Consider the following 142696-nt stretch of genomic DNA (forward strand, 5'->3'; position numbering starts at 1 on the left):
TCACTATAAGCGCTGGTTAGTGTTTAGCCTATATCCTTTAGTGGGAACGTTATATAGGCCTTGAAGATCTGTTGTTGATTTCAAGAACACAACAATATTTTTCGTAGATAGCCTACTATTTATTTAAATTATACAAATAATATATATGTATTAATATTATTATTAGTATAGGTCTATAACATTAATGGTAAACATACAGGGTATTATTGATATATCCCGGATGGATCTGTTTTAATGTAGCGTAGACGAATAGAAGTCCTATAGTTTGCACAGACGAACAGCTCAATTCATAATAACATCTCCAATTTGTTTCAGTCTTTAAAATCAATAAGCTGAAAAGCATGGCATGAATGCGCTGAACTTGATACAATTCAATATTTAGGCTAACGAATATAACACTGTAATAATGTCGTATCATCAAGGTTAAAGTATAACTTCCTTATAGGAAAAATATTGAGCTATTAAAAAAAAATCAAACACGTGGGTCAGTGACAGTGATTGTATGTTTCGACATAATTTTACAAATATCAAGTGCCAGCGTTAGATTTGCCTCTTTAGTTATATCCAGCCTATGGGGAAAACGTCCATAGAATTATTAAAAATACCTTAGGTCTACTGGCATTAAATCTATATTTAAAAATCCGATATACAAATGATTATGACTATTTTTGGAGACTCATGTCACCTGTCAAATGTGCAAAGCCTAATGCTTCCACAGCGCGACACTTGGGCATCATTTCACGGGGAAATGCGTTGAGCGTTTTTTTTCTCCACAGCTTAAAACAAATCAATATACATCAACCGGTTATGCCAAACGTGTAGTTAAATTTAGAGTTAATGAGTTGAGAGGACTGATAATGGGAAGAAATCTAAGGATATTAAAACGCATTATTATGATGTTTATGACCTGCTGGCGCCAAGGGCAACATCACAACTTTCCTTCCTGGAAAGAAAGTGAAGCGCTCTGGTGATCCTGTCCTGTCAACATAGTGCTTTTACGCCATCCAGTGGGCACAAGGTGAAAGTGCGATTTGAGTCGTTTGGTCTGTAGTATAATAGCAAACAGTGTTGTCTTTGGCAGCACATTTTGATTTTTAGTTTTAGTCAGTCTCTTGAATAGCTTTCATTTAGTTTGTCACATTTTAGTCAACTGGAATGTTTTAGTGTTAGTCTAGTTTTAGTCGACTAAATATCATGAGATTTTAGTCGACTAAATCTGCAGTTGATTTAGTCGACTAAATTTTATTTTGTCGGGCTAATTGATGCCGTCGTAATGGCTGATTTTACACGTTCTGAAAATAGCAGATCTACAAGCTCACAACGCGTCGCGCTGCGACGTGCTGTGAGCTTGTAGATCAATAATAAATAATACACACACACACACACACACACACAAATATACCACAGTGGTATAGCTGTGGACGGTGGGACGGACATTTAACATCTGGAATAAGATCGTCAAATCTGTAGGCCTACTGCCATAGACCTACTGCATGCTGAAGAAACCTGGAGGACCAGCATGAATCACATCACCAATAAACTGCAGACTTGATCATCAATCTCTGGCCAAACCGTATCGATAAGACCCGAGGTCAATTCTAAAAATAATTCTTCTAAATCCTAAAAGTTTTCTGAAAACTGTTTCAGAATGTTTCTGTCAGTGGTTCTCACCTTTTTCATGTCAAGGACCCCTAGAATTATGTGTATTTGGCTGCAGACCCCCATCTGAAAATATGTTGTTCCAGGGACCCCCCAGAAGCAAAGATTTGAGTTAAAAACGTTCGCTCTGAAAGAATAATACATTCAAAGATGAGCTTTTAGATCTGCTATTTTTCAATAGCTGAAGTATAACATGATGCTTTAAAACACCAAAAGGGGTTCCAGAATGGGATGTCAACCTGTGGGAACGCACCAGACAAGAACCAGATTGGTAGATGGTAGACGAGTGGAAAATAATCATCAATGGCCTATACTGTATGTTCCGAAAGGAACGTAAAGGCCTAAAGTCATATATGTCGTCAGAATATCTTCTCTACATGTAGTAGAAATGATATGATATATGTACACACACTGACACACTACTATCTATGCCCATCCGTGTGTGTAAGTCATGCTGACATTTCTACTGGCTGTTTCAACCTTTATTTTAATTGGAAGACTATTCAACTTGAACCATTTATGATTTGACTTCAAATAAAAATACCAAAAATAATAAACATTAACTCACTGTCTCACTCCAATGTGCAAATCAGTTTTCAATGTCAGCAACATATACTCACAGCCGACATCAAAACAAGAACTCACTTAAGACGGACCTCATCTCGAGGCTACCAACATGTTTTGTTCAATTTGAGCAGATGCTGAATCTCAGTTATTTGTATACCAAAGCATGCCATTTGGGTCTAAAGATCAGTTGCATTAATGCAGACTGGTTCCTCCAACAGTGGTTGTAAACAAATCCACTGACCATGGTTTCCCTAACCGGACCACACAAGAATGATATGAATGGAGTTGATATCACACGGGCAGACCACATCAGTTCAGTCACACGAGAGAGACTCGGAGTAACTGCTGCTCCTTCGCCTGGAAAGGAGCCAGCTTAGGTGGTTCGGGCATCTGGTTAGGATGCCTCTCGGGCGTCTCCCTATAGGGAGGTCCTCGAAGCACGTCCCACTGGGAGGACCAATGCACAGTTGGAGGAAACACATTGACTCACTGGCCTTGGAACGCCTCGGGATCCCCCAGGAGGAAGTCACTAATGTTGCTCTGGAGAGGGAAGTCTGGAACACTCTGGTGGAGCTGTTGCCCCCGCAACCCGACTACGGATAAGCGGTTGAAGATGGATGGAGACCACATCAGAAATGTAGACCTCCCATCAGGGCCGGATTTAGCCAGCCCCACTCAGGGTTAGAATTGTAAGGGGGGGCGACTCCGCCGGCGTGGGTGGGGTGTCAAACCCACATTGGGTGGGCAGGACGCACGTTTGGGTGGGCTATGCCCACCCCTGCCCCCCCCTAGAACCGGCCCTGCCTCCCATATGGTCAGCGCTAGAGAGGGCCACTATAGTTCCACCACACTCACTCCAGAGGGCCACTATAGTTCCACACTCACTCCAGAGGGCCACTATACTTCCACACTCACTCCAGAGGGCCACTATACTTCCACACTCACTCCAGAGGGCCACTATAGTTCCACACTCACTCCAGATGGCCACTATACTTCCACACTCACCCCAGAGGGCCACTATAGTTCCACACTCACTCCAGAGGGCCACTATAGTCCCACAGTCACTCCAGAGGGCCACTATACTTCCACACTCACTCCAGAGGGCCACTATAGTTCCACACTCACTCCAGAGGGCCACTATAGTTCCACAGTCACTCCAGAGGGCCACTATAGCTCCACACTCACTCCAGAGGGCCACTATACTTCCACACTCACTCCAGAGGGCCACTATAGTTCCACACTCACTCCAGAGGGCCACTATACTTCCACACTCACTCCAGAGGGCCACTATACTTCCACACTCACTCCAGAGGGCCACTATAGTTCCACACTCACTCCAGAGGGCCACTATAGTTCCACACTCACTCCAGAGGGCTACTATAGTTCCACACTCACTCCAGAGGGCCACTATAGTTCCACACTCACTCCAGAGGGCCACATTGCAGATGCTGTCGTAGCAAAAATAGCAGATCTACAAGCTCAAAACGTGTCAGTGCTTCACAAGCTTAGATCTGCTATTTCTGCTATTATATTAATTGAAATCCAGATATTTATTTTTTGCCATTTTTTAATTGGAATCCTGAAAAGTATTTTCTTAATTACATTTCAAATGCATTTAGTTATATTTATTTTAACTTTATGAAAGACATTTTAATACTAGTCATTAAGCTACTAATATAGACTGAAAAACACCTGAAATCAATACTATATCAGTAATCCGATATTAACCTGCATTACGTGAAGGTTAAAAACATTCGCTCTGAAAGAATATGTTCAGAGATTTGCGCCACATTTTCACGATTTTTCAAAAATAACAGAACTACGAGCTTGTAGTTCTGCTATTTTTCAATAGCTAAAGCTAAACATAATGCTTAAAACTCCAAAAAGGGTTCCCGTCCGAAATGGGTTCTGAGAGAGAGGAGGATGAGGCTGGCTGGGCAAGGTCAGTCACCCGGAACTTGTGACGAGCAAACTGACGATATGGGAGCGAATGTGAGGTACAGCTGGAAGGGGAACGCGGGCGGCACACCACGTCAGGGGTGGGCAACTTTGACGATGCAGAGGGCCACTATAGTTTCACACTGACTCCAGAGGGCCACAGCATATTACTGTCGTAGCAAAAAATAGCCGATCTACAAGCTTTTTGCTATATTTTAATTGAAATCCTCAATAATCTTTTGCTATTTTTGAATTGGAATCCTGAAAAGTTTTTATTTAATTTCAAATGCATTTAGTTATACTTTATGAACTGAATACAAATACACTGCATTGGACATAAAAATAGACAATAACATTGTACTAGTCATTCAGCTACTAATATAGTAAATAAAAAAGTAATTCAAGTGGGTTATGTTTGCATGTTTGGAATTGTAACAGAAGAAATCAATAATATATCAATATTCTAATATTGACCATGCTGGCTGGATTAAGTGATGGTGGGGGCCGCATGTGGCCCCCGGGCCGCCAGTTGCCCATGTATGACCTACGTCCTACCGTAGGAGCAGCACGCACACACACACACACACACACAGCTGCATGACAACAGAGCTACTGTAGCACACTGGTTCCCAAACATTTCATGTCAAGGACCCCCAAATTGACACCAATTAGCCCGTGGACACCCATTTGAAAAGATATACCAGGGACCCTAATAAGAGAAGATATTTACGGCTCTAGCAGTCCTTCTCAACCCGGTCCTTTGGGAACCATTGCTGTAGCAAATGGTGAAGAGCTGATGCTGGATAGGAGGAAGTGGAGAGCTGCCATCCAAGATTCCCAAATTTGGGTACTGTATAGTCCACATTCTCACATCTCACCAAAAGGGGCACTATAGTTCTCTTATGGACATCACATTGACAAATGTCTATTGTCCGCACTGAATTCTTCCTATTTTTAATTCTCGTTGAGTCGTTAGCCCTGCCGTTTGCGATCATATGCACCGTTATGAACCGATCGATAAACGCATAGTTTTTTTTCTGTCATTGACCCATTCAATTTACGGTCAAATCTGCGTTTGGATGGAGGGCACGCAACAAAAATAAGAGCTCAAAATAAATGCATAGTAGTCCGGCAGCCGGGGTTGACGGGTGGGAAATTTGGTATATAGTCTTTTTTATTGGCATAAATTATTGTCTATATACATACATTCATGAATCCACTTGCTGACCGGCTGTGCATATCGGGCAATTGTTTTTTATAGGCTAGGGGTTTCTTGTGACCCGACCATTAACATCCTATGTAAACCTGCTCTTTACTCAGGTTTAACACAAAAATCACTCTCCCGTTTGCAATTAGTGCAAAATGCCGCCGCTAGGCTTTTAACCAACACCAAAAAGCGTGATCATATCACCCCTGTCTTGATGTCGCTTCACTGGCTTCCGGTCAACTATAGAGTTGATTTTAAAGTTATTAGAATCTCCTTTAAGGCTCAAAGAGGTCTTGCCCCTAGCTACTGTATATCGCAGAGCTCTTGCCCCCTCACGACCCTCCTCGCAGCCTGAGGCAAGGGGCTCCTAAAAATCCGTGCACTCGGGACCACTTGGCAGTGTGAGCGATTGAAGTGCACTCCGGATCGCTGCAATGTGAAAGCATTGAATACAATTGAATAGAGTACTCGGATACGGATCGATGCGATGTGAAAGCATTGCATACAGTTGAATGAAGAGTACTCTGATACGGATCGATGCAATGTGAAAGCATTGAATACAGTTGAATGAAGTGTACTCTGATACGGATCGATGCAATGTGAAAGCATTGAATACAGTTGAATGAAGTGTACTCTGATACGGATCGATGCAATGTGAAAGCATTGAATACAGTTGAATGAAGAGTACTCTGATACGGATCGATGCAATGTGAAAGCATTGAATACAGTTGAATGAAGTGTACTCTGATACGGATCGATGCAATGTGAAAGCATTGAATACAGTTGAATGAAGTGTACTCTGATACGGATCGATGCAATGTGAAAGCATTGAATAAAGAGTACTCTGATACGGATCGATGTGAAAGCATTGAATACAGTTGAATGAAGTGTACTCGGATACAGCTCGATGCAATGTGAAAGCATTGAATACAGTTGAATGAAGTGTACTCTGATACGGATCGCTGCAATGTGAAAGCTTTGAATACAGTTGAATGAAGTGTACTCGGATACGGATCGATGCAATGTGAAAGCATTGAATACAGTTGAATGAAGTGTACTCGGGTGCGGCAGAATCAAGGCCAATGTGAATCATGGCCAGCGGGGGGGCAACCAGGCAATCGTATTCAGCATTCAGGTTTGAATCAAACGGACTCGGTGTGAATCTGCCCTAAGATCACCTTCAGTATTAAGCATCATGTTGTTTGTGAAAATATGGACGTAAAGGACAAATGCAAGTGGTGAGCAAATTTGCTTTATTAATAAAGGTCTTTATCTATACACATGCAAACTCTGTGTCATACAGTTGAATGCTGCAAGATAGACGAATGAATGATAGAGAGAAGTTGAATGAAAGAATTTGAATTAAAGATAGAAGTTGAATTTAACAAGATATAAGCTGAATGAAAGATAGAACTTGAATGCTTGCAAGATATATTGCCATTAATTCACCACCGTGGATAACTTGGTTAATTGGATTCTTTTTTTTTTTTTAACATGAAAGAATTTTTTCCTTTTTTTTGAAAACCAATTAGTTACCACACAAGCCATTGAGCGGCAGAGATGGAAGATGGGGAGGATTATAGGACTCAGCGTCGGACAGTAGTCCAGCCATCGTCGTCCGCCTCTTCGTTCTTGACGGTGGGACGCTCTTTTTCTTTGTCGTCGCGCCAAGAGCTCTTCTCGCCGTCGGCCTCGGGCTCGGGATCCTTTTCCCTGGGAGGTGGTCTCTCTCGGTCTTCCTTGGGCTCATCACGCTTCTCGTCACCAGCACGACGCCAAGTTGATCCTCCTGTTTGAGACAAAGACAGGTTTGGTGTCAAGCAGAGATTCACACCACTACTACTTCGGTGGACTCGATTGCGAATGGGCGGAGAAGTTGGCATCATTTTTTTATTTTTTATTAATATATTTCTTATCCCACGATTTTGTAACCCATTTTTCACCCATGTGTCAATTATCTAATTTGATCCTGGGCTCTACACACCCTCCGCCAACCTAGTCCCCATATATTGGGGACATGGGGAGAGCAACAGACTTGAACTCATGCTTCCTTCATGCCCAAGTTGCTCCTTTACACCTGACAGGGGGGAGTTTCCCAGGTTGGGTGTTCCAACACGGGAAGGAACACGTTATTCCAACAGTTCCTTTCCCCTCCATCAGGCGCCCCGACTGGCCAGGGGGAGGCAGTTTAGAGACCAGGATTACTGCATGTTTTTTGTGAGGGTACCTACCCTAGGGGACACGGGGAGAACATGCAAACTCCACACAGAAAGGCCCTATCGCCAACCCCGCCTCGGGTATGGGCACTGATGACGCGGAGGAGGAAACACGCCACCAGCACCCACAGCGTCCCCAGCGGGAATCGAAACCAGGACCTTCTAGCTGTGAGGCGACAGCACTACCAACTGTGCCACCGTGCCCCCGAAGTTGGCACTCTGTACGATACAAGTGAACATCTGCACATAAACTGCGGGTCTCAGAGAGCAGGCGTTTTGCTTACCTTCTTCTGGCTCTTTGGGTGGCGGGGCTCTAATTTCGCGCTCGTCACGCCGCACGACTTCGCGGGGGCGCTCGGGGGCACGCTCGGGGGCGCGCTCGGGGGCACGCTCGGGGGCACGCTCGGGGGCGCGCTCGGTGGGGCGCTCGCTGCGGCGCTCGGGCTCCCGTTCAGGGCGGTCGACGCGGGGTCGAGGGGGTGCTTCGCGTTCGCGGCGCTCCTCGCGGTCGCCGTCGTCCTTCTTCAGGTCTCTCCAGCTGTTGGCGTCCTCCGTGCCGCCGCCTCTCCTCCACACGCTGGCCTTCTCCACGGGGGGCTCCTCTCTGGAAACAGACAACGTTTGTGTTTACACCAGTGGTTCTCAAAGTGGGGGTCCGGGGCCCCCCAGGGGTCCTTGAGACAGTTCCAGGGGGTCCCCAGCTAAATGATAGTGTGGAACCAAATGGACCCTTATGGGTCTGTAACTTTGAGAGTGTACAAATGGATCCGTATCAATTGGGGTTTCAGAGATAGAAATGCCATCAAATGGGGGTCCATAGTAGACTAATATGCACGTCAAACTGGGGGTGTTTGAAATTACAAGGGTTGAGAATCACTGCTAGAGCCGTAAAAATCTTCTCTTATGTGGGGGGGGGGCATATCTTTTCAAATGGGGGCCCGCGGGATAAATTAGTGTCACTTTGGGGGTCCTTGACATGAAAAGGTTTGGGTTTGCACAAGCCCTCAAAGCTGGACATAGGAAGGGGCTAATTAATACCCCTCAAAAACACAATAAAAAATAAAATAACAACCTTGGCGGCGGGCGTCTCTCTCTGGGTCTCTCCTCTGCCTCGTCGTTGTCGTCAGCCCCGCCCCCGCGGGGAGGACCCCAGCTCTCCTCGCGGGCCTTCTCCCTTTCACGCCAACCGCCACCACCTGCAGTAGCAACGCACACACATTCACAACACGTTAGCACAGAGGGTTTTCAACCCCTTTTTCAGGTCCATTATTTGGAAAAAGAATCACTAACCACAGAGATAGCAAAATGTGATAATGATAAAAAGGTGCTCACACGGATCAAAAACGGGATCAAGACATAGATAAAAAGAGAGGATCAGGGCACTCAAAGTTAAAAACGAGGAAAGCCTGTGTTGAATTAGAAAGGCAACTGCCATTTGGTTTCGACCAACAAGGTCTTCATCAGGGCCCTGATGAAGACCTTGTTGGTCCAAACCAAATGGACTCATACGGCGTCCATTTGCGTTAAAGCTCTATAAAGGTCCATTTGGTTACCAACTGGGGACCTGGACTGGGGACCACCTGGAAACCCCTCAAGGACCACTGGTGGTCCCCGGACCACCACAGAGAAGAATAACCCTAAAAAAAATTTATCTTCCCCACTTCCTTCACAGGTGTTACATATGCTACTAATTAAAGCTCTGTTCCATTTAGTGCAGTGGTCCTCAAACTTTTAATTTTCAAGGACCCCCATATAACTCTTTCCAAAATGGCGTGTGAGGAGCATCGAGCCAATCGGTGGTCTTCTTATGTACATACCACCACCACCACCACCACCACCACCACCAGCAGCAGGTTTAGCGATTGGCTTCCAGGGCTTGTCCTCATCATCGTCCACGGCTCTCTTGAGAACTCTGTCATCGTCGCCTCCGGTACCTCTCCTGGGACCCCAGGAGTCGTCGTCGGCCCCACCACGCCTGGAGGAGCCCCTGGCGTCCACGTCCATGCGAGGACGGGGCACCCTGTCCTCGTCGAAGCGGCGCCGGGGGGGACCGTCGTCGCCGCCGAAGCTGCGCTTGGGACGCTCGTCGGCGTCGCCGGCTCCACGCCACGTGGGCTTGTCGTCGTCGAGGTCCCGCCGGGGGGGCGGGGCTCTGTCCTCGCCTCCTGCCCGGCGCCTGAAGGGAGGATCTCTGTCGTCTTTGTCGTCCTCGCGGCCCTCCTGTCTCCGAGGCTCCCTGGTGAAGAGTAGCCGGACAGGGTTTGTTATTATAGGCCTTTCCGACACATCCATTGCCTCTGGTTACTCACTGAATGGAGGGTGCATCAAAACGTTAAGGAGAATTACAGGAGTTCCATACCTGTCACCTCCCACAGGACGACGCCATTCTGAATCGTCATCAGTCTTCTTCCTCCATCCTCCTCCACCACCTCCTCCTCCTCCACCACCCTCCTCCTTCTCAGACCTGTCGGACCACTCCTGAATGGGGGAAATAAATAATGCAACAGTCTTGAGACATTGAGGCCCTCATGTGGCAAATTAGGTCAGTTATTTTGATGCCCGAAAGGGTCCTGAAAGGGGTACAGGTACAGGCTTTAGTTCCGACATACTATTGGTCCGACTGTCATTAGACCGACAGCCTACCTCAAACCCTAACCTAACCCTAACCGCCAAGCACGGGAGCAGCGCATGTTCGACCTTGTTTCCGCATGTCGGTCCGTTGGTGTGTCTAATTGCGTGTGCTGAAAGGCTGTCTATTTTCATGCAATTTTAAGGATTTATTTTAATAACCTGCTAAATTAACGCATTCAATATTAATTTACTTCATTACTATAATTATTATCAATATTACATTATTAAATATAAGAGGCTAATGTCAAGTTTTTATGTTATTAAATATGTTTAATCTTTGACCTCCATATCACATTTACAATACAATCATGAGCATGGAGTTCAGTTCATTAACGGCAGAAATCCTGCAATGAAATCCTAGCGTTTCTATTCTGGGCATAATTCTAGAGAAGTAGGCAAGCATTTGATGACATCAAAAGAGCTGATCTACAAGCTCAAACCATGTCGCAGTGTGTCGCAGTCGAGCTTGTGGATATTTTGTTACGCGACAAAGTATATAATGAATCTAAATCAGTGGTTTTCAACCAGTGGTCCGGGGACCACAGTGGTCCTTTGGGGGGTTCCAGGTGGTCCCCAGCTAAATGATGGACCCTTATTACGGTAGATCATTAACTCTTGAGCGTAAAATTAAACCAAATGGACCCGTATTCCATTTGGTTTAATTTTACGCTCTCAAGAGTTAAAGTATTGTTAAACATCTGCAGTAATTAATTTACTAGAAGTCTACACACAATAGAGAATGTAAAATAATTGTTATTTCAACATTTGCCTGTTATCTCTCCTAATGGTACCACATCAATGCAGCATGGAATGGTGGATAAAATCTTATCCAACAACAACAATATTCTTTAGTTTTGGGTCCGAGAGGCAAAATGTCATCAAGTGGTGGTTCCGTGGCTCAAAAGCCAGAATAAATAATGTCCCTTGATAAGAAAAGGGTTGAAAACCACCGATTTAACACTCCCAACGCGGATCGCGTATCAATACGTTATCAATTAATCAAACGTCGGGTGCGGATCACGTATCAATACGTTTCAATCACTTTTTTATAGCATACTTTCATTCATCTTTTTACCCACCCGGACAATGAAGAACCATCGCCCTATCATTGCTGCTTAGTCCCGCTCACGTGATCAGAAAAAAAAACAAAAAAACAAAACCCCCTCCCCTCCTGAAAACAGGAGGGCGGGCCGCTTTACGTGTAGTAGAAGCCAGTGTAATGGATGCGCCCATGCCGATGTGTGAAAAGAATCACATTTCACCTAACCTCGCCTCACCAGGCTTTCCACCTCGGCTCGGACATTTGATTCCCCCCTCCCCTCCTGTTTCTCCAGGAGGAGGATCTTGCGAGGGGGTACATGCTCTCCTCTGTCTCTCGGAAAAAAACATGATGAACGCTGAACGGAACGCTGCCAGATCGGCATTGCAAATGTATAACATCTGCAACACACATGGACAGATGCATGTTTCCTTCTTCATACTGTAGCGACCAAACGATCCCCGAGCCTACAATACTACGAACTAACCACAGTATCGAGGGGCCGCCACGACAAGACAGTGTTCCGTTGGTGGATCACGTATCGCCATGCAGAGCCGTCATAATCGGAGATCGCTCAGACGTGTGATTGTAACGCTTTTTTATTCATTATAATTGTAGTGATAAGACCGCAATGAACGCGTCGGGGACGTAATCGACCCGGGTGTAATGTATAACGAACTTTTCCGCGACCTAAACCGTGGTGTTGTCATCTGTGGAAGTCATTTTTTCCTTCTCGTCGACATCACAGCCGGGTGACGCTTTTTTTTCCCTCCATCGCCCCCAAGCTGCATGCCCATAGCCTGGCTTGGCCAGCCTCATAGCGGGGATTCACTGAAGATTCTTCCCCGGAGGAAACATCAGTGAACCCTCGCTATGAGTCTGGCCGTGCCAGGCTAGCATGCCCAGGCATGTTCCCCTACACTAGCTTGAAAAACAAAATCAGCTGATGACAACGCGTCTCACCGTTATACTATAGTTCTGAACCGAACGGTGGAATGGGACTTTTTATAGCCGTACGGATCAAGACTTTTGCTGCCCAATGTGCCCATGACCCCCCCCCCCCCCAATGTTACTGCGATCAAAACAATGAAAGCAGTGAGATAGATTAGGCGAGGCGGCAATCATCATCAAAAAGAAAGCATAGTTATGAAGGTTTATAGTCAGACATTGACAGGCAGATATAACAATAAACACAATAAATATGCTATACATCCTATACATCGAATGAAAGCCCTGAATGTGTACTTTTACGAGGAAAAGAGTAAACATTGATCCCATGTACAGTTTGTCATAAATTGGATACTGGGTGGATGCACATTGCGCCCACCAGATATAACTGCAGAGAAGACATGGACCCGAACTCAATATTCACAAAATAAGGCCTATAGCGACATATAAATACTATATACCGTATGAAACAGAAGACTCTCTGCTTTCATAAGAAAAAAACTTCTACTGTAGTAATAATAAAAATCACACCCATGTGAAGTGAGTGGTGCAACTCTGACAGAGTTGCACCACTCACTTCACATGGGTGTGATTTTAATTATTACTACAGTAGAAGTTTTTTTCTTATGAAAGCAGAGAGTCTTCTGTTTCATACGGTATATAGTATTTATATGTCGCTATAGGCCTTATTTTGTGAATATTGAGGAGTTCACGTCCATGTCTTCTCTGAAGTTATCTGGTGGGCACAAGCTGCATTCAATAACCAATTACTGTCTAACTGTACATGGGATCAATGTTTACTCTTTTCCTCGTAAAAGTACACATTCAGGGCTTTCATTCGGTGTATAGGATGTATAGGATATTTATTGGGTTCAATTTTATATCTGCCTGTCAATGTCTCTGACTTTAAACCATCCATAACTCTGCTCGCTGTTCAAGATAACCACTTCCAGGCAAATGCAGGTGTTGCAAAAAGGTCAATATCTCCAGAATGGAACATGGTAAAATCAAAATGTATTTTTTTAATTGAAGTGGACAAGTTCAGCTTTCTTTTGATGTAGGCGTGTGATTCTCGCTATAAGAGAACATTTTACTGTGGGCCCCCGAACAAGGCCTTTGTGCAATGTTAAATGGCAGCAACATCCAAATAGGCCTGTTGAGATCTTCCAGCAATCAAAGTGTTAAATGGTTTTACGCACCGGTTTGGCTGATTTCTCCTCCGGGGCCTTCCTTGCCTCTTCGCGGCTGCGCTCGCGCTCCTCGATCTCCTGCTGCCGGGCGCGCTGCTTGGCCTCCTGCGCCTCCAGCTTGGCCAGGCGCTCCTGGTACACCTGCTCCTCGGCCTCGCGCTGCTCCTGCTCAATGCGCTCCTTATCCTCTCGCTCTGCAATGGGATCAATGGCCACTTCTTTAGTTTATTCAACCCCATTATGTTAACCCATTTAGGCCTGACGTCAAAATTTTAAAAATGTCTTCTAAATCACAGTTTTCTGCAATACCCGTTTCTATATCAGTGACAGTGGTGCTCAATATTTCATGTCAAGGACCCCAAAGATTATATGTAATTGGCCGCCAACCCCCCCCCACCCCCATCTGAAAATATATTGTCCCAGGCAGCCCCCAGAAGCAAAGATTTGAGTTAAAAAAATTCGCTCTGAAAGAATATATATTCAAAGATTTGCGCCACATTTTCACGATTCTTCAAAAAAAAGCAGATCTACAAGCTACAAGTTTGTATATCTGCTATTTTTCAACAGCTAAAGTATAACATAACGCAAGTAAAAACACCAAAAGGGGGTTCCCTTCCCGTCCAGAATGGGGCTAACCTTTCTTGAGCGACTCCTCGTGGATGCGCTGGGCATCCTCCTCTTTTTGGCGGTAGTAGTTGTTACGCCGGTCCTCTTTGCGTTGCTTCTTCCTCTCCTCCAGACGCTTCTTCCTCTCCTCCACCATGCGCTCCTGGAACGCCGCCAGTTTTTCCTTTAAGACAAAAGAGATCGGAAGGATGTTAAAGGGGAGTTTCGCACAAGCCGTTTTCTTACCGTATATGAAGACACGTATCCAATCGTCATTGAAAAAAAAACAAAAAACATGCCGAGCGTTCCATAACGAATTAGCGGATTTACCGTCCATGTGGGTCAAACGCTAGAACTCCTATTCAATTGTGCAATTGTTTTTTGTTCTAGATGATATGACAGCAACAATCCATGCATTGTTGACACAGCACTCTTCCTGTTCTACGTGTGCTGACGTTAGACCCCTCCTGTGTAGGACCAGCGCCCTATATCTTTATTTGTTTTTTAATATTAATTTTTATCAATATACATATTATAAACTTACTTTTGTAAAAAAAAGGGTTAGGAAGAAATTCCCCATTAAGATTCAAACGAATACCACCATGATGAAAACATCCAACTAATGCACCAAGTCTCTCTCTGTGTGTGTGTGTGTCCAGAACCGACCCCAAAAAGTCCTCTGTCTGCCAGGGCTCTGGACAGGGTCCCTGCCCAGTGTCCATATATGGAGCTGGCCTGTTCCGACATCATTCTGACGTCTTGCATAGACTCCATATTTGGGTATGCCTCATTACCTCATAGATGCAGCTACAGGCTGCTGTCATTACCTCATAGATGCAGCTACGGGCTGCTGTTAGCCTGTTATTACCTCATAGATGCAGCTACGGGCTGCTGTTAGCCTGTTATTACCTCATAGATGCAGCTACAGGCTGCTGTTATTACCTCATAGATGCAGCTACGGGCTGCTGTTAGCCTGTTATTACCTCATAGATGCAGCTACAGGCTGCTGTTAGCCTGTTATTACCTCATAGATGCAGCTACAGGCTGCTGTTAGCCTGTCATTACCTCATAGATGCAGCTACAGGCTGCTGTTAGCCTGTTATTACCTCATAGATGCAGCTACAGGCTGCTGTTATTACCTCATAGATGCAGCTACAGGCTGCTGTTATTACCTCATAGATGCAGCTATGGGCTGCCGTTAGCCTGTCATTACCTCATAGATGCAGCTACAGGCTGCTGTTATTACCTCATAGATGCAGCTACGGGCTGCTGTTATTACCTCATAGATGCAGCTATGGGCTGCCGTTAGCCTGTTATTACCTCATAGATGCAGCTATGGGCTGCCGTTAGCCTGTCATTACCTCATAGATGCAGCTACAGGCTGCTGTCATTACCTCATAGATGCAGCTACAGGCTGCTGTTATTACCTCATAGATGCAGCTATGGGCTGCCGTTAGCCTGTCATTACCTCATAGATGCAGCTACAGGCTGCTGTTATTACCTCATAGATGCAGCTACGGGCTGCTGTTAGCCTGTCATTACCTCATAGATGCAGCTACAGGCTGCTGTTATTACCTCATAGATGCAGCTACGGGCTGCTGTTAGCCTGTCATTACCTCATAGATGCAGCTACAGGCTGCTGTTATTACCTCATAGATGCAGCTACAGGCTGCTGTTAGCCTGTCATTACCTCATCTCATAGATGCAGCTACAGGCTGCTGTTATTACCTCATAGATGCAGCTACAGGCTGCTGTTAGCCTGTCATTACCTCATAGATGCAGCTACAGGCTGCTGTTATTACCTCATAGATGCAGCTACAGGCTGCTGTTAGCCTGTTATTACCTCATAGATGCAGCTACGGGCTGCTGTTAGCCTGTCATTACCTCATAGATGCAGCTACAGGCTGCTGTTAGCCTGTCATTACCTCATAGATGCAGCTACAGGCTGCTGTTATTACCTCATAGACGCAGCTACGGGCTGCTGTTATCTTGCCCACAAAGTTCTCCTTGTCCTCCATCATCCTGGACATGCGTTGCTTGTGCTCCAGGGCCTTCTCACGCTCCACCTTCATGTTGCTGATCTGGAAACAAATCAAAACGGCACCGATGATGATTCAACATGCACCATACCTCACGACGAGGCCATCTTTGATGTATGACATTGTTTATTTCAAAATGTTGTTATTTGCAGTGGTGTAAAGTAACTAAGTACCTTTACTTAAGTACTGTGCTTAAGTACAATTTTGAGGTATTTCTACTTTACTTGAGTATTTCCAATACTTTTACTCCACTACATCTCAGAGACAAATGTTGTACTTTTACTCCACTACATTTATTTGAAAACTACTAGTTACTAGATTACCAGTAAGACGCCTGAGGGCGAGAAGTGACCTCGCCCTATGGGTTCAGAGTACATTTCCCACCACTGGTTATTTGTATGTATGGTGTATGTTAACACATTTAGACCTGACGTCGACATTTTTAAAATGTATTTTTTTCTGGAAAAACCTTGTGTTTCTATATCAGTGGTTCTCAATATTTCATGTCAAGGACCCCAAAGATTATATGCAATTGGCCGCCGACCCTCCATCTGAAAATATGTTGTTCCAGGAACCCCACAGAAGCGAAGATTTTAGTTAAAAACTGAAACTCTCAAAGAATATATATTCAAAGATTTGAGGCACATTTTCACGATTTTTCAAAAATAGCAGACCTACAAGTTCATAGCGCGGTAGATCTGCTATTTTTCAATAGCTAAAGTGTAACATAATCCTTAAAACACCAAAAGGGGTTCCCACCCCAAAATGGGTAAAAACAGCCCCCCCCCCCGTGTTGATCCGTGGCGCTGCCTCACCCTCTCCTCCTCCTGCAGCTCCCACAGCTCCATGTCCTTGACGCGCTGCTCCTCGTAGGCCTTCTTGATGAGGGGAATCTCCTCCAGCCGCTTGGCTCGCTCAAAGTAGTCAATCTGAAAGGTATTATCAGCCACACAATGCAGACGGTTAGTCCCAAGCAGAGTAATATAGTAAGAGAGTGGCGACACTAGCGTTGACTCCCATTGTAACAACAGAATGCGGAAGTGCTCATTCTATCTCAATGGGATAGTTCCAGCCATAGGAGCAATGTTTGGAACTATAGCCCATTAGGCACCCGCTTTGCGGCGAGATCAAAGCGTGTCGCTACTCTCCTACTCTACACTCTGGTCCCAAGGCTACATCTAAACCAATGGTTCCCAAACTTCTTCATGTCAAGAACCCCCACATTGACACTTATTAGCCCCGTGGACCCCCATTTGAAAAGACATGCCAGGGATCCCCATAAGAGAAGATTTGTACGGCTCTAGCAGTGATTCTCAACCTGTTTAATTTCAAGGACCCCCAATCTGACATGCATTAGTCTACGGACCCCCCGTTTAATCGCATTTCTATCTCTGGGACCCCAATTTATATTGTAAAATCACTGTTAAGTTTCCATTTGTACACTCAGAGTTACAGACCCATAAGGGCCCATTTGGTTCCTAACTATCCATCATAGCTGGGGACCCCCTGGTACTCCCTCAAGGACCCCTGGGGGTCCCCAGACGCCACTTTGGGAACCTCTGATCTAAACTAAAAATGTCCGTCGACCAACTTTTTTTTAACTGATAAAAACTAAATAAAAACCAAGCTACGATGACTAAAACCAAGACTAAGATCGTATTGACAATTTCACAGACAAATAGAAACGAGACTAAAATGTTAGGGAGGGACTAGTGGAAAAGAGATCCAGTATAAGTAATAAGACAAGTCATTTTATGCTTGGTTGCATGCTGAAAATAGCAGATTTTTAAGCTCACAGCATGCAACCAAGATAAATATCTGCCATTATGATGCCATCAAGGCCTGCCAAAATACATTTAAGTCGACTACATCAACTGTCGATATTTAGTCGACTAGGACCTAGACCAACACTAAAACATTTCAGATGACTAAAACTAAATTGTATTGAAAAAGACTATCGAAGTTTGTCATAAAAAATCAACACTAATTTGTCCGAAACATACCTTCTTCTCCTGTCTACTGTATATATAAACATACCTTTTTCTCCTGGTTCTTGAGACGCTCTTGGAGCTCCTTCTTTTCCTTCTCCAGCTGCTCCACCTGTTTGGCCATGATGAAGTCTGGGTCCAGCTCCTCCAAGTCCTGTGCAAAATAACACATTTAGACCTGAGAACAATTCTGCAAATGTCTTCTAAATACTGACAGTTTTCTTGAAAAACCCCTATGTTTCTATGTCAGTGGTTCTCAAACATTTTCATGTCAAGGACCCCCACATTTACAAGTTCGTAGCGCGGCACTTGGCTCCCAGCCCTTACCTCAATGTCGATGTCTTTAAAGGCCTTGGCTCCCAGCTCGGTCTTCTTGATCTGCTCGAGGCGCTCGCGCACCGTCTTCTTTTTGATCTGCTCGTGTTCCTGCATGATGCGCTCCTTCTCGCGCTCCTTGGCCTCCAGGCGCAGGCGGTCCTCCTCCGCCTTGCGGACCTTCTGCAGCTCGGCCTCGCGCTGCTCCAGCTCCTCCTTCTCGCGCGCGATGTTCAGGCTCTCCAGCTTCTCCTTGCGCTCCTCGATGGTCTGCCGGCGGGCCAGGATGCGCTGGTGCTCCTTGCGGCCGTTTTTCAGGTAGGCGGCGATCGCCAGCTGGTGCTGCTCCTCACGTTCTTGCTGGAAAAGCACAGGACAAACAAGGTGGAAGCATGATGAAAAAAAGATGGAATAAAAGCAAAAATAAAATCTCAAGACGTGTAATGATGATGTAATGTTTTAGGCCGACCAGCTGGAGAAATCATTTCTGAAACCATTTATGTTTCTGGAAGATGCTATTCTATTGCTAGTTTGATCACTTCAAATATTCTTTCATCTTAAAATAACTAATGACCAAAAATAGCCAATCTACAAGCTCACAACATGTCGCAGCTTGTAGATATGCTATTTTCGGATAGCACAAAAAAGTATAAAGTATACAAAAGTATAAAAACACGCATGAAAAGTAAATGAGTGGAGGTACTGCTATGGTCTACTGGCAGTGTGCACAAGGCATTTGTCGCTGATCGGTCCAGCACTTTGTGAAATTGGCTCACACAAACACCCCGACTGCAGAGCCCTGCCATATAAACCCCCAGAGATTCCATGATGACGGCTGTACTCACCAGGATGGATGCCGGTTTGATGACTACGATGGCCTTGGCCAGAGAAGAGGACATGGCAGTCAGCTGGTTCCTGATCTGCTCTGAGGGCATGTTCTGCAGGAAGGGACCCACCGGGGAGTCCTCTTTAGCCGAGTAGTTCAGGTCCGAACCAAAGCTCAAGGTACGAGAGCTGTGGTCAATTCGAACCTTCAGGGGGAAAAAAAATAAAGTTCCATTATACCTTGAGAACAAAATGGGTCTACCGACGCGCTTCAAGCCTAAAACGGCTAGTCCGGTGCTTCACAGGAACAAGGACACTTGATGCAAAAGGAGGAGAGGACACTGGAGCAGCACAGTCATCATGACTCTGATGAAGACCTTTTAGGTCGAAACGTTAGTCGTTTGTATACTAGCACCTAAATAAAAGGCTCTAAATGTCCGTGCTGCTCCAGTGTCCTCTCCTCCCTTTGCTCCATTATACCTTGCTGCATGCCAAAAATAGCTGATCTACAAGTATTTTGGGTGTGCGCGACCAAGCATAAAGCAGGGCTGATCTTACCTGCAGATCACAGTGTCGGGCAGCGTCCACGATGGAGCGCTCCAGCTGGAAGGCATCCACGAACGGAACCAGGGAGGCCAGACGGCTGAACTCGATGCTCGTATAGATCTGAGCAACCTGATAATGGAACGAGATCACATAGATTTGTTAAATCCTTTTAACCCCATCTAGTCCCGAGGACGATTCTACAAATGTCTTCTAAATCCTGACGGTTTTCAAAAAAAAAAAACATGTTTCTAATGTCAGTCTTTCTCAAAAGATTTTCATGTCAAGGACGCCCAAAATATATGTAATTGAGCACCCCCATCTGAAAATATGTTGTTCCAGGGACCCCCCCACCCCCCAGAAGCAAAGATTTGAGTTAAAAACGTTCGCTCTGAAAGAATATATATTCAAAGACTTGCGCCACGTTGTCTCGATTTTTCAAAAATAGCAGACCTACAAGCTCGTAGCGCGGCACTTGGTGCCGCGCTATAAACTTGTAGATCTGCTATTTTTCAATAGCTAAAGTATAACATAATGCTTAAAACACCAAAAGGGGTTCCTGCCCAGTATGGGTTAAAAAAGGTAGCCATGTGGGTAAAAGAAAAAGAAAAAAGGTCATTATGACCCGAGGACTCCATTCTACAAATCTCTTCGAAGCAAAGATTTGAGTTAAAAAACGTTTGCTGGGAAAAAAATATCTATTCAAAGATTTGCAGACTTTTGTAGTCCTGATGCCAATAAACTTTTATTTATTTTGTAAATAAAAAGTTTTTTGGCATCGGGACTACGAGTTGTGCGACCTTCTCCTTTCCATTTTAAACAACTAAAGTTGAAAATAATGTTTAAAAGTGGTTAAAAGGCCTGGGCCATGGCTCAGTGGTCCAGGCACCGTGGCTGGTAATCCAGTCTGGCAGTGTGCCGCGGGTTCGACTCCCGATCCCGACGGCCTTACTGCATGTCTTCCCCCCATCTCTCTCCCCATTTCCTGTCAGCCTACTGTCTGTCCCTCCATTAAAAAAATATATAAAATAATGGCAAAAGCCACACAAAAAAAACAAGAATTCTAAGTGAAGACAAGTCACCTGCTGCAGGAGCCGAAGGATGGTGTTGCACTGCAGGTTGGGCACGTACTGCTGGAGGTCAGACTCCTTCTCTGCTTGGTCTCTCACCCAGTCCAACACCTGGGAGGAGGAAGAGGTGATGATTAGAACACGTTGGCCAGAACAGACCAGTGTTGATTTTGTCGACTAAAACTAAGACGAAAAATGTTCGTCGACTACCTTTTTTCGCTGACGAAAACTAAGTGAAACCTAAGCTATGATGACTAAAACTAAATATACTGACAATTTCGTCAACAAATAAAAACTACGACTAAAATGTTAGGCAGGGACTAGTGGACAAGAGATCCAGTACAAGTCATTTTACACTTGGTTGCATGCTGAAAATAGCAGATCTACAAGCTCACAACGCGTCGCACTGCGGCGCACTGTGAGCTTGTAGATCTGCTATTCTCAGCAAGTGTAAAATCAGCCATTACGACGGCATCAAGGCCCTCCAAAATACATTTTAGTCGATTAAATCAACTGTAGATTTAGTCGACTAAAATCTTATGACATTTAGTCGACTAAAACTAGACTAAACACTAAAACATTCCAGGTGAAAAATGTGACCTGGAATGTTGAAACTAAATGAAAACATGAAAACTAAATGAAAACATGAAAACTAAATGAAAACATGAAAACTAAATGAAACATGAAAACTAAATGAAAACTATTAGACTAAGACTAAGACTAAAACTAAAATCAAAATTTGCTGCCAAAAAAAACAACACTGGCTCCGATTAATACTTATACTTCTGCACCATACAATCCCGAGTGTTCATTTTAACCCCAGAGTGGTAACGCTGCCGTGCTCACCTCGGTCACTCTCCCGCTCAGCTTCAGCGGGTGGAATTCTACCTCCAGCCAGTTGTAAAGCTCCTTCACGTCGGGTATGATGTACTGCAGCAGGTTAAATCTCACCTGGAATCGCAAAAAGGACACGCCACAGAAAATTGTCAACCGACACATACACACACACACAGGCGGTGGCTTGTCGTTGCTTCAGAAGCGTACAGGGAAAACGCTCAAATATTATTTTTTTTCACAGAAATTAATGTTTAACCCATTTAGGCCCGACGTCAAAATTTAAAACATGTCTTCTAAATCCTGACAGTTTTCTGAAATACCTCATGTTTCAGTGGTGCTCAATATTTCATGTCAAGGACCCCAAATTGCTTAAAACACCAAAAGGGGTTCCTGTACAGAATGGGTTAAAGACAAATCAAAATAAAAAAACCTGTATGAAGCTTATTGGTGTGTGGTGTATATCCGAGTCGGTAATGATCGAAGTTGGAGATCCTCCATGCCCCACCCGGCTATGCAATACCCGTTGTAACCGTGTCAGAGTACCCGTTCCATCCATCTTTTGTTTGGCGGTTCTGGATGGCCGTGGGTCCGACCGACTCGACACCGGGCACTGCACTCCCTGTGGGGGTGTGGGACGCGCGTGTCGGATTTGAAGTCGGTGGGACGAACGGTTCCCGAGTTACGTGGATTACAGACAGACATGTCTGTGACATGGGTCCACCAACATGCCATGTCATTGATGACTCTGGCGTGTGGAGACTGTATGGTGTATATTACTAGGGGCGGATATCGCCAGGTACCTGGCGATGTGATTACATATCGATTCGGAAGGTCACGATTCGATTAATCCCGATTAATCCTGATTAATCGGGCTACGTTACGATTCGATTTAATCCCGATTAATCATGATTAATCACTCACTGTTAATCACTCAGTCACTGTGTGACTAATAAACAAAGTGCTTTCTAATGATTATGAATATATATATTCTTTCACAGTGCACCTTTTTAACTCAAATCTTTGCTTCTGGGGGGGTCCATAGAACAAAATATGTTCAGATGGGGTCCGTGGCCAAATACAGAACAGCAATAAACAGATGAATCGAACACTCAGGCCAGCTCCTCCCCGTCAAACTCTTAGAAACATTAATGAGTTTGTACAAGCATACAACAAATATATTTTAATAATGACATAAGATGTCATGTCATTAAGAAATACATGGGCAGGATTTCGGTTGACGTCAGCAGCACTCTGTCAAATTGTCTTTATTCTTTGTTAGGACAAAAAGGTGCTTTTCTTTGTTTCCTTATTCAGGGATTTAATTTTCAGTTACTGAAGTGTCATTAAGGAAGCTTGGGGTCAGTTCTTGAGACTATATATGTTGCACTTTTCTGTTTGTTTGCACACATTAAGGAGCATTTGGTTTAAAGTGTATGGCAACATTTTGGATTGTATGACGTTGAGGGGACACGGGAACTCGATACAACTCACAACGTGTGCAAGTTGTGTGAAAACAAATACAGTGGGAACAAGATGATATTGCCCACTGACATCCAGAGATGCAGTCAAGACAACCATCCCGATCCCGAACACACGGACACAGCCGTGGCCCATGCACTCAGAAAAGGCGACTAGAATTACGAAGTCCATCGGCACTTTTATTGCAAAGGATTTACATTCATATTCGGTCGTGGAGACTAGCGACGGATTCCAGGCCATGTTATGCACTTTGGAGCCACACTACATTGTCCCATCTCGGCCACATTTCACAGACGGTCGATGATGTGAGTTTTATCGAGTTCTCCTGTCCCCTCAACCTCAGTTACAATCCAAAATGTTCCCTTTCTGTCATCTTTTTTCTCTTCCCCTCCGCGTTGGTAACTCGTTCTGTTTTGGTTGTTGAAAGCTAAAGCGTGTGCGAGCGCTGTGTGCGTCACTCTAAACGGTCCGGTACGACGCCGCAGCGCAGTCACAGATTAGTTCCGCCCTTTTCCTCCGGTAAAAAACAATAATTATATAATCAATTTTTGACATTTGTGCATCGATGAATTATCGTTCATGACAGCATCGTGATTAATTGGATAATCGATTTTTTTCCCCACCACTAATATTAACCCATTTAGACGATTCTACAAATGTCTTCTAAATCATGACAGTTTTTCTGAAAAAACCTGTTCCTATGTCAGTGGTGCTCAAACTATTTCATTTCAAGGACCCCCAATATCATATGTAATTGGCTGCCGACCCCCATCTGAAAATATGTTGTTCCAGGGACCCAGAAGCAAAGATTTGAGTTAAAAACGTTCGCTCTGAAAGAATATATATTCAAAGATTTGTGCCACATATTTCACAATTTTTTCAAAAGGGGTTTCCCGCCCCCAAACGGGTTTAACATACCATGTCATTGATGAGACTCTGGCGTGTGGGTGGAGACTGCAGGCCCAGCAGCGTGGCCAGCCGGCGGTGTTTCTCCACGATAATGCCGTCCATGTCGAGGAGACGGGCGATGTCGGTGCGCTCCGGGGTGATGGGGATGGAGAGCGTGGCCAGCAGGACCCGCGTGGACATTCTGACAGTGGCACATGGAAGGAGAAGCGTTCGTTTGTACAGGACATTGCATAGCAGGGCCGTCAACTGGGCTCAGAAATTACATTCGGGTTCGTCTTCAAAAATTTACCAAATTTAGATTGTATTCAATTAACCCATTAAGACCTGAGACCAGATTCTACAATTTGGTCTTCCTGACGATTTTCTGAAAAATTAGTGGTGCGCTGGTGCTCAAACTTTTTCATGTCAAGGACCTAGAGAATTCTGTATTTGGCCGCAGAGCCCGAGGAGCAAATAATTGAGTTAAAAATGTTCACTGTGAAAGAATACATATATATATATATTCAAAGATTTGCACGCGTTTGAGATGTTTAAAAGATAGCATCTCAGAGATGTTTAAAAAATAGCATCTCAAATAGCCCAGGATGGACCGCTGAGCCACGGCCCAGGATGGACCGCTGAGCCACGGCCTAGGATGGACCGCTGAGCCACGGCCCAGGATGGACCGCTGAGCCACGGCCCAGGATGGACCGCTGAGCCACAGCCCTAAATGATGAAGGGCTCACCTCTGCATCTCCTCCTGGGTCAGGTTCTTGCGCATCTCCCTGGAGAGATGGTAGAGTCGGTGGAGGGTGCAGGCGTGGAAGAGAGCATTCCCAGACTTCCAGAACACGGTAGACACCTTGTTGTAGTAGTTGGCCATCAGCTGGGGTTTGGGAGGCTTCTTGGAGAGGGCAAACAAGCCATGGATGTCCTCCACGGCCTTGAAGGCTTCCTGGAACAGACGGATTAAAAAATAATATCGATTCAGTGAATCTGCAAGATCAATATCGTGCATATGACAGTGCTTTCTCCTGTAGCAGCCGGACACTTATCGTGGAATGGTCTCCCTGATCAGATCAGCTGAGCTCATTGATACTTTTCAAACGTTCTGTTGTATATCAGACTTGGGCCTGATTTACACTGGCAGCCAAATCTAGCCTGAATCAGATCTGTGTCACTTCAAGATAGAAATCCGATTTGCTTAAATAAGTCTAAATGCAGACGGGTCACATGGAATCCGATTTTTTCAAATGTGACTTGAGTCACATTCAGAGGTGGTTTCAAATCCAATTTAAATCTGATCTGAGGAGATATGTCTCAGTCTGAATGCAATGACCAGATGAAGTGACCTGAGTCACATCAAACTATCCAAAACGCCACTTGCAGCCGCAGCGCGACCCAAGCGCTACTGACGTGAGTATTTTCAGTTAAGTAAACAAACAAGAGAGAGAAAAACAACCCAACAAGAGCAAAAGAAAGAAAACAAGCGAGAGGACAGAAAAGAGAGAAAACAATAGTGCAAAACATGTTTGTTTTATAGGAATAATGTCACTTCATTATGTCAGCACATCCCCTGGGCTGGGTTGCAGAAGTTTCATTTTTAAATAGTACAAGAATTGTTGTTCAAAAATTAATAAACTGTCTCAGCGATATTGTCAGGGAGGCGTCTCTGTATCAATCTCTGTAACAGTCAGTCATATTTGATAGTCTGTTCTAACGAAAATGTTAATAATTCAGCGGCTGTAATTTTAGCGTTTTTAAAAACACATTTCCTTACTGGCTAATGATTAACTAACTGGTAAGACCTAATGGTACGCGGTTAATAAAATGTCTCCAAATGGCCATCCCTAATTGACTCGACCTTAAACCTTGATCTTAAACTTGACCTTGTATGGATCTATCCATCAATCGTGCTTCAGGCAATGAACCCGGCAGAGCTAGTGAACTACTGTTCCGAGAATATTGTGAGAAATGGGGCTAAACTGGTGGATAAAAGTCGTCAATATGCTGATCACAAAACCACAACATCTTGGTTTTCATTCCCCACTCAGACCGCGTCTCGCCTGTCATCTCCGCTTGATATACTTGTCATCACAAAACAAGACACTGTGGGATAATACAGTTAAAGACAGGCCAACCTGCCAGAGCTCCATGCTTATGGCGCTGTCCAGCTGCACCAGGCGCGTCTCCAGGTGCATGGACTGGCTCTCGGGGTTGTTCAGGTTAATGGCCGTGCTCTGGTTGTGGTGGCGCTGGATCTGACCAAGGTGCATGCGCAGGTTGTCACACAGCTTGCGGAACTCAGCCTTGCGGGTGTACTGAAGGCAGAACTTGAAAGCTGCAGAAAACAAACAGCTGTGTTAGGAAAGTGACCAATGTATAATGCGTAACAATGTATAATTAATTGTTTTCGTATAATGCGTAACAATGTATAATTAATTGGTTTTTTTTAATGAAGTAACATTGGTGTTGTATTGAAATAGTGCAAGATCACTGATTCGGCATGATGAAGCATTGTGTGTCCACTCCGCACCTTGCTGGGCAATGTCATGGTAGAGGCGCTCCACCTTGGAGTTGTTACGCAGCAGGTCCAGGCACTGGCGGTAGGACTCCCACAGGAACTTCACCCAGGGCGTGAGAAGAAGGCGGTCGGTACGGTCCTGAGTGTCCTCTCCACTCACAGCACTCAGAAGCACACTTTAAAATAAATATTCAAACAGGAAGCTTAATGTCAACAGCCCTCTTTTTTTCAGATCATGAGACCGGGCATCTAAGAAGCGTTGACAGCAAATTTTGATTTTAGTTTTAGTCATAGTTTATTTAGTTTTAGTCACATTTTAGTCACCTGGAATGTTTTAGTGTTGTCGACAAAATTTTAGTAGACAAAATGTAGTTGATTTAGTCGACTAAAATGTATGGGCCTTGTTGGCTGATTGTACACTATTTTCAGCATGCAACCAAGTGTAAAGTGTCTTTTACTTATATAGTCCCTTCCTAATATTTTAGTCCAGTTTTTATTTGTTGACGAAATTGTCAATATATTTAGTCTTAGTTTTAATCATAGCTTAGTTTTCATTTAGTTTCCATTTAGTTTATCAGTGAAAAAAAGGTAGTTGACGAACATTTTTCGGCATTGTATTAGTCGACAAATTCAACACTGCATCTAGGAGCTTCTAAGTTTACCACACCCAGGGTCAACGCCCATCTACATGATCGATTCTAAACCTACATTTTGTTAACATCCCGAACGCCCGGGGTTATTTAATCCATTAAAACAGAGTGCCCAGAGATTAATAGCAGCGGAGCACATTTAGTGACGGACCGGATGTTATCCCGGATGTGGCTGAAGTAGCTTGATGTAGCCAAAACACTCTAGAGGCGATCGACAACAACGGGAGGTATGATTAATTCTAACGCGACAGACGATCTCGTCGGCTAAAATGGGGAACATTTTCGATGACATCCCACCGGAAAATAACATTGAGTGTTGCGCAACATACGCTCCCAGCCTGTGAAGCGATGCGATCGGTTTTTATATCAATAATCTCCGTCTTTTTGATCAATCTCTGTCTTGAGTGCTGGGCGTTACTAATTGATAGGGCGGAGAACTCCATCCTGTGCGCTCAGGGTGTTAATAAGAGATGTGGAAATGTTGTCTGACACATAAAATGAACAAAATGTTGAGCATCAATGGTCAATGCGGACAGACGTCACCTCTCTGGTGTCTGGATGTTGTCCAGATCCTCAATGTCCAGGACCATCTGCTGAGACTCTTACCTCTCTGGTGTCTGGATGTTGTCCAGATCCTCGATGTCCAGGACCATCTGCTGAGACTCTCCTTTGGCGGTCTCCGTCTTCTCCTCGGCCAGCTTCAGGTACGCCCTGACCACATCCTCAAGGGATTTGATGTTCACCTAATAATCAAGATAAAAGCTTCAAATGTAAACACTGGAGTCTGAAAGTAAGCAAAGCGCTCTTATCATCATACACACATCATCACATTCCGGCCAATCACAATTGGCGTCCTCACTTTTCTGTCCTCAATATGTAACATTGCTCAGCCCAGAGCCATAGAGTAAGACAGAGTTACGACATTGAGGGGGCAGAAAACAGCCCGGTCACGTGGTTCAACTTCAATGTAACTCGTTTGTCACTATAAAGCCTATAAACTCCAATGCATTCCGTAAACTTCCGGTTCAGGCCTTTGTCACTCTATTCGCCAATAGAAGTCTATGTAGAAGAGTCGCCATTGGACTGAAGCCCCATGAAGTGAACGGAGTTGTCGTAACTCTGTCTTACTCTATGGCTCTGCCAATCAAATCATTGTTATGGGGGTGCACACAAACAAACACACAAAGCTGGGCATAGGAGAGGCTAGCGCGCCTCAGAGCCATAGAGTAAGACAGTTACGCAAACTCCTACATAGACTTCTATTGAGAATGGGGACAACAAATAGGGACAAGTCCTGGACCGGAAGTAGGCAGAAATGCATTGGACTCAAGCAACAGCCCAGCTTTAATGATCTTAAATCCCTTTATTTTAGATTGTTTTGTAGTAATCGTACAACATAAACATTGCAGAGACTTTAGTTGTTACTGTACAATACTTTAAAACAGTTGTCATGGTTGCACCAGATGCCTAACATTGCTCTTATTTGCGCCGCCCTCGTTAAAAACAATGTATTTCAAACTCCAGCTTGTCACCCTTTCAGGCTGCATGAACAGCGCTCGGTTTCTGCCCCCTCAATATCGCAACTCTTCTATTAGATGGCTCTGACTCTGTCTTACTCTATGGCTCTGGCTCAGCCAATCAAATCATTGCTATGGGGTGCACACCACACACACACACACACACACACACACACACACACACACACACACACACACACACACACACACACACACACACACACACACACACACACACACACACACACACACACACACACACACACACACACACACACACACACACACACACACACACACACACACACACACACAGGAGAGGCTAGCGCCCCTCAAATAAAAGTTCTTCTACATACCTGCTGGCAGATGTTCTTGTACTGGTAGAGCCCCTCTTTGGCCAGGTGGCTCTTGCGCAGATCCACGCAGAGCTCCAGGTACTTGAGCATAATGGGCTCGTGGATCTTCTGCCATGTTCGATGCTTCTTGCTCTTGATGACATCGTACAGCACGTCCAAAGCTGGCTGCTTCTTGCCAACCTCCAGGAATTCTGACGAAAAACATTGGATGCCGTTACTTTGATTGATTGAAATATGTATTAACAGTTTGCAGAATTACAGTACATTTCAAGCACAACTCAATACAAAGACTTAACTGTGAGTGGACGACCCAATAAAGCATTACACTTGTTTACAAGAAGGTCCACCTTGTTCAATTTATCAAAACATTTAGAGACGTACAAATAGACACTTCTATATAGCCAAAGAACAGAACAGGAATATACCAACTACCATGTTATTATTAACGTATCCACTGGTTGAACTTGACGCCAGCCCCATTTTCACTACATTGGCCACACTACTTGTCAAGTGCATCCATCCATATGTCCAACTAATCTAGGCCCACCACCACCGCTGCCAGTACATTCACATGACATAAAATGACATTCATGGCATCTTGTGAAGCATCAACATCTAGCCATCAACACTTCGGACACTTGATAACCGTTTTTCCAACAACCAAAATACATTCTTTTAACTTTAGGACGCTGGCCCACTAACTAACTAACTAACTAACTAACATGAGACCGGCCTAGTAGCCAGCAGTGACTGTGTGCAATATGGCCTCCCCGCCATTCCAACGGAGCTTTAGCATTTAGCATGTTAGCTGCAGAGGAGAGACGTCAACTGGGTGGGGGGCTTTAGTGTGTCTCTATTCCCAACATCTTCGTGAAACAGACACCTTGTACTCACCGTTTGCTCGCTTGAGAGCATTCTCTGGCCGTTGAAAGTATGCCGGCATGGTGGTTTTTGTAAGTGAATGCAGTGAATGCACTCAACCAAACCGGGCACTGAAGGCAACGAACACACGGTGTCGACTCTCCGAGAAAAGGATGGAGGAGAAAACCTCGTGAGAATCAGAGGCTCTGGTGAGAATGAGAGAGAGCGGCCCAGTCGGGGTTGCCAGGTTCAGGTTCCTAAGTAACACAGGTTCCTAACACATTAGAGGGTATGCGAATGCATAAAATGAATGGCAGATCGAGTGACAAAGTGAATTTAATGTTGTTTAAAGTCATTTAATGCAATCAAATAAGACTTTTCTGTTTGGATGTAGGGTAGAAAAAAAAATCTGAATCCCCCCCCCCACCACCCACCCCTTTTCCCCCTCACTGTATATGTTTATTTTCCCTTTTTACCTCCTTTATGATGAATTCCTGTTCTGTTCTTTGACTATATAGAAGTGTCTATTTGTATGTCTCTAAATGTTTTGATGAATTGAACAAGGTGGCCCCTCTTGTAAACAAGTGTAATGCTTAATTGGGTCGTCCACTCACAGTTAACAGTCTTTGTATTGAGTTTGTGCTCGAAATGTACTGTAATTCTGCAAACTGTTAATAAATATTTCAATCAATCAATCCTGCATAACTTCCGGGTATGATGATGATGTCACGCGCATACCCTCTATACTCCTTTCTCTTCGCAGATGAGACTACCTAGGGGTCACAGTGTTGATTTTGTTGACTAATTGTGACCAAAGGTCGGAATTTACTATGAAATACTGCGTATCGCGTCCGTCACACCACCATATATGGTTGCCAATCCATCATGCCTTAATTGTGACATCATGAGAGTCTCCATGATGTCATGTGATGTCACATTCCATATATGGAGAACTAAGGGTCTCCAATGGAATGTCTCCAATGGAGACATTCCATATATGGAGATCTAAGGGTTCATTGGGGACCCTTAGATCTCCATATATGGAATGTGACATCACATGACATCATGGAGAGTCTCCATGATGTCATGTGATGTCACATTCCATGATGTCATGTGATGTCACATTCCATACATGGAGATCTCCATTGGAGACCCTTAATTAGATCTCCATATATGGATCTGACCTTGTGACATCACGTGACATCATGGAGACCCTTAACGCCTCCATACATGGTCACGCCTCATGACATCACGCCTCGTGACACGTCAATCATGCCTTGTGACTTCACGTGACATGGAGAGCCTTACATCTCCATATATGGATCTGACCATGTGACATCATGGAGACCCTTATTCCTTAACGCCTCCATATATGGTCATGCCTCATGACATCACGCCTCGTGACACGTCACACCACCATATATGGCCATCTCCATATATATGAAGATCACGACACTGACCTCACCTCATCTAACTCTGGATAAGGATAACCATACAAGGAGAAGTCTGGATTATCACCTAGAATCTGCAATATATGGAGCCAGCCGGCCAGCAGCTCTTGTTGATCTGACCTCATCAAACCCTGTACACTCAAGACACGCTCCATATATGGCCAGTACAGAATTAATTCCATATGTTGATCAGACCCCCCCGATGCCCCAAGCGCCAGCGCTGGCCCAGCAGTCTGCCGTCAGGGCCAATTTACATTACTGACAGCTCTCTAGGCTTTATCCGGTCCATTCTCCTTATATGGCTTTGGTCAGGCCCATCTTTTACTATATTTTGTGATTTTGGTTAAATAATCTTTCACTCAGTGACAGCCGGTGAGCGGGGCATTATCTGTCCCTAGACAACAATGCAAAATGGAGCAATTTACTGTGATAGCTTCCAAAAGCACTGCCAAAGAATGATTTAGTTGTTAAATAAATAAATTAAGTCTATATAAGTAAATAAGTAAAGTCTAAATGTAGGCCTATAGTAGATACAAATAATTTGTGGTGAAATCGAGGCCTCCTCAAGGGGGTTTTCTACAAACCTGGCACACAAAAGTTCCCGTATGTGCTCTTCTGAAGGTGCGTTCAAAGTCCCGTCTCAACCTGGTAATTATGTCGACTGATATTATATATTTAAAACAAAATGTGTGGATCAATTAATATTGGTTTTAATGTTCTCATTTTCTCGGTTCATACATTAGATTTAAATAAGCACTCTAACTGGTCACGAATACGTGGTTGTGGTGGTGATTTAAGCGAGTTTACGAGTCACTATGTTAATGCACCATCACCCGTTATATCTGACTGTACTGCGCATGTGTCGTTCCACGTAACGTGAATGGTTGTGACAGTTCTTCTGACTCCGCCTTCATTTGATTCCTCGTCAAGAAGAAGGAACTACTATGTCGTTGACAGCAGCACTATTTAATTGCTACCAGTCCCTTGGCTACTTTTCTATTTACATTTAGTTCTTTCTTTGTTTGATCTCACCAGGCATCGCATATTCAGGCTGGTATAGGCAGGAGTTCAAGGTAACGTTATAGCTGTATTGTTTTATGATGATGACTTCAGCAAGCTTTTCTTATTTATATTAAACATAGTTGTGATTGTCATTGTTTTGTCAACTCTTTTCAGGGATGGAACATGGCAGCAACTGAAACACAGTTTATGCTAAGTGTCGGATTAATTGGTAAGCAAAGTTTTATTTCACAAGCTCTACAGCTGTTCTTTCTTTTCTTTTTAAATCTTACTCTTACACTATTAGTGTTGTTTTCCTGTGAACTTCGTCCCAGTATCATGGACTGCTGCATCACATGATAGCAGTGTGATATAAACTACCCTGTCAGGCTGGGCTCTCTATATTATACGGACCACTCATGGTCAATTTAAGTAATAATATCTGCATGCTAGGAGTCTAGGCCTAATATGTAATTGGACAATTCAATTAAATCTAATTTAATTTAATTTAATAGGCAACAAGGATCACTAAGGATTTGGCCTTTTTTAAGCACTGTCAGCAGTGAGCTGAAAAATCCTGAGGGTTGATTTTTAACTCTGAGCGTGGTGTACACATGGTCCATTTGGTTGTAACAAACATTAAAACTGAGGATTTTACTGTATACCACTAAAATAAGTGATATACCAACCTTTTGAAGAATTAAATCCTGCTGTTTTTCTTTTAGTAGTTCGTATACAACAATGTCTTGACTCTCCCCTCCCTCAGAGAAAGATGTGAATGGAGACACCCTGTGGGTGTGGAGCTTTCCCTCCGTCAGTACAGAACTGAGAGAAGTTTTGCTAAGAAAGTGCTGTCTGATGCATGACAGCCGAGGTCTCAACACCTTTGTGTTTGGTCAGTTCTGTCGTACGTGGTTCTACATCTCCACCGTTGAAGTACAGGAGCCCAGTGCCCTGAATAAGGTATAAGTAGTGCCTTTATTTTTATTTTATTTTTTAATTAATTTTTTAGCCCACAATTTTGCAACCCATTTTTTTCACCCAGTGTCAATTATCTAATGTAATCCTGGGCTTCCTCTGCCAACCTGGGGGGGCAGCGGACCTGGGGGGGGGAAGCGGACTGACCTCATGCTTCCTTCTATGCATGAGGAGTCCAAGATGCTTCTTTTCACCTGACAGGGGGGGATTTCCCCGGCCGGACGTAGCGTGTGGAGGGAACACGTTATTCCGACCAGTTCCTTTCCCCTCAATCAGGCGCCCTGGCTGGTCAGGGGGAGGTAGTGCCTTTAAATAGACACTCCCAATCATTCTATTTAAAATGATCTGAACAATAATGACTCTGGCATGAGTGGCTATTTTAATGTAACTGCATGTCTATGAAGGTTGAATTTGATTGGGTAATGTGGACCTAAAGAAAGCCTTAAATTACTTTTGTTTTTGTATGTCATTTTATTATGTAGGTCACGCATTTTTCAATAGTTGTTACAGCAAAAGACTTCAATCCTGAGAAGTATGCTGCATTCAGTAGAGTACTATGCAGGTACAGTCAGTGTACACATTAAATAATCAAAATAATGTTTCCAACTCTTCACTCTCAATGTGGTTGTAAAACACAATAATGTACTATTTCAAGATCAATTATTACAGTGGGATTCAAACAGCACTTAATATTCATGTTGCTGTGGTGTTTTGTATGTTTTATTATTCAGAATGTACAACAAACATGGCAGTCCGGTGAAAATGATGGAAGGTTACATCGCTGTCCTCACCAAAGGCTTTTGCCAGAGCGATGAAAATGGCTCATTTCTCATCAAGGATTACGATGTCAGGAAGGCATATTTAGCAGGTTCTGTAAAAGGTAAAACATTACTGTTGCTAAGAGGCCCTGAGCCATAGCCTATCAAACTTGATTGTTTTCAAATTAATCTCAGTGCACTTGAATTATGAGTCGACGTTTAGATTCAAACAGACATGTCCTATGATGAATTACTGTGTGTGTAACATGTTAGGATCATAATCCTAGTTATTGGCAGTTATTCTCTTTAGTGGCCACACCACTGGCCTACACACTGGCAATTATGTGAGGCCGATATGGCAAGCAATCTGCATGCCTGGGCTGAAATACTAGGTTTTCAAGCTAACATGTCATGTCGAAGTTCTTTTTAGCGAGTGACACAGCTGCGAGCGACAGTATAGTATACATTAGGCTTTAGCTATGTTTCACACTGCATTCAATGTGTTACTTGATTAATAAGATGGATAGATAGAAGATACCGGCTATGTACAGTATATAGCAACATAACGTTTTTGTAATTTTTGAATAAACATTTTTTCAGACAAATTTGGTCAGGATTTAGAAGGCGTTTTTAGAATCGGCCTGGTCCTAAGTCATTTAGACCTTCTCACTGTAACATAATTCAAATTAGTAGAAAGATCACAACTCTAACAACACTATTCAGATTACATCAGAGATCTAAAGAGGTTATTGCTGTGCATCATTCTCTCTTTCAGATGTTGTGTCCCAATTTGGAATGGAGACCATCATTCTATATACTGCCCTTATGCTGAAGAAAAGAATTGTTGTCCATCACCCCCGTATTGAAGCACTGCTTGAGTTTACCAGGTGAATATTGAAAGGAGAATGTAAACATCTTGGTTTACAGTTTGATAATCATTGGTAATGGATATTCAGCCATGTGACCATAATGCTATTTGATTGGTCAGAGTAAATAATGTGGTTACTGGTTATATATCTTGCGGCATTATATAGAGATTACGTTCTTAGCTTACGCATGTTTCATGAAAACTACTTTTTATGTACAGTATGTGATGTATTGCCATGCTTTTTTGTTCTTGCTTAATGTAACTCTGGAGCGTCTGCTAAATGCCTAAATTGTAAACATGATGGCTTAACGGCATTTTCCTTTACCAGTGCCATGTGGACAGCTAACTATCCACGGCCGTAATCAGTTTTGCCAATCATTTTCATTGGAATTATTTTGGATTTCCTGCCAGAGTTCTACCAGCTTTGACATGGCATAGGAAAGACTGGTCAATTCTCCACCCATATGTGCACCTGACCGACATAGAACTGGATGACCTCAAGAAATGTCCAGGTGAGGAAGACTGCTGCTTCACGGACTCAACTTTATGGCAGAAGTTGAGTTTAGTGCTTTCCGATGTGTGCTATGCTGTCGAAAGAGAAACATATTTGTGAAGAGGCTCACGCTCATGTTTAGCGATTAGCCAGTAGCCACCATCTGTATTGCCAACATTACAAATGTGAATGTATGAATCTGTGTCTTCATTCTCCCTGTAGGATATGTGGCAGGATTTACAGATCCAGAAGTGAGCAACAAATTGGACTTGTTTGATGTGTACGTGAACCTCCCAGACAGCGTCATCACAGTATCACAGAGTGCCAAAGGTGTGATTCATTCATTGCAACATGCAGTGGCGTGCACAGACATTTAGAGGGGCAGGTGCTCAAGTAAAAAAAGGGCACCTTGTGCAGCATGGAACCGGCCGGTTGCCTTAATAGTGTGAGATTTATAGATTTTGGGGCATAAATAATATATTAGAAGCTTTTTTTTAATCAAGAATTTTTTAAAGCTGTCCAGAGGGCAAGGGCAGGTGGTTAGGCTAGCACCCCCTAGTGTCTATCTGTGCACTACACTGGCAACATGAATATGTTTCCAATGACTCTTGGAATCAAATAATGAGGGTTTCTTTTTCACTGAATACCATTGTCTTTTAACAGAGGCCATGGCTATGGGAAAGCTACACAAGGACATTGGCCAATTTATTGTCCAGTCTGCAGAGGATGCCGATAGAACGGACAGTCAGGTTATCAAGGTGAGGACACACTTTGAATACCAATATGTTTATCAGTGAGACCTTTAGTAGTAGTAGATGCATAGCAATATGACACTGTCTGAAACCAGGGATGCATCATGTAGAAAATGAACCTTGTAATTTATACACTGAATATTCTGATTATGAAATGAGTAGTACATATGGACACATTTTGATACATAATAAAATAAATCAGTATACAGTAAATGGTATCAGGTACAGGTCGCCCCTAAACTAAACCATCTCGCCGACCTCATGCCGACCGCTCGGTCCGACGGTTCTTGTATTCTTTATTTTGTTTTACTGAGAATAAGGTTAGAAATAAGTTTAGGGTTATAGGTGTAGTTTTACTGGGGTTAAGTTTAGGTATAGGGTTAGGTTCAGGCATAGTTTTACTGAGGTTAAGGTTAGGAATAAGGTTAGGTTTAACCGTTTAAGCATAATTTACTTAGGTTACTTTAGGAATACCTGGCCGTGCAGTTCCGCCGGCTGTACGCCTGGGGCGAGTTGGTAAAGGGGCGAGTCCGAACAAAACATGTATTTTATATACATTTTAGGATCATGAGTTTTTGTAATTGTGCACCTTAATTTATTTACTCATTTTGTTCACAGGACATTTCTGTAAAGACAAAAGAGATACTTGCGAACTTGATTGCACTGGCAGACGAAGGAGAGAACTCTAAAATCACACTGGAGGGGTTAAAACAGCGTCACTTCCCCCCAGCAACTGAGAACTTCCTGTTTCATTTGGCGGCTGCTGAGCAACTTTTAAGAATATAACGTTGACCTACTTTCAAATTGCTTTACTACAGTATGTAAAAAAAAAAGTCATTCAAATTTTTGACATTATTGCTTATAGCAGCTTTAACATCTTAACAATATTTTTTTGTTTTAAAAAAATATATTATTTACAGCACCTTTTAATGGAATAAACTAGTCACATTCATCCTTTCTTACTTATCACCATTACACCGGCTGGCACATAAGGCAGCAACAAAGTTTCTCCACTTGCATCTGTCTTTGGCCATCTTCTGTTGTTGCTGGAGCTCCTTCTCTATCATCCTACGCCATGTCATTTTAGGCCTTCCTTTCATCCTCTTGCCTTCTGGGGTCCAGTGTAATGCGACTCTTGGGATCTCGTTGATGTCCATTCTGAGGACATGGCCAATCCATCACATTCATTCAGTCGAGATAAAAATGAATTTCTGTGCCAGCATACAGTATGTGACAGCATGTAGCTACCATTGCCAACAAGTGCAAGTGTGATATTAGCATGTTGTATATGTTTTAAGAGTCAAATATTATATTTGAGGTAATTCAACCAGGGTTTTGGAGACTGAGTATAAAAGTGTCAGGTCAGCCTACAGGTCCTGACAATGCAAAGCTACCTGTGTGCGGCCACGTGTTGCTCTGGGTGGACAGAAGTCACAATTCTTATTTTTGTCTTTTGCACCCGTTCCATTCCTCACCAGTGAATACAAAAGAATGATTGTGCTTTGATGCCTAATGGCAGCTGAAATTATAAGGATGTATTCTTTACTCAGTTGTTTTTTACAAATTAGTTATCAGATCATTAAAATGAACATAAAACAGATATGGGAAAAAATATTTTTTTTTTTATTAAAATTTTTAATAAAGTTTAATATACTAACCACGGTTCCAGTCACTTTATAATGCAATAGATCATGTAATTTGTCATGGTTTTATTATAACATGGTGCTTTCTCATTGTTCCTTTTGGCCATCTACTGCCATCTACTGGTCAAATTATCATACTGATTGATGCTTCTCTTCTGTTGAGGTTATGTTTATGTACACAATACTTGTGTACATTTCATCAACATGCCTGCAATATTTCAGATTGGACACGGTTTGTAATATAATTGCTAATTTAATAGATCAAAATTAAAGTATTTTCTATGAACTGATTAATATCTTTGAATAAATGTAATATCACAAATGTATATTTTTATTTTGAATAAATAAGAATCTACACATTTATTGCAAACTCCATTGCATGTACCAGACATGCAGTACACGAGTTAAGTTAACAAACAATTGCATTAATTATTTTGGTATTATGCAAATTACATTTGTACAAGTATTGCAAGTCTAACACCTGGATGTAGTTTTACGCCCAGGGATTTTTATTGTCACAATTCCTAATTAAGTGAAGCTAATGGCAGCTGTATTCCCTGGACAAGCAGACTTGTTAATGGCTCCTCACAATCCTCTATGATAGAACAGCTGACCATCTGCAGCCGCAGCCTGCAGATCCTTCTCCACGTTTTCCTTTTTGATCTGCAAGGTTGGATGAGGTTATGTTGAATTGCAGTCAGATGGAAGAGGACAGGACAGAAAATAAACACAAATTCACTTTTAACCCATTCTGAGTGGGAACCCCTTTTGGTGTTTTAAGCATTATGTTCTACTTTAGCCATTGAAAAATAGCAGACCTACAAGTTCGTAGCACTACGAGCTTGTAGGTCTGCTTGTAGGTATTTTTGAAAAATCGTGACAATGTGGCGCAAATCTTTGAATATATATTCTTTCAGAGCAAACGTTTTTAACTCAAATATTTGCTTCTGGGGGTCCCTGGAGCAACAGATTTTCAGATGGGGGTCGGCGGCCAAATACATATCATTCTGGGGCTCCTTGACATGAAATAGTTTGAGAACCACTGACAAAAAAGATAGGGTTTTCAGAAAACTCATGATTTAGAAGACATTTATAGAATCGTCCTCAGGTCTAAATGGGTTAACAGCCTTACCGTTCCCAGCTGTGGAAAGAGACTGAAGGAGACCGGGATCATCATGCCCAGAATAAGTGCAGTGCTGAAGTGACGTATAGGAGTCATTAACATGGGGTTCTTCTGGAAAAATCTCGTCCTGTAAGGAGTGGTTGAAATTGTTGCAACGGACCTGGGTTACTAACCAAACTGTACCGCTTTCTTCCGTCTACACCAAATTTGTTGTCAAAAACAGACGACCTATAAGCTCACAGCGTGAGTTCACAAGTTAACACGTGTTGTGAACTTGTAAAGCAGCTATTTTTGGCGAATGTTCCCCCTTGAATAGGCATGCTGGGGTTCAAGTGGTTGCAAGATGGTGTTATTCACTTAATTCCGAAGCAGGGTGGATTAACAATAGGACATTTTCAGTTGTCAACCCCTCTACTCTACAATAACATTATTTAATCATACTTAATGATTGAAATCTTCATGTAATTAAGCATCACACATAGAGCATAATGTTATCAACTATGCCTGGGAATCGCAATCTAACATTATAGTGAATACACCGGTTGGAAACAGGTAGTTACTCACCTTTTTAAGAGGAAAAGCAGGAGATTGGGAAGGGCAGCTGTTGTACCCATCAGTGTTGCTCGTGACAATGCAGTGTCCCTTACAGCCTAAACAGAGAAAGGGAAATCAATAAAATGTTGTCATTTATTCATGTAAAAAATACAAATTGTTGGATCCTTACCTTCTCTCCTGCTGCTTTAGAGATACCAACAGTGTTGCCGTCAGAATCAAACACTTGGACTCCATTCATTGACTCCTCACTTCTGACAATATACACATTGAAGGCGGCCAGAGCAGCTAGGGAGAATTATGCAGCACACTTAGATTATACCTTTGTCAATCAATTATGAGCACTCGGATGCATACAAATTGTATAGACTGGGTACATTTTCAAAAAACTCAACTCTGAAGGCAAATTTTAATTATGTTCATTTATAGCATATGGGTTTTAGGGGTAATGAGGTTTGTATTTGCTGTACTGTATGCCCAGCTCAAAAATGGCATACTGCCTCTATATATGCCAGAATTGGGATGGAACTATACCAGGCATACAAGGTTAATTTTGTCTGCCCTCAAGATGATCAGCTAACGTTTCCTAGAAAGTGCTCCTCCGACTCAGAAATGAAGATGGTAAGCCTTTCTAGCTGAGTCACGTTAGCTATTGTACAGTATAGTACCTGATAGTGTTCCACACTTCTGAGGGGCTGCCTTCACGAGGACGTCGCGGGCTGTTCCCCGCCTAAGTTTTGTGAACGATATAAAACTTTACTGCGTCTACATTGCGGTTATGTTAATTATGTAAGACGTCCACTCGAGACCGGTAAACTGCTTCGTTTTCAAGATAAAGATGCAGTACACATGGCTGGCCTGCAGATGGCCACAAAAAAAAAGAAAAAGCTTATTCTAAAGGCTATATGAAAGCGTTGGTATTTCACACAGGTGTTGCCAAATAACTAATTATCTTGATCAGATGCGCATATGCCATAGCTGCAACCTATGCTGAAAGCTTTCAGGGAGATCACCCCATGCCGTTTATTATGTATGAAAAGGTGATTCAGCCAATGCTGCAGCTGAAGGTGATTTGCATGGAATTGCATCCAGTCACGCAACAGCGAAACTGTAGGAAACGTATCTGCCGTAACACTGATGATGACTGGGAATAAGTTAATGTGTGCACATCCACCTGTATACAATATGAAAGACAGAAAGATTTGACAGCACATTATGAAAAAAGCTATTTAATAAAGCCAACCACTTTTGCTCTTTTTATCAAATTTAGTTTTTTTCTGGTAATGTATAGATACGCATGTGTGTCTACTTTCTACACCACCCGCCCCAACACTTGCTTTCAGCACTAAATAAGCACATGTTCTTAAATTCGGTCAAGTTTAGTAATATTTCACTTACCAGAGAGGGGGATTGGCAATATTGACCTAAGGAAAATCTGGAAGGGTGAGCTGATAATTCCAAGTCGATTAATGACTATTTGAGGGATTGCCTGAAACACAAGGCATAGTGATATGATGTTTGGTTAGAATTATACGTTTTATACCTTTCAACCGCTCTCAGTGGTCTATTTAAGTGTATAGTGTATATTATGTATAGGGAAAATATGAAATATAAACATTGTATAGCACACAATGTTCACTAAAGTTATACACACCCCAGCACATGTTGCATATGTAACTGATCCACCAACCAATAGAACCTGCTTCAAAGATGTCTCCATTCCCTGGTGATGTGATGTCGACATGAAGGATTAATAAAACAAAAGTGCAAAAAAAGAAAATGATATATATATATATATATATATATATATATATATATATATATATATATATTGGGGACACCAGGTTGAAAGTGAGAAATTGATAATACCTTCTCTGCAGAAGAATTTCTGTTTGCATAGTTGAATCCAGCACTGTAACTGTGAAGCAAAAACTGCAAGACACATTTCTCCTTTATATAGAGTATAAAAGTATATACAGTATATATACAGAAAGTATATACAGTATATATATATATATATATATATATATATATATATACACACACACACCACGTATTTTGTTAGTTATTTGCTGTGACATCACAGCTAGTATAAGCCACTACATCAAGCCACTGCCTGGCCGAAACACATCATTGGGGGCTGGGGTGGCGACCCACCCCCCCGGGAGTGGATGAAATCGCTACGTCATGTTGTAGTCATTGTTTTGTAGTCATCAGGCAGGAACCATCAATCTGGAACTTCCTTTTCCCTTTCTCAATAAAAGCCGCAGGCTACGAGAGCTTTTATTGATATTCTTCCGGTTTGAGGGAAAGGAACTTTCTGATGATGGTTCCTGCCTATTGACTACAAAACAATGACTACAACATGACGTAGCGATATCATCCGCTCTAGACCGGTTCACACGGCAATTTTGTAACACAGACCAGGCTTTCCTCCGAGGTGGAAAGCCTGGTGAATTATGTTTTTAGAAACATAATTCAAGACCTACCTGCCAAAACAATGCTGGTTGGACTCCTCTATGTGGAAGAAGGCTTAAAACAACCTGAAAAACCAAACAAAAAAGTCAAAACAAAAAGAAACACAGACTTTTCATTAACATCAAATGCAATGCCCACATTGTAAAAGTATTTACTGCTGTTATTTCTTTAATAACACTTACCAAAGGGGCTGATATTGGTAATAAAGCTAGAAAGAAGAATACACAGTAAAAAGGCATATTATCAGCTGCAGTCATTCAACCACACGGTACTATAGTGTGAAATACAATAATACTCATCACAAAAGGTGCAAAATATGCACAGCGCCAACATTGCTCTGCATAACATAACAAACAAAACCAACTCTACCCGGAGGACGGAACCCTATGGGGATTACAGCACCAGAATCAGCATGTACAGAGGACTGTGAAGAGAATAATAAGAGACAATGTTTTATATAGTTTAAATTACATTAGAATTCTAAAATTAATCTAAAGTTTTGATGATGTCATCATGGCCCGTAGCACTTGCCCTAGCCCCTTAGATAGCACTTTATGTAGACTTAGATAGCATTTTATACAGACTTATAGCATGTTACGTAGACAGCACTAGAATTGCATTTTATGTAGTCATAGCACTTTATAGTATATATGTATAGTATAGTATAGTATAGTATAGTATAGTATAGTATAGTATAGTATAGTATAGTATAGTATGTATAGTTTCATTATATAGATATTCCACGGTTACGTATGTTCATAACTACTTTTTATGTATGTGATGTATTGCCATGCTTTTTGTTCTTGCTTACTGCAAATCGTTCTGGATTAAGAGCGTCTGCTAAATGCCTAAATTGTAAATTGTTCATGCGGGCAGATATGCTGTAATAACTGTTGTCTTTTGTTATTCTATTGTTACTTACCATAGAAAGAGCCCATGCATGTTCATCCTGGAAGAGGAGACATAACTGGTTTTATGCATCAGGACAGACATCAAAGAAAAACTATTAGCTGGTAGAATACTAGCCCTAGAATGTCTACAGTTAGTACAGTATTCCACATACAGGAGCCATAGATCAGTGTCATGATTTGCGGTTGCAGCGGTAGAACGGCGGCATAAATGTGATAAATGTACTCGCCCATTAAATAATTCCAAAGACGTGGAGTGAGGTATTGTCCTCCATGTGAAACTAGAGGACTCCACATCTTTGTACAAACGGAGCATTTATCACATTTATGCCGCCGTTCTACCGCTGCAACCACAAGTCATGACACTGATCTATGGCTCCTGTAAGTGGAATACTGTACCAACTGTATGTAACAACAGAGACATTCTAGGGCTAGTAGAATACTATAGAGACTATTTCTATCATTCTTAGGCCTACCCTTTCTCGTTGTTTTTCTCCACTTATGAAGACAGCACGTGCATTCTGTATTTCAGCCTGAAGAGAACAATCGTAATTTGACACATGACAATGATACATTACTGTTGTTATGTATCATTATTATCATTGTTGATATTACTACTGCATGGAGTGGAGTGGATACTATACTCACATCAGAGGAGAACAAACAACTAGGATCCAGAAGATTAAGACAGATCCGCAGTCGACTGAAGAATGACTGCAATTAAAAGAACATTCATTTAAGTATAATATCCTCATTCCTTAACCAATGGGATGGCATGATCCCATACTGTATCAACATCAATGATATAAACTTGATGAATTGAAAATGGTGGGCCCTATTGTAAACAAGTGTAATGCTTTATGGTGTCGTCCACTCACAGTTAACAGTTTTTGTATTGAGTTGTACTTGAAATGTACTGTAATTCTGCAAACTGTTAATAAATCAATCAATTAAAAAAAAAACTAAACATAAACAATGATGCGTAGCAACGTTACCTTTCCCTCATTTTTCCAGTGCAATAGATTAGGATCCATTCGGTTGTCTGTTCTGACTATGGACTAATACTATGGCAAAAAAGGTGCAAGATAATATTAAATGAGCAATTATTGATCATGCATTCATTGCATCGATTCGAGGTCATATTCATTCTTCCACTTCCGCAATGAGAATCAAACACATGGCCATTGTAGGCGTGTTTTCCAGCTTGTGCCATAGTACTTCTAAAAGCTGCGCAAAGTATCATTTGCATCACTGCACTGCAATTCGACGTCTTCTAGGACGTCACAGCTCAGCTGCTCTCATAATCCAACATGGCGACCACCATTGGAAGACTGCTCAGGACCTCTGTGAGTGACAATGAAGTTACTGTCTGTTTTAAAAGTGTTTATTCGATGTTTGTAAGTAAAAGTAGTGTTGATAAACTGGACGTGACCATAATAAATACATGTTGTCGTTCATGCATGCGTCACTGAAGTCTTGTCACTCACAGTTGACAAGTGTCGCGAGCGCGTGAATCATTCATTATACTAGCGTTATGAGTTCTGTTCTGTTTGAGTAAATAAATAATACATTAACGTTTAAATAAACGTCTTAAAGTACACGTATTGCTATAATAATCCCTTATCTTGACATAGATAAATAATTGACATTCTGACTCTTTTTTTCTTAGGCAAGAGTTGCTGCAGGAGGACTGAAAGTTGCATCACTCAGTCCCCATGGAGCCTCAGTCTGTTCTACTGTCCACAGAGCCTGTCTGTCAACCAGTATGTACTGTATTTATTGATTGATAACATATTCACCTGTCAACCAGTATGTACTGTATTTATTGATAACATATTCATCTAGTCTGTCAACCAGTATGTACTGTATTGATTGATAACATGTTCACCTAGTCTGTCAACCACCACTACTATAGTTTACTTGCCAGCCCCATTGTGAACTCGGACATGTTGAGTACACCAGGGTTTTATGTTAGAAATGTTGACTATGGGTCCCCAGTATGTAGAATCTGCCGTCTGTATGTGACCATACCATTAACAACCTATAGAAGGGGGGAAAAATCATCATGCTTTATGTTGCATGTGACATGTCAAACTAGGGGGTTGTCATGATGCTGAATCCATTCCAAGCATTAGTTTTGCAAAAAGAAACACTCATTGGGCTAAAAACGGCCATAGCCAGAAACTAGTTCATATTCACTTATTGTGAAGCACTATGTACTGTATAATAATGGCAAAGATTATATTCACTTCTGTATATATTGTAATGTTAGCCACAATTTGCAACTCTAGATTTTTTTATAATGGGATGAATCTAGAGTTGCAATACCCTCCATTGACTCCCCCACTCATCCAAATTGCTTTTGCGATCTGCTTGTCTTAAATTACGGTTTAAATGACGAAATGACAGTTATTTATGTCAAATATCTATTACGTTTAGATTCTACAAGTGTGTCTACATTTCACCAGATGATAATTCATTCCAGGGCAAATAAAAATATATCATGCAAGCATGCTTTTAACCAATTCTGGGCGAGAACCCCATTTGGTGTTTGTGCATTGTGTTATACTTTAGCTATTGAGAAATAGTAGATCTACAAGCTCATAGCGCGGCACCGAGTGCCGCACTACGAGCTTGTAGGTCTGCTATTTTTGAAAAATCGTGAAAATGGTGCAAATCTTATATCAATATCAAATATATATTCTTTCAGAGCGAACATTTTTAACTCAAATCTTTGCTTCTGGGTGGTCCCTGGAACTACATATTTTCAGATGGGGTCGGCGACCAATTACATATCATTTTTGGGGTCCTTGACATGAAATATTGAGCACCACTGATACAGAAACATAGGTATTTCAGAAAACGGTCAGAATTTAGAAGACATTTTTTAAATCTCGACGTCAGGCCTAAATGGGTTAAAAAAATAATTAATTTCCATAGGATAATATGCATTAATAAATTCTAATTGCCTCTTCCAGGTGCTGTCAGATTCGCCCCAGCTGTCACTCAGCCGGCACCGCATTTTAAAGCTACAGCTGTCCACAATGGAGAGTTCAAGGAGATGACCCTGGATGACTTTAAGGGCAAATACCTGGTCCTGTTCTTCTACCCCCTGGATTTGTGAGTCATTGTGTTCATTCTCAAACATACACAGTATTATACTGTAATAACACCATTGTGCTTTGAATGCATTAAAGCACTTCTCTAATTTTCTCTTTCTATCTTACCTTAATAAATACTTATGCTTAGCATCTTGTTTGTTTTTATCATTTTGGTAGATTTGAGCACATTCATGTTCTATCATTGCTGTGAAATCTCAATTTGTGGGGGTTTTTTTCGTAGCACATTTGTGTGCCCAACAGAGATCATCTCGTTCAGTGACAAGGCCAGTGAGTTTCATGACATCAACTGTGAGGTGGTGGGGGTGTCTGTGGACTCTCACTTCACCCACCTGGCATGGATTAATACACCACGCAAGGTACACTTAAATTAAAATGAATTACATAATTAATCTATTCACTCATTATTGTGCTAAGCATGGTTATTCTAATCTAGCCACTAGAGGGTCTTAGCCATATATATACAGATACATACATATATGTATGCAAGCACCTGACGAAGCCAAACGGCGAAACGCGTCGTGCAATAAAGAAATGAAGCATAACTAATCTTGTCCTGAGTCTCTGGAGTGTGCGGTCCCTTCCTTTTCCCTTGGGAAGTTCTCTTTGGCCTGCATATATATATATATATATATATATATATATATATATATATATATATATATATATATATATATATATATATATAGTTTTTTATTTTTTTAAATGGCTGATCTACAAGCTCACAGTTCATCACATCGCAACAGGTTGTGAGCTTGTACATCTGCTATTTTTAAATTGTTTTGAAATGTTCGCCTAAAGCCCAAGTCCTCCCTTTATGGTTGGTCGTTTCTGGTAGTGGTTGTCATAACCACTTGTATTGACTTCTGAAACTCATACTAATGTGTCCTGTTAGACTGGAGGCCTGGGCCACATCAACATCCCCCTGCTTGCTGACCTCACAAAGCAGGTTTCTAAAGACTACGGGGTTCTTCTGGAAGGTCCAGGCATTGCACTGAGGTACAGTGTGTTCATCATGTTGCCTAGACATAAGAATGGATGTCAAACTTTGAGCATTGCTTTGGAGCCCAGTAATATTACATACTAAACCGTTAATTCCATTGTGACTTGTTATTTCCCTCAGAGGGTTGTTTCTCATTGATCCACAAGGTGTGGTTAGGCACATGAGCGTGAATGACCTGCCAGTAGGTCGCAGTGTGGAGGAAACCCTTCGTCTAGTAAAGGCGTTCCAGTTTGTGGAGACCCATGGGGAAGTGTGTCCAGCTAGCTGGACTCCAGACTCTCCTACAGTGAGTTACTTCAGTAAATTGACAAACATAGATATTGCTTAGACATTACAAGGACTGTGGCGATACAAGTATTTATTTTGCAGACATAATCTCATGTTAAAACTAAAAGCAAATATGAATTAATGCTCTTGAATACTAACATTGCATTAAATGTGCATTCAACCAATACTTTTTTTTTTTAGATCAAGCCAACCCCTGAAGGTTCAAAGGAGTATTTTGAAACGGTCAACTAATGAAGACATCAACTCACAGCTCTTACTAAAAAAGAAAAGTGAATGTTCTGTTTTAAGAGGAATGCCACCCTGTTGCTCTTGTATTCATTGAAAAGTTGCTTACCTACTTAATTCAGCATACATCGCACAATGCTGTTGCTTGCTGAAAATAGGTTCTTGTCGGCAAGCGACATAAACTTACTTCACAGCTAGCTCTCAATATTGTCAGTCCAGACGATCCAAACTATTGCACAAAGCTCCAGTGTACTGATTTAAGGTCTTTGCAGATGAGGGTCTGATGGAAATAGTTAAACAGGGAAAGCTGGTTTCTTTAGCTTCATTTTTTGTAAGTATCATTGTCTAGCTGGTAAAATAGGTATTCACCATTGAGGTAGAAGTATGCCATTGTGAGGTATACCCATATCCTACTGTTTTTTGTTGTTCAGATATTGCGTTGTCCAGCAACATGTTTTCTTTGATCTGGTAAATTGTTTGCATTGGTATTCCCTTTTAAATACTAGTTCACAATTAAAAGTTGCATCTGTTCATACTCAAGTCTGTAATAAATATATTCTTTATAAATGGATCTTTTCTTTGCCAGTTAATTTTTGCACAATGAACAATGCATAGCCTAATTATTCTTGAATAAAACAATTACCGATGGGTTACTCCCACTGGTGCAGTAATGTTTTCAAATGTATAGTTTTAATAACTTAAAATATTACCCAATTAGTGGTGCCACCATTTTTAATACCATTTCGAATAGCAACATTTCAATATGCTTTGGAGTTTAGCTGAAATCCCTGCATACAGCAGTTTACCTTTGGTTATATTAGAATTTCCATATTTAATCCTCCACATAAAGTGATATTACTTCCAAGCATTTTCTTTTGTACTTTAATAGTAAAATCACATTTACATAACCCCTGTACATAAACATGTTTATTTTGTTTCTTTTTACAGCAAGTTAATATGCAGGTTCAAAATGTCTAATCAGACATTATTATTGGTACACAACATGAGGTGCCAAAATCAACTTCAGTGGGGGAGAATTCAAATTAGAAAAACAAGGCATTGCCACTTCTCATACATGTAAGGTACATACTGTATTTACACAAAAATGGGGGGGAAAGCATTTGAAATACTCTGCAGCACTGTTGTGGTTATGAAAACATCTAGTTAAGTGTACATAAATTTCACTTTGTACAGTATGTTTGCAGAAACAAAGCTATTGCGTCGTTCCTTCTGACATTCACGATGACGTATCAGGTTAGGCAAAGAAAATACATGAAGGGAAATGGCTTACCAGAGTACGGAGAGCCTTTTTAAAGCTTTAAATAATAATAAATGGGTGTCAAAATAACAGAAGATGATCATGAAACAGCAGCTCATTTCCTGAACGGCTCTCGCTACATGTCACCGAAATATACCTTTATACGCTTTTGAGACCCGACTCGAGATGCTCACAATGAGGGCAACGCCAAAGTAAACGGATAGCGCCGAACAAAAGTGAATCTGATGAGCGGATGGTTTTAGTGAAAACTTCATGCAATTTCAGGCAAGATGTAACAGCGCCACCAGCCCCACCCCAAGCACCGACAACAAAAAGAGAAAAAACTAAATATAGTTTTTGTTTAGAACTTGTGATTCATTTAAAAAAAACACCCTGTAGTAAATCTGTACAACGAAAATACATTTGGGATCTACATCTAAAGGTACATTTTTTTAAGGTTATATACACTTTTCCCCCCTATCCATATATTATCTTTACAAGTAGACTTCATTCAAACCCAAACATTAAGAAAACGTAAGACTAAACAGGGATATGGGATCACATTAAACATCCATTTTTAAAACAAACTTTTTTATTTATACTGTACCTCAACCATTGATCAGTCCCTCTTTTCCCATCTGTACAGTAGGACTAAAATATTTGGATTGTGGATGGATTTCTACTGTAGCAGAGAATAAAATTTGTCAAAATGGCGGGGTGAGGTCTCGAGAGATACTCGAGAGCGCGTACGATCCGTAACTATAGCTGAAGTAAATTTCAACAACCTACTGTACTCTGATGTCACTTGTTGTAAAGTTATACGGAGACCAAAATACAATAGTAACGATATTGAGAATGACTAATACAAAATAGAATCAAGTCAGAGCACAGACACAAACCCAACTCTCCAATATTCTAATACAATAGAACAAAGGCTTTCAATATACTTAGGCCTCTTCACTGAAGAGAGCGAGACTATTCCATCAGTAAAGATCTAGGTCTAGATCTCAGGTGGGACTGGTTAGGAAACAGAAGCCATGTTATCCTTTTTAACATTTGTTCTGAAAGCAATTGATAAAAACAGAACAAATGTTTTGATATCTTTTCCCGCAGATTTGCTCTTGTTCACTTGTGTGTTGCGGCGTTCAGACTCATTCAGAAAAATGGAAAACTACATTGTACAAAGTGAGATTCCACAATCTCTTTTGCAAAAGGTGAAGGAAAAAAATGACTTGTGCCCGTCGCCTCTTATTAGGACGTGCTTGGGTCGATCCATGGATGTCCCTGTGATGTCACTTGCACTCAGTCGATTTTCACATTTGTGTAGATCTTCCTCACAAAGGCACTTGTTCCCACGTATCCAACAGCACCTATCAAAGACATTAGGAATTTGAAAGTGTCTTTACAGTGGGTCAATATCCGCATATTTTGTACTGCAGTACACTATTCTTCAAAGTCAAATCCCTGGTTAATGAGTATTCTTGTTTATTAGGGTCTTTGTTAAAAAAATATTTTTAGTCAACTGGCTTTTTAACAATTTGGTGACTTACCCTGGCATGCCCAAAATTGGGACGCCAGGGTTGAGGTGGTTAATGATGCACAACTCAAACTCACCACACATGATTCCCAGGGAAGTACTGAACACAGCCATGTAGCCAAAGTAGAAGGAAGTCTGGAACAGCCCATACATCCTTAGACAGAGAGGAATGACATGATTTCAGAGTTTTTGCATAGGATCTCTTCATTTTGCATGACCTCTGACTACTTGAAAATGTATCATTTATGGCAGTGGTTCCCAAAGTGGGGTCTGGGGACCTCACTCTGAGAGTGTACATATTTGTACTCTCTCAGAGTTAAATTAACATTGATGTTACAATATAAATTGGGTCTCAGAGATAGAAATGCCATTAAATGGGGGGCCTGTAACCTAATGCATATCAAACTGGGGGTCCTTGAAATTAAACGGGTTGAGAATCACTGCTAAAGCCGTAAAAATCTTACAGGGGGTCCCTGGCATATCTTTTCAAATTGAGGTCTGCGGGCTAATTAGTGTCAATTTGGGGGTCCTCGACATGAAAAGGTTTGGGAACCCCTGATTTATTCATTCAAACCTTTATTTATTCTCGAAAGACATCGAGGTCAAGTCGTCGAGATGCACATCATACAACATTTCAAAGCAATAAACAAAAACAGAACAGAAGAGCAACATTTCCTCATCGCGTGACGTAGCACGCATGTTTAAAAACAGTTGCAAAAAAACACTTGGGGGTAAGTCTGCGATCAAAGATTTAAATTGACCGTATGTTAAGGGAGAACAGATAATTTAACTTTAATTTAAGCTGTAGGTCATTCCACGTGGTTGGGGCACTAAAACAAAAGGCTGTTTTCCCCAACTCTGTGTTTACATTTGGGACCTTTAGTGTGAGCCAGTGACTGGAGCGTGTCCTTATATGTTACAGGATTCCAATCCAGCAGAGCTTTAATATACAACGGTAAAGTTCCATCAATTGCTTAAAAAAATAAACAGATACCAATGTTTATTTCACCTGTCGGCCAAGGAGGGCCAACCCACTCTGTCATATAGGATGCAGTGATGAGTTCTGTAAGGTTCACCAGTTATAAATCGCAACGCAGAATGATAAAACTGCATCCCCATTATGGGATGCTATATTGGTACAAGTCCAAACAGGAATGACAGCTGAAACTCACTTGGTTTTGAAGAAGTAGTAATAAAAGGAGTACATGTAGACATAGACAGCAGTAGACGCAGCAGAGAGGAAGCTTGTCCATTGCCTGGCACAGAAGACAAAACAAACGGCAAAACAACAAGTCAGACCATTTAGAGAAGTAAGTATCTTCAACAAGGCACACAAGCAGCTAGCCTCTACTGTGCAGTGTCACCACCAAAGACTGCATTGTGATTTGTGTGACTTTTCACAATATTAAAAACTATTCACAAACTGCACTCACAGTAACCTACTATTGATTGGACAGCAAGGCCACACCTGCACTGTATGGGTTGTATGAGCAGCAGTACTAGTATATATTCTGGATTGGTACCAAATCCAATATTTCCAACCTCTCTGTATTTATGCCTCATTCTGAGATTTGTAGGGTTTTCATGTCTATCCAATTTTAGTAAAGTTCACATCTATCCTATTTTTAGTGCGTCGAGTACTTCTACTCTGCTGCCAACTAATTTCTATTGGGCTGTCCCTTTTTAGGAGACAAGAAGTAGGTTGCGAGTAGAGATGTCCTGATACTGTATCGGTATCGGAAAAGTATCGGATCGGCCCTCATTTGTCATATCGGGTCATATCGGTATCGGCGAATATGCCAGTCTAACCACCGATCCGTCACAGGGGTAAGGGGTTGACACTATGGCAGGTAAATAAAGTGTTGGGAGTTGGGGCATGTGGAGTTTGCTTTCGAGTTGCCCAAACTGCAAGTGCATGTTTGAGTGAGGAGTCTGCTATGAACACAACACAAGATATATAGCTAGATAGCTATAAACACAACATGAGATCACAACACTGGTATCGGTATTGGTATCAGCTAAGACGTGTATCTGGACATCCCTAGTTGCGAGTCTATTATTCCAAACCGAGAAGTGACAACGAGCACTGGGAACCATTCTTCACAAGTCCCAATGTCCCAGCTATGTGTTCCGAACATTCTGACATTCAAATTGTATATTTGCAGACAGAAGAATTAGAACTTTATTAGATCTTTGGTACTCCTTACCATCTGTAGTCCTCGGCGTTGAGCAGGAAGTAGGTACATACGATGGTGACGCACACGGTCACGATGCAAAGGATGACCAAGACCAGCATCATGAAGCCGTACACGTAGTAAATTTTATACGCCCAAAAAGATGTAAAGATGAAGTACCTGAAAGATACGGCGGGGAGAGAGAAAAGAAATGAGAATAATAACAGTGTATCTCCTGTTGCAGTGTTGCTCTTGGCAGCAACATTTTTGATTTTAGTTTTAGTCATAGTCTCTTCAATAGTTTTCATTTAGTTTCAGTCACATTTTAGTCACCTGGAATGTTTTAGTGTTAGTCTAGTTTTAGTCGACTAAATATCATAAGATTTTAGACAGTTGATTTAGCCGACTATTGGTGGGCCTTGATGCCGTCGTCATGAAAATAGCCAATCTACAAGCTCACAACGCGTTGCGCTGCGACGCGTTGTGAGCTTGTAGATCGGCTATTTTCAGCATGCAACCAAGTGTAAAATGACTTATACTGGATCTCTTGTCCACTAGTCCCTTCCTAACATTTTAGTCTAGTTTTATTTGCTGACGAAATTGTCAGTATATTTAGTCTCAGTTTTAGTCGTCATGGCTTAGTTTTCATCAGTGGAAAAAGGTAGTCGACGAACATTTTTCGTCTTAGTTTTAGTCGACGAAAACAACACTGTCCTGTTGTGCTTCATCTACCAGGCCAGAAAAATTTACTTACATTTCAATGAAAATGGAACCAAAGGGAAGGATCCCTCCAAGGCAGACAATGACAGCTGGTTCCATGAACCTAGAACATCAAAGGTTTGCATCAGTATACCAACCATGAATGATTCTATGGCCTCTAGTTTGAGGGCAGCAATCTGGCACTCTGCCTTTTATCAACCACCCAGCGTACCGTTTCCTCTCTCAGTTCCATTTTCACAAACACAATCTCCCATCAACATCAGATGCTAAGACGAAAGAGTTGGTGTGGATGTGGCGATCCTGATGTGTCACCAATATCCCGCAAGCAATGTGCTTTGTTTGTCTACTGACAACCATATCTAACCGGTACAGACCACATTCCACAATTAAGGCTATAGTACAGACACACACCCCAAGAGTCCCCATTGTGTTTTGAGTGGAAAAATATCATAATCATCTTATCATCGTACATCATCATGACGTAGCATGTCGATTTGCTCAGACACATACTACGTAAATAAATCATGCATTTAATTGTCAATGGGAATTTAACAAAAGATACCGATTTGCTCAGACACATGACTACACTTTGTGTAGGACAAAAATAGCTAATTTGCTCGTCTACATGTGACATGAATCCTCTATTCATTGTCAATTGCATGTAATGCAAAATCGGCTATTTTGTCCTAACACAAACATGAAATGCTTGTGTTAGGACAAAATAGCCGATTTGCTCAGTCACATATGACGTAAATTCTCCATTCATCGTCAAAGGCATTTAATGTTTGTGTTAGGACAAAAATCGACACTATAGCTGAATATAGGAGTTGGCCCTCAAAAACCGAGAAGGTAGAGGTCTGAAATTCAACCAAGGTCTAAAAGTGCCTACGGTCTAATTGGCCACAGTGAAGCATCAGCTCAGTATGGAGGTCCGCTCTCCAACGTGTGATTTAGGATTTCTCCATGCCAATCTTTGCATTCTCAGTGTCTCTAGAACCCTGTGGACTTCTGAGCTACTTCATGTCAGAATTCTACCACAGAAATATAAATACTTCAATGCCAATCAATGCTCTATTTCAAGAACGTAAATTCACATGTGCAACTCAAATTGCAAGAGCTAGATTTATTAATAAATGTATGATTAAGTCAGAAATTAGAGACATTGCTGCAAAACTGTCACAAAGACAAGTTTCTATACTTTGTAGTTGACGACGACAATGATGAACTACAATTATGATGTGAAGTCACACATACCATTTCTTCTCTGGGATTGGCCGTGGCACAGCATTAACCCGGCAGGGAAAGTTTGGTTGGCCAGACAGATTTCTCCCCAAAATGGTACCCACCAGATTTAGAGGCAGAATGACAAAGAAACAAATACAGCAAACAGCAACCTGTCAGGAGACATAACATTTAGTAACATTAGTTTGACATACTTAAGATGTACATTTAATTTAAAAGGAAATCTCCTTTTTTTGACTTGCACCTCTTGGTCCCTGATATCAATGTACAGTATTAATTGAATATGTGTATAATTGATGTACATCTCTCACATGTTGGAACAAAAACACAAGAGTTATGGTGGGAATTCAGGTGTTTCCATACCACTTTTACACACAGCACCACTTAACACACATAAAACATGTAAAGACTCATATTTCTGGTAGTTAACCCCATTTACAGGTAGGCCTGATGTTGAAATATAAAAAATGTCTTTCAAAAATAGCAGACCTACAAGCTCGTAGTGCGAAACTCCAACACAATAAAACAATCACATCCGTGTGAACGAGTGGTGCAAATCCGCAAAAATGGGAATGTATTTTATATAGTATTTTAATGCATTTGTGTATTTTATGTAATTATGTTTTTATTGTTTTATACCGACTGCCAGTGTGCCAAAGGCAAATTTCCATTTTATGTCAAATGTAGTGGACAATAACGTTTGTCTTTATCTTTAGAACACATAGTTAAGTACAGTATGCTGTGCAACTCTTACCATAGTGCCGAATGGGATGGCTCTTGAGGCATGGTAGTAGATAGCAATGAAGTTGATGAAGAAGGCGGTCCCACACACCATGGCTGGGATCAGGAAGGCCCCAATGAACATTTGCTTAATCCATCTTCTGCCTGTGTTATCAAAAAGGAAAGACAACCACATTTTTACTAGTATTAAAGGCAAATGGGAGTTTTACAACAACAACGTCCCACCTAAGCGGTTTAATGAATGCATCAAAGCCATAACAGTACATCCAAGGGAGTTCAGTCACAATGTTATATTACCTCCTTGTTTCGCGTACAAGCTACCTCCAAAGTAGCCGTTAACAGGAGATGTTGCAGCGTACACAAAAATGGCGGTACTGAGCATGGATCCTCTCCTACAGAGAAAAATGATACATCGGTAAGGTTAAACCCCATAAATCACATACTCCAACACCAGCCCCAAACCCCATGGCACCCTGCATTTCACTCACTCACCCTGCATTTACACCAAAAGCCAAATGATTGTGTATCAGTGTCACCTAGTGGCTGTCGGCAAAACCTAAAAAGCACTCACACCAAAAGCAACCTTGTCGACGCTACAGCTTTATTTTTGCGTAAGTGGAGTGTAGAGGAGCTTGTGTGGAAGAAATCAATAAGACATTTCACATTAAGCAGTTTTTCACTTCACTTATAAAACCAAAAATAACTTCTGATACTATAGAGCTAGACCTTGCATTTGCTCAATATTAACTGTGAAATGAATCATTTCACAGTTACAACAGCTACAGTTTAATATTTTGTCCATCCTATTTTTTAGCTCATTTGCATAACGTTAAATGCTTTCATATTGTCATGTCGCTGCAAACTTGTCACCAAATGTCTTGTCACTCCAATGTAGCCATGGAAAATTAACGACTGCTGGTCGCTTTGTCGCTTGTAGTCGCTTTTGGTGTAGTGCAGGGTCAGCCCCAAAACTCACTTCACAATAGGTTTCACCCACTCTGCCCCCAAATCTCACAACACCCTGGGATTTCCTGATTTTCTTCCAACGATACTGAGATACAAGGCTGTAATTTCGCCATATACAGTATGCGTTTGTTTTAGTTCTCTCCAAATGATAAAATAAAGGTAAGAACCAGTGCACTGGTTCTTACCCTTAAATCTAATACTCACTCTGTGTACAGATCCTCGACCATGGCAACAATGATGACAATGAGAGATACAGAGAAGATCTGGCATCCAGAACCAATGAGCGAAGAGAAGATCATTGGATGGCTGGAAGGTCGGAACACATCTCCATGTACCTGCTTCCAACCGTACTCATCACCAAGGTCCCTATCCTGTAGTGATCAAAGGGGAGACGGGAGCTGAGAGGGATGCACAGCCTCAAAACCAATGAGAAATGATTAATTACTAGACTTTTGCCTATCTCCAGGTACCATACAAGTCGGGACCGATGAAAGTCGTGAATACACACCCCATCAGTTGTGAAATAATCCTGTTTATGCGATGTACTTCTGTTACACATTGTCAGTTCTACGCACATCGATTTGGGCTTTTTGCCACCGCTTCTGGTTCGCTGCGGCTTCCTTCACCCATGAGCAAAGTTCTCATACTATTTGTTCCATTGTGCACTCTACAACTTCTATTGTCAATGTGGCACAAACATGGGTGAAAAGCTCAGGTAATCAGTGAAGTTGGCGGGCGGGCTGGCAAATCAGGGAAGCCAGTACTCACACAACTTTGAGGCATTCATTAGAACAGCGTCCAAGACACACACACACACACACACACACACACACACCACACAGGTTTCATGAATGAATAGAAAAGGATTAACTTATTGGACTTTATAATATGAAAGTGTGACAGATAATTAAAATGGTGCCGTAAGCCAGGGGAGCATGTCACATGAAATAGCAAATCCCAGAAATGAGAGAAAGATCACACAGGCGATCCCAAGGGATGAAAACAGCTCACTTAAAACAATATATACACTCAATTAAACTTTACCATGTCATCCATTTCCTCTTCTTTGCTATATCTGGCATAGTCCTTCCTTAGTGTTCTCATCAGAATCATGGACACCAGACCCACCAAGAAAATAACCATCATGAAGGAATTGAAGATGGAGAACCAGTGAATCTGCAAAACGAAATGGAAAAAGGGATTGACTAATCAGTAATGGACCTAAAGACGAAAGAGTGCAGCATATTGACAATGACACACATTTGGAGTTCATTATTTAACTGATCTGAATCATTAAGCACAGTTAGTTCAATTTTCAAATTGTCATAACCCTTTTCTGCATATTCTTAATTCTTACGTTAAAATTAAATAAATAAGTTTAAATTGTGGAACATCATGCACCCACTAAATATCCCACCTGAAAAAGGTGTGGTAACTGCTGTTAAAGAATATGTAATGTATCTTGGCTTAGTTATAAATTAAAATTGCTACCCTGGTGTTTAGATATTTTAGTGAGACAAATTATATTTCAGTTGTGTGGCAGGGGGCGGGATCAAGGTATCTGTGAGTGGGGTGACAGGGCTGGCTTTGCCAGCTCACAGGCGCACCTGCAGCAGATTGTGTCAATTAAATGAAGGACAGCTGCTGTGTATAAAAGGGAAGCTAATGTGTTTGTGTTTCTCTGTTGCAGTGAGAGGCTGGGTCCAGACAGAGCCACACAATACTCCACATTCCTGCCTGTTAAGAATTGGATGTTTAATGTCACACGGTGACTGTTTAGTTCACGTTATAGGATTCACATTGAGGACACTGTGACTTGCTACATTTTGGTTTGGCTCCTGTTAATGACGGAGATAGTTTGCTTGAGAGGAATAAAGAGCCTACTGGATAACAACTGCCTGTGTCGTGTCCTTCCGTGCCCTGGGTTGTGACCAGCTTGGTCACAAGTTGTTTGAACAACATGCCATACAGGTTCATCTTAGCGATTCTCCGCTGTAACAAGTTGGGCAGAATATGAACTGTTTCACCATCCAGAATACTTTTTTTTTTTTGGAACAGGAATGAGCACTTTGTTGGCCTTCCACAGTGGCCGGAAAAGCCACATGTGAACCAATCAACTTACTCGATGCTGAAAAAATGATGGATCAAGGTACTTGTCAAATCTGTCTTCAAACTTCACATCAGACTTCTTCCACTTAACCTGTGATGAGAAAGGTGTCATTGTACTGGCATTTAATGCATTGATAGGTGATGCTTTCTAAAATGTATTCCCTAAGATCACATTTGCTCAATACTCACAGAGTAAGACATTCCAATTCTTGTGTTTGGGACCAGCTTCACTTTGCCTTCGCTTGTCAAGTTCACGTCAACAATCCTGTTGCCATTGAAACCAATCTCCAGTTTTTTGTAGGTCCACAGGTAGTGATCCTCACCATTTTCATCTGCCTCACCCACAATGCCTGGACAATTCAGATGCATGTTATCAGAGTTCATGGCAGATGTCACAAAGGCTACCTTTACAGTATTGTGGTGCTTGTTTTAAAGATAAAGATAAAGAAAACTTTATTGTCCATTAAATTTACATAAAATGGAAATTTGTCTTTGGCACACCGGCAGTCAGTTACAACAATAAAACATTACAAAAAATACACAGGTGCATTAAGATACTATATAAAAATGCATTCACATTAACATAACAGTGATCATGAGCAGTGGCGATTAGACTATTTAAACATTTCCTTATTTAAAATGTCCACAGCAGTTGGCACAAACGAAGTTTTGTAACCCTTTTTTGCTAATTTTGCCCTAAGCCTCCTGCCCGATGGCAACAAGTCAAATTCAGAGTGAAGAGGGTGGGTAGAATCATTGTAAATCTGAATTGCTTTTTTGGTTATGGAGCGGTTGTATATGTCCTATTTTTCAAGTTAATAGGTGCTGTAGATGGTTTGAATTGTTCAGCAGACCTAAGCTATGAAACATGGGTCTGCATATCTAAAAACAATGCGCCTCTGGCCTGATGGGGCCATTCCGGTGCTATTGCATGTTTAGCCAATTAATTAAGTCATGTTCTGTATACTTTACAACCACACACAACACATTACAACCAACAATTTTCCAAAGCATACTACCTTTCAACTAGATTTAGGAATAATTATCTGATATAACTTCTTTTAATTTTATTCCAACTTTTAGATGTTGTGATAACCTACCTTAAAAAGTATCTACATCTATGGATAATATTCACATCACTACTAGTATGAATTAATGTTCACAATGTCCAGGGACAACGCTATTTTAGCTAGACTTTTCAATGGCACTTTCAACTGGATATAAGCGTGCATAATATTCACTGTGGGATTACCTATCTCAAGCAAGTTTCACATCTGTAAATTGATTTTATAAGCACTGCGCGTGTCCTGAAATGAACGGAAACCAATGGCATCCTGGACGCATGCAATTATTTTTTAAACAATCGTATACCTTGGAAATGTGTTGCCAGTAATGTAAATGCCAGTCAGTGGGCTAAACATGCAACACCACAGATACGGTTGTTTACCATGACAAAGTGAATACTGAATTGACAAAGTTTCCCGCCCTCTCAAACTGGATGAGTAGTACAGACTGAGGTATTTGGTAAAGCGCTGGAATTTACCCAAGGAACCGGATCTGAGGTCAAAGTCTATGACTATACGTTATATTTAATGAACTATGATGACATATTCAATTGTACAGTGTGTCTTAAGGCTCAGGCCCCACCCATTGTCCACAATATCATCAGGTTACACAGCTGCTGTGCTCACACAGCTCTAGGAGTGGTTCAAATGATGTACCAGTTGCCAAGAAGCCTATTAGGTACCACACTAAAAGCTCATTGTAATAACTAGCTTAGTCGTTTCCTTTTCAGATAACAAACAGCCCTCCAGGATGCAAAAGATAGTCCAATCCACGGTGGTCAAAGGTAGTGTAAGTGATTTTCTTTAGTTAAAATTGTTAAAATTGCTACAGTAACAGGAGTCTCCATGTCTCTCCAGCTTTTTATTAAACAGAAAATGCATTTTCAGAAACTGAAACTGGGAACAATTTTATCCAATCAGGATAGAGAACGCAGTCAGGATACAGATTAAACAAGTGGAGAGTGATGACACAGAGAAATGAGCAGACAATATTGGAACTGGAAAACAATTTAACCCATTTTGGGCAGGAACCCCTTTTGGTGTTAGCATTATGTTATGCTTTAGCTATTGAAAAATAGATCTACAAGCTCATAGCGCGCCACCAAGTGGCGCGCTACTAGCTTGTAGGTCTGCTATCTTTGAAAAATCGAAGAACGACTGACATAGAAGCATAGCTTTTTCAGAAAACTGTCAGGATGTAGAAGACATTTTTAGAATCTGATCTCAGGTCAAAATGGGTTACAAAAAATTAAGCTCATAAATAGCTACCCTCTCCTGATTGGCTGATATTTTGTCACCTACCTGAAAATGTAATTTTCAGGTAGGTGTAGCTGTTTATTAAAGAGCTGGAGAGACAGGGAGACTCCTGTTACTGAACAAACACTCTATACTATAGCTAGGGATGTCCCAATCCGATCATGATCGGAAATCGGAGCCGATGGCCCGATCATGTCATTTTCAAATGATCGAGATCAGGAGAAATAAATCGGAGATTTTCTGTTTTAATTCAATAAAATAGTGTCTAAATAGGCTTGTGTCTAATGTAAATCTCAAAGAAAGATGATATTTTGTGAAAACTGTCATGTTTTCTCTACAAGAGTTTTAACTTTGACTTCAAGCTATAGTTGCAAGATTTACTCAAATGAACCAATACATCATTATTTTTGCTATGATTCCCTGCTGTCCCATGACATGAAAAAAAAATTAAATCCACAATGAGTCCTTCTAGCTCTAATAAAAGTAGTCACATATTTTGCCTTTGAATAATTGAAAGCCAATAGACTAGACTAGAGTGACATACTTTTCTCAAATGGCATAAGTCTAAAAATATAAAGAAAAATCGGTATCGGATGTCTCAAAATCAAAAGATCGGAATCGGATCGGGAGCAAAAAAACCTGATCGGGACATCTCTATAGCAATGATTACTACCATATATAGTGATTTTACCTTTTAACAAAAAACTGCCTGATATACTACTCTTCCAAAAAGTAAACGATTAATGGACAAGTCATTCCACTGGCTAAATCCTCAATAGCATTAATTCAATGGCCTGTTCAACAGATGAGTCATTTACAAACTCCTCGTAATCACCCTCTGAGAGATGACAATGATATATCGATTTGAATGTTTGATGATAAGTTTCTCAGCCCTACTATTGCTGTGCATGAATTAGGCACAAATTCATGTGTGAGACAACATACTGTAGTATTTCTCCTCATCAAATCAGAAATATCGCTAAAATTAAACATTTTTTGTCATATGCAGACCTGGAAACCGTCATACACACGTTCATATCTTCACGACTGGATTACTGCAATTCAATATACTCTGGTATGAGCAAAAAATATATATCTCGCCTCCAGATGGTGCAGAACTCTGCGGCTCGCCTTCTCACCAACACAAGAAAACGTGAGCATATCACACCTATTTTAGCTACTCTTCACTGGCTCCCTGTGAGCTACAGAATTGATTTTAAGATTTTATTGATAACTTTTAAAGCTCTACATGGTCTAGCTCCCATTTATATAACAGACTTGCTGCAACCCCATAACCCTGTGCGCTGCCTCAGATCTCTAAGGGCCCTCCTAGTTCCTCTTGCAACACGTCTGGTCACTCGGGGTGACCGGGCCTTTGCGGCTCGGGCACCTTTGCTCTGGAACTCCCTGCCACTGGCTCTTAGGTTAGCAGAATCAGTGTCTTCTTTTAAAACGCTTTTAAAAACACATCTATATGCCAAGTGTTTTTCCTAATATTGTTTTTAATTGTTTTATTAACCCGTTATTTTCTTCATATTTCATTGTTTCTGATGTTTTGATGTTTTTATGATTCCTGTTTTATAACCTGTCTGTAAAGCACTTTGTAACTATACGTTTGGAAAGGTGCTATACAAATAAAATTCATTCATTCATTGAGCACTGACAGCACAACACAAATTTTCAGTTTCTGAATATAAATAATGATAATTCTACAGGACCAATATTTAGAGTGCATACTTATATATGAAAACGTTTTGGGGAAACACAACTGTCTCTGTAAATACACAAATGACCATGGCTAAGATAGAAAGAAAAAAAATCCCTGGTGGAAATGCTGAGCATCACTTACCCCAGATGGGTAGGTCGTCTATGTACATTTGGTACCAGTAATGATTCTTTATAGCATAGACAAAAGCATCCCGTTTGGCTTTGTCAAGCTCAATTTCACAGTATGTTGTTTGCAGCACTTCATCTGTAAGGGACACAATAACATAACTATAGTTTATTATTTTTGCTCTCTGTGAAGCACTTTGAACTACACTCGTTGTCTGAAATGTGCTATATAAATAAAGATTGATTGATTGAAATGCTACAGTGAGAAACATGGATGGATATGAGCATACAACTGCAATCCATAATAAATAATCAACACTGACTGAACTCTCACATGGCTGCTGAAAACTGATCAACTCAATCTAATGACTAATGAGTCAATGTGTCAGTTCAATAATACCTTTGAACTTGATGTCTAGGCCACTGAATTCCAGCTCCACCCCCTGCAGAGCCTCTCCGAGGGTTTCGTGGTAATGACTGATGGTCTTCTTGCTGCCCACACAGAAGGGCAAAGAGAAATACTTGTACGTCTCCTGCCGGTTGTGGTAAGGCCCCACGGTGTTCATCCATAACACCACCTCCTCTTTGTCTACGTACTGCAAAGGAAACGGAAATCGCCGTGGTAAAGTTCAAGCATTGCTGCGCCTGTTTTGCAAGTCTTTCTGGGTCCACGTACGTACATATTGACAACCAGATACAGATTCGTCATGGTGGCACAACCACATCTACAGTCGCTAGCTAGTTAATAAGAGATTAAGTAAGGGGGTGTTATTATGTCAATGCGAGTCAACTATATATTAAAATAAAATGCATGCATGTGGAAAATGGTGCACTTATAATTTGCAGACAGTACTGTACAAGTACATCCAACCCTCTCCACCACCCACCATGCATCAGAAGTTGACAAGTCCGTTGTTGGGTCGACAATTCTACATGGCTTCAATCTATTTGGCATTAGTTTTACTGGGTGAGGTCTGAGGTGTGCTGCTTATTGCTCCCATTAAAACAAAACTGCTCAGTGATGAGAGACAACAAGACCACATTGGACTGTCTGGACAGCCAGAGCAGCAGAGCAGAGGCCCTGGACAGTACACCCGGCATCAGAGCAGGACAAAACAGCCGCAACATTGCTAAACAATAACTTAAAAATCATTCCCTTTGGGCCACGCTACGTTCTAAACAGCCTTGACGACATTCCACAGTTTAGTGAATGCCGTAAGACGCAGCAAGACCTCTGTGTTTTAAAAGCTTACACAGTTCGGTTTCAGGGGGCTAGCAAGTGAGCTAACGTTAGCCACACAAGCTCTCTAGACTACAGTAGTAGTAATAAGGCCGTAGCTACTGTCTGTAGGAGTAGCCAGTCTGCTGCTTCTAAGTCAATGTTTATAAACTAGCTCAAGCTAACGCCATTATTCAAAGCTGTGGCTACGGGTGACATGTCACCAACCAGGTCTGTGTTGTCGCCGTGGGGCAGCAGCTCCTTTCACAACTCTTCCCCAACAACACGTCCCACTCCCTCCACGGCTCACAACCCGTCCATTATTATACAGCAACACACACACAGCAAGGCTTCCCCGTTCTCAATCGGCCTCAAAGCGCTCCGTCTTACCGTGTGTTCGTGTTCGTCGGCGTCGACAGGTAACAACGAGCCCGCTATGGCCAGAAGAGTCGCCGCCGCCGCCACTGCAACCTTCCACCGGGTCGACCTCATTGTTTTTTCGGGGGGAAGGAAAGTATGCAGACGAGGAGCCTGGCTCGGGGTGGATGTTAGCTTTGCTGGGGCTACTTACACTATCCACCTTCTTCCTGGTTGTATGACAGAGGCAGTTTTCTAGAGAGGATGCTCCTCCGCCTCTCGTGCGTTGCGTACGCAGCACTGGGGGGGAAACTCGCGACCGAGCTCCTCGCACTCGCGTCCGATTGGTGCCGCCGCGTCACGTGGTCGGCCTCCTCCACTCAGGAGGCCACAGCGCTGAGTGGAGCGCTGAGTAAAGACAACTTGTTTTTGGTTTCACATCGGGGCCAGCCGCAACCTTCAAGCCACGTCATCCGACTGCCAGGAGTGTGTGTGTGGCGTCCGGCGTGTGGACTATAGCGGCGTCTCGAGCTCACCTTTTACGGAAACTTGATCATCTTGCGAAGTGAAATGAGCCTTGAGTTGCCAGTGATGGCAGATGGCATCCAGAAAAAAAGTACAGCATACAATGTGAAACAATGGATTGGTTTAATTAATTAATTCTCAGTTTTACAAATTAATTAATTCTCAGTTTTACAAATTAATTAATTAATTAATTCTCAGTTTTATCAATTCATTAATTAATTGGTAAAACTGAGAGTGTGACAGTGTAGGCCCTATTGTAAACATGTGTAATGCTTTATGGTGTCGTCCACTCAGTTAAGTTTTTGTATTGAATTCTGCAAACTGTCAATCAATCAATCAAAAAACATGGGTCTTTTGGCTACCATTTGGTTCATTCTCAGGGGGTTTTAGGCATTGATTGCTCCCAGAAACTCCCAAAGTAGAGTACCGTAGCCGACTGTAAACATATTTACAATATTACATTGTCTTACAAGTCTTCAAAAAAGGCATCAAAATATACTCACAGCCACAGGAGTAGCCTACCAGCAAACCCCTATTTATAGCAGCTGCAGAATGTCTATTGGATTGTAATTATTAATGCATTGATATTTTGTTATGTGCTTGTGCTATATGCTATTCCATTGTTATGTGCTGCAATGCAGCACATAACAAGCACATAATATTAGATTATGATCTATTGCACTAAAAATAGGCCTCAGTTGTCTTCAATTTACTTTATACAGCATTGTCATCAAGTTGACTTGATGATGAAAAGCAATATGGATGTATTTTTGTTTTTGTAAAGTTGTCAATTTGTGTCAACGTTGGACATTGTCACATTGTTTATTAGGCCTACTGATGCATTTACGTGATTTGTGAAAATCAAGTTATTGCAATAGATTTGAAGGCCTTTTGTTATGGTTCTAGTGAATGAATACATTATTTTCTTTCTTTCTTTTTTGGTAACGAAATGTTACATTCATTAGGACAGGAGATTGTGTCAACTTTTACATGAAGGCCCATTATATCTAGGCATATTACTGTTAAACATATGTGTGTCCTGAACAATGAGAATGAATAGGAGAAATTATGTACAACAATTTAACTTATTTCATGTTCAACAAAAGAGAAAAGGTTTTCAGCTGAGAAAGACATTTCTTTAATTACCAGACATGATGAAGTAGAATGCACAATGTAAAAGAGTGGCCCCCAAGGGTCAGATAATACTGTCTATCAGTGCCTAAAGCCCGATGGAGGACGTTCCAACATTTACATAACGTTACTGAATATCTAAATCTTGTTCATATCAATTTGAATTTAAAAAATTGCTTCCTCAAAAACTTATTCAAACTAACAATTGTATGTTTGTTAGGCACAATACAAATAAAACAATACATGGGGGACTAAATTAATTTCGCTCCTATGCCACCAAAATGTGGAACGCCCTACCAACAGTCATTAATACATGCGAATCCCATGACTCCTTCAAAACTGCACTAAAAAGGGCACCTATACGGACGGCTGCAATTCGAAACTGGCCCCCGTAAAATCTGAATCCCCCACCCACCCCTTTTCCCCCTCACTGTATATGTTTCTTTTCCCTTTTTACCTCCTCTATGATGATTTCCTGTTTTGACTATATACTTGTGTATATTCATACGTCTCTTAATGTTTTGATGAATTGAAAATGGTGGGCCCTATTGTAAACAAGTGTAATGCGTTATGGTGTCATCCACTCACAGTATTGAGTTGTGCTTGAAATGTACTGTAATTCTGCAAACTGTTAATAAATCAATCAATCAAAAAAACATCTTACGGTTAGTTATTCAGGATTAAACCGTTGAAAACACAAAGGTAAAGGGAAATGAGTGAATTTAAAGATGAATCATTCAGTGTCCTGCAGTGAAGACGGTGATGTCTTCAAGACTTGAAGTATCTGTTATTTTACAATGACTGCATAAACATCCTGTTGAGCAGACAAAAGACATTTTGGTTAACTGGTTACGAGTCTCTAACCATTCACTTAGTAGGGTAAATGTAAATGATTTCAAGGTCAGAGTTGACGACATGGTAATCTTCTAGCAAAGCAGAGGTTACATATCTGGACTGTATCCTGAACAATGAACTGGTGAAGGCATGGCAACAAGGGCGATCAAAAAAGTAAATCAAAGGACAAGATTCTTGGGGAGAATCTCCTAATTTTCTTAACAAGAGGGCTCTTTCTTAACATTAGCTGGAGCTCTTATTCGGCCCATATTTGACTGTGCCTGCACCTCCTGGTTCTCTAACATCTCAATGTCACAAAAAACAAAGCTTCAAATCTCCCAGAACAAACAAATACAGCTTCTTCTATGCCTAGGGCCCATGACCCACCTTTGTGCAATGCATTTTGATAGCATAGGATGGCTCCGGGTAGAATACAGTCAAGCAATTGAAAATGGGTCTGACATTCAAAAATCTAAATGCAGCTCTGCTCTCTCCATGCCATCAGTACCCATTCACTTGACTGATTACCTCATAAAAGGTGAGCAACTCTCACAGCCACAACACTAGAGGGAGCGTGAATAATGATCTGGTGCCACCCACATTTAGAACAAATGTGACCAGATTTGAATGACAGCCTGCCATCCATCACGCAACCTCCAAAATGAGTTAATAGCACAGGCAGACTCTACACATAGCATGTCTGAAATATGTGTCAGAGCTGCTTAAACATGTAGCTAGGTGTAATGTTAGAGACCACAGAAGTGAACCTTTCTCAACTGTTTTCTCAACTCGCTGTTTTCTGCAAGACATTACTCTATAAGCCATATCTCCAAAACCGGTGGGTCAAACTGAACAACCAATATGTCAATTTGAAGCTATGATTCCCTACTTTCATGACATGAAAACGAAAATTCTAAAAAATCCAATGGCAGTCACTAAGTCAAATTTGGACACAAATATGGGTAAATTCACCTTCCACAGCAGTGGACCCCCACCCTACATATCATGTTGATATCATGTTATGAGATACCTCGATTGTTGTTGTCATTATTGTGTTTGTGAATTAATGCATGGGACCCGAATGGAAACAAGACCGCAAGGTCTTTCTTAAATCGGTGCTACCTTTTTGGACCAATGTGCTTTGACTGTACCTTGTACTGTTTGCATTTTTTTATTGTCAAATAAAATAATCAATCAATCAATCAATCAATCAAACCAGCAACTGATTTCCAGATAACTCAACAAAAAGCTGATTAAGAAAAGTTTCCATACTTTACGATGCCAGGCGTCTGAGGGTCTTTATATAATCCATTGTGCTTATAACCATGAGATCCACTGAATGACACCATCTTGACTCGGTCTGGATTCTGCACACTCTGCGCTATTTGATACAACTGAGAGGGGAGAAACAGTCAAGGTAAGACTATACGAGGCCTTATACCTGACAGATGATTTATTTTTCCTCAAGAAACACAATTTAGATATTAACACACACACGTGCGCACACATATAATGGAAGACTAATGACACTAACAGTTATAAGAGTCTGAAATTCTAACCTGTTGAGACATGCGAGTAGGAACTATGGTGTCATCTTCTGAATAAAGAAATAGTATAGAGCTTCTCATTTTCCTCAAACTGTAGAATTTGAAAAAAATATTAGTTTGGGCTAATTGTTCATTGGATTATGATCAATTGTGCATCACTAAGGAAGGATACTTACTTGTCATCACTAGGGAAGACACTGTTGTCTGCGATTGTGTTCAAGAACCCAAAGCTTGGTACTTTCTTAAAAAGCTTAAAATGGAAGGCAAATTAAAAGTAAAATAAAGTGAAACATCTAGGAATTATGAATCAAAACATCTAAATCAGGATAGTATAGCTATATAAATATACCCAGCTCATGGGATCAGCAGCCTCTTCTTGAGTATTTGTGAATGCAGCCTCAAGGATAACTCCATCAACAACCTTGCCTATAATAAAGAGTGAAAATTGTCATAATTTTGTCTAACAATGTGATAAAAAAAAGAAACATGTACTTGTTATGATTGTAATACTAATTACAATTAATTCATCTAATTAATTAATTAATCTATAGGCTTATTCCCTCTGCATTTCTTTAATAGCAAAACCTACCTTGCTCTAACAATTTGACTGCAGTGTTGGTAGCCACTCTGCAGAGATCAAGTCAAACACTAGTTACAGCTTAGCCTGAAAATGTGACCTTTTTCAATGTCAAAAGGTAGCAGCAGGTTTGACACGGCCATCTGCCTTGACCGTGTCAAGGAAGGAAAGAGAGAGGGGAGAAAGAGAGACACAGAGAGAAACAAAGAGAGACCGAGAGATACACGCAATACCACTCAGGCCTACTAGACATTATTGCCAACTATAGTGTGATCTTTGACATTTTTACTCATGACTTTTAAAGCCCTGAATGGCCAGGCTCCTAGCTATGTCTCCGACATGCTGAAACCCTATAAACCTGTGCGCCCACTAAGGTCCTCAGACAAGGCCCTCCTGGAGACCCCTACAGCTCAGCTTGTCACTAAGGGCGGCAGGGCCTTTGCAACCAGGGCCCCCATGCTCTGGAATGCCCTACCTACTGACCTAAGATGTGCAAAATCAATATCCACATTTAAAACTCTCCTGAAAACCCACCTGTGACTTTGTCTAGAAATGTGCTATATAAATAAATTCATTATCATTATCATTATCATTGAAGAGGACATTGGATTCTATTTACTTCAGTATAGTATGAAAATGATAATATGAAAATATGAAAATATGCAGACATGATTGATTACAAATGCCTTGCTGAAATAGTCCCTGGGGAAGAGATTAACAACATTCAACTCAACTGCACAATGAAACCAAATGCAAACAAACAAAAATTGATGTGAACAGACAATGATGAATTTACAGTGATATGGTCCTTTAAGTCAGCACATGAAGTATGGCTGACCAAACCTGTGCAAAATGTGTTATATCAATATGTCATATAACTTCACAGTTTGAATTCATTGCCTTTTACTTACCCAGTGCCAATTGATTGTCCCCAAATGACTACGAGACTGTCTCCACAATGGGCTTTGACCCACTGGTACAGATAGAGGGCATCAGTGGTCAGACCTGCTTCCGTAGGTCGCCCACTGGAATCTGCAAATCCTGGAAGATTTGTTGTAACTTCAGCAATACAGACTGAGAGAGGTCCTCGTACTGACCACAAGGTGGCAGTCAGTCAAAGGAAATGTTAAGCCCCCAAACCACACCAATGGGTCGCCATGCAACTCCTTGCAGCCAAATGGTTGCCTTGCAAGTAGATGTATTGGCAACCCATTGACCCATTGGGCCATTGAATTGAACCAGTTGAATCACTTGGGTCGACTTGGGTCGATGTGTAACAGGACATATCATCACACCGCTGGGACGAACGCTAAAACCGTCTTGTCGCGTCTCGACCCTTTGGTGTGGTTTGGTTTGGGCTTTTGACTGATTGTGCTTTTTGGGTGTTAACTTAAATATAACAATCTGCAGTTACCTACCTCTGTAGTCCAGCACCAAAGCGTGATAACCAAGTGCACTCAGTAGCTGTTGACACATTTTGACACTTAACATTTTGACGATTATTACGACAGTGTCTACTAAAAATCAATTTAGACCTTCAAGAGATTTATATGTGGTTGTCACTCACATTTGCCACTCCAACACGATGAGTAGCTGCCCTGTTTGAATAAAAGGCATGATTCATTAAGAAGAAGACAGCCACCTATGATAATCTATCTATAAATGCACCATGTGTATGGCTGTAATGCAAGTAACTCAAAAACCGTTAGCCCCACCGACTTCAAATTCGACACACGGGACACAGAGAGATATAGAAATCTCCATATATGGGCATAAAAGGGACTCAGACAGATGGGTGGAACGGGTATTCTGACACGGGTACAACGGGATATAGCCGGTGGGGCATGGATGATGGATCTCCAACTTCCATCGTTCGTTACAGACTCTGTTCTCTACAGCTGGGCAATAATAATAATAATAGCAACAGAATGTTTTTTATCTTTCTTTTTATATGTCAGCCAACATGTAGTATTATTCTTCACACCTTGTTCCTCCATTTCCATGAAGATATATGACAACTGGAGATCCATTTCCCAAAGAATTCTGGTACCATGCCAGGTCCTTCCCTTGTGCCTCTTTCCACTGACTTTCAGGAACAGTGTGCCTTGAAGAATGCAAAACAGCCCCACAAGATAAGTTCAAATTGATTCACCAAAAAGTGTTCTTCCGTAGGAAGTTAACGCAAATTTCTATTAAAACTGACAATCATAGCAACTAAATTCATATAGGCCTGTTGGCATGCAGGTCAAGATGATCTGCTATGCTGTTCAAATTAATGGGTAAGACACTTTGAACATATAATGGTTGTTGGTGCCAAAGTATTTCAGTTTTCAGAATCTACTATCTATCTACTGGGAGTCTGGGACTTAAGTTTAACACACAATCAAACCAGGCAAGTTTTTTCCAAACTGCTATTGACCACTTTTCCTGTGTCATTTCATTTTTCTGTTCATGGCTGACAGGAGTGGAGTGGTGCCTGGTGTGGTCTTCTGCTGCTGTAGCGTAGCCCTCAAGGTTCAATCTGTTGTGCGTTCAGTAGTTTTAAATCGCAGATCAGCATTTTCTGACACACTCAACAATCATGCCTCCTTCAAAGTCACAAAAATCACCTATCTTGCCCATAAGGATGCAGCAGATTATCCTGACCAGTCTACAGGCCGAAGTTGCTGCCATATGATTGGCTGATTGTGACAGCAAACACTACTCCATTTTTTGTTTAAATACTCACCATACACCAACAGAGACCCCTTCCTCTGGCGTAAGGTACATGTTGACAGTGTGATTAAGCGAGAGTTCAGCAGGTTGGGTGAGGTCGGCAAAGAATGGGAGTCGTACTAGAGGTATAGAGGAGGATGTTTGACATTATTTTGAAATCACTTTAAAGATAATAAGAGTTCAGTTGAAATGGACAGGAGGAAATTTAACTCACTTCCATAAGAATATACAACACGTGGCGTTAAGTCAGGTAACATGTATTGTATTTCAATAGTGAAAATGGCACAGCATGCCAATAAGCCTCTTTTGAGCCAACGCCTCCACGGGGATCTGAAGTAACCAGAGAGAGAGAGATTATGTTTGTATTTTTGTTAAGTTACTTCAGTTAAGTTTTTACTACTGTCTACCACTACCACTACTATGTAAACAAAGCCTGTATGCCAATAAAGCTCCTATGAATGAGAGAGAGAGAGAGAGACTAGAAATAGGAAATACAATAAGGAATACAAACCATTGTGTGTACACTGTTTATCAAAAGTATAAAGCTAACGTCTCCTATATGGATAACTATCTCTGACAGAAAATGCACAATCTTTTTATAGTTTCACAAGATAGTATTACCCAAAGTGTTAATGTAACACAGATCTGTTTACACCTTTATTTAATTCCTATTTATATCCAATATTTATTTGTAAATACATTGTTTTATTTTGATTTGCCTTATGTTCCACTTCTGCTTTGACAATGTAAACGTACGTTTTCTCATGCCAATAAAGCTCCTTTGAATTGAAAATTGAATTGAATTGAGACAGAGAGAGAGAGGGTGGAGAGAGAGAGAGCGTATTCACTTCACACTCTTTATCATCAATAAACTTTGCATACAGCTCATATACTCACGGTAACAGTTTCTCCTCCGTTACCTCTCGAGCTGCGCCCTGCAGGTGGGAAGCAGTCGCGGGTGTACTCGCTTTATCGACCCTTTTCCTCATGCTGTCAGTGTATATTCGTGCAACCAAGCAATTTGAATTTGAAAGTTAGGCTAGTATAGTAAAACACATAGGCTAGTAAGGCTACAGGGCATCCTAGCATAAAATGCGACCAAAGAGGTTAAAGTACAGTTTACGTCGCAGTCCCGCCTCCTACCCTGGACCAGGAAATGAAACCCAATGCATTATTCTCATAGACATTTCTTAAAGTATTTATTTAAAGACTGTTACGCCGCGGACAAAGCCAACTCGAGTCGTGACAACTCATGACAACACAAACAATATTTTGGACCAAACAAATAATTACAAAGAAGAAAAACAAAAAAAGTGTTGTAACCTGCAGTTTTTTTCTTCTTTCTAATTATTTGTTTGGTCCAAAATATTGTTTGTGTTGTCATGAGTTGTCACGACTCGAGTTGGCTTTGTCCGCGGCGTAACCGTCTTTAAATAAATACTTTAAGAAATGTCTATGAGAATAATGCATTGGGCAATGCAAGTGGAAAATAAATAAATAAAACTAACCCCACAATGATTTGACTTTTTACATGTTGCAACTTCAACAATCTTTTCAGTGGTGGAAAGTAAAGTATTTTACTTATACTGTACTTAAAGGGGCATTCCACTAATTTTCAACATTTTACTATATCATTAATATACATTTAGAGCTGTTGTGTGGAAATAATAAAAAAAGTCCCCCCATTCTGTGTTGCCTAGAACTGGAGGTCTGAAAAAAATCATTACATGGTGAAACACATCTTGATGTCATCAAGGTGTGTTTCACCATGTTAATGATTATTTTTCATACTCAAAAAGTGTAGCAAAAGCTGTAGTTTCTTTTTCAATGTGTTTAAATGAAGCAGCTCCATTCACATGCATACAGTAATAATAATAATAATACATACAATTTATATAGTGCTTTTCAAGGTACCCAAAGTCGCTTTACAGAAAAATAAAGTTTTATTAAAAGTAAATTAGTTAAAAAGTTAAAAACTAGAAACAAGGTAGGCAGACAAGGAGTGGGGAGGGGGATTATGTAGGAAAAGCAAGTCTGAAAAGGTGTGTTTTGAGTGTGCAGTAGATGTCTTAGGTCCTCTTGTACAGATAAAAGTATTCCACATTGGATAACCTTCTATTGTCACATCATGGCCTCCGGGGCATAGATGTTCCATTTGATGTGGAGGAGGTGTCTCTCTGTATCTACCCAGGTTTCCTCTGTGCTGGTGAGGGGCAGATAAGGTGCCAGCCGGACCCGTCCCAATGGAAGACTACTACTGCCTCCACCAGCTGTACCCGATAAACCATGTCAATGTTTTTCCAGCATACTGTATGCCAGGGGTGGGCAACTTTGACGATGGAGAGGGCCATTATAGTTCCACACTCACTCCAGAGGGCCACATTGCATATTACTGTCGTAGCAAAAATAGCTGATCTACAAGCTCAAAACGCGTCGCACTGCGACACGTTTTGAGCTTGTAGATCAGCTATTTTTGCTATTATTTGAATTGAAATCTGAATTATTTGAATTATTTTTTGCTATTTTTCAATTGGAACATTTTTATTTAATTCCAAATGCAGTTATTTAATTATGTTAACTGTATAAACTAAATACAAATACATTGCATATATATATTTAAATATTTAAGTAGCTAATATATTTTAGCTACTGTGGGTCATGACCGAAAGAATTAGGTCGCAAATACAAACGGCCGAAATGAGTTTTCTTCGACGGGTGGCTGGCATCTCCCTTAGAGATAGGGTGAGAAGTTCAGTCACACGAGAGAGACTCGGAGTAGAACTGCTGCTCCTTCGCCTGGAAAGGAGCCAGCTTAGGTGGTTCGGGCATCTGGTTAGGATGCCTCTCGGGCGTCTCCCTAGGGAGGTCCTCGACGCACGTCCCACTGGGAGGAGACCCCCGGGGCAGACCAAGGCACAGTTGGAGGAAACACATCGACTCACTGGCCTTGGAACGTCTCGGAATCCCCCAGGAGGAAGTCACTAATGTTGCTCTGGAGAGGGAAGTCTGGAGCACTCTGGTGGAGCTGTTGCCCCTGCGACCTGACTACGGATAAGCGGTTGAAGATGGATGGATGGATGGATTTTAGCTACTAATTTAGACTCAGTATTCTGATATTAAACATGAGGGCCGCATTAAGTGATGGTGGGGGCCTCATGTGGCCCCCGCCAGTTGCCCATGTATGCTGTATTAAGTGATGGTGGGGGCCTCATGTGGCCCCCGCCAGTTGCCCATGTATGCTGTATGCGTTGGCTGTCTCAACAGTCATTAAGTCATTAAGTGATGGTGGGGGCCTCATGTGGCCCCCGCCAGTTGCCCATGTATGCTGTATGTGATGGTGGGGGCCTCATGTGGCCCCCTCCAGTTGCCCATGTATGCTGTATGTGATGGTGGGGGCCTCATGTGGCCCCCGCCAGTTGCCCATGTATGCTGTATGCGTTGGCTGTCTCAACAGTCAGCCATCACTTTGCAAAGGAACATCAGTGGCGATAATGGCCTATATGTGGAATGTGGATTCTGTTGCACCATACTGTTTACTGTTTGTGCAAGAACATCTTTAGAATGTGGATTCTGTTGCACCATACTGTTTACTGTTTGTGCAAGAACATCTTTAGAATGTGGATTCTGTTGCACCATACTGTTTACTGTTTGTGCAAGAACATCTTTAGAATGTGGATTCTGTTGCACCATACTGTTTACTGTTTGTGCAAGAACATCTTTAGAATGTGGATTCTGTTGCACCATACTGTTTACTGTTTGTGCAAGAACATCTTTAGAATGTGGATTCTGTTGCACCATACTGTTTACTGTTTGTGCAAGAACATCTTTAGAATGTGGATTCTGTTGCACCATACTGTTTACTGTTTGTGCTAGAACATCTTTAGAATGTGGATTCTGTTGCACCATACTGTTTACTGTTTGTGCTAGAACATCTTTAGAATGTGGATTCTGTTGCACCATACTGTTTACTGTTTGTGCAAGAACATCTTTCAACATTTCAACACACGACTGCTCAGAATTGCAACAGGAGAACAGGAGTTAAAACAGCAGCTAAAATCATCGGCACAGCATTACCTAGTCTCCATAACATCTACACCACTCGCTGTAAGAAAAAGCCCACAACCAGGGAAACTCCCCCCTGTCAGGTGTAAAGGAGCGACTTGGACACCCATGCATGAAGGAAGCATGAGTTCAAGTTCGTTGCTGTCCCCCCTGGTGTCATAATTATATTCAGTGCATATTCATGTTCCACACTTAAATTAAAATACATTACAATATTGTAGATTATAAATTATATATTATAAAAATGGCCATTTAAACTCAAATGATCTCACAAAGAAACATCTGGTAGGATTACAGAACCAACAGAGAGGGTGCTGGCTGTGACAGAGTCCTCTTGAAGCTGATGGGTCAGGTACACGCCGAAGGTCACCTAAAAAGGATAATAATAATAATAAACTGGGTTAGCCGATTTCTGTTTGTATATCACCTCATCTACACTGCCAGCGATGCGAGCGAGCTAACGATGAAATCCGTGTTGTTTTTGGCAGCACATTACTATTTTAGTTTTATAGTCATGGTCTCTTGAAGTTTTCATTTAGTTTTAGTCACATTTTGTCACCTGAGATGTTTTAGTGTTAGTCTAGTTTTAGTTGACTAAATCTCATAAGCCCACAACGCGTCGCGCTGCGATGTGGGCTTGTAGATCGGCTATTTTCAGCATGCAACTAATTGTAAAATGACTTATACTGGATCTCTTGTCCACCAGTCCCTTCCTAATATTTTCGTCTAGTTTTTATTTGTTGACGAAAACAACACTGGATGAAATCTCATTAAAATACATGTTTTTCATTGTGGCTGTCCTGACGTACCGCGAGCGACATCGCGCCGTGCAGCGACGCCGTCCGCCCCTCCTATATTCGCTCGCATTCGTCTCTATTTGAGCGAGGTTTCGCCACGCCCCCAAACACTTTTATTGGTTGAGATCTACACGCTACTATTTATTGGTTATTTGATCGGTTCAGGCTACGCAATAATAATATTGGATCGCATTTTTATAGCACTTTTCACTCAAAGCGCTTAATACAATGGTCCCTTCAATCATACATTGGGAGGTGACGCAGCGAACAGTCAGCGCCAGCGTCCTCACTTCGGACATTCACACACCAATGGTGGCAACCACAGGAGGCAAGGTGGGGTGTCTTGCCCAAAGACACTTCGACATGTGGACAGGAGGAGCCGCGATTCGAACCGCCGACCCACAGATCATTGGATGACCTGCTCTACCTCCTGAGTCAGCAAGCCCAGCAATGGCTGACGCTCCATGTTACGTGTATGCTCCTAGAGAGCATGCACTGCTTCTGTGTTTCTCTCCCCCTCTACATATTCTCCTGCTGTCCTAAATCCCAGGTCCAGCTCAGTGAATAATCACTGGCCGGCTCCACCTTTCTATGTCATTGGTCCGCCAATAATCAGTCCATCTCCATTTCCCTTCCAATAAAAGCACCTGTGTACTTGCAATCAGCCCTCCAGTTTTAGAGTAGGTGCAATGCATGGCGGGACACAGTATGCGAGTGAGAGTCAGAAGCATCGGCGTGCTGATCGACTGATCCGTGGTCGGATCGCTCAGATGAAGAAGAGGAAATATGCGTGGTGGAGACACAAGAGATGAGAACGGATGAAGATATGCGTGGAACTGATAGCAAGAGGAAAATAAGTAGGAGGCGCAAAAAACTCAGGAAGCGACCAAGAGCAAGAAGGGAATCTTGTGGTTGGGATGAGAGCACAGAAGCAACTCGACAGTATCTTTAGTGAACCACAGGCAGTGGGAAAGTTTGTTGAGCGGAAATTGGGAAAAGTACAATCAGTAAGGATCAGCAGGACAGGACTGGTGATTATTCAGTGCATGGACGGCGGTCAGATGAGCAAAGCTCTAAAAATTGAATCATTTAATAAATGCCCAGTGATTACATTTCAGTTGGGAGGGTCTAAAAGGAAGATCAAGGGAGTGGTCGGTGGAGTTCCATTATCAGTAAAGCCAGATGAATTTCTTGAGATCGATAAAGTATGTGATGCAAAACGGCTGACGTGGTTCAGAGATGGTGAAAGAGAGGAAACTAAGTCTGTTTGTTTGACATTTGAAGGGTACAAGCTACCAGAGCGAGTTTACTGCAGTTACATGAGTTTCAGGGTTCGACCATTCGAAAGGGCACCACTCAGGTGCTTTTGCTGCCAACAGTATGGACATGTCGCTGCTGTCTGCAGAGGAGTTAAAAGGTGTGCGAGATGTAGTGAGGAAAACTGCAAGGGCTGCAGCGAGGGCAAAGTGCCTGCACTGTAAGGGAGATCATTACACTGGGTCAGCACAGTGCCCAGGGAAGGCACAGGAAACCAAAGTGAATAACGTTAGAACGGGGAAGAGGGAAATGTCCTATGCAGAAGCAGTGAAAAGAGTGGAGGAGAGGGAAGAAAGGAGTGAGAAAGGAGTGGCAGAGCAACAGGAGGAAAGGAGAAGTACAGGTGACGGTATCGGTATGGACAGAAAGGCTTTTTTGGCGTTCATCGCGATGGTAATAAATTGCGCTGTGGAAATCAAAGGGAAATCTGAAAGAATAAAGATGATTCTCGAGGCAGCAAGGAGATTTCTGAAAGTTGAAGACGTCAGTGGGGAGGACCTGGACAATGTGTTGAGGGATGGATTCATGCCTACTTCGGGTCCGGAGTAGGAGGATAATAACAGAGCGGTTGATTATTTATTTTAATTTTGTTTGTGTATGGTAGTCAAAGTAAAGGAATCGGGAGAGGATATAGAGGGAAAGGATTCGTACGGGTGATCCAAGAGATGGATCACTAGATGGCGGTAATGCACCATAATCTGGTTGCCAACTGCCGTAAAACAACAAAAAGAAGAAGAAGAAGAATCAGCCCTCCACCATGTCAGACAGAGAGAAGCCCTTTCCACACCTAAGCGCAAAACGGTCGACAGCCACGCACTTCTTAAGCTCTGCGCAGCTTAAATTCCGAGTTTTTAGACAGCTGGTGGATGGAAAAGAAGCTCCACCTCCGCGGACTTTTTGCGCGGAGGAGAGCGTTTCCGGGAATCTGGCCGTCACGCAAAAAGTCCACGGAGGTGGAGCTTCTTTTCCATCCACCAGCTGTCTAAAAACTCAGAATTTAAGCTGCGCGCAGCCGAGAACGTGCGCGGCTCTTTCCATAGTGTGGCAGCACCTACAGAGCTGGTTGTGTGCTGACTTACAGGCTTTGTGTCAGATTCAGGCCTGCTTTATGTGTCTCACCCTTCTGTTCATTATATTGTTTCTTTCAGGGAAACTAGGTAAGAGCTGGGGTACCCTGTACATTTTCAACACGTAGTTATTTTCTGTTAAAAACATGTATTTTTGTTTGTTTGTTTGTGTAGCAGGTTTTGGTTTTGCCTATAGAGAAGTAATTTACATTTTTAATGATAGTAGAGTTTTGGTTTTTAGGTATTTTGATTTGGCACTCACTCACCAGTTTGTTTCCTTTTGTTCAGACAATTTTTGTTTAAAACACTGTTCTTTTTATACATCAGTTTCCTCCATTCTTTCATTGGATATTTGTCATTGTCCCTTAAAGCCCTAGACCGCCATATAGGGACGTAACACTCCATATCAGGACAGTTTCTCCGCACGATTTCGCCTTCGGAACGCTCGCTCCTTGCCTGTGTAGATGAGGCCTAAAGATAATCACTTCACCATAATCACCTAACTTGGCGTAGCGGCATTTCATTGACTGACCTTCCCGTTGCGATAAGAAGAGAGAGACAGTAGAGGCTCCTTGGCCTTGGCCCCTGTTTCCTGGTCAACGCCGATCATTTGACACCTTGCACACTGACCTGCAACCTGGAAGTCACACACGACACATTCTGTCTCCATTCAACAGTGTTTTATTTTGTATATATAATTTTTATCCCACGATTTTATAACCCATTTTTCACCCCTGTGTCAATTATCTAATGTGATCCTGGGCTCTACACACCCTCCGCCAACCTAGTCCCCATAATGGGGGACATGGGGAGAGCAACGGACTTGAACTCATGCTTCCTTCATGCCTGAGTGTCCAAGTTGCTCCTTTACACCTAACAGAGGGGAGTTTCCCTGGTTGGACGTAGCGCGTGGAAGGAACACGTTATTCCAACCAGTTCCTTTCCCCTCCATCAGGCACCCCGGCTGGCCATGGGGAGGCAGTTTTCAACGCCTTTTCACATCAAGGCCCATTATTTATTCGGCATTTGAGCCACGGAACCACCATTTGATGAGATTTAGCCTCGCAGACCCAAAACGTAGAATATTTTGTTGCCGTTGGATACGATTTTGTCCACAATTCCATGCTGTATTGATTTTGATAGAACAGGCAAACATTGATCAAAATTGTGTAGACTTGTAAATCAAGTAATGCAGATGTTTAACAATAATTTAACTCCTGAGAGCGTAAAATGAACCCGAATGGTTCCGAATTTGGTTTCATTTTACACTCAAGAGTTAAAGATCTGTAAGGGTCAAATGGTTACCAACTCTCCGTCATTTAGCTGGGGACCACCTGGAACCTCCCCAAGGACCACCGGTGGTCCCTGGACCAGTGAAATAACTTCATAAATTCTATGAAATAACTTACTTAAATATTAAAAAGGTGCATGGGCATAATAATCTTAGGCTTCAGCCTTTTCCTTTTCGTTCAATTGTATCATGTGTTAGTCGACTAAATGTCATACGATTTTAGTCGACTAAATCTACAGTTGATTTAGTCTAAAATGTGTTTTGACAGGCCTTGATGTCATTGTAATGGCAGATTTTACAGCAGATCTACAATCTCACAACGCGTCGCGCTGCAAGCTTGTATATCTGCTATTTTCAGCATGCAACCTAGCATAAAACTGGATCTCTTGTCCACTAGTCCCTCCCTAACATTTTAGTCTAGTTTTTATTTGTTGACGAAATTGTCAGTATATTTAGTCTTAGTTTTAGTCATCATAGATTCGTTTTTATTTAATTTTTATTTAGTTTTAGTCAGTGAAAAAAGGTAGTCGACGAACATGTTTCGTCTTAGTTTTAGTCGACGAAAACAACACTGGTCTGTATTATGTAAAACTGCTGTGATAAACCATGACGGAGACAAATAAAACTAACTGGTTGTAAACCACTGCTTTTATAATACACAGCAAAACCCACATTATTAGTTCAAATCTGAAATTAAAATATACCAGTTCCTGCTGTACACGACGCCGTCGGCTGAATTAAGATCGTGCTGTGTTGTGTACTGTGTTGTGTACGTGTCACTCACCAGGAATGGAGTCGTGCCGATAATCAAGTGGGACCAATTATCTTCTTCAAATGGCTCCACTCCAGTAATCACTAAATTAGCCCGGAAACGACTCATAAGGTTCTGCACGTCAAAAGGCTGATGGTCTGCGGAAAGCTCTGTTTGTCTGTTGTAATGGCACAGAAAAAGAACGGCTCATGTTGCCATGCTCTGATCTGATCTGGCTGTGTCACAATATGATTCACCATTATAGTCTTAAGCCCTATAACCACACCAGAGGGTCGACATGCAACTCCTTGCCATTATTCCCAACTAGACCTGTACGTGCCCGTCGCAGTCGGCCACCGGCCTACTTGATATGATATACGTTGTCATAGCACCCATTTTAAGTGTCAGCCAGTGTCCCACATGGAGATCTGTGTATGTGCCTGTGTGTGAAGACTGCAAACTGAAAAGTGTACTTGGCAATCAATTCGGCCCACTGGCAGAGCCTGATTGATTGAGCCTCAATTGGCTGAGGCAGAGGCTGGAAATTGCACAGGTGAAAGGAGTTGGCCTCATTAGGCCCACTGGCAGAGCCTGGCCCAGGTGAAAGGAGTTGGCCTCATTAGGCCCACTGGCAGAGCCTGGCCCAGGTGAAAGGAGTTGGCCTCATTAGGCCCACTGGCAGAGCCTTTTGTGGTGGTTCTGGAGAACCGTGGGTCCGACCGACTCGATACCTGGCACTGGACTCCCTGTGGCGGTGTGGAACGTGTGTGTCGAATGTGAAGTCAGTGGGTCAAACGGTTCTCGAGTTACGGGCATTACAACGGTACACACACGTACGCAGAGACGTGGTGCATTATATGCACCCCAATCCGCTGTTATATAGTAGATGGCAGTTGCAAGGAGTTGCATTGGTGTGGTTTGTTTTGTTGCAAGGAGTTGTGAGTAGTTGCAAGGAGTTGCAGCTGGTGTGGTTTGGGCCTTCAGTGTGTAAGAGCATGCTCATAATCCTCACAAGAGGAACACATACTATAATACAACAAAGCAGATATATGGAAGAGTTGTGACAATGGCCCAAAAATGTGCAATTCAATCTACAAATTTAAGAAAATGTTTAAAGATAACAGTTGATAAATATAAAACACTAATATAAACCGTTCATAATTCAGTATCTCCACCATGTGATTTGATCAAATGTCCTCCTTTGCTCTGTTTTGCCTGTTGACGATGTATCAACATTTTGCAATTGTTTGTTTTGTTAATATTTGTCTTAGTATAAAACAAGGGAAAAAAAGAGTCAGGCACTATAAGCTAAGGCTTCAGCCTACACCATTACGGTCCAAATATTCCCTGTACAGTTTGTTGTCATTAACCCTGTACATGTCATGATTTAAGACCTGAAATAAACTATTCGTTCATTCAACAATGTACCTGCTGTTCATATGCTTCTGAATGAGCTCCACACTGGCGCGGTTGATCATCAGGTATTGAGCCTCATTCACCAAAGAGAGGGCAGCGACGCCTGAAAAAAGATACAGTAATAATCATTACCTGGACGCAGGCCCTGCCTGGCACATTCAATCAGGGACGTGCACACATAGACATCAAAGGGTGGCTTCAGTAGCCTGGCTAATAAGCCAGACTCAAATCACACACCGGCAGGCAATTCTTTTTTGCGGTCTGGCTTATTAGCCAGGCTATGTCTTCAGCCCCTGCCCTTTAACCCGTCTGTAAAACAACTGCCCTCTCCAGACCACGAATGCAGCGTTTACTACATGGTGATAGTATTATCTCTGGTGATAGTACTAGCTCTCAACGCGTCGTGCTGCGACGCGTTGTGAGCTTGTAGATCTGCTATTTTCACTATTTTTCTCAAAGTGCCCTCTTACGGGATTTCAGCCCCTCGCCCCTTCTAACACAGTAACTCTCTGCACGTCCCTGCATTCAGTAGTGGGCGGGAAAGAAACTACATCCTATATATCTACAGCCATTTTATGTTTACGTCGCAGGTTGCGATCGCCGGATCCCCACTAGTACGACCCAGCAAGCATGCACAAACTAGCAAGCAGGAAAACATGACCTAGCTAATAGAGATAAATTATGTGGTGATGAGTTCAACCAAATCTGAATTGTTCGACGAACCAGTGAACCCATGGAACGATCATGTGGTTGGGTGAAACAAAGTTGAATCCCAGGTTGTGTGTACACGTGTGTGTGTGCGTGCGTGCGTGCGTGTTAACAGAACACATGAAAATGCAATGCCTCTCCATTCCACATATAAAAATGACATAAATCCAACTAGGAGGTACAGGTTCAATACCAAATACTAGTTTCTTCTACAGTATGTTCAAACATTTGTCCACCAGAGGGTGCTGAAGACACCAAAACAGTACCCGACAGACACCCCAATGAAAGACTTTGAGACAGGCAGCCCATGGCACACAAAACTATTCCAATGACTCTGGCAGGTGATTGTATATAATATTAGGACATTGTTCATGACTGTGATGCAAAAAGGCCTGTGATGCAGAAGGGGGAGAATAAGCCAGAATAAAATTGTCAAAGGCAACCTGATGGAAGAGAAATAGAAAAAGCTGATTTTACACTTGGTTGCATGCTGAAAATAGCAGATCTACAAGCTCACAACGTGTTGCAGTGCGACACGTTGTGAGCTTGTAGATCTGCTATTTTCAGCAAGTGTAAACTCAGCCATTACGACGGCATCAAGGCCCGCCAAAATACATTTTAGTCGACAAAAACCAACTGTAGATGTAGTCGACTAAAATCGTATGATATTTAGTCGACTAAAACTAGACTAACGCTATGACATTCCAGGTGACTAAAACTAAATGAAAACTGTTCGAAAGACTAGGACTAAAACTAAAATCAAAAGTTGCCGTCAGAAACAACACTGGACAGCACACATCATTTTAGCTTCAGCACCACCACCAATGGACAGCAACATATCATGTTCTCCTTTTCTTTTCTTTTCTTCTTTTCTTTTTTTTACAAGCCAAGGGCATAAAATACCCAGGAGAGCAAAAGGAAAGCAGCATACAGAGCTGCCAACCGACTATCTCGGTCTCCACAGAAGCCATTACCACAGACACACTAAAGACAAAGTATAGATGCTACAACATTTACAAGGCCTATTAAATAAAAGATAGATAGGTACCGGCAAGGTGGTAAATAGAGGTAAAGACACAGCTGTGCATCATTTGGTGAGATAAGTAAACACAAGATGCAGATCGTTGTATGGAGTTGAAGATTTACGGTATACACTTTTGATTGTTGCATTGTTAAAAAAAAAAAGAGAACATCCAAACGGGAAGCACGCACATCTCAAAAATGTTGACGGGGTGCAAAAATATATACAGAAACAGTGTTTTTGGCAGCAAATTTAGATTTTAGTTTTAGTCATAGTCTCTTGAATAGTTTTCATTTAGTTTTAGTCACATTGGATCACCTGGATTGTTTTAGTGTTAGTCTAGTTTTAGTCGACTAAATGTCATAAGATTTTAGTCGACTAATTCTACAGTTGATTTAGTCGACTAAAATGTATTTTGGCGGGCCTTGATGCCGTCGTAATGGCTGTTTTTACACTTTCTGAAAATAGCCGATCTACAAGCTCACAAGTTGTGAGCTTGTAGATCTGCTATTTTCAGCATGCAACCAAGTGTGTAAAATGACTCATACTGGATCTCTTGTCCACTTGTCCCTTCCTAACATTTTAGTCTAGTTTTTATTTGTTGACAAAATTGTCAGTATATTTAGTCTTAGCTTTAGTCACCGTAGCTTAGTTTTCATTTAGTTTCCATTTAGTTTTCCTCAGTGAAAAAAGGTAGCCAACGAACATTTTTCGTCTTAGTTTTAGTCGACAAAAACAACACTGTACAGAAAGAAGGTAGGAAGTCCGCACACCGTTCTTTAAGCTCCCAGTATATTTTATTATATTAGGAAATGGTCAGGAATCAACGTTTCCACCCCTCCGGGTCTTCATCAGGAATGACGGCACTAAGGCCATTTGTAGAACCAATAAATATGGAAATATTTAATTGGTTAATATAATCTATTTCCATATTTATTGGTTCTACAAATGGCCTCAGTGCCTTAATATTTTTTCTACTTGACTATGCTCTACAAACTTTGTATGTTAGCTTATATGTCAGTAGATGTGGGGGGGGGGGGGGGGGGGGGGGGGGGGGTGTCATTTGACTACTCTGATTACCTTCATTGCAAAGACAGCTTGTCGACCTGTATATAAAACACGCCTACTTTGGCCTCACTCACACTGTTGCAACATGCATACAACATTTGTCTTGTGTCTTGGCCGCCCCAATGCATTTCCAATGGAAGTCACATGGTTTGACAAAACATTTGTTTGATGCGGGGGAGGGGGGCACAACACAGCCATCAAACAAAAATGTTTTGTCAAACCATGTGACTTCCATTGGAAATGCATTGGGGCGGCCATTAAACATGGACAAGACAAATGTTGTATGCATGTTGCAATAGTGTGAGTGAGGCATTTGTTGTATACTCATTGTTGGAAAAATAAACAATACAATAATAACAATAAAAACAGTGAAACATAATTTTTTTACAAACAAAACCCCTCACGGCTCACGTTCACAGGGCCCCTAGTGAGTGGTGGGGCCTGGGGTGCTTGCAGTGTTTTTGGCAGCAAATTTAGATTTTTGTTTTAGTCCTAGTCTCTTGAATTAGTTTTCATTTAGTTTCAGTCACGTTTTTTTAGTCACCTGGAATGTCTTACTGTTAGTTTAGTTTTAGTCGACTAAATATCACAAGATTTTAGTTGACTGAATCTACAGTTGATTTAGTCGACTAAAATCTATTTGTGGGCCTTGATGCCGTCTTAATGAATGTTTTTACACATGCTGAAAATAGCCGATCTACAAGCTTACAACGCGTCGCGCTGCGACGTGTTGTGAGCTTGTAGATCAGCTATTTTCAGCATGCAAACAACTAGTGTAAAATTACTTGATCTCTTGTTCACTAGTCCCTTCCTAACATTTTAGTCTAGTTTTATTTGTTGACGAAATTGTCAGTATATTTAGTTTTAGTCATGATCGATTAGTTTTCATTTAGTTTTCGTCAGTGAAAAAAGGTAGTCGACAAAACATTTTCGTCTTAGTTTTAGTCGACAAAATCAACACTGGGTGCTTGCCCTCTTCCCCCCGCAGTATAGCTCTGCTACTGGTGAATTTATTACATGGGTATTATTAGTTAAGATAGAGAGGAGGAGTTTTAATCACGGAGGCTCTACTGTAATGCATTGGGTGGAAACATCACCAAACATCAGTGAACGTGTTCCCAATTGGATTCACATTTCGATTACAGCTCTCTCAACAAAACACTAATTGGGAAAGCCTGAACTGTATATTTGTATTGCTAGATATTCAGCTAGGGCTCTGGTACAGATTAATTTAAAATGAGTGTAAGACCAGATCATAGGTGTTAATTTAAGTGTAGTGTAGAAATTGCCCTATGCAGGTTTGGGATTTTGCTGTGCAAAAAGAATAAGGTCGCGAATACAAGCGGCCGAAATGAGTTTCCTCTGAAGGGTGGCTGGCATCTCCCTTAGAGATAGGGTGAAGTTAATTCACACGAGAGAGACTCGGAGTAGAGTCGCTGCGTCTTCGCCTGGAAAGGAGCCAGCTTAGGTGGTTCGGGGCATCTGGTTAGGATGCCTCTCGGCGTCTCCCTGCCTCAAGGCACGTCCCACTGGGAGGAGACCCCGGGGCAGACCAAGGCGCAGTTGGAGGAAACACATCGACTCACTGGCCTTGGAACGCCTCGGGATCCCCCAGGAGGAAGTTACTAATGTTGCTCTGGAGAGGGAAGTCTGGAGCTCTCTGGTGGAGCTGTTGCCCCCGCGACCTGACTACGGATAAGCGGTTGAAGATGGATGGATGGATGGAAATTGCCAACATTTAACAGTCAATAAGGGGTGCAAAGCTACTGTTGTACACAAACAATACATCAAATGCTCCTATTTCCCAGGTAGACAGTTACCATACATCAAAGATGTGCTTGGTAAAGAAACAGGAAGGGGACAGAAGGGGTCAAATCGGTTTTACATACCTCTACCAGCGCTCTTTTTCATATCTCGGGTATAATCAGAACATTGTCTTATGAGGCGGCAGGCCTGTCCAAAAAACTCTGAAAGCCATGACGCGGCTTCATCCCCGCAGTCGACAGTCTGCACCCTGGGGAAAAGGAGGATTGTACGTTTACGGAGGCCCCCAGGGAAATCTATTGCTTTTGAAACCTCTTTCTTGGTTTGCAATTCTCTGCTACATCTAATCTTAGAAACAAGGATTTTTTTGTTTGTTTTGTTTTTTTCCACTTGTGATTTGCCATACAGAGGTTTCTGTCAGGAGAGATTAACATTGTTTCTTAACCCATTCTGGGCAGGAACCCCTTTTGGTGTTCTAACCCTTCTGGACAGTGGCCATGACATCACTCACTCACTCACACGAGGAGGGAATCTTCCGCGGATTCCGTCGTTCTTCTGGGTTCTTGGAAACACCCCCAGCCACTGCGTTTAGTTTTACTGAGGTTAGGTTTAGGTACAGTTTACTGAGGTTAGGGTTAGGTTTAGGTATAGTTCTACTGAGGTTAATGTTAGGGTTAGGTTTAAGTGTAGGCTGTCAATCACAGCGACTGGCCAGTCACAGGCACAGCGCACCCTCTACGCCACTCTGTACTCAACCCGCGGAAGGAACCATGCTCGCCTCACTCACACACACACACTCAGAACTTAGTCATTTAATCATTGTCTGTGCCTAATCTTCTCTTCTCTCCTCCACTCAGACTGACACACCTGCAGCAGATTCCCCCAATTGTCATCTGCTACAGCCCTCTGCTATAAAAGCCAGCCAGCTCAGTGTCAAGGCAGACACAGACCCAACACCATGCCTTGTTAAACACTTTTTCAGTTAAATGGTGCATTTATATAGCGCCTTTATCCAAGGCACTTTACATTCACACACACATTCATACACCGATGGCGACGGAAACCATGTAGGGCACCAACCAGCACATCAGGAGCAATTAGGGGTTCAGTGTCTTACTCAAGGACACTAACTCTGGGGGAGCCCTCATTCTCCTGTTTTGGCTGTTTTTGTTTTGGCTGTTTTTGGTAATTCAATTACTTCCTGTGGGGGAAAAGTTTTGGTTAATAAAAACCGTTAAACTTGTTCATTCTGTGATGTCCTTCCTTATGTTGAGTTCTCCAATTTGAGCCACTTGGTACTTTTGCATATTTGTTTGGAGACCGTAGCGGTACAGTATTCAAAAATGTAAAACAAATGTATGCTCCTATATAAATATTTGAAGTTTTTCAGAAAACTTAGGTCAGGATTTAGAAGCGTTTTTAGAATCGGCCTCAGTCCAAAATGGGTGCTGTGTTTGCATTCCATTCCGGTTTCCATTCCAATGGTTAATGATAACAATTATAAATCATTTCTGTCATTTATCTTTTTGTAAAATAAAATAAGTTTGATGGTTTCAGATAGTGTGAAAAGTGTGTTCCTTCAAATTCAAACTCACCTGTCCCCACAAACCCTACTTTGACACACCCTTTGGCTTGTGTGCAGTTGAGAGTCGTTTTCCAGGGGAACCGAAATGGTATCCATCCCTACAGATAAGAGGGAAGAAAATCCCTCTATTAAAGCTCATTTGAGGCAGGAAATGCTTGTGCAGAAGTGCACTGAATATTAATTGACTTGAGATCAAATATTCATACATCTTTGTTACCTGAGGCCTGTAGAAGCAGTTTCTTTGAGGGCAGGTGGACCTGTGGGTGAATAAGGCACAGGCGTGGCTCCCTTTTCTGACTCAGGAAAACACCATTCCCATTCACCACCATCCAACCTCTGTCATACAGCAGGCCCAAAGGACCCAGCGGCCACTCGCTGACCTGTAAGAATATAAGCGTGTGTTTGAGGGAGAGAGAAGAGCAAAGGAAAAGAAAGGGGGAGCTAAATGGAGAGATTCAGGTTGTTTTGATTGACACGGTAACAGTTAGTCTTAAAACTGTAATCTGATGGAGATTTAGGATTGAGAAAGGGAGAGTGTGTGACGATCATACCTCAAATGCTCCACATGATTTGATGGGGTATATGTAGATGTTTGTCAGAGTGTATGTCCCTGCTTGTTTGTTTGCATTTGTTGTGAGAGCTCTGTCTGTATGTAAATTCAACAATGGTTCTGTGGGATTATAGTTTTCTTCTACGTGCTCTGTTTTGCCACTAGTGCCTTGGATTGAGGGACCATGACTTGAGGATGTTGCAGCTGTTCTTAGTCTCTCCAGTCTGACTTGGTTGACTTGCACAGGTTTCTCTACAAAGCAGTCGACAACAAAGTTGAGGAAGTTTTGACAGTCTTCAAAGGTTGACATGTAGCCAAAGGACACACGGACAGATCCCGTCGGTTGGCCATCCACAATGTCAATGCTGTCCCCACACACATGGCCAGCCTCAAACAGAAAAATATGTTATACTCTTGGCAACATTTTGTGATTAGAATACTGTATGTTTTTCTTCTGATTTGCTGCTCACCTGCAGATTTCTCTTCACTTTGGCATTTGTGGTGCAGAGAAAGATTTGGCAGGCCCCGGTGTTGCAGAAACAACCTGTTCGTATGTGAATGTTGTAAAGACTAGCCAGCTTGTCTACCTGAGGAAGGAACAGAATAATTGAGCTGTGGCAAAACGCAGCAGCAGCAGTGAATTGAGTAATTACATTGTTTTGAGACAGAAATGAAGCCCCTTCGGGCCTTCGGGTGTATACAGACCTGAGAGTATCCAATCACTTGTCCATGACAATCCATCAGATTGAAGTTAAGGATCGCACCCTGTGTGCTCGGACTCTCAAACTCGCCTTCGGTGTATATCTGAGCCACTGGCTCCCTGTTGCTATGGCAAAGACTCGACAGCAGCATGTAAGTGTAGCGCGCTAAGCCAAACGTGTGCAACTGGATGTCGGCCATGCCCCCTGAAGCAGAAGAGAAAGGAAGGGTCGTTGTTTGTGTATCCTTGATTCAGATTATTATGACACGTGCGGTAATGTTAACGGCTTTCCTTTGTTCCATTTCAAACCATTACGTGTCACAATACCTGTGAGTCTGTTCAGTGCTTCAAACCCATGATTTAGAGCAATGATGTCCAAGAAAGATATGGTGCCATCCTCAAACCTTTATCAAGGGGAAAAGATGCATAGTGTGATATTACAAAAGCATACAAGAGCAATGAATAAATTATGATCTTATCACATGGCATCTTTTGAACGATTTAATTTCACATGATGTCAGATGTTTCGATTGTGTGCTTGCATAATATTTCACCTGTCAGAGACGCTTGCCGTCGGCACATAATAATCTTCCCCGGCGAGGTAAGCCGCCGCTGTGCCCCCACCGAAATAAGTCTTCTTCAGCAAGGCTGCGGCGTCGTTGCGCACGAGGAGGGCCCCGAGCCCCGTGGGGAAACCAAACATCTTGTAGAAGGAGACGGGAACGAAATCAGCACGGCACTTCTGGAGGTCCAGAGGGGAGCAGGCGACGTGAGCGGCGGCGTCCAGCAGCACGAACCAACGGCCCTGGTGGTCGCATGCTGGGTAGAGGCGTCTCGCCTGCATGCCTCCAACGTGGCTCAGGGGATACTTTCTGCCAGAGAAATTGCTCTGGGCTGGGTAACAGAACAGGTGTGGTGTCTGGCAACCACTGTCCTCCGCACCCAGAGGCTCTGGGTCCTTCGCCCTGCTCTCCACGTCCCCCGCTGGAACCGGGAGGGTCACCACTCCCTGGCCAGACGTCAGCCCTCGGATGCCAATAACGGAGGTATGGTTGTCGGTGATGTAGCTGAAGAGACTCCCGGCCTCGGTCGCAGTCTGGGGCCTCCAGGGAAAGCTCTCAGCCACTAATTTGAGAGCCGCTGTACAGCCTGAGATGAAAATGACCGAGTATTCCTCAGGGGTGGTATTGAAATGCTGCAACACCCTGGAAGAAGTTGAAGCTTTTTAGTTTATTTTTCTTTCTGCTCAATATTAACTTAATTATATAGCTCTACGTGACAATGAAAGACAATACAACAACAGCTGCTTGCCTCTAGTAGTCTTTTACCTGCATCTCACATGTTCCACAGTGTCATGTGTCAGCTTGCTGCTGGGGTTATGGCTATGGGGGTTGCCTGTTGGTTCAAATACAAAGTCAAGTTTTGGAGACAACAGAATGTTTTGTATAGCTTGATATACAGCTAGAATGACATTTCTATAATAATATGTTTGTAAAACAGTAAAATATGTATTTATAAAAAAAAAAATATATATATATATATATATATATATATTATAAAAAATCACACCCGTGTGAACTGAGTGGTGTAAGGTATTATATAGCCTGATCAGCTGTGTTCTGACGTAATGTCTGACGTAATGAAATCAGCATCAACCATGCTCATTTTCTTTACACAGACAGACAGACAGACAGACTAACAAAGCCAGTTGGAGTGGTTTACACCACTCAAAAAATAACCTTTAAAATAATACGATAGTAATACGGAAATGTATAGCTGCCATGGCAGGGAAACAAATGACACATTTTAGCCTATACTCATCCGTTTTTCTTGTTCTGCCATACAGTAGCTCTGTGCCATAGCTCTAATGCCAACGGCAGCAAGAGAAGTAAGGCTATGGACCAGAGCTAGTAATTTGAGGTACAGTATATCCATTGGGTCTCGATTAAGCCATGCCTACTTTTCTCACCATACACATTGCTTGAAATGTCCATGCAGAAATCTCTCACTAATGACTCTGGATAGAGAGGGGCAGCTGCATGGTCCAGATAGGTTATTCCTGTTCAAAATAAACAGCACGGCCATGTCAATGATCATCATCACACAGCGACAACAGTTCTATTCGCCTCACTTATGTTCCCACATTGTGTTTTACTACCTTTTATCCTTGTGAATTCCTGTTCAATCACGTCTTGTAATTTTTTCGAGTAGCCATAATGACTCCAAACTTTCTGGAAACTTTCGAAAGTACACAGTTGTTGAAAATCCATGTCCTTGTTGTTGCATTGATCGCAATAAAGCAGAGCCGAAGTATTTGGACGTTAATCGCTTTTAAAGAGACTGTCTACTCATTTCCATGGACTGACATGGTTAAGTTCATTACCAAATCGACCCTTGTTTCGCTGTCTGTCGCTCTTGGGTCTTCACGAGTTCGTGTCGAAATGATTAACTCTGCTGCAGTGTCTGCATTCCTAACAGGAAGCATGAGCTTGTCAGCCCATATGCGAATTGCGACAGTTTATGAAACTGCAAATGAAACTATAAAAACTACAACAGCTGATTTAAATGTTATTAAAGGTTGTAATGGACTTAGAGCAGAGTTCGGCGACAAGTCAAGTCACCCCGGGGCTTGCTGCTAAACTGTTCTGCTTGCCTCTCTCTCTCTCTCTGCGTGGGGTTATATGCGTTTACCTAGCCAGTTCACACAGAGGGTTCACATGACATGACGCTCGTTATTATGACAGTCATGTTTCAGGGCTAGCGTTTACCCTTTTGGAACATGCATGCATGCAGCATACAGCAGGTAGGAAGATCAAGGTCCTCTTCGACGGCTGTCAATATGTCAAAAATGCACGTGCGTGTGCGTGTGCGTGAATGTACTGTAGCCTACACCAGTGGTTCCCAAAGTGCAGGGTCCGGGGTCCTTGAGGGAGTTCCAGGGGGTTAGGAACCAAATGGACCCTTGGGTCCATTTGGAGTTATTGTAAAGGGGTTATTGTATGTGGGCTTAGTGATCATTTTATGATATTCTGTACCCGCAAAATACAAAAACTTAAGACCGGCTGCCACAAAACAGTCATATCAAGGGACCTCAAAACCTACTCTAGTGAGGTCTTTAACCAAGTATTGGAGAGTCTGGATTGGTCCGATGAGCTTAAAAGCACACTTGTCGAAGAAGCTTGGCTTGGCTTCAAAACCAAATTTACATCAGTACTGAACAACATGGCTCCTTTGAGAACCACCAGGGGCAAAACCCGCTCGGAACCATGGATGAATTCGGACATACTGGCTGCAATGAAAGCCAGAGACAAAAAATGCTCTGAAGTTCTAAAATGCAAGTCAAAGCTAGCCAAGCGCTTCGACAGTGTTCGCCAAGCTCGTTTGAACAACCTAAATACACAACGAATCAAACTACGAAACAGTGTAACTGCCATGACCAAATCAGCTAAAAGTAACTTCATTAATGATAAAGCTCAGGAAAACAAAAACAATCCTCATGAGCTCTGGAAGCTACTAAACAATCAACTAAGCTATGGTCAGAAACTTAAAACCAGATTTTCGAACATAAACATCAAATCTGACAACACTCTCATCACTGACAACCTTGATGTGGCCAACTACTTGAATATCTTCTTTACAAACATAGCAACAACTCTGGTTAACAAACTGCCCTCCCACTCTGGGCTCTTTGGTGTAGAGCACATTACAACCTTCTACAAAAACCTAGGTGTTTGTAAAGACGATTTTAAACTAGTTATGGTAACAACTGATGAGATAATTAAGAAACTGAGTGCCCTCCAACCCCACAAGGCCACAGGCCATGACAACATTCCCTCCAAATGTCTCAGAGACTCAGCCATCTCTATAGCTCCAATCATCACCCACATAGTAAACCTCTCCATCAAACAGGGACAGGTCCCCCAAGATTTCAAACTGGCCAAAGTAACCCCCTTGCACAAGAAAGGGAGTAAATTAGACCCCGGCAACTACCGCCCTATTTCTATTCTTAGTTCCATCTCGAAAGTGATGGAAAAAATAGTCTATGAACAGGTTGAAAAGTATCTTGCCACCAATAAATTATTGTACGAGTTCCAATCTGGCTTCAGAACATCCCACTCCACTGACACATGCCTTCTCTATTTGAGCGACCACATCAAACAAGAGGTGGACGCTGGCAAATACTGCGGCATGGTCATGCTGGACCTCCAAAAGGCTTTTGACACCGTGAACCACTCCATACTGGTTAACAAGCTAAAAGCAATTGGTTTCGATAGCACATCAGTGAGCTGGATGCAATCCTACCTGGAGGGGAGAGAACAGATGGTGGAAGTGAACGGAACACTGTCCCCCCCCCTCCCAGTGAGCTGTGGCGTTCCACAAGGAAGCATACTAGGGCCTCTACTGTTCCTAATATATGTAAACGACATGACTTCAGCCTGTGACTGCAACTTGTTCCTGTTCGCAGATGACTCAGCACTGCTGGTCTCGGACAGGGACAAACTGCAGGTTGAAAATGCCCTCAGCTCTGAACTCGGTAGAATCTGCACCTGGCTCGCTGATAACAAACTATCTTTACACCTGGGAAAAACTGAATCCATTCTCTTTGGCTCTATTAGTAATCTCAGCAAGGCAAATGGCTTCTTGGTTAGAGTGGGTGACAATGTTATCACACGTAAAGATGAAATTACCTACCTAGGTTCCATCCTGGAGGCTAATCTTTCCGGTGATAAAATGGCCACCAACGTAATCAAAAAAGTCAACCATAGAACAAGATTCCTCTACAGGATCTCCTCACTGGTCAACAAAAACACCTTGAAGACCTTAACAGGAGCCCTTGTACAGGGTTTCTTTGACTATGCATGCACCTCCTGGTACCACAGCACCTCAAAGGCCCTTAAAACCAGGCTCCAGACTTCCCAAAACAAACTGGTCAGGCTCCTACTTGATCTAGCCCCCCGAACCCACCTCACCCCTGCCCACTTCGACAGGCTGGAATGGCTTAGGGTCGACGACAGAGTACAGCAACTTGCAATGGGTCTGGTCCACAAGATTCGATACACCACCAAGATACCCATGTACCTGTCTAGATACTTCCTTAATGTTAACGAAGTCCACACCCACAACACCAGAGGGAGTGCAACGAACCATGTACAACCCAGATTCGGCACAAACAAGGGACTAAATTATTTTCGCTCCTATGCCACCAAAATGTGGAACGCCCTACCAACTGTCATTAAGACATGCGAATCCCTTGACTCCTTCAAAACCGCTCTCAAAGGGCACCTACGGATGGCTGCAATTCGAAACTGGCCCCCGTAAAATCTGAATCCCCCCCCCGCCCCCCCCCCCTTTTTTCCCCTCACTGTATATATTTCTTTTCCCTTTTTACCTCCTTTTTGATGAATTCCTGTTCTGTCTATAGAAGTGTCTATTTGTACGTCTCTAAATGTTTTGATGATTTGAACATGGTGGACCCTGTTGGAAACAAGTGTAATGCTTAATTGGGTCGTCCACTCACAGTTAACAGCCTTCGTATTGAGTTTGTGCTTGAAATGTACTGTAAATTCTGCAAACTGTTAATAAATTCTTCAATCAATCAATCAAAAACTCTGCAGAGAGTGTATTTGTACACTATCAGAGTTAAATTAACTTTGATTTTACAATATACATTAAGGGGTCCCAGAGATAGAAATGCCTATTGCACATCAAATGCATTGAAATTAAAATGGTTGAGAATCACTGCTAGCTTCCGTAAAAAAAAAAAATCTCTTATGGGGATCCCTGGCATATCTTTTCAAATGGTCCTTGACATGAAAAGGTTTGTGAACCAATGGCCTACACACAAAACAATTTGTCCCCAGTAGATGATTTTCAAGTTAAAGGACAACTTCACCACTTTTCAACCTATCTTCATATAATTGGCCATGTTCATGATACAATTGCCACCATTTTTTTCTAGGCTACTCAGAAACCAGTCTGTGGCCCTCATTTATCAACCGTGCGTACGCCAAAATATGGGTGTACGCCGAAATTACCGCAATTTTCGGCATTTACCATTTGCGCCAACGTTTGAAAATGATCTTGTGCCAAGACAAAAACCACGTCTGGTCGGGAGCTGTCGTACGCTTTGTCCTCACCTGTTTTTCTGTCGTAGAACAGCGGAGCAGCATTGTTTGACCAGCTGAGAGGCTGTCACAGGCATCGAAACATATGTATTCACTCCTAAAATGTTTATATAAAACTGTATAGGTATGTATATGGGCTAAATGTAAAAAATAAAATAAAAAGTAAAGGAATACATCAACGATGTGTCTTTGTGTCATAGGAAATTAGTAGGAGATTTCCAACTTTACAAGCAAGCAATTAAAATCGCGCATTTAAAAACAATGTTGCAAGTTAGATGCGTAAGCCATTTAAACAGTGTTTTGCATGATGAGCGCATACATGCGAGGATTTGGGCTGTCTGTGCTGAAATATTTCCATGACGGGACTTTGGAGAGTAGCCTATAGTGCAGTGCTGCAGCGCGGAGAGTCCCAACATGGGTAGCCTACTGTAGCCTAATCTACAGCAGGCCGATGTCTTTCTGGAGTTACAGTATGCGCAATCTCCTCCTCGCGTCGCTCGAATGCCAAATGTGCCGTGCCAGCGAAAGTGGGAACGCATCGGAGATAGTATAGGCTAAGCCAGCCTGCAGCCCACCACCACCACTGTCCAGTGTCACATGAGGCTACGGTTTTGGCTACAATATTCATATAATTGACAGTTGACAGCGAGGCAATTTAAATAGACTGTCGTCGAACGTGCATGGTCAATTGGTCACGGTGTCACGGACGGACCACCGTGATAGAGAGAGACAGACTACAGGACAGGAGATGCACCTTGCAAAACTGCAGCGTGTGTGCGTGCCTATTTGTTATATAATTCATGGTTCACAGGTTCAGGTTTTCGTTCACTAATATATCTTGTTGTATATTAAATGAATAAAGACTTTAATAATTTAATATACAACTAACAACACAGTGACAGTTGCTTGAAAATTGCGATATGTGCGTGCATGCGTGCGGGGGGGGCAGCAAGGGAAGCGAAGCGAGAGGAGAAACAGACAGGGTAGTCCTACAGCTTTATTTAATTCATGCAGGTTTATTTATTTAAGATACAACAAGTTGCGTGCGTCTGTGTGTGTGTATGGGAGGGGGCAGCAAGGCAACTTAGGTGACATTCACACCAGAAAGCTTTGCTGCGATTCAAACGAATCCTGCGCATTGTCAGAAAGTGCACTTCGTTTGGCAGGTATAACTTTTTTTCCCCTGTAACCATGGTTTCCAGGTCGTATTGCAGTTGTTCATGTCGCAAAAACGAGGGCGAGGCTTGATTTCATAGGGCGTGCCAGATAGATTTCAGCCGTCACATTTATAAACGTCCGAACGAAATTAAGGAAGAAACAGCTGTCTGCGATCACTTTGTAAATGCCGACCCGACGTGGGTGTACTACGAATCCTACACTCGAATTTGGGGCAGATTTTACACTCGATTGATAAATGAGGGCCTGTGTCTCATATAGGAGGGCTGCGGGGCAGTTCAGAAACCAGTCTGTGTCTCATATAGGAGGGCTGCGGGCAGTTCAGAAACCAGTCTGTGTCTCATATAGGAGGGCTGCGGGGCAGTTCAGAAACCAGTCTGTGTCTCATATAGGAGGGCTGCGGGCAGTTCAGAAACCAGTCTGTGACTCATAGGAGGGCTGTGGGCAGTTCAGAAACCCTTCCACTAGTGACATAAATGTTATAGTGTTCCAGTTCCAATTCTATCTTGTTTCATCACTTCCAATTTAACTTGTTTATTTATCCTGTAGTGTATGAGTTCTCTCTCCTAACTGGGTAAGATTGGTATCCCGGTCTGCAAAGACTAAAAAAAGAGAGCTGGAGAGACGAGGAGACCCCTGTTACCGAACAAATGTTGCACTATTTAACACTTATAGGCTATACCTTTAACCAAAAATATCGTATATCGCACACCCCCCTTTCAGGGAACCCATTTGGGGCCATCCCTATGTTCCATGCAGGGTTCTATATGTTCCCCAGCACTTACCTTATAGTTAGGGTTTAGGGTTAGGGCTAGGTTTCTTGTTGTAAGCAGGGAACAAAGAACCTTTTTTGTGAGGTGGGGAACATAGAACCTGGGGATGGGAGAACATAGGTACTTGTCTTGCGTAGCCAGACAACTAGGCTATTCCATAATCACCGAATGTGTGACCCGGAAGTAGGGGTGCACGATTATGAAATTATGACCGATATCCGATCTCCGATTATTTGCAGGGTCATATCTGCCGATACCGATTCTGACCGATTCCGATATTCCGATAATCTTTTTTCTACAAATTTTCCTATTGTCTGTTTTCACAACTGAATGACTACTGAATGAGATGAGTACACAAATTAAATGTAGATTTATTTTTTATTATTATTTATTTTTGTTGGCGAAAACCGATTATATAATCTGTATTCTTTTGAGACCGTTCCGATACCGATATGGCCGATTCCGATTATGCTACTGATTAATCGTGCATCCCACCCGGAAGCATTTGAAAATTGTGGGAGACAACAGTCTGGACGGAACCAAACGAACTGAACTCAGAGTGAAGTGTGACTACACCCCAGGGAATCAGTTACCCACACACATTATTCAGAGTGGACTATATCCACTGTCCACTGTCTCTCCTGAAATAGTTTATAGCTACATACAGAACAGAACAGGCATTATCCATTCCTATTGGGGTGAGGTATAAAGATTTTACATGATTGTAGAGAATGTAGGCAATGCCACATAGGTGAATTATCTTCATGTTCTATATTGCACAATAAACAAGAATGACTCGAGTCATAACTGCCAGGTGCAGCAAGCGCTGCTCATGCTTGGCCGTCTCCGTGGTGCATATTACCTGTAGCTCCAGATAGCTCATAACATTAGCTTCTGTTACCACTCGTCCCTGGTGTTATCCCCTTACACAACAGCAGCCAATACGGCTTTACGTTGCGGTGTTCACTTCAGAGTATGGGTTTTTATGCCTCCCATTGGCTTAAAGGCAGTCTAGAGGCAGCCAATCATTAAAAAGTGTCCAATAAGGTCGCCTTTATGGTCGCTAATAGAGAAGTAACAAATGTAGTCCAGGCGTTTTTTTCAAGCACCTGGCAAAAAGATTTGTTAAACATTATGAATCTATGGACTCAAAATACAAATTTACTCATTACTTTACATGTAATGGATAGACAGTACACAACACATGTATACTGTATTATGACAAAGTCTGTAATGGGTCTATTTCAGCGTCTCATGCCCATGCACACACATTACTCAGTCTTTCTGTCGTCTCCAAAATAAAATAATTTACAATAAAGATTTATTGTAAATTATCAGTACAGTGTACACTGTACAGTATGTCGTTGCTGTTGGACGGAAACCTGTTCTCCATAATTTGTGATTGTAGCACCAGCTACGATGGCTAGGCCGGTATCCGGAGAACTCGCCAGTTTACCAACTCGCCGCGATTTAGTGCATTTTAGTTTTACTTCACCTTCATTTAAATTGCATTGAATTTAGAGAGAGAGAGGATAGTTGTTTAGAGTTTACACTAGAGAAAGTAGGGATGCTAAAAGTTTAAACACCAAAGTACCGAAACAATGTAATTCATTAGTAAACAATTCCTGAAATGGTAGGCCTACTTATCATTGGTATTCACATACTCACCTTTTTATCATCATAACTGATTTTAACATAAATTAATTGCACAAAATAATTTGATCACTTTGGAAATGAACTATAACATCTGTGAGTTTGACATACTACACTGATAAAGACAGCATGTTAGCATAACGATGAAGACATTGATGAAGAATTTTCGCCGTGGCGACTTGGTAAACTGGCGCGTTCTCCGGTATTTGCTAGGCCATGCAGTGAGGATGCCCTCAAACCGCTTGCCTCACAGAGTGTTATATGGCCAACTACACCATATGGGCCACACTCAGCTGGAGGACAGAAGCGCTACAAAGACCAGCTGGAGACCACATTAAGGAAGTGCAAAATCAGACATGAGCCCCTGGAGGATGTTGCTGCAGACCGTTGACCTGTGATGGGTGAAAACGGTGGTGTTTGTAGGGGTGTTTTGAACCCCTGTTTTTGGCAAATAGATTTGGTGTAGACTGTAGATGGAGAAAAAAAGTACAGTTGTAACTCAGGTCCAGTCTGGAGGGTTTAACAAACGTCGTCTATTTGGACACTCACTGGTTTCATATACTGTAGGTGTCCTCAGAGAGTCTCATGTGTCCCCCTCCGTCCTGCATGAGGGAAAACACATGGACAAAGAAGGTATAGGCAAACAATGTGGGTGAGATTTTCACAATACACACACGCGCTTGAGCGCACACACACACACACACACACACACACACACACACACACACACACACACACACACACACACACACACACACACACACACACACACACACACACTGACGCTCGTGCACAGATGCAATGCCAGAAGTAGAACATCTAAAATACTCAATGGCGGAACAATTTAGTTGTGATATGTTATCTATTGAAATATACCACTTAAGCATAACTAGCAATAATACTGGCAATGTGTTAAAGGTGCACTTACAGTAGTAGTACTAGTGTGTAATAATACATTTAAAAGTAAGAAAACCCACACCCACCGCATCCCAAAAAAACAATTCACCCACTTTACAATTGTATATTATTACTGTAAGTTACAGTTACAACATGAGCTTAATGTCTGCAGTTTGTTGTATTCGATGTAGGAAGGCCAGAGCACTTAAGTCTGAGAGAGGTTGCCATGAGGCTCACAGCAGCCATCATTGTCTTCGTGCAATGCAGTGAAAAGTAATTAAATATGCCACTTATGCTTCGCTGATTCATTTCCTTTGCGAGTTTTGAAGCTCAACTGAATGCCCCTTTCTCTGCAGAAGGCTTGTATTGTATCCACTATGGCCTCATTACTGGGACACAAGGGCTTGGTGTGGGGTGGGGGAAGGGTGGTGGAGGGAGCGGGGGGTCGAAGCACCCCATGAAGACATTGTACTTAACAAAACTGAACACCTCAAATATGTCATTGCCCTCCCTGGTCCTCAATTAGTCGGGTGTTTATGTGCCACGACTGTCTTGTACAAAGCACCGACTTCATACAGAGGGATTTATTTTTAGAGGAAAATCTGGCATCGTGGAAAGCAGGAAGCTCTCTGAGAATCTAATGATCAGTGCAGCAGTCAAGCACAGACATTAGTCACAAGGCCACATCAGTTAACAACGCTTCTATTTCCCCCCACCCCCCCCCCCCCCCCCCCCCAAGCAATGTCTCTGCAATGTTTTCGGTGTCTGCAAAATGGTAGACCTCCCCGTTTTGCCGTACTGTCTGCAACAGTAGCATGCCCTCTCTGAGTTGGACAGTGTCCCGCCGGAGATCCACTTTGACATACCCTCAGGCCTCTTCAGCAGGCGGAACTGTCTTCAGAGGAACGCCAATAACACTGACAGGGAGAATTAGGCGAGAGATGTGGGTTCCCTTGCCCTGCATAAGGGCTTATCTTGGGCTAAGCTGAGGGACTAATAGCAAAGCCAGCCTCACTCCAGCCGGTCTGAGGGCACAGGGAGCCATCTGTCCACTCGCTGCCCAATAACCGACAACAAAGGGGACAAACATATACATAACCTCCAAACTGAACGGGCATTCATTGAGAAGATACCACGAGCAGAAGAAGAGCACCCAGCATAATCAAATAGAAGGTCAGTACTTTAGTTTATACTACTCATTGTTGTCGCATTACAGGCCTTTCAGTCACACACAGGCTCTTAACTGCTAAGATTTCTTCTTGCAACAATATACTGCAGGCTGGAATACAGTGGAATAGGATTGAGTTTGAGATACTGTAGACATTTACAATTCTGAACTATTTTAAGGTAAAGTATCCAAAAGTAAACCAATCGGTTTATTACACTCTAGGCTAAAGACTATACTGTAATTTGATTTGAGACAGATTATTTGCCCCATTTGTCTGGTTAACAGTCACATCCTTTTATCTTTAAGACCTATAGACCTATTCCTTTTGGGTGGAATGCAATGGCCTGGTGAAAAAAACGTTAGGCCCCATGTGTAGCTTGATGTGTGTGAGCTCAGAAATAAAACTTAAAGCAGCAATCGGTAACTTTGTCCTATACTGTCCACTGACATTTCATGCAGTACCTCTTGTCAATCAGTAGTGGTCCTATACCCGACCACAAGATATAATAATGTCTCAATAGAACAGGGGAACCACCTCCAATCACTGCATTAGTTATGTTGAACTAACATACTCCATCGTACAGATTGGTCATAACATGTTATTCACAAAAAGAAAAGTTATGGATTACAGAACAACTTTATTGTGCAGGTAGCAATTGCTAAATTGCTATGATAGAATACTATATGTGATATAAAATAAGGTATACATTATAGCCTAACATTGCATTTATGGAAAAATCATACCGGCTACTACAGTATCTTAAATCCTTTGTTTGCGATTCAGTGGCATTATTGAGGGTGTAATGTAATCCCACGCTGTTATCTTCAAATGATTCAGCATTTGTTTAATTGTTTGTTTTGTAAAGTGATTAAATATATTGGAACAAAAAGCCCTAACATTAACAAAAATACACTTTCCATATAACCCCCCAAAAACGAAAACTAAAAACCGGTAAAAAAAAACCCCACATGCATCAGATTTTGATTTAACAATAATGCCCTATTGCCTGCTGCACATTTCGGATAGTCAGTGCGTTGGGAGTTGCGTTACATTGTTTTAATGTCATGTTTTCTTTGTGGTTTTGTTCTAAAGTCTTCCGTGAGCGCTGACATGTTAGAGGTGACAGAAATGGGTCAAAAGGGTGTTAGCGTTAGCTAAATAAATCCTGGCCTATAGGATTAGACAGTGATGTTGCCGTTTGTTCGATGCACACTGTAACTATACAATTACACACAGAAATAAGAAAAATAACACAGCATTATTGTGTAGATAAATCTGTTCACCTCTGTCTGGTGATGTTCACATGGTACTGACTGTACAAGGAGATGGTTTTTCAGTAAGCCAGCTCTTGTTTCTAGAAATCCAGGTCTTATTTTCCCATTTACAGTATTTTAAGAATTGTTAAAATGCCATGCACAATGTGCTCACGAAAGCAATTTATTTAAGGGATACCTGCATTGCACAGATAATGATTCTCATTGTATTAATATCTGATTTAGTGCCTTAATCACATGCCCATGCTTGTGCCAACCCATTTTAACCTCTTTTCTTAGGTGTGGAATGGCGGCAGAGAACTCATTATTGACTGATTTGTGTGAGTATCTAAGGAGATTCATCAATACAATGCACAGTAAAATCCCCAGTGTTAGTTTAACTCTACAAATAATTATATTCCTATGGGTCCATTTTTGTTTTATACAGAAGCCTGACCCTTCTATATTACTGTACATCTCCATATGGTTTCAGGAAGTTTGTTTGTAGCATTGCAATATTTGGCTGGTTCCAAGGGGTCTTAATGCATAGATAAATCTTTGCACGGTATAACACATTACCTGTGACCCGTATGAAAAAATAACAAAAAATCTTTTAAAATTTGTATGCCTTGTACATTTTTGGTATCACTTCCATCGAGGTAATAAATAACAAAAGATGAAAACACTGCAAACTCCTGATTGGCCAGACAGAATCAACAGTTGTTTTTTGTACAGATGAAGTAGATATTGTTTCCAGTCAAGCTATGATGCTGCTATGCTGCTATGACAGCGAGCAACATATAGAGGGGGTCCATTCTGAAGTGGAAAATCAAGAAAGGCGAGTCGAATTGAGCCGAGCCAGTGTCAAAGTTGTGGAAAAGCAACTTATTTGTGGAACCAGTTACTGATCATCCACTTTTAACCACTTAAACATCATTGGATGGGGTCCCACAGGGTTTTGTACTTGGCCTCCTTCTTTTTTCCCTCTAGTCTATACCAATTAAATGTCTTTACGAAAAATAGACAATCTACAAACTCACAAAGCGTCGCAGATGCGGTGTGTTGTGAACTTGTAGAGCTCCTATTGTTGCAGAATGTTTGCCTATTATGGCATGCCCAGAAAAGGGACGCTTAGGGTTCATGTAGTTAAGAATGAATGCCAAGTTCACTTCCTGGAATCCCGGGGATGTCAGGCAGGACCACTGTCCTCTTTAAATGCAATGCTACGGTGGCTGCAACTCCATGTTGCCTGCATAGAGACATTCCTTCATGGCTCGATCTGCAAACATGATGCATTAGACATGTGAACAGTGGGACATTGTATCCTCTCAGTGTGAGATTATATGAACCTCCTTGGGGGAGACGGTCACACAGATGTCACTTGATCTTCAGCCCCCGTAGAAAACAAAATGGCTCCTGTTTTGTGACTCATCTAATCAACAGCAGTCACACGAGTTGTATTTAGCTAAAAACCAACGGCACAGCTCCTCCTCACACAGGATAGAGACTAAGGCTTATCTTGGCCACGGTCACAGACATGATCACGGATAGTAGAATGCTAGCTAGTATTAGCATACAGTGTGTCAGAGCCTTACTGTGAATGAATAAGTAAATGGATTTATTTTGAATACATTCATGTTGACTCAAGCAACTGCATAAGTTTCTACCACATGTCTAGAGTTGGTCAAAGTGAAAGACAAGGGAACATGATGCTGGTTTAATGCTTGAAATCTTGAAATGAGTCATTAGTTCCCTCAATAATGTGTTAAAATATCCAAAGGAATACTTTTTGTTTTCTTTAATGAATGACTTTAATTTAAATTAAAGTCATTAAAGAAGACATTTAATACACTGATATATTCTTCATTTTAGAGGTGAAAGTTTACCACACAGCCCGAAATATCCTAACATTTTCTTTCACATCCATTACTGTCTTTTTCACAGAGTTTATTTTTGAAGCTTGGAATACACTGACCATGTCTGACAAGGAAGAAATGGCTTCAGATGGGGGTCTGAACGTCATGTTGACACTGAGGCTGCTGATGCATGGGAAGGTAAGCAGTCTTAGGTCAAACAGCAATTTCAATAACTTTAAGGGGTGCTTTAACCTGCTTGGCTGTCAGACAGACAGTTGAGTTTTGTCTCAGACAATAACATGACAGTGTTGAACAATTTATGACAAGTGTTGGACAATTTAAACACTCACTTTGAAAGCCCTCTGACAGTGAATTTACTCTGTTTTCTTTGGCTGGTTTCTGAACTGCCCTGGGGGAAAAAAAACTATATTTGGGTCTTTGGTGTAAAGTAAGTAGCCTTAAGAAGTGAACCAGGAGGGAGGAGGTGGGGGGGATAGCGTGTACCTCCACATGCGTTACGCCCCCCTAGTGAGACCTTTCACTGTCGGGTGTAAAGAAGATGTTGGCTTGTAGGGTATCGGAGGAGACCCGAGGCTTTCTTCACCCTCCCAATGACTGATTGTGGGGGTTAGCAGAGATGGAGTACTTGTAGAGAGGCTGGGGAATTGGGAATTGGCTATACTAAATTGGGACTTGAAGGGGAGAAAATGTTTTTCTTTTGTCTTGAAGAGGCATGTTTTGCCTTTGTTTTCTTTTCATCCATTTCATTCATACAGTAGGCTACGTTTGTTTACCTCAGTCACTGATACTAAAATCTGATATTTTATTTTTATTTTTTCTATGAACCTGTGACTTGACACCCATACTGTTATAAAACGGAAATAAAAAGATTTTGAAAAGAAAGAATAAGTGAACCAACAGTTCCCAAGCCTTGTGGCACATAGGTCAGTGCCAAGCAGGGAGGCATTGCATTGCTCTTTGCCCACCTGAGACCTCCCAGTCTCAGGGCAGACACTAACACAAGGCCACAGAGCTGGTCTCTGATGTGCTAAGTAACACAAACTTTCTTGTTGTGGGTTCATTGGCTAGGTCAGAAAACATGGCGATTCAATTATTCAACAAGACACGATTTGACCTCCTCCTACTATATGTCAGGAGGGGACTCGTTAAAAGAATCCCTCCTCGGTATCTCCAGTTTCTCCACCCATTCGAGGGGCAGATGAGAACTGCACAGAAGCTACGTGGAGTATTGTTTTAGATCAGGGTCATGACCAGTGGATGAGAACTAGAGGGAAACAGTTTCAGAATGGGGCATGCAAGCAGGGGACCAGCAGCCAGTTTCACAATGGGGCATTTGCCAGAAACAGCCTGTCCAGAAAAAAGCTTGTTAAAAAGTTTTGGGGACCTCAGAGACCTATATTAACTTGAAAATGAGTATAATATGTGACCTTAAAGAAATATATATATTTAACTTGTTTTCCCAAATTGTTGTTATACTATATTTTTGGATAATTTATCGTTTATTATTTTAATAATACAATGTATATAGCAATATAACCAATCTTTCTCATCTCCTTGATAACAGGAAGTGGGCAGCATAATTGGGAAGGTATGTATCTTAATTATACAATCTATCTATCCACGATCTATATGGATCTACATCTACATTTGTTGTTACACTATGTTTGTAAAATATCTCATATACTTTATTTTGCATGATTCTGCGTGATTCCAGAAGGGGGAAACAGTTAAGAAAATGAGAGAGGAGGTGAGTTGGGCACTAACAACTATTTATTGAAGAAAGAGTACAGGGAGCACTCAGGCAATTGAAGCCTTTTTTTTATTGCAGACTAGACTAGACTATTTCGTTATTTCAACTTAATCATCAAAGTCTCTGATGAAGATATAATATTGAAACCTTAGTCTGCATCTGAAATAAAAAGGCTTCAACTGCCCGTGTGCTTCTTTTTGTCCTGCCTGTTAGTTAGATGAGGCGCTCAGGCGTATAGCACAACCTGAACAAAGTATGGATTTCCACATGTCATCAAATATTTGCCCATATAGAGTTCCACGCGCGTGACATTATTAAACCCTGTCTTGTTTTTATTGAAAATCACATGTCTTCACACACAGTAGCCTATAGTCACCTGAATGCTTTATGAACTCAAGTCATTGCTTTGGCATGTGAGTCACAGCAAATGAAAGCGATATTCCTCGTTGTGACAGGTTAAATGTGTATTTACAGAGTGGTGCACGTATCAACATATCAGAAGGTTCCTCCCCTGAGAGGATAGTTACCATTACTGGACCTACCGAAGGACTCTTCAGAGCTTTCGCTATGATCGCAGAAAAGTTTGAGGAGGTACGTTGACAAAATAAATGGAAAGTCAAAAGTTCTGCATCTTTAATAAATTAAATGGCATAGGTTGACCCGAGGGTCAAAACACATTTAGACATTTATAGTGGATGTGACTTTTGCCAATTTTGCAACAGTATAAATAAAGACTCAGGGTAAATAAATCTGAAATTTCTCCAGGCCTGAAAATAAAGCATATTTGTCTTAACTCTCCCCCAGGATATTACTGCAGCAATGATAAACAGCAACGTGACAAGCAAGCCACCTGTGACACTTCGCCTGGTGTTCCCGGGGAGCCAGTGTGGCTCACTGATTGGCAAAGGAGGCTCCAAGATCAAAGAGATTAGAGAGGTAGGAGACATATTATTCATTCGTTTTTTTATTCCCCTGACCCAAGCAGAGACATTTATTGCGGCCGCAGTTCGCATTTACTATGAAATCGTGCATTTCCCGTCAGTCCGTCAGTCAGTCAGTCAGTCAGTCAGTCAGTGAGTCAGTGAGTCAGTCAGTCAGTGAGTCAGTCAGTCAGTCAGTCAGTCAGTCACCGCCAGGCATGATTATGGTCATGCCTCGTGACATCACGTGACATCAATATTAAGCCCATATATGGAGATCCCTGATGTCATCAATATTGGTCAGCAACTCTACATCTGACCTCAAACCTCAAACCCTTAGATCTCCATATATGGAGCTGACCTGCTCTGACATTCCATATGTTGACTTCCCCATACATCCTTCCTCTTCGATGTCTCCCTTTTGACTAATACCTGTCTCTCAAGAGTTAAAGCTCTATAAGGGTCCATTTGGTTACCAACTCTCAATCAATCAATCAATCAATCAATCAATCAATCAATCTTTATTTATATAGCACATTTCAGACAACGAGTGCAGTTCAAAGTGCTTCACAGAAAGAGCAAAAATATAACAAGAAAGAGCAAAAACACAACAAAAACACAACAAGAGAGCATCAAGAGAGCAAAGGAGCGACTAAAACAGGAAAAGGACATGCAATGATCTGGGTAAAAATCTAGGTAAAACTCTCTCCATCATTTAGTTGGGGACAACCTGGAATTCCCTAAAGGACCACTGGTTGAAAACCACTGCCCTACTTCATGCAGTCTTGTGTTCTTTTCTTGGAGTGCTATCTTTGTCAGCAGCACCCTTATATTTATACTCTAAGGCAGCACCCTTAGAGTATATATTATTATATTTATACTCTAAGGCAGCACCCTTAGAGTATATATATTATATTTATACTCTAAGGCAGCACCCTTAGAGTATATATTATTATATTTATACTCTAAGGCAGCACCCTTAGAGTATATTATTATATTTATACTCTAAGGCAGGACCCTTAGAGTATATATTATTATTATATTTATACTCTAAGGCAGCACCCTTAGAGTATATATTATTATTATATTTATACTCTAAGGCAGCACCCTTAGAGTATATATTATTATATTTATACTCTAAGGCAGCACCCAGACAACGAGTGCAGTTCAAAGTGCTTCACAGAAAGAGCAAAAATATAACAAGAAAGAGCAAAAACACAACAAAAACACAACAAGAGAGCATCAAGAGAGCAAAGGAGCGACTAAAACAGGAAAAGGACATGCAATGATCTGGGTAAAAATCTAGGTAAAACTCTCTCCATCATTTAGTTGGGGACAACCTGGAATTCCCTAAAGGACCACTGGTTGAAAACCACTGCCCTACTTCATGCAGTCTTGTGTTCTTTTCTTGGAGTGCTATCTTTGTCAGCAGCACCCTTATATTTATACTCTAAGGCAGCACCCTTAGAGTATATATTATTATATTTATACTCTAAGGCAGCACCCTTAGAGTATATATATTATATTTATACTCTAAGGCAGCACCCTTAGAGTATATATTATTATATTTATACTCTAAGGCAGCACCCTTAGAGTATATTATTATATTTATACTCTAAGGCAGGACCCTTAGAGTATATATTATTATTATATTTATACTCTAAGGCAGCACCCTTAGAGTATATATTATTATTATATTTATACTCTAAGGCAGCACCCTTAGAGTATATATTATTATATTTATACTCTAAGGCAGCACCCTGCTTCATAGGAGACAGTACTTTATTGTGCATTTGGGGCGAGGAGCGCACGTACGCTTTTTACGTCTGCATGCATACTTTCATATAATACGCTACTTTCGGTACTTGTGTATGCTTGTGTCAAATGTCTCCAGGGGGTACAACCAACACCCACCGTAACTACGGTTGTCCCGATCCGATCCGATCACGTGATCGGAAATCGGGGCCGATCAGTAACGTACGTCGGATTGGGAACAGTCGGCAACGGAGAAAAAGAAATACACAGACAAAACATGTGAAATTTCTCTCCCCCTCCGTTTTGTCCGCTCCCTATACGGATCTTTTGTAATCTAATGGCCGAGTATGTATGGGCCTCACACACATGCCTTGCTCAAAAGCACTTGATGTTTAGAGAGGGGTGAGTGTTGGTTATTGACCCCCATCCAGATTTTTCCTGCTTGTTCAGAACTGCAGAAGTGCACTTGTGTAACCTTTAGGCCACCCCTGCCACTGTCTTTTTCGGCATGCCTATAGCCTTTCCAGCAGGGGTTAAATGATAATTGTCCCTTTTCCCCAATACTTCTTTTCTTCTTGTGCCATGGAAATATGAAGACCACAGGTGCCCAGGTGCAGGTGGCGGGAGACATGCTGCCTGACTCCACAGAGAGAGCTGTGACTATCTCTGGCACTCCGCAGGCCATCACTCAGTGTGTGAGACACATCTGCTCTGTCATGCTGGAGGTAAGTACTTGTGAGAGAGGAAAAGATTTTCATTTTGAAGAGCTTTGTGTAGAGCTATCATATCTGTCACTTTGATGAAGATGCAGCAGTATATGAGTCACTTTCACTCTTAGCTGCAGGCTTATGGCCCGGGGCCGGACTGTGTCCTTCAAAAAGCTGGCGTTTCTGTCAAATAGAAAAACAGCCACATTTTCAGGTTGACAACCATGCATTTTTTGAGACTTTTATGTAGGTTTTGAATGGGTCTCATGGGCCCATACGACCATTAAGTTTGTCAAACAATAACAGACCTTGTAAACACTTGGCTCAAGGAAGGGCATTAAAATTGCTGCTGGAGTTGCAAGATTTCCCTCTGACAGGCACACTACACACACACACACTACTTCCTTCCTCCTGCTACTGTAACCTGTGGTCTGTGTGATTTTATCATTAGTCACCTCCAAAGGGAGCCACCATTCCATATCGGCCCAAGGCCATGCCTGGAGGAAACCACGGCGTATTAGCACAACAGCACGTGGCACCAGTAAGTACCTTCTCTTTGTTACGTGATGATCAGTGATAGAATCCCAGGCCTGATGCACTATCGTACAGCGGTATTAAACATTAAGCATTATAGTCATGTTGTATAGTGCACATGTGGCAGTCACGTGGATGCAAATATGAATGACTTGCATCAGTGTTGTTTTAGTCGACTAAAACTAAAGACGAAAAATGTTCGTCGACTACCTTTTTTCACTGACTAAAATGAATCTATGATGACTAAAACTAAGACTAAATATACTGACAATTTCGTCAACAAATAAAAACTAGACTAAAATGTTAGGGATTGACTAGTGGACAAGAGATCCAGTCGCGCTGCGACGCGTCGCGCTGCGACGCGTTGAGATTGTAGATCTGCTATTTTCAGCATGCAACCAAAGTCTAAAATCTGCCATTACAACGACATCAAGGCCTGTCAAAACACATTTTAGTCGACTAAATCAACTGTAGATTTAGTCGACTAAAATCGTATGACATTTAGTCGACTAAAACTGGATTAACACTAGAACATTCCAGGTGACTAAAATGTGACAAAAAACTAAGCGAAAACTATTCAAGAGACTATGACTAAAACTAAAATAAGAAATTTGCTGCCAAACACAACACAACACACAACACAACACTGACTTGCATGGTGTAACTAATGACTTTATGACAATATCTAGGTGAAAGACCCATTTGACAAGATCACAAATTAAAGTCAAACATGTAACCATATATGACCACTAGAGGGACACATCTGTGTAATTATATGGTAATGAATGCTCTGCTGTTAATAACCTAATAGCTGATGTAGACAAGCTCAAAATGCTGCACGAATTGTGAGATTGTAGATATGCTATTTTTTTTCTTTTTTTTACAGACCAATTCGTCATATGTGAGTGATTTTTCCTCCTTTTTTCTTCATTGTGAAACTATTTTTTGCTATAGAACAAAAAATATGAGGTGATTCACATTTTTGTTATTTTATGGACGTTTTTTATGGACTACCCATGCAGTCTTCTCTGTTTGGTACAATTATCCGATATGTACCCTATCATGCATTTTATACTATTGGATTTCTGTACTCAGTCAAAGAGTAGCGAAATAGAATAATTGGATGACCTTTACACTTGCGCACTGAGCAATGCAAACTAATAAGAGAGTGCGCTCCTGGTGCGCATTTCCGAACGCACCCTTAATTACAATTCAATGTTTAGAGATAAGAGCCATGTGGACAGCTAACCACGTAATACTTATAATATGCACACTCCCAGTAGGTCAAGAAAAAGGCCATTTTAAATCTGCGTCATGGCACTTTCACAGACCACTTTGCAAAAATGCCACAAATCACAAGTTGTCTGATCTACAGTACCCCACATTTTAATTAAACATTGAGGGGCCTCCATAATGTAAAGCAAAAAGCAATTTCACTTCCACCCACAGGGTGTACCAAAAATGCTACAAATATCACTGTTTGTTGCAGAAACCAAATTACTAGGTACCAAATTAGGTACAAACCAGACAGTGGCCTTGTGGTTAGAGTGTCTGCCCTGAAACTGGAAGGTCGGGGTTCGATCCCCGGCCGGGTCATACCAAAGACTGTAAAAATGGGACCCGCATTGCCTCCCTGCTTGGCACTCAGCATCAAAGGGTTGGATTGGGGGGTCAAATCAACTAATCAAATGAATCCCGAGCGCGGCATGGCTGCAGCTCACCGCTCCTTGGCTGTGGCTCACTGCTCCAACAGATGGGTCAAATGCAGAGAACAAATTTCACTGCGGTAACGTGTGACAAATCATACGACTTTGACTTTGAAATGGTCTTGTGAGTCATGTGACAATGACAAGCCACAAAATTGTGGCCGGAGCCTATATTTCTTACAAATAAAAAAACATATTATCATGAACGTGACATCCAATCATTCTCAAATTGCAGTCGCATGTTGAGGGTCCTATACGGCTTCACTTCTGCCCACAGGGGACAACCACAATCACGAAAATGTTCCTTGTGACTTCTGCACCCCATGAATGACACAGCCCTGGGTATATTAGGCAACATGGTAAACATAATTTGACAGTAGTATGATGATGACATAATAACCATATCTCTTCTCGTATTTATTCTAGGCCTTTGCGATTCCAGGCCAATATGCCTTTCCGCATCAAGATGTAAGTCTGTTTGTTTTATCACCTACCCCATGTGACCTTAACGTTACTCATCATGCCCACTCCTTCCAAGCAAGCCACCACTAAGCCCCGTCTACCCCCACCCGGCGAAAATGAAATTCTAACAACCTTGATCTACACTATCAACATTACTAACCCACCCTAACAAACATTAGGAGTGTGATTTGTTTACAGTGAATGTGGGAAAAAACGACTAGAAGTACACAAGTTTGTCTGTCCCTTGATCGATTATCCCTATAGTTACAGTTACAAGTAGGGTTGTTAGGTTAACTGCTGTGACAAGTCAGGAGCTCCATCAGAAAACGCAGTTTCTTTCCATTCCAATCCACACTGTGATCGTTGATGTATTTGTTAAACTTCAGCTCTTGTATTCTATTCTAATAGATGTTAGCTCCACACTGAAATAATCCAGTCTGATTGGTTAGTTCTAACTTCCTTCCTACCCTGCAGTTGACCAAGCTTCACCAGTTGGCCTCTATGCAGCATATCCCCTTCCCTTCCCTTGGGCAGAACAACCCCACCTTCCCTGGTACGTACCCACCATGACGGCTCCCTGGGGGGGAAGTCCATCTGTCCCTCTTCTCTTTTGTCCTCTTTTGTTTCAATCAAACCATCAAAAAACACCCCTTCTTTTTTTTGCTTCGCGTTGCGGACAAGTCTCATTCCATCATCTCTCAGGTTACGTTGTCTATTGGTATTCTATCGGATACTTTTTTAGAGATTCAGTTCAGATAATTATTTATTTCCACTTGCATATACGATGGAAAAAATATATACGATGGAATTTTTAGTCGTTTTATAAGTCAGTGTCCTAGTCGGTAATTAATTATTTATCTATGTAAATGGTGTGCTTTTCTTTAATACATTCCTCCAAAGCACTTTATAATGTGATTCGCCTGTTCACACACACCGCAGATGTACCATTCAAGGCACCAAACTGCTTGCTCAACAGTGTTGTTTTTGACAGCAAATTTAGATTTTTTATTTTAGTCATAGTCTTTTGAATAGCTTTCATTTAGTTTTAGTCACATTTACACTTGCTGAAATTAGCCGATCTAGCTATTTTCAGCATGTAACCAATTGAAAAATGTATCTTTGAAATTGTCAGTATATTTACTAGTCTTAGTTTTAGTCATCATAGCTTAGTTTTTATTGAGTAAAGGACACTTCTACGCAAAGCCAGACATAATTTACAGTTTCTAAATATTTTCAGATTTGGAATTCTATTTCTAAATTTGCCCAGTATATCCCTCTTTCCAAAATCATCTCTTTCAACCCCATCCTTGATACCCCTCTGCATCATCTCTCCTCTAAATCTAACATCTTCATGGCCAAACCAACCGTTCCTGACCGTCCTAGCCTATCCCATATACTCATGTACGTCACCGCCACTAACTGAGCTGGAAAACATTACACAGTGGGTAGGAATAGTGTGGTAACATCATTAAATCTATATGGAAAATATGCAGTTTTTTATTAAGATAAACACTGTTATAATTAACTGTGGTAATGTGAGAAGGTTTCTACTATATGTATTATGTTTGTACTTATGTTTACCCTTTTACAAATGTTTCCAAATAAATGTTACCATTCCTTCTATTTTGTACTGTAGGTATGGAAGCATCTGTCCCCACAACTTCACAAGAGCTCGCAATACCTAACGATGTAAGTGATGTAATTGTGCTACACTAAAATGTATTTCGACGATAAATTACCATAAATTATATGAAGAACATTATACAGAAGAACACTATACATTCTAATAAGTTATACGATAACAATGCATTAAAAGCAGTTCTGCTGAAACCCAGTATTCTGGCTTATCATATCAGACAACCGTATAGTGATAAGGGCTTAGTATGCGACATATACTGTACATCCTGGAATACTACAGTAGCTGTTTCAGAATCATGATAAACGATCATGCTAACGTTGTACCTATTCTTGGTATTTCGAGAAGAAGGGGGGGAAAAAACATTGTACAATACTCCATTGTTGCTTCCCTGCCGGTCTGACTCTAGCAGGTTTGTAAGGTTTTGGTAGGGAAACAGCAGCGACAGACAGTATGACTTTAGTTTAAATTGTTGGTCTTGTTTTCCCCTCAGTTTATTGGCTGCATAATAGGAAGACAAGGCAGCAAGATCAATGAGATCCGCCAGGTCTCTGGAGCTCACATAAAAATCGCCAGCGCCACTGATGGCTCAGCCATGCGCCAAGTCACGATCACTGGCTCGCCGGCCAGCATCAGCGTGGCCCAGTACCTCATCAACGCCAGGTAAGACATTCCAGAGGTTATAGACATGGTCCCCAGCAGCTAGGGCTTCAGTTCACAGTCACACTGCTGAATGTCAGATAAGACCAAACCAAAGAAAAAAACACTGAATATATTCTGCAAGGCAGGGTAGGATTTGTTTTGCTTGAGGTATACGGTCGGATTCGTTCCGGTTCACTGCACTCCATTCTTAGCATGAAAATCCTTTATTTTATTATTTTGTTTAACACGTTAACATTCCTTCTTTGATTCTTATGTTGTTTCCTCTTTCTCTCACCTCCCCTCTCCTTTTGTCTCACCCATTTCTTCCCTGTCTCTTTTTAATTTGCCCCCAACCTTTTAACGCCTTCACTGGACCCCCCACCACTACCTCATCTCACCCTGTTCCCCCCTCCCTCCCTCTCCCCATGTCTGCGATCATGCGACCCTCGGGTTTGTCTCGCCTGCAGCTTAGAGATGGCTAAATACACCATGCAGGCTGCTTCCGCCGCCAGCCCTGGTGCAGTCGACCTCAACATGGGCTTCCCTCACTCCGCTCCCACTGTCTCTCCTACCTCTATGGCGGTCCTGGCCGCCGCCCAAGCCCAAGTCCCCACCGCCATTAACGTCCACTCTCCCTCCGCCATGCCGACCATGCAAACCTCGCACTACGCCGTCCCACTTTCCAGCCTGCTTGGCATGAAATCTTTCCCTTACCTGGCCGTCCACCCTGCAGCGGCCGCCGGTCTAGCACAAGGTCTATCCCCTTACGTGAAAAAGTCTGATCGGCAGAAGTTTGCTCCTTATTGATATGCACTATAGTATAATGTCATCAGTCATCAGTGTCAATAACACTGAGAGTAAACAAATGGACCCATAGGGGTCCCTCTGATATACTCTCAGATTTACAAATGGATAAAATGATCTCTGAAGATTTGATTGTTCAGGCTGGTCCATTGCAGTTGTGGTTCTGGTATCACTCATCAATGTCATAATGTGAATATGCCCAAGCAATAATTCATATTTCAAACATATACCAGCTACCGCACAGTAAAATCCTAAGCATTAATTTAACTGACAGTATATAAAAATGGAACCTGCAAGGGTCGACGTACGGATCTATTTTTACTTTCTTAGAATGTAAAAATGGATTTTGCTGTGCAGGTCCTATCGCTCCACTAACTTAGCAAAGCAGCACATACTTTACATTAATCAGGGAAAAATGTCACAATCAGACTTTTAGGTTAATTAACATATTGATGGAGGATGATATGAAAAATATCCCTCATCAATTATTGATGAACTGTAACTGGGAGCAGAGCTTCATGTTACCTCAGTCTCACCTCACAGACATGCATAGCACTTTTGTATGCATATTCATGGTCACTTGGACAGGCTTACATGTATTGGGTTTTTAAATATGATATGTGATATTATTCTAATGGGTTATGGTTCTGTGAAAGAGTAGCCTATATGCTCATTAATATATCTTTTCCATTGGCAAAAACAGCAAAAAAGAAAGAAAGGAAAAAGAAAAACCTAGTTTTGTATCTGTGTAAATAGTTTATATTCCTTTTTTTTGTTTAAACAAGGCATTTGACATTTCACATGCTGTTGACAGAGTTGTTTAGTCATGTAGAAATAATTGTGACGTTTTTTATTTAATAGGGATTATTGCGCTTCTTCCTCTGTTCTTCTGTCAAATCTCATCCTTTTCCTTCAATAGGGTCTCATCAATGGTAACAGGCTTGGGTGTACTGTAGTAGCGAGCGTTGCACAGTTGCCGTTCTGACGGGATTATCCAAAAGCCCACATTGGATTCTTGTGGATTTGACTCAACACTATAATCCTATAAAGCGGGACTGGCGCCTATAACTAACTCATGTTATGTGTGTCACTTTCTTCATGCTAGCTTTTTTTTTTTGCAGGGGGAGGGGGTGTGGGGTGGGGTTCTGGAACCTAAATGAGTGAATGAGTGAAATCTTCAGACCTTTGTTCTGCTCACCAGTGTCTGCCATTGATGGCTGCTGAGCAATTATTGTAACAAATGTATGTTTTATTCATGTGTTTTTTTTCAGCATGCGTTTACCCCCCCCATTGTCAAATACAGAATAAATAGAACTTTTTATACAAATCGGGTGTTATTTTTCTCTGAAATGTGTTGACGTGGGAACATGTATTTAATTTACACAGACTGCACTGACTTCCAAACACAAAATACTATTATACTTATTGGATTTGTGCATTATTTGTGCACTGTATATGCACGATAATACCATACAGTTACACATTAATGTGGGGACTCGGGACACACATTTCCACACTGCAGTTTCTTCTATAATAGTTCATAGGTAATGAGTCTAGGCTATCTTGGTCAAAATAACCTTGCTCTAGAAACAAATTTCTATTTTTAACCATAGTTCCGCATGCAGGAAGATCCTGTAGGCCTATTTGTTGAAACACAAAGAGTTGTTTCTATGACTTTTACATTTTACCCACAGCTGTCTATAGTGAATAGCTGAATAGTGTCGTGTATGCCTTCATCTTATGCTTTGCCATAATAATGGTAATTTATGGCGTCCATGGGTGTGGCTTTTTGGGATATGATGTATGACATGATTTGAAGAATATATATCCATCCATAATATAAAATGAACATAACAATATCAATTTAAAGAATTGTTCCATACTTGCGTGGTCCACTGACAGAAACATAGGTTTTTCAGAAAATTGTCATGATTTAGAAGACATTTTGTAGAATCAGTTCCTACGTCTAAATGTGTTAACAAAACACCAACCGTGTCAGAACAACCAGGCTACTCCCCTGCTGTGGATTGTCACAAATAAAACTGTTGTATTAATTTGCAGTATCTATTATACATTTGAAAAGTTGTACCCAAGTGCCCAGGACAAGGGACCCAAAGTCAACAGCTACGTCAATACTGCAACGCCGTCCTACACACTACACTCACACGGCAGTGACGTCACACACTTACCATCCGCGTCGTTCGGCCGCTATCTCCTCATGTCGCACCGAACGCCGAGCCTCAACACCACCTGCGGAACAATGGTCATTGCACTGCCAACAAAGTCGCCTCCCTTCCACACTCACGCCGGCAATGCATTTCTTTACTACAAACACTATCGCCCCAAGCACCCACACCCCCGCACGCACACACTCACACACGGACACGGAACACTGTCGCCAGGTCTATGGAAACAAGCCCAGAAAAAATGCCATTCCACACACTACAACTCACTTACAACTCGCGGACCTGGCAACACTGCATCCTGCAACCATTGGCTCTACCATTGCTAATTTGTTGCCACATCTAAGAAAACAAGCCTGCAAACCCTGACTTCCTACAGGCTACTTACACACACTACCACTCGCTTACAATACGCGGACCTGGCAACACTAACATGCCCTCTTCCATTGGCTCTAAACCCCACCACGTGACCCACGAGTTTCCATGTTACATTGCGGAGTTCCGAAAAACCAACCGTAAGTTACACACTACACACACACACATTAGAAGAAGAACAAGACGAACACTACACACACACACGCGCGCGCGCGCGCATACGCTGCAACACAAAACAGCTGCGTACAACGCAGTGTCACTGCAGACACATGGGTTCACAGTACACTGTGTGGACTTCTGTATCGCAACGCGGGGGGACTTTAACTGACAAGTGAGAGTGTGTGTGTGTGTGTGTGTGTGTGTGTACGTGTGCATGCGTGCGCGCAGTACACATATTTACCCAGTGTGTGCGTGTGTCTACGATGTGTAGCCATCCGTTACATGTGACGGCTACAACACTGGGTTTAAAAACACAGCTGAAATGGCACACACACACACACACACACACACACACACACACACACGCCACAAAACACGCAGTCGCCTGCCAAGTTCTTCTGCGCATTATTTATTTCCCAGTCCCACCACGGACTCACGCGTGCGTGCATGTGCAGTTTGATTTCAGCATCACTAATCAAAATAATACAAAACAAGTTAACAACACATAATATGCAGGGCACAATACTGGGTAAAAACACAGCTGAAACATGAAGTGGAGTCTGTCAAATCCCGCAATTTCCTTCTTCCCATATTGCGCTGCAACGTAACTAGGATGAGCCGCCCGAAGGGCGGCGAAATTCTAGTAGGCTACAAAACTATATAGCCTCACAGTGCCTTAATGGAATGGTTTGAAAGGGTGACAACTTAATCGTCATTAAACTAACTAATCACTTAAATAGCTTTAAAATATAACAAAGAAATGTAATGCCTACTGAGACCTGCCAACATGTCAATCTGGGCGACACAGGCCTTTGCGCTGCTGTCAATTTATGTATATAATATGACTCTTACAGTTTATGTCATTGCAGTATACCGTAGTCCAATGGACTAATATGTTTGATATCTGCTGCTAAGAAGTATCTTACTTGTTACTGGGACAAGAAACTAACTACTTTATGTTTTATTATATTTGTTTATTTTGCTGAAATTTGTGGGAACTTGTTTATGGAAAATAATTCCACACGCTAATTTACAAGTGTAAAATTGCTATGTAATAATCTTGAAGTTGAAGTGGGTTCTGGACAGTGTTGATTTTGTCGACTAATACTATGATGAAAAATGTTTGTTGACTACAGTACCTTCACTGACGAAAACTAAATGGAAACTAAATGGAAACTAAGCTATGATGACTAAAACTATGACTAAATATTTTGTCAATTTCATCAACAGATAAAAACTAGATTAGACTAGACATGCATAGGGGTAGAGTGGCTCAGGGGTAGAGTGGCCGGATGGAAACCGCAAGGTTGCCAGTTCGAACCTGGGCTGCCCCAGAGTTAGTGTCGAAGTGTCCTTGAGCAAGACACTGAACCCCTAAATGCTCCTGATGTGCTGGTTGGTGCCTTGCATGGTTTCCGCCGCCATTCGTGTATGAATGTGTGTGTGAATGGGTGAATGTAATGCACAATCTTATGTAAAGCGCCTTGGATAAAGGTGCTATATAAATGCACCATTTACCATTTAGACTAAAATATTATAGGAAGGGACTAGTGAACAAGAGATCCAGTATAAGTAAAAGACACACGTCATTTTACACTTGGTTTCTTGCTGAAAATAGACGATAAGCTCACGTGTCGCAGCACGACATGTTGTGAGCTTGTATCGGCTATTTTCAGCACTAAAATCAGTCATTACGGCGGCATGAAGGCCCGCCAAAATACATTTTAGTCAACTAAATCAACTGTAGATTTAGTCGACTAAAACTAGACTACCACTAACACATTTCAGATAACTAAAATGTGACTAAAACTAAATTAAGTTTTGTTCAAATAAAAACTATGACTAAACTAAAATCTAAATTTGCTGTCAAAATCAACACTGGTTCTGGAGCTTAGAGGAAACCTTCCGACTCACCTAACAGACAGATTTGAGTGTGTATACTAGTCTATCAGTCTTTGAATAGTAGCCTAATTAAAATGAGTAACTTACAACTTTGTATTTTTACGAGGCTTTAGGCCTATATGATTGTTTCAAATATCATGCCCCCAAAAAGTTTCTTTTTTTTGGTAACACAAAATAAAATACAACAAACTTTTAACATTAGAAAAGGAGGCACTGGAGCAACTCAGACAGTTTTAAGCCCTTATTTTATTATCACATGACCTGACGAAGATGTAACTGAAACATTGAAACGTTGTCGCTTTTTTACTTGCACCCTGATAATAAACTAAGGGCTTAAACTGTCTAAGTTGCTCCAGTGCCTCCTTTTCTCCTGTAACCTGTCCTGCCTCTGAGATATGCACCAGACTGGCCTGCCATAGGCTAGAGGCCTCTGAGATGCACCAGACTGGCCTGCCATAGGCTAGAGGTGCGGTTGGAACTCCCTTCTGCTTAAACCTTTAACATTATTTGTTACAACTCTTGCCCATTTGGCATTTTCAGACCGTGGCCATGTTTCCATCAGAGTTTGGAAGCACTCGTTTTCAGTAAAGCAATGTCCTGCTGCCTCTTGCATTATGTGCTAATTCAAAACAGGTGGTACTGCGCAGGGCAGTTGAGTGATATCTAACGAGCACTTCCAAACTCCAGCACTTTGAAAAAGAATCACCTGCAAGGACACAAAGTAGCTCATAACATGTATACAGTGGATTTTTATGAAACAAACACTTTGAGGATAGAAAGAGAATAATTCAAGCTTTCCGTACAGATGCAATGTTGGTGAGTTTGACATTGTTTAATACAATCAGATAGGACTTTTCTGTTTGGATGAATGGGCTGTCTATGGGAAGTTGCACCTTGTTAGCACCTTGCCATTAACTTATATGGTAAGATGGCTGCGGTCTGCATATGGAGAATTGCTTAAACGCTCGTGCATCCTTCCTTATTTATGCTTGACCGACAGCCAGTCGTGGAAAAAAGAACTCAAAATGTTTTACTTATAGTAAAAGTATCAATACTGCATTGCAATATAGAAACACTGTTACAACCTAAAAGTCCGGAATTCAAAATGTATTTGAGTAAACGTACAAAAGTATTGGCATCAAAATGTACTTATAATGTGCCAAAAGTAGAACGTACTCAGTATGTAGAATGTCCCATTTCACAAGTTTTCAAATGTATAAAAATCTTTTGAAAATCTACAAGCTCACAAGCTCACAATGCGTTGCGATGCAACGCATTGTGAGCTTGTAGATCAGCTATTTTCAAATGGCTGAAATGTAGGGCTGAATCTTGTGGTTACTGTAGCCTACATGTTTTGTAATAATAATTCATATCTACAAAGTAATTAGTAACTAAGTATTCAAATAAATGTAGTGGAGTAAAAGTACAATATTTGTCTCTGATATGTATAGCGGAGTAGAAGTAAAACTAAGTATTGGATATTGGAAATGACTCAAGTAAAGTACAAATACCGTAATATTACACACTAGTACTTACAGTAAGTAACTGTACTTCTACTGCATGGCCTTTTCCCACACCATACCACCAGCGCCAAAATGCTGAGTGGATATACGGTAATCAATAGTTAATGGGCTACGGAACGCGTGGTGAAGGATGACACTTCAGCCTCACGGAACACATCGGGGCAGCGGCCGGTGCAGTGTCTGTGATGTGCCCTGGGCAGAGTTGGTTCCCAGCCAGATGCTGCTAATGCTATATTAATGATTCCCTCTTTTCCCCCTGACATGACAGGCGAGGGTGAGAGAGAAAGAGACGTACACTGCCTGCTCCCTCTCACAGAACAGGTTAAGAGCAACAAAAAAAAGGTAAAGGTAAAGTTTTCTAGTGTCCAGCTAAGCATGCCCTGGATTGTTTCAGTGTAGCCTAGAGATGACCAAAGGATTAAACTGGCCACAAGATCTTTAATTGATATCATAACCAAGCACAAGGGTAGCAATTAACTACCGTCTACCACCGCTCCGTTTCTAAAATAATTTGCCAATAAAAAACTAATGTATGAATTCCAATCTGGCTTCAGAACATTCCATTCCACTGACACATGCCTTCTCTATTTGAGTGACCACATCAAACACGAGTTGAACGCTGGCAAACACTGCGGCATGGTCATCATGCTGGACCTCCAAATGCTTTCGACACCGTAAACCGTGTCTGATCGTACTGATCAATACGTTTAAAGCAATTGGTTTTGATAGCACATCAGTGAGCTGGATGCAATCCTACCTGGAGGGGAGAGTACAGATGGTGGAGGTGAATGGAAGACTGTCGTCTTCAAAACAAACTGGTCAGGCTACTACTTGGCCTCACTCCCTGAACCCACCTCACCCCTGCCCATTTTGATAGGCTGGAATGACAGGTAGGGTTGACGACAGAGTACAGCAACTTGCAATGGGCCTGGTCTAGACTCTACACTACACTATACCAAGATACCCATGTACCTCTCTAAATACTTCCTTAATGTCAACGAAGTCCACATTCACAACACCAGAGGGAGTTCAACAAATCACTTCCAACCCAGATTCGGCTCAAACAAGGGATTAAATTAATTTTGCTCCTATGCCACTAAAATTTGGAATGCCCTACCAACATTAAGAAATGTCAATCCTTCAAAATCAAAATAGCTCTCAATGAGTAGGCTACCTACGGACGGACACAATTCGAAACTGTCCCCCCAAAAAGTCAGAATCCCCCCACCCTCTTTTTTCCCATACTGTTTTTTCCCATAAAAGTGTAGGCCTATTTGTGCGTCTAATGTTCTAATTCTTTGCTAATGGAGGTCTTAGTGCTTTTCATGGTTTTGTCCTCAAAGTAGCAGTTGACTTGTGCTTTGACTTGTGATTGTGTTTAAATCAATCAATCAATCAATTTGATTGGTCAAGGACTATTGTTTTATACTTGTGTATTGGAATTTAAATGTTCACTGATGGTTTGCTAATTGTCGCTCCTGCACTGGTGGCATTTCCCTTGATTTAGGAAGGGGCCAAGTGCTGTGCAGGGAGGGCCGTTTCCTATGCTTTGAGTTTAATTGTCATTGAGTTTCCAACCCAAGTTATACTTGTTTAATTGTAATGCATCTTAACGTTTAGATAAATTTTATGCAAGTATTTATTGAGAAGAAATGTTGCTAATTGTTATGTGTCCTGTGGTAGGATCCACTCCTATTTAAGGGAGGCTGCAGGAGTGCAGGGACAGATGAGTTAGTTTGTTGTAACTTGTGGGCTTTAACACGGGTAACAGTCCTGAGGGAGAGCTACAGGGCCTTGTGTGACCAAGGTTTAACCTGAAGAGAGTTCTCATCCTGTTTGGTCTTGTTCAGTTGTGTATGCCTAAAGTATGTATTTCGTTTGTCTATTTTTGGCCAGTAGGTATAGTTAGTGAATTATTGTCTTTGCACTGAAGAAAACTGTCTGGACTGGAGGTTGGTGGAGGAGTTTGGGGAGAATAAAAACCCTTAACCTACCTTTTCTGACTGTTCTTGAGCCTTGGCCGTTCGGGCAACTTTAATCAATCAACACAATCAATCAATCAATCAAGTGTGTGTGTGTGTGTGTGTGTGTGTGTGTGTGTGTGTGTGTGTGTGTGTGTGTGTGTGTGTGTGTGTGTGTGTGTGTGTGTGTGTGTGTGTGTGTGTGTGTGTGTGTGTGTGTGTGTGTGTGTGTGTGTGTGTGTGTGTGTGTGTGTGTGTGTGTGTGTGTGTGGTTTTAAGAGGTTAATCTCAGAAACTACACCATCTAGTGGTCAATCGGGGTCTCAATTCGGATTGAATAAACTAGTCTACTCGCACATGTGTGACGTAGAGACCACTTTTCTCTTTTTTTGTCATCATCATCCTCACAAAAAAGTGCCAAGCGCAGGGTGCAGGGACCAGCAGCAGTGTGTGCAGGGACTGAGGGACACCAGTGTTTGTGTGTGTGTGTGTGTGCACGACATCGGGACACATCATCATCACTTACTATGTGCACGACACTTCAGACTTCAGTTCCAACAGCCTGGGATGTCAGTCAGTCAGAGCCAGCTGAGGACGAACCGTTACCTCGTCCACTGTGGCGGTTAAAGTTGGGAGCGACGCGCCGACGAGCTGCAGCATCGTTCCCGGAGCAGTGAGCGTCTGGCCCCGGCTTTAAGAATAAGAACGACCGTTACTTTGCCTCGCTCTGTGTGTGTGTGTGTCCACTCCTCAGTCCACTCCGTCTCCACCTGCGACCACACCATTTGTTGCTTGCTTTCGTGGGGGTTTGTGTCCCCACTCCGCCAGTGAAGAGGTTACACAGTGACTCTCAGAGCCAGTGGTCAAGAAACGGACAAAGACGGACGCTTGAAGATTCTAGGTAAAACAATAATTAGCCTATATACATTATACATATGAGTGCTGTGCTATATTTTATCAGTATGTACACTGTTGACAGTTTGTTCGTTTAATTAATCTCGGCATGCATCACAAATTATCTTAACTGTTTACAGTTTTCTAGTATCGCGTCAACTTAGTTTAATAACAATAAACTATATATATAGGCTATAGCCAGGGGCAATTGGTGTTCTAGGCAGCCTTTCCTCTCTCTCTCTCTCTCTCAGTCTCACTCCTAATTATGAAAAAGCATAATCGCCACGCCTCCTAATATGTGTAATTGGAGAGAATGCAGCATATCGCTATATATAAATGAGTTCCGTTCCGACATGGAAATTGGAAACAAACTTGGAAATGCATATTTTATGAGGCATGTTGTATGATGTGCAGACAGACTAGACTGTTGCGCTCTCTTACCGCACCTGTAGACTGTAGCCTATCATTATCGTATAGCGGAGCAGCTATATTATAATAGACTGCCATTTTATGTAGCCTAATTTAAATTTAAATGTAGGCCTAACCTATAATAAAAAAACTGAAAATAAATGAAAATATGCCTTATTGTCTATTGAAAAACACATGTTTGAAGTGCTCATGGGCCATGGCTGTTTCCATAATCCACTGTCAAATCTACAAGATATATACAGCTGGCAGCTTCGATATGCTGCCCATCATATATGATGACACTTTTGTAATAGCCTATAATAATGAGCTATTGAGTTCGAGACCTTGAGAGCCACGAGTTGAAAAGTGACAAAACGGGATAATCATCCAATACATCATCATTATCATGGATCTTGATTCTTATTGATCATGATTATATTCATGATGACAGAACGGCTTGTACTTCCAAGGTATAAGCCTATATATGCAACCATTATGGGATGTCAAGAGAGTCTTCCCAATAAAGAAGTGTTTTGCACCCTGGCATTGTAGGCTATACTGTATAATAATGCTATAATGGATGGATAGTTGGATACTATTCTATTAAACAGCCCTGAATTAAGCAGTCATTATTCACTGGCTGATGGCTTAAACCATTTAGACCTGGGAACGATTCTACAAATGTCTTCTAAATCCTGACAGTTTTCTGAAAAACCCTATGTTTCTATGTCAGTGGTTCTCTTAACATTTTCATGTCAAGGACCCCCAAGATTATATGTAATTGGCCGCCGCCCCCACCATCTGAAAATATGTTGTTTCAGGGACCCAAAAAATAGCAGATCTACAAGCTCATAGCACGGCACCGAGTGCCGCACTAAGAGCTTGTACATCTGCTATTTTTCAATAGCTAAAGTGTAACATTACGCTTAAAACACCAAAAGGGGTTCCCGCCCAGAATGGCTTAATACTCTTTGGTTTTGCCTGCAGGGGTGTCTAAGTGGATTTCTTAATTTCACACCATTTAGCCACATAGGAAAATGGGATCCTTTCAGGTTAGGGCCCATTAACTCAATGCTTCTCAGCCCTGTCAAATCCCAAGCCTGCTAGCATTACGCGGAAGCGGGGGATTGAACCCGGGGCTCCTGCACTCGCCAGACCAACTCGCAACCAACCTGTCGTGCCAATAGGGCTGCAGGCCCGATTGGCAGGGCTGTTGCCCAGGGCTGGGTCTTGGCTGGGGGGGCTACACTATAGCCACCTCTGTCTAAACACTTTCACCATTTCACCTCTCATGATCCACATCATGTCATCACGTCATATTAGCTCAAAACCTGCAAGGCAATAATAATTTCAGATGTGGCAACCATGGCAACATGACCATGTGTGTAAATGAACAATACACAACTTGTATTAGCGACATATTTCCAATCGTAGTATAGGCCTATATCCTACTTTGGCATCCACATTAACCACATTTGACTTTAGAGAAGAGTATAACATTTCCTTCAAGAGAAGATTGATCTGTATGACATTTCCTTCAAGATAAGATTGATCTGTATGACATTTCCTTCAAACTCTAACTATTTGTTACTGCAGTAATAATCCTACATACAAATAATGTCTGGAATCATAGAGCAGGGACGTGCAGATAGTGTCAGACAGGCAGGGGCTGACATCCCGTAAGAGGGCACTTTCAAGACAAAAATAGCGAAAATAGCAGATCTACAAGCTCACAACGCGTCGCAGCGCGACGCGTTGAGAGCTTGTAGATCAGCTATTTTCGGGGCGCAATCCAGCAATCCTTCGCTAGTGGAGATGCGCTGTAACGACATGGATTTCTAAATTAATTTGCATTTCTTTCACCACAGTAAATGCTGCATTCGTGGTCTGGAAAGTGCAGTTGTTTTACAGACGGGTAAAAGGGCAGGGGCTGAAGCCCCCTTTGATGTCTATGTGTGCACGTCCCTGGCATAGACATCAAAACAGAAAAGCTAATCAAGCATCATGGCTGCGGTTTTACTCAAATGTTATTAATTATTATATTATGTTCGTGCTATTAACCATATGTTATTACTTTAACGATGTTATTCAAACCTGTTAAACAGATTTTTCTGCCTCTTCTTCAAACATTTCTCTCCCTTGATTATACTGTAGCCAATTATACACAGTGTGGAAACTATAGGCTGCATAGAATTAAGTATAAACAACAAACTTAGTCATTCATTCTTGGCTTGCGTGAGAAACTACTGCAAGAGCAGAGCTCAGTTTCTTCTACAGTATATTTGACCCTATTTATGGTGGAGTGTACTCACACAGCTATCAGAGGAGGAGCAGAGGGACTGGTTTACCCAAATTGCTGCGCATTGTGCTATTATATTGATGCATGCCAGTCCAGTCTTGAATGACAAACGGTACCAAAGTTATCATTCAAGGTAAAACTGTGATTTATGTGCTGTGAAACGCTCCAAAAAAATGTTGTATTGTGACTTATGAACCCCTATACTTGCTATGCCATCTCATGAAAAAGACAATAATTTATAATTCATAAATCAGTGAACTGGTGAGAGCCATTGAGCCATGAACTGTCAGGCATTTTTGAATCACTGCCTGATTAAGTCATTCTGGGCGGGAACCCCTTTTGGTGTTTTAAGCATTATGTTATGCTTTAGCTGTTGAAAAATAGCAGATCTACAAGCTTGTAGGTCTGCTATTTTTGAAAAATCGTGAAAATGTGGCGCAAATCTTGGAATATATATTATTTCAGAGTGAACGGTTTTAACTCAAATCTTTGCTTCTGGGGGGTCTCTGGAACAACATATTTTCAGATGGTGGTCAGCGGCCAATTACATATAATCTTTGGGGTCCTTGACATGAAATAGTTTGAGAACCACTGACATAGAAACATAGGATCTTTAGAAAACTGTCCTGATTTAGAAGGCATTTGTAGAATCATTCTCAGGTCTAAATGGAATAATCATTTGTGCCGCACCTCGCTGGCCATAGAGTCTGCCGTTCAATAAGCTGAGATGTGAACACATCTTTTGACCTCGTGACAGAATGATTTACATCCACACTGACATTAATGACCAACTCCTCTTGCCAAAACAGTGAAGGTAATATTGAGTTCACTCTTTTCTTCTGCAGGAGGGCTTTGCCCCTGCACCTTAAGCCACTTAGGACTGAGGGCCAGATTCTACAAAATGTAGAAACGTTTCTGTCAGTGGTTCTCCAACTTTTTCATGTCAAGGATGCATCAAAGGACCCCCAGAATGATATGTATTTTGCCGCCGACCCCCATCTGAAAATATGTTGTTCCAGGGACCACCCTGCAGAATATATATATATTCCAAGAATTGCACACATTTTCACGATTTTTCAAAAGTGCCGTGCTATGAGCTTGAAGATCTGCTATTTTTCAACCGCTAAAGTTTAAAATAATGGATGAAGTGGTTACAGACACAGAGGCGTTCACGTTCTAAATGGGTTAAATGTCAGTGAAATCATTGTCATTCCTCTGCCAGGCTACAGTAACGAGCAATAGTACACTGTGAAATATCCAGACTATAGTAGGGTGCACTGGAACATCATAAAGATGCCACCAAAATCTCTTTAATCTGCAGTGAGATTTGGGGAAATTTGTATTAGAAGGCAGCTTAGTGTATATTAACGGTGCTTTCACACTGCTCATTCTGCCAGTGTAATTATTGGCAAATTCCTATAGCTTAAAAAATAATTATAATTGAAAGTTGACACTACTTCAAGATGCTTTATAATATCTATAGGTGACAATAGTTATTTACTTAATGCAGAGAGAGCAAAAGTACAAAATGTACTGAAAGCTATTTTCTTATCCTGCAGTGTAATTTTGCCAGCATAATTCCCAGTGCAGCAAAGGTACACTATGAAGGCTGACGACAGTGTGACTTTATTGCAAGGAAATGCCAGTCACACTCAGTCACATAAGCCACATGCAGTCTCCTTCACTGAAGAATAGTTTTCTTCGTTGACACACACGACTCGTGTTGGTTCATAATGTTTCGTATTCCGTCAGCTCCTCATTGGCCGCTTATTATCTTGATGACATTAGTAGACCTTTTTTCAGACATGGAATTTGAACAGGGACGTGCAGAGAGTGTTAGAGAGGCACAGGGGCTGAAATATCGTAAGAGGGCTCTCAACGCCTCGTGCTGCGACGCGTTGAGAGCTTGTAGATCAGCTATTTTCGGGGCGCAACCCAGTACTCTTTATCTACAGGAGATGCGGTGTACGACATGGATTTCTAAACAAATTTGGTACATTCCAAGTTCAGGAGACATCGGAGAAAAGCAATTCTCCTGAATGCTGCCTTCAGGAGAGGAGAGGAGGGCATTTGCATTTCTTCCACCATAGTAAATGCTGCATTCGTGGTCTGGAGAGGGCAGTTTTTTTAACAGACGGGTAAAAGGGCAGGGGCCCTATGTGTGCACGTCCCTGGATTTGAGCTGATATTGCCTCACATGATCACTAAAGGCTGACCGGCATATTTGTTGAGAAATCCTCTCTGCAGAGTTGCTGTTGCAGTAGTCTCGCGTTACCAGAATGAGCAGTGTGAAAGGATTGTTGACTCTTGCCATTTCCAAATGCTTCATCGTACAGTCTGGACCATACATGGGCAACTGGCGGCCCGGGGGCCACATGCGGCCCCCAACATCACTTAATGTGGCCCTCAGGTTAATATCACAATACTGATATATTATTGATTTGAAAACATGACCCGCTTGAATTACTTCTGTCTAAATTATAGTAGCTTAATGAGTAGTATTATTAAAATGTTATGTCTTTTTTATGTCCAATGTATTTGTATTTAGTTTATAAAGTTAACATTACATATTAATTAAAGTCATTTGAAAGGCATTTGAAATTAAATAATGTTACTTTTCAGGATTCCAATTGAAAAATAGCAAAAATAGCTGATCTACAAGCTCAAAACGCGTCACACTTTTTTGCTAGAACAGTAATATGCAATGTGGCCCCTCTGGAGTGAGTGAGGAAATATAGTGGCCCTATCCATCGTCAAAGTTGCCCACCCCTGGTCTGGACCAACGGAAGAGCTATCATGCGTAAGCGATAAAGCGGAAGTGGAGCCTCCTCCCCACTTCCGTTTCGTCTTTACAGTCGCACACATTTTATTCTAATATAAATATAAATCATCTAAGCATATATAGCTTGTTGCTTAGCAGAAAATAAATTACAATTACAAGATATTTTAAAATATATTTTTGTGAACGGAACTGGCAGCTTCCTTCCTCAGCTCATAGTTCCAGAGTCGCAGTTGTCTTAAAGTCTGCACGGCAGACTGGGCTTTGAGGCGGCTCTGCGCAGTTGCCGTGCGGAGCCTACTGGGCTTGGAGGATAAGCTTATAGTGGATTTGTGCTTCAATGTCATCATAGTGTGAGTGTGAGTGTGTGTGTGTGAGTGTGTGTGTGTGTGTGTGTGTGTGTGTGTGTGTGTGTGTGTGTGGGGGGGGGGGGGTTCTTCAGTGAATCCAGCTATGAGGCTGACCAAGCCAGGCTAGCAGTTGTAGCTGCTTTGCCTTTTACTTTTCATTGTGTTCGGGCGAGGGAAATGTTTCTCTGACACAACCTCCCGGCCGTTGTTTTCGTTCGTTTTCCGATGCTCTTGTGTTGGTTTGACTCACTGTGTTTAATAGGGCTTCACGTTGCGGCATTCAGACTATGGGTTTTATGGATAAGTCTCCCATTGGTCTAGAGGCAGCCAATCATGAAAGAGTGTCCACTAAGGTGGTGTTTACGGTCGTCTTTACAAGCGCTATCGGTTGTAGTGCAGGATGCTTTTCAAGCACCTGGCAAATATGACAACTTCAGTTTTCAGCTTCCCCCAGTGCTGAGGGGGGGCAGTTAGTTAGGGGTCTTGCTCCGGGATACTTTGACACGTTTGAATTGTACCTGGGACCTCCGGGGCTTTTTATTTTATTTTATCCCACGATTTTGCAACCCATTTTTTCACCCAGTGTCAATTATCTAATGTAATCCTAGGCGCTACACTTCCTCTGCCAACCTGGGGGTACAGCGGACTGACCTCATGCTTCCTTCTATGCATGAGGAGTCCAAGCTGCTTCTTTTCACATGACAGGGGGGAGTTTCCCCGGCCGGACATGCATCCAGTAAGACGCATCCAGTGCCCACAGTCCACAGCACACAGGTTCGATTCCCCAGCTGGAATCGAACCCAGGACCTTCTAGCTGTGAGGCGAAAGCACTACCGACTACCGACACTATCCGAACTGGGGGGGAGACCTCCTTTATTAATAATAGCCACAGTGTAGAGAAGAAACGGGGAGAGAGAGAGTGATGGAGTAGCATATAGCAAAGGCACGGACTGTCAGGCGACAGAGGATATGTGCAGGTATGGGCCTTAGAGTCACCTTCAGTTTGCAAATTCTGCCCCCTCAGTTTATGTACATAATCTGTTTTAGTATATAAAAGCCCCACTCTATAAAAATGATGTGTGCCCCCTTGTCATTTTCAACTGCTCCCTCAGTCATTTCATCCCATAGAGCCAAGCCTTTTTATTGACACCCCTTGTGAAGCATTTGTCTAGGGAAGGATTGCTGTAATAGCATTGCAGCATGGACCTATAGCGGCCAAGAATACTTTGAAAAGCAACAACATCCATCCATCCATCTTCAACCGCTTATCCGTAGTCGGGTCGCAGGGGCAACAGCTCCACCAGAGTGTTCCAGACGTCCCTCTCCAGAGCAACATTAGTGACTTCCTCCTGGGGGATTCCAAGACGTTCCAAGGCCAGTGAGTCGATGTGTTTCCTCCAACTGCGCCTTGGTCTGCCTCGGGGTCTCATCCCAGTGGGACGTGCGTCGAAGAGCTCCCTAGGGAGACGCCCGAGAGGCATCCTAACCAGATGCCGAACCATCTAAGCTGGCTCCTTTCCAGGCGAAGAAGCAGCGACTCTACTCCGAGTCTCTCTCGTGTGACTGAACTTCTCACCCTATCTCTAAGGGAGATGACAGCCACCCGTCGAAGAAAACTCAGTTCGGCGCTTGTATTCGTGACCTTATTTTTTGGGTCATGACCCACACTTCATGACCATAGGTGAGAGACTGAGAGTAGGAACGAAGATTGCTCGGTAGACAGAGAGCTTTGCCTTCTGGCTCAACTCTCTTTTTGTCACACATCGTCAGAAATGGTGTTTATTAACTGTAAAATAAATAAATAAAATAATAAATACATTTCCGGTGCATACGTCATTTATCTGTGTCGGGGGCCAACACTCACAGACACTCGTGTGAAGTAAGGGGCACTCTTATCATCATTCATCATCACATTCCGGCCAATCATAATTGGCGTCCTCACTTTTCTGTCCTCACTTTTTATCCTCACATGATAAATCTGTGGTATCCACAGACACAGAAAGCTAAGAGCCCCTCAAAAAATATGTTTAATAGAGAGTTTTATAGAGAAGGTGTCCAAAAACACAGGTACATGTTGTGGAATGGTTATTGTGAAAAATATACCAGTGAAAGATTATAAAGATATATTTCTACTAGTTAAACGTCACACAGTATATATATGACCACTCGGCTACCCCCAAATTGGACATTCTTTTATGAAAAAACTCACACTCGTGTGAAGTGAGGGGCACTCTTATCATCATCATACATCACATTCCGTGCGGTACGTTTCAAGGTTGGTTTAGTGTCAATAACGGGCCTAAAGGATTTAGAACAGCAGTTGTAATAGACATTAGTTAGTGGCAGTACTTGTGCGCTCGCCCTTCACACAAGTAGGCCTTACATGGCCTACTTGTGCGCAAGCAGAGCGTGCACGTTGGCACCTTGACAGAATGCATGTCTTGTTTTAATTGGAACGCAAGTGCATGGTTAATCTAAAATGCTTGTGAGTGTAAGACACTTTAGGAAATCAAAGACTTGAACATGGGATGTCACAGACAGTGTTGTAACCACTCTTAACCCTATTCTGGGGAGACATTCGCCAATAATAGCAGATCTACAAGCTCACAATGTGTCACGTTGCGACACATTGAGCTTCTACTGTAAATCTGCTGTTTTTGGTATAGGGGTTTAAATGGTTAAGTACTCTGTGATTGTTACAGTTGATTAAGATGTAATCTGATAATCAGTTAGCAAGATGGCATGTGGGTGTATTCGGGATTAGCAGGGATTAGATGTAGCAATCAATTTGACTTCAAGTACACAGTCAAATCCTCTGTTTAATTTAGCCATTCATAACACAGATTGTACAAAAAAATATATGACACCTGTATTAAAGTCTAACTCATGTTGCTTTGATATGGTGATGTAATGGTGATGTAAAACAAACGGTGACAAAACAAACATTAAATTCTCTTCATTGTTAATGGCATTTAATGTTTGTGTTAGGGACAAGATTATATACATTTTCCCTTCAAGGAGAATTCCATGCTAGAAGGCTTTCTTACCTTTATTTGTAGTTCAGTCAGACAACTCACGAATAGATTTACCAACATTTATTGTAGAATGAGAATACAAGTGTGCATATGATATTTATCTTGGCTTTCGGCTCTGCTGCATTTTCTCCCTGCTCGGCACGATTAAACACCATCATAAAACATTAAGAGCAGGGAGATAGATATACAATAAAACCCCCATGGGGGACATAAATAACTAGAAAAAGTGCCCTTCTGGGCACAGGTCTCCACCAGGAGGATAGGAGTGTGTGTGTGATGCTTGGCCTGTTGTAGCGCCACCATGAGGCTGATGTGAAAACTGTCAAGTGGCATTTCTTCCAAAGCCTAGTGGGAATATGCATGCACAGTTTCACCACAATCGGACGCTGCGTTGAGTAGTTATGGCGATTTGTACAAAACGGGTACAAAGCGGGCTACTCCTGAAAAGTTCAGAAGCCAATCGTAGGCAATGAAGGTGGATTATGAGAAATCAAACAAACCAGTCTTGATCACATGACTATGGAGAGCATGTGTACCGATTTGTGTGAAATTTGGATAAAATCTGAAGGATTAATATTAGAAAATGTGTTTTACATATGTGGGCCTCCTGGTGGCTCCTGGTGGCTATAAAGAGCAGATGTGAAAAATTCCAGGCAAAGGTTTTTCCTTGGCCTCTAGGGAGTTGGCATACAAAGTTATCCACAGATCCGTGCAGTTAGAGGTAAAACACTTTTCAGCCAGTTATAGCGCCACCATGAGGCTGAGTTGAAAATGTTCATGTGGCATTTCTTCCTCGGCCTAGTGGGAATGTGCGTGCACAATTTCACGGAAATCACACGATGTGTTCATGATTTGCAGCATTTTGTTTGAAACTGAGCACTCCTGCGAACTTTGGACGCCAATCTTAGCCAATCAGGATGGAGTCTGAGAAATCTGAAAGACCCGTTTCGTTGAATGGCTCTAGAGAGAGTGTGTACCAATTTGCGTGATGTTTGGACAAAATCTGTAGGTGTACTGTCCAAAAACTTGTTTTGCACAAAGCAGCCTCCTGGCCTATAACAGGCCGTTCTGGAAATTTTGGGGCAGAGGTTCATCGTTGGCATCCAGGGAGTGTGTGTGCAAAATTTGGCATCGACCAGGTTAACGGTGCCGGAGATTAGCTGTTCACAGACGGACGGACGGACGGACACACACACGGACACACGGACACACAGACACACGGACGGACGGAGTGCAAAACATACTCTCTCCCCATGCCTTCGGCCTGGTGGAGACAATAACAGAACCCACCGGTGGTGCTGGGGTGGTGGTGGGAGCAAACATCACATAACAACCAGGAACCATATGCAGAGGAAGGCAGGTAGAGCATGCAGTCTAGTGATCTTAAGTAGCCGACCTCTGACTGCCACATCAGTGAATGCCGTGTGGGACTTGCACACACTTATACACCCCCACATAGTAATGCAGCATGTTAACCCCTTGAGTATAGTATGCACCTTTGAGCACGGCATGAACCCCCTCGAGTATGTCTGACTGAACTAACTCCGCAAGCTACGCATCATTTGTTACGTCCACACCAAAGAGGTCCAGGTGTTATTTTGTGCAAAAGCGCATTATTGGCTATTTCCCTTACCATATTATATGCCCTCAATGAATTGAATTGAATTGCATTGAATTGAATGGGGCATTGGGGTATTGTGCTAATTCTCTTATTTCCATCGCTCAAAAATCTAATTTGTTTGTATATCCTCTCTTCATAATGTAAATAGTATCCCAAGCGGCACACTTTTATTTCGATGGAAATAAGCGAATTAGCACAAAAACCCAACCACCATTGAGGGCTTATATTAGGGGAAATAGCCAATAATGCACTTGCACAAAATAACACCTGGACCTCTTTGGTGGGGACGTAACAGCTACAAATAAAGGTAAGAAAGCCTTCTAGCATGGAATTCTCCTTTCATTGTCAATGGCTTTTTTAAAACAAACATTGAACTAAAAACAAACATTAAAGCTATAAAAGAGACAAAAATTGACCAAACAAATGTTAAATTAGAGCTAATTTAGACAACGAGGATTTTACTTTTGTAGCTACAATAAAGGTCGCAGGGCTTGTACACTGACAAACGTGTCATTGTTTTAGGAGCGCTTTTGGCATTAGACCGCGACGTAGTGTTGCGGTGGTATAAAAGGTAAAAGGTAAACATTGATTAACCCATTTAGACCTGAGGACGATTCTACAAATGTCTTCTAAATCGTGACAGTTTTCTGAAAACCCTGTTTCTATGTCAGTGTTTCTCAAAATGTTTAATGTCAAGGACCCCCAAAAATATTGGGCGCCAAGTCGCCGACCCCCATCTGAAAATATGTTGTTCCAGGGACCCCCCCCCCCCCCCCTCCCCCCCACCCCCAGAAGCAAAGTTTTGAGTTAAAAACGTTCGCTCTGAAAGAACATATATTCAAAAGACATTTTCACAACATTTCAAAAAAAGCGGAGTGCCGCGCTATGGACTTGTAGATCTGCTATTTTTCAATAGCTAAAGTATAACATAATGCCAGTTAAAACACCAAAAGGGGTTCCCGCCCGTCCTGAATGGATTAAGCAGCAGCAGCAGCTGTGGGCTGTTGTACTGTAGTCTCTGTAGAGACATACGGTAGGTAGGTACACAGATCTGTATAGAGACATACGGTAGGTAGGTACACAGATCTGTAGAGACATACGGTAGGTAGGTACACAGATCTGTATAGAGAGACATACGGTAGGTAGGTACACAGATCAATCTGTAGAGACATACGGTAGGTAGGTACACAGATCTGTATAGAGAGACATACGGTAGGTAGGTACACAGATCAATCTGTAGAGACATACGGTAGGTGGGTACACAGATCTGTATAGAGACATACGGTAGGTAGGTACACAGATCAATCTGTAGAGACATACGGTAGGTATAGGTACACAGATCGTTAGAGACATACGGTAGGTAGGTACACAGATCGGTAGAGACATACGGTAGGTAGGTACACAGATCAATCTGTAGAGACATACGGTAGGTATAGGTACACAGATCGGTAGAGACATACGGTAGGTAGGTACACAGATCGGTAGAGACATACGGTAGGTAGGTACACAGATCGGTAGAGACATACGGTAGGTAGGTACACAGATCGGTAGAGACATACGGTAGGTAGGTACACAGATCCACCGGTCCTGTAGTGTAAGAGCACTGCAGGCAGCAGCATTATCAGCACAATAAACAGCCAGTAGTAACAGCTGTTGAGGTGGGTGAGGAGGTGAGGCTGGGCTAAAAAGGCAAATGAGGCCCTTTCGCTAATGAGACTTTGGCTCTATCCGTCTGCCCCCCCCCCCCCCCTCTCTCTCTCTCCCCCCCATCTCTCTCTCTCTCTCACTCACACACACGCGCGCACGCACGCACACACGCGCACACGCATGCACGCGCGCGCTACTTTCTCTAACCTTGCTCATCAGTCTCTCTTGCTTTCGCTTCGTTCCTCTCATTCTGTTTCTCTCTCTCTGTGTGTCTCTCTGTCTCTCTCTCTGTCTCTCTCTCTCTCTCTCTTAATCTGTCTCTGTGTTTCCTGCCCCCACCCCACCCCACCCCCCCCAGCTGCAACACCATCGGTATGCACCTCATTCTTCCTCCTCCTCGGTACCACCCCAGCTCCTCCAGGATCTTGTGTCTAACGTGGCAATTCAGCTAAAACACAGCTCAAATACGATTGGTCTGCCATAAGTCAATTTCTTCCCTCTCCCAGCGGATCTATAGCCGAATTCATGAATAGCAAAACTTTCACTTCGTTTCTCAGTGGAGGATTCGTCTGAGTTTTTTGGTGTTGTCAAAGCTAGAGTTGTTTTTTGTTGTTGATATCCTTTCTACTCTTTATCATCACGACCCAATCCCATATGTTACAAATATGAAATTCTGATTGGCTTCTTGTCTGTTTTTAGTTTTTTTTTAATTAACGTGATAGCTTTTGTTGGAGCATGCTCTGGGGTTAGGAAGCTGTCTGTGTCCAGTGCTCCTTATTCTGTCTACGGGAAAGTAATCCTGTCCACTATGGTTGTCAAATAAATCAATACTGCGTAGACTGCTCTTAAATATGTCCAGACAGGAGTCAGGACTGTACAGCTAATTGTGGAGTCAGTCAATACAAAGTAATCTCACCTTCCTTGAATCAAAGCTATAAATGTCAGTGTCAAAGTGGAATTTTAAAGGGAGGCCCAGCAAAGAGATTCATCATTCTGTGTGAAGACAATGAATGGAAGCGTACCACAGAATACAGAGGGGAATCATCAGCAGGCACTTGAATTCAAGATGTTGCATTCAATCAAAACAGCCAAAACAAACGTGAATTAAATTCTACATTAATTAGGAATTATATTATTGATTATTTTCTAAGTTGTAACTAAAAACAGGCCCTGGAATAATTGACCAGCTCTCACATGGACGAACAGAATGTTTGGTGAATTAAAGGAGAATTCCATGCTAGAAGGCTTTCTTACCTTTATTTGTAGTTGTTACATCCACACCAAAGAGGTCCAGGAGTTATTTTGTGCAAAAGTGCATTATTGGCTATTTCCCCTAAGCCCTCAATGGGGGTTGGGTTTTTGTGCTAATTCGCTTATCTCCATCGAAATAAGTAGTAAAGTGTGCCGCTTGTGATACTATTTACATTATGAAGAGAGGATATAAACAAAAGAAAAGATTAGATTTTTGAGCGATGGAAATAAGCGAATTAGCACAACATCCCAATGCCCCATCAATTCAATGCAATTCAATTAAATTCATTGAGGGCTTATGGTAGGGGAAATAGCCAATAATGCGCTTTTGCACAAAATAACACCTGGACCTCTTTGGTGGGGACATAACAACTACAAAGAAATGTAAGAAAGCCTTCTAGCATGGAATTCTCCTTTAAAATCATTAGAGCAGCATGAAATATGTATTTGTAGGTGTATAATTCCTGATTTATTTTTTGAATTATGTTTTTAGACAACTATGGCTTGCATGTACAGCCGAACAGTTTGTTATGGAATTGATGGGGCCTTTCTCCTATGAGAATAGAACATTCATCCTTCTGGGGGAAGAATTACGCTTCATTTTCAAATCAATTTCTCCTTTTGTAACGTTCACTGCAATTCATTTTAAAAAGCATGCCATTGATCCTTGTCCCTTGTATTGTTCGGAGAGTGGGAGAGAGTGTCACATTCACATCCTTTTCTTGCCATTTCCCTCTCGCTCCGTCACTGCTGGAAGCCATCGAGGCCCGAGAAGTGTTATAGTATAAGGCTGTATTGATTTCCCGACAGAGGCTGTATGAATACGTCCAATTGTGACGGTCCAATTCACTGATCCTATATACAACAAGCTCGCATCAGGCACTGCTGTGTGTCGGTCGGGCCTATCGGCTTGACGGCATAGAGAAGCCACGAAAGTCATCCAAATCCTTTCCTTCTGCACTGCTGCAGAGGGTCAACTGGGGCACAGCAGGGAACGTCAGCGACGAGGCTAAGTGTGACAAAAGGCTTTATAACTGTCTCTAGTCTAGTTTTTATTTGTGGACGAAATTGTCAGTATAGTCTTAGTTTTAGTCTCCATAGCTTATAGTTTTCATTCATTAGTTTTCATCATCGGCTTGACGGCATAGAAGCCACGAAAGTCACCCAAATCCTTTTGCACCGCTGCAGAGGGTCAACTGTCTGGGGCACAGCAGGGAACGTCAGCGAGGCTAAATGTGACAAAAGGCTTTATAACTGTCTCTTGTCCACTATAGTCCCTTCCTAACATTTTAGTCTAGTTTTTATTTGTGGCCGAAATTGTCAGTATAGTCTTAGTTTTAGTCTCCATAGCTTAGTTTTCATTTAGTTTCCATCGGCTTGACGACATAGAAGCCACGAAAGTCATCCAAATCCTTTTGCACCGCTGTAGAGGGTCAACTGTCTGGGGCACAGCAGGGAACGTCAGCGAGGCTAAATGTGACAAAAGGCTTTATAACTGTCGTCTTCTTTCTTACAGATGGACTGGCTCACACCTGGGATGTGAAGTGTGTTAGCGAGGTGTCATCCCACCTCGCTGGTGGCGGTGGGGAGGAGGTATGCTACACCCCGTTACCATGGCAGCAGAAGCCTTCCTCGTCCTTTGGTTCCTGATGACTGGCGGTGCTCAGTGCAGTCCCATCGCACCCTTGCCGGCGAGCCGGGAACGTCTGGAGAGGGTTCTTCTGACCCAGAGCAGGGCGGAGAAGCAGCAGGACGAGCAGCAGGCCTCTGACGGGCCGCTGGGAGCCAGCGCGCAGCAGCAGCGCCTGCTGGAAGTCAACGCTCTGAGCTTGGAGGCCGCCGGCCGAGACGGAGATGCCAACCGAACTGCGGGGGCGACACGGCCAAACTCGGGTTCCCAGAAACGGGGCTCGTCGAAGGGGGAGGAGTCGCAGGAGCTGTGGAGCGAACAGTACGCCTTGAATCAGATCGACGAGGGCCCGACCGGCGACGTCGACCTCTCCCTCGACGCCATCGACGAGTACGCCTACCCGGACTACAGGGGGAAGGGTTGCATGGACGAGAGTGGCTTTGTGTTTGCCATCGGCGAGCAGTTCACCCCGGGGCCGTCCACGTGCCCGTGTCTGTGCACGGACGAGGGGCCGCTGTGCAGCAAGCCGGACTGTCCCAGGGTCCACCCTCGCTGCATTAAGCTGGACACCAGCCACTGTTGCCCCCTGTGCAAAGAGAAGAAGAACTACTGTGAGTTCCGGGGAAAGACCTACGCCTCGCTGGCGGAATTTAAGGTGAGCCCCGTTAAACTGCAGTTAGTCACATTTCTGACATGCTCAGAGACTCAGGACTTAAGGAACTGCTGACAGAACATTGCCCAGGCTTTAATGGAGTTTGTCAAAGGCACTACACAGAAACTAGTTCCCTGGCCCATGCAGCAGAGAAAGCAAGCAGGCAGCCAGATTTATAATGGCAAAGGTCAGCAATTGTGTATTTCTTTCCACGTACAAAGCTTGCGCATGACCAGGGGCTAAATTTCACAATGCAACTTCAAAGAGAGTGTTTTCAGTTGAAGGCAGCACTTGATACAGTTAGAGAGTTATAGTAATGCACTCCTTTTGTAAGTCGCCTACCGTATATCAAGTGCATCTAGATGTGTGCAGTCAGGGATGAAGCACGCTACCGTATCTTCACTTCCTGTGTGAAGATGTGAATGTGCGTGTGCTTGTGTGCACGTGCGTGGGCGCGTGCGTGCGTGCATGCGTGCATGCAATAAGAAATGGACAGAGTGAGTGTGAGAGAGAAACAGACAGAAAAGAGAGCTTCCTACAGTTCCCTGGGCTTATGCCTTTCTGTTGGGCTCTTTTTTTGGGTTACCTCACAAGCTGTGCTTTGTGTCTATCACAAAGGTATTACATTTGACAACATTGTCCTTAGTTAGAGAAAGTTAGCGAAATGTGTGGCAAATCTGCAAAAACAAAAATGCTTACTACTAGCTTTCTTCACAAATGTGTTCATAAAGGTCACACATATAAATGTGTTCCAAGCCAACTCCCTTGGGAAACTTTGTGACAGCTGCTGAAAGTTGGGGTACCATTAACACTTTGACGGCGGCTAATTGTTTAATCCAGGGTTCCACCGCGCGTAATACGCTAAACCCGCTATTTGTTTAATGCGTTTAATTCGCCGTTTTAAAATAATTAAAAAGAAATAGCGGATTTGTCCCGGACCTGGTGACGAGGCCGTCGCGTTATGATGACGAAACCGGAAATCAAGTCATCCTCTGGGCTGCTAGGGCTTCTGGGAAATTGAGCCCAATGCATGTGAACGGTCCGTTTGTTTAGACTACAACATGCTGTGCAGGGTGGTTTAGTTTCGCATTGTCATGGCCGCTGGTTCTTCTGATCAACAACAAACCATCGGACTATTTTTCACCAGATTTTCGTGGTTGAAAGCTACAAATACTATATATAATATGTGATAGTAGACATCTTTATGAACATGTGAAGAAACTACTGGTAAGCATTTTTTTTGCAGTTTGCCACACATTTAGCTAATTTTCCCTTATTAAATGCTTCTCTCTATGTTTCTGAGGCGCTCAAATTAGTTTAGATTGATGGATATAATGTCTGCCAGACAAACATCCATCCTAAGGGAAATCTACATTGTACTCTACTCACAGAAAGATAGTTTATTTGTTCTCGACGAGTAAATAATAGTCCACACCAGCACAGTAGGTGTCTTGCGAGCGAGACTGTTGCCTCCGACAATTTTCAAATGCTTTCTTTTTTTTTAGCACGGAAGCTCTAAAAATGATCAAGCGATAAAGCGGATGTGACGCCTCCTCCCACTTCTTTACAGTCGTGCGAATGTATCCTAATATAAATCAAAAGCATATAGCTGGCTGCTTAGCATTAATGGAAATAAAAAATACATTATATATTTTAGTGAAAGGAAATGAGGAACAGATGCCTCGGATTTCGGTGTAGGTGTAGTTGCATACTAGCATTCAGAGATTGTGGAATAGTCTGACAATGCGAGACTAGTGCAAGCATAACCTAAGAAGATGTAATTTGTGACATGGGTTGTGTGTGTGTGCGTGCGTGCGTGCGTGCGTGCGTGCGTGCGTGCGTGTCTGAGTGACACATAGAAACAGGCAGGGGGCTTTATGGTTGATTGCAGCATTTCAGGCCGTTCGACTGCAGTGCTCGATCTTTCACAGTGGCAATCGACAACCACAGTACATCTCGCCTACAAGTGGCTGCAAGAAGCATGCAGCTTTCAGCAGAGAAATATAGAAGCCAGATGAGGGGAGCAATCAGGGGCTGTTATCATCATCTGCTCCTGACTCTGTCACACACTGTTCTCCGTTCATAAGACACGTAAAGCTTGGTTAACCAAGCAATTGTGTACTCTGTTCACGGGGCAGGCAAAATTGGAGGCATCTTTCGTTCGTCTCCGATTCCCTATTGATTTCCCCATTTTCCTTGATTGTATACTGAAGTTCATTCCTCCACTTGGCTCTCCCTGAAATGAACCATTCATTTCCAATAAAGTCTCGTCGGATGGGCCCTCCCGTGCGGATGCAGGTCTCACACACAATGAGTGCACACTTTTGTTAACTAGCCGTGCCGACAGGTGTGTGCCTACATTAGTGCAGATGTGTGTATGCGGGAGGGGGAGGGGGGGGGGGGGGGGATAGAGAAAGCGTGATAGGCACAGACAGGCACACGGGAAGACCGACAGAAACAAAGAGGAGGGGAGCTCGATACTGAGAAAATTAATTAAGTAGAAAAGACAGGGTTTTGTGTGTGTCTGAGCAGTATGTGGTGGTGTTGATTAGTATCTCTGTCTCGCCTCTCCAGGTGTCACCGTGTGAGAAGTGCCGCTGTGAGCCCACTGGTGAGGTTCTGTGTTCCGTGTCGGCCTGCCCGCAGACTGAGTGTGTGAACCCAGAGTATGAGCCTGATCAGTGTTGTCCAATCTGCAAGAGCGGTGAGTGATATCTCTTGGTTTACGTCAGAGCCTCATTGTGCGGCTACGGT

At 42.1% G+C, this 142696-nt stretch overlaps 9 protein-coding genes across 18 annotated transcripts in view; 4 read left to right on the top strand and 5 right to left on the bottom strand.

The window, feature by feature from the left end:
• Nucleotides 1-6607: 6607 nt before the first annotated feature.
• On the bottom strand, nt 6608-30114 carry eif3s10 (eukaryotic translation initiation factor 3, subunit 10 (theta)). Of its 5 annotated transcripts, none has more exons than XM_079513164.1 (22): nt 29927-30114; nt 29033-29223; nt 27766-27902; nt 26522-26685; nt 26127-26326; nt 24732-24940; nt 24016-24187; nt 21628-21732; nt 20794-20892; nt 19727-19843; nt 19189-19374; nt 18356-18703; nt 18078-18182; nt 16856-16969; nt 15960-16082; nt 14032-14185; nt 13405-13589; nt 9947-10065; nt 9414-9823; nt 8660-8783; nt 7872-8191; nt 6608-7160 (listed from the first exon to the last, which is right to left on the bottom strand). In XM_079513164.1, the coding sequence occupies exons 1-22, from the start codon at nt 29973-29975 to the stop codon at nt 6958-6960; spliced, it is 3834 nt and encodes a 1277-aa protein (XP_079369290.1). In that variant the 5' UTR covers nt 29976-30114; the 3' UTR covers nt 6608-6957. The 5 variants fall into 5 exon arrangements, with proteins under 5 accessions (XP_079369290.1, XP_079369289.1, XP_079369288.1 ...); XM_079513163.1 differs by having other exon boundaries at nt 9411-9823; XM_079513162.1 differs by having other exon boundaries at nt 9408-9823.
• Nucleotides 30115-30500: 386 nt separating this feature from the next.
• LOC306931117 (lysophosphatidylserine lipase ABHD12-like) lies at nt 30501-72449 on the bottom strand. Of its 2 annotated transcripts, XR_013790972.1 has the most exons (14): nt 72235-72449; nt 71552-71667; nt 71351-71456; nt 70607-70726; nt 70190-70220; nt 70041-70086; nt 69534-69663; nt 68635-68672; nt 68395-68471; nt 68222-68295; nt 68058-68136; nt 67771-67892; nt 66249-66478; nt 30501-30517 (listed from the first exon to the last, which is right to left on the bottom strand). XR_013790972.1 is itself a non-coding variant. In XM_079512321.1 (13 exons), exons 1-13 carry the CDS (start codon nt 72324-72326, stop codon nt 66457-66459), a joined length of 1053 nt encoding a protein of 350 aa, XP_079368447.1. In that variant the 5' UTR covers nt 72327-72449; the 3' UTR covers nt 66099-66456. The 2 variants fall into 2 exon arrangements, 1 of the variants encoding a protein (XP_079368447.1); XM_079512321.1 differs by lacking the exon at nt 30501-30517 and having other exon boundaries at nt 66099-66478.
• dennd10 (DENN domain containing 10) lies at nt 32229-37144 on the top strand. The gene is made up of 10 exons (XM_079511557.1): nt 32229-32417; nt 32521-32575; nt 33110-33306; nt 33804-33883; nt 34053-34201; nt 34855-34966; nt 35359-35459; nt 35663-35770; nt 36104-36198; nt 36811-37144. Exons 2-10 carry the CDS (start codon nt 32530-32532, stop codon nt 36976-36978), a joined length of 1056 nt encoding a protein of 351 aa, XP_079367683.1. The 5' UTR covers nt 32229-32417; nt 32521-32529; the 3' UTR covers nt 36979-37144.
• On the bottom strand, nt 38354-44080 carry sfxn4 (sideroflexin 4). The gene is made up of 14 exons (XM_079511558.1): nt 43892-44080; nt 43545-43610; nt 43373-43429; nt 42911-42937; nt 42358-42412; nt 42171-42196; nt 42000-42053; nt 41380-41442; nt 41165-41233; nt 40909-40999; nt 39683-39798; nt 39523-39608; nt 38968-39085; nt 38354-38498 (listed from the first exon to the last, which is right to left on the bottom strand). The coding sequence occupies exons 1-14, from the start codon at nt 43928-43930 to the stop codon at nt 38421-38423; spliced, it is 945 nt and encodes a 314-aa protein (XP_079367684.1). The 5' UTR covers nt 43931-44080; the 3' UTR covers nt 38354-38420.
• On the top strand, nt 44163-48102 carry prdx3 (peroxiredoxin 3). Its single transcript, XM_079511681.1, has 8 exons — nt 44163-44242; nt 44566-44659; nt 45875-46016; nt 46239-46374; nt 46911-47014; nt 47139-47304; nt 47487-47535; nt 47569-48102. Coding segments are annotated over exons 1-8 (729 nt in total). The 5' UTR covers nt 44163-44206; the 3' UTR covers nt 47571-48102.
• tm9sf3 (transmembrane 9 superfamily member 3) lies at nt 48398-64434 on the bottom strand. Its single transcript, XM_079512084.1, has 15 exons — nt 64042-64434; nt 62833-63028; nt 62449-62571; nt 58468-58628; nt 58292-58369; nt 57214-57345; nt 56374-56540; nt 55501-55595; nt 55217-55347; nt 54475-54614; nt 53255-53323; nt 52534-52680; nt 51499-51582; nt 50404-50480; nt 48398-50159 (listed from the first exon to the last, which is right to left on the bottom strand). Exons 1-15 carry the CDS (start codon nt 64141-64143, stop codon nt 50092-50094), a joined length of 1770 nt encoding a protein of 589 aa, XP_079368210.1. The 5' UTR covers nt 64144-64434; the 3' UTR covers nt 48398-50091.
• Nucleotides 72450-75016: 2567 nt separating the features above from the next.
• On the bottom strand, nt 75017-92254 carry mocos (molybdenum cofactor sulfurase). 4 transcript variants are annotated; one of them, XM_079511990.1, is made up of 15 exons: nt 92203-92254; nt 91395-91493; nt 90763-90829; nt 89989-90639; nt 89762-89838; nt 89440-89639; nt 89205-89321; nt 88736-89122; nt 88402-88564; nt 88195-88282; nt 86725-86849; nt 82051-82141; nt 80656-80800; nt 79113-79217; nt 75017-75769 (listed from the first exon to the last, which is right to left on the bottom strand). In XM_079511990.1, exons 1-15 carry the CDS (start codon nt 92228-92230, stop codon nt 75668-75670), a joined length of 2445 nt encoding a protein of 814 aa, XP_079368116.1. In that variant the 5' UTR covers nt 92231-92254; the 3' UTR covers nt 75017-75667. The 4 variants fall into 4 exon arrangements, with proteins under 4 accessions (XP_079368116.1, XP_079368114.1, XP_079368117.1 ...); XM_079511988.1 differs by lacking the exon at nt 92203-92254 and adding an exon at nt 91593-92125; XM_079511991.1 differs by lacking the exon at nt 92203-92254 and adding an exon at nt 91818-92125 and having other exon boundaries at nt 75018-75769.
• An 8710-nt stretch (nt 92255-100964) lies between these two features.
• On the top strand, nt 100965-116384 carry LOC306931408 (poly(rC)-binding protein 3). Of its 2 annotated transcripts, XM_079512806.1 has the most exons (14): nt 100965-101231; nt 102781-102821; nt 104425-104534; nt 105922-105945; nt 106072-106104; nt 106582-106698; nt 106912-107043; nt 109379-109507; nt 109941-110030; nt 112156-112197; nt 112666-112744; nt 113828-113880; nt 114321-114490; nt 114937-116384. In XM_079512806.1, exons 3-14 carry the CDS (start codon nt 104457-104459, stop codon nt 115274-115276), a joined length of 1287 nt encoding a protein of 428 aa, XP_079368932.1. In that variant the 5' UTR covers nt 100965-101231; nt 102781-102821; nt 104425-104456; the 3' UTR covers nt 115277-116384. The 2 variants fall into 2 exon arrangements, with proteins under 2 accessions (XP_079368932.1, XP_079368933.1); XM_079512807.1 differs by lacking the exons at nt 112666-112744; nt 114937-116384 and having other exon boundaries at nt 114321-114436.
• A 22871-nt stretch (nt 116385-139255) lies between these two features.
• vwc2 (von Willebrand factor C domain containing 2) overlaps nt 139256-142696 on the top strand; it is a gene marked incomplete at both ends in the record, with an annotated part of 31107 nt that continues 27666 nt past the window's right edge. The window contains 2 exons of the mRNA XM_079511899.1: nt 139256-139945; nt 142517-142646. Of these exons, the coding sequence (XP_079368025.1) occupies nt 139256-139945; nt 142517-142646 (820 nt within the window). The remainder of the gene's footprint in view (nt 139946-142516; nt 142647-142696) is intronic.

The sequence above is a fragment of the Electrona antarctica genome (assembly GCF_951216825.1).
Source record: "Electrona antarctica genome assembly, chromosome: 10".
Classification (NCBI taxonomy): domain Eukaryota; kingdom Metazoa; phylum Chordata; class Actinopteri; order Myctophiformes; family Myctophidae; genus Electrona; species Electrona antarctica.

What these genes read in the sequence shown, in the direction of transcription:
- mocos (XM_079511988.1), bottom strand. Translation starts at nt 91,704, where the DNA reads ATGGATTTTCAACAACTGTGTACTTTCGAAAGTTTCCAGAAAGTTTGG. An exon ending in GGAATTCACAAGGATAAAAG is followed by an intron (nt 91,494 to 91,592) that starts GTAGTAAAACAC and finishes TATTTTGAACAG; the next exon opens with GAATAACCTATCTGGACCAT. An exon ending in CAATGTGTATGGTGAGAAAA is followed by an intron (nt 90,830 to 91,394) that starts GTAGGCATGGCT and finishes TTGAACCAACAG; the next exon opens with GCAACCCCCATAGCCATAAC.
- tm9sf3 (XM_079512084.1), bottom strand. Translation starts at nt 64,143, where the DNA reads ATGAGGTCGACCCGGTGGAAGGTTGCAGTGGCGGCGGCGGCGACTCTT. An exon ending in AGACGACCTACCCATCTGGG is followed by an intron (nt 58,629 to 62,448) that starts GTAAGTGATGCT and finishes TGAATTGTCCAG; the next exon opens with GCATTGTGGGTGAGGCAGAT. An exon ending in GGTTCCATTTTCATTGAAAT is followed by an intron (nt 52,681 to 53,254) that starts GTAAGTAAATTT and finishes CGTATCTTTCAG; the next exon opens with GTACTTCATCTTTACATCTT.
- eif3s10 (XM_079513161.1), bottom strand. Translation starts at nt 29,975, where the DNA reads ATGCCGGCATACTTTCAACGGCCAGAGAATGCTCTCAAGCGAGCAAAC. An exon ending in TAAGCATGGAGCTCTGGCAG is followed by an intron (nt 24,941 to 26,126) that starts GTTGGCCTGTCT and finishes CGTCTGTTCCAG; the next exon opens with GAAGCCTTCAAGGCCGTGGA. An exon ending in TCCTTCGGCTCCTGCAGCAG is followed by an intron (nt 19,844 to 20,793) that starts GTGACTTGTCTT and finishes TTCCATTATCAG; the next exon opens with GTTGCTCAGATCTATACGAG.
- sfxn4 (XM_079511558.1), bottom strand. Translation starts at nt 43,930, where the DNA reads ATGGATCCTAATCTATTGCACTGGAAAAATGAGGGAAAG. An exon ending in CATATGCAACATGTGCTGGG is followed by an intron (nt 41,000 to 41,164) that starts GTGTGTATAACT and finishes CTTGTGTTTCAG; the next exon opens with GCAATCCCTCAAATAGTCAT. An exon ending in CTAAAGCAGCAGGAGAGAAG is followed by an intron (nt 39,609 to 39,682) that starts GTAAGGATCCAA and finishes TTCTCTGTTTAG; the next exon opens with GCTGTAAGGGACACTGCATT.
- LOC306931408 (XM_079512806.1), top strand. Translation starts at nt 104,457, where the DNA reads ATGTCTGACAAGGAAGAAATGGCTTCAGATGGGGGTCTGAACGTCATG. An exon ending in AGATCAAAGAGATTAGAGAG is followed by an intron (nt 107,044 to 109,378) that starts GTAGGAGACATA and finishes GGAAATATGAAG; the next exon opens with ACCACAGGTGCCCAGGTGCA. An exon ending in GAACAACCCCACCTTCCCTG is followed by an intron (nt 112,745 to 113,827) that starts GTACGTACCCAC and finishes TTTGTACTGTAG; the next exon opens with GTATGGAAGCATCTGTCCCC.
- LOC306931117 (XM_079512321.1), bottom strand. Translation starts at nt 72,326, where the DNA reads ATGAGGAAAAGGGTCGATAAAGCGAGTACACCCGCGACTGCTTCCCAC. An exon ending in AGTCAAATTGTTAGAGCAAG is followed by an intron (nt 68,472 to 68,634) that starts GTAGGTTTTGCT and finishes TCTTTATTATAG; the next exon opens with GCAAGGTTGTTGATGGAGTT. An exon ending in GTCTTCCCTAGTGATGACAA is followed by an intron (nt 68,137 to 68,221) that starts GTAAGTATCCTT and finishes CAAATTCTACAG; the next exon opens with TTTGAGGAAAATGAGAAGCT.
- dennd10 (XM_079511557.1), top strand. Translation starts at nt 32,530, where the DNA reads ATGGCAGCAACTGAAACACAGTTTATGCTAAGTGTCGGATTAATTG. An exon ending in GCTAAGTGTCGGATTAATTG is followed by an intron (nt 32,576 to 33,109) that starts GTAAGCAAAGTT and finishes CCCCTCCCTCAG; the next exon opens with AGAAAGATGTGAATGGAGAC. An exon ending in AGCCCAGTGCCCTGAATAAG is followed by an intron (nt 33,307 to 33,803) that starts GTATAAGTAGTG and finishes TTTATTATGTAG; the next exon opens with GTCACGCATTTTTCAATAGT.
- prdx3 (XM_079511681.1), top strand. Translation starts at nt 44,207, where the DNA reads ATGGCGACCACCATTGGAAGACTGCTCAGGACCTCT. An exon ending in TTCTTCTACCCCCTGGATTT is followed by an intron (nt 46,017 to 46,238) that starts GTGAGTCATTGT and finishes TTTTTTTCGTAG; the next exon opens with CACATTTGTGTGCCCAACAG. An exon ending in GGATTAATACACCACGCAAG is followed by an intron (nt 46,375 to 46,910) that starts GTACACTTAAAT and finishes GTGTCCTGTTAG; the next exon opens with ACTGGAGGCCTGGGCCACAT.